The sequence below is a fragment of the Cydia pomonella genome, chromosome 3 (genome assembly GCF_033807575.1).
Source record: "Cydia pomonella isolate Wapato2018A chromosome 3, ilCydPomo1, whole genome shotgun sequence".
Lineage (NCBI taxonomy): Eukaryota > Metazoa > Arthropoda > Insecta > Lepidoptera > Tortricidae > Cydia > Cydia pomonella.
In genome coordinates this window covers 24,078,583-24,211,350 of record NC_084705.1, presented here as the reverse complement: position 1 = coordinate 24,211,350, position 132,768 = coordinate 24,078,583, and the positions used below count along the sequence as shown (strand labels likewise).

Genomic DNA, 132,768 nt, shown 5'->3' with positions numbered 1-132,768 from the left:
AAACGAAATGCGAAAAATCCAATGGATTATAATCATTTCGGCACAGCTTGTAATATGTATGAGTTTCTTTTTTTGTTTATGTTATATAAAATGATAATTGAATCCCTGTGTAATGTTTCTTTTATTTTATAATTGTGTTTAAATAAGTAAGTAGTACATTTTAGGGGCGGTAAACAAGAATTTACGAACAAGTGCGAAAGCGAGGCGAGCACGAGTTCGTAATTCCTGTACCGCACGTAGCACACAATGTTTTTCATCCCACTTGTGAGGAAAATAGGGGAGTAAATTAAATTTCCACCTAATTTCGTAGGTACATTGCAGCCCTAGGTTAGGCTAGGTAGGGATTTACGAACTACATCGTTTAGCAAGTGTGATGAAACAAAACATACAGACCTAGGTCAAAATCTAGAATTTACGGATCGCATCGCCTGCGTGTCATAACCACCTTTTACATTATATTTATATACATAATGTATGATTTAGTAAAAAATATAAATCGTACACATTATATGTGTTCGCGCATCTACTACTGCTAGCGACATCTAGCGGCGCTGCGGCGACAACTCCTGTACCGCCCCTCTCCGCGCTCATCTTTTCCCGTTTTCATTCGACTCTATACGGCACGATACACACCTTGTTCGGTACATGTCAAAATTAAGCTTATATAAAGCCATATTCGAAATAAACCTATTTTTCTACAAATATAAATAAACGTCTTCATTGAATGGACCCTGGAAAACCACCGAATCCTGCACAATATGAAAAAAAACCGGCCAAGAGCATGTCGGGCCATGCTCAGTGTAGGGTTCCATAGCTACCCGTCCATCACAATAAGCTAAACTGGAGCTATTAGTATAGTAGATTGTTAACCAAGGGATGAAACGGTACCTTTCACCCGAGTTAAACAAATAGGCAAATTTGCATAATCAGTACCTAATTAAAGTAATAGACGTATGGCCATGATTTTTTCCTTTGGATTTACTTGCAATCGGAGATTTTGCATATCTAAAAATAAATATCCCATAGCGAAAAACATTTAGGTATCTATATTTATGAAAAAACACATATTTTAGCAAACTGCAGTAATTTTAAAATGAATTTGTTCATTAAAGCATGAAAAAATAAAGTATAGCAATAAGTCCTAGACATAATGCATTGTACATGAGTGCAATAATCGAATATGAATATAAAATTAGCGGGATTGCCTTTTACTTTATTTTTTGTCTTTCGTTCTAATACTGGCATTACTCATACAGTCAATGAAACCGTTTTAGATAAAATAAATATTAAACAAAAATAGAATGAGTAAAATAAGCAATTTTTATCTAACATTTTAGTTTATTTACATCTACAATGCCAAATAACTTTAACAACCCATTTAATGTCGTAATAACGTTTTCAACACATTTGCTCCAAACGACGTTTTTATTCCACCGATTTTTGGCTCAGAATCCTAGATATTAAACACGCGTGCTTTTTCATTATATTATCCGACTGAATTAAGAAGATAACTGATTGCTAATAATATGCATGGAAACGGAGCCTTCTTAATTTGGTCAAGTAATACATTTTTTTTTAACCAACTAATAGGTTTCAAATGTTAGTTCAAAGAGGTTTTATCACACCAAACATAATTTATAGATAAAATTATCTCGTAAATTACATTAATGAATAAACAACAATGTATCGATTTGATCTCCATCCGTCGAATAGAAATATGAAAATATTAGCTTTTTTACATTGGTTTAATTGGCTGTTTGTCGATTTCGTTCGCGCCTTTGCCTTGCGCGCGCATTGAAATCGTGCGTAAAAAAAATAACGTGGCGCCAACCATTTTCCGTATTTGTCATAAAATTGGAATAGTTTTGCATGTTTTTAGTTTAAATAATGACGACAATGTCATTTTCAAGTATTGAAAATAAAGAACACATAAAATTGACGAAAATTGACCATCAAAATCGGGTGAAAAATAAATGCATATGAAATTTTTATTCATTGGAAAATCAGCAAAAACACCCAGTCTTTCTTGGAAAACGTGTTTGTAGCTTACTCCAATGAACTAACGAATAGGTAAGTGCCTACAAGCCCAGCACGCTTTAGTGCAATTATTCGAAGTTAAAACTGTAAGTCACCATTTATATATCCATGCCAAACTACAGCTTTCTAGCACTAACGACCACGGAGCAGAGCCTCGGACAGACAGACAGACATACAGTAGTTGACTACGGAACCCTAAACACTACATTCAATAAAAAAATTAAGAAACTTATTACTATAAGGTTATTTACTAAAAAGCGTGGCCGTCACTTTCTATCCAGTAAAGTGTTAGTGATGCATGAAACGATAGGGGGACAAAAGTGCAACTAACATATTATACGCGTACCGTTCAAAAACTAAAATCCTCTGTATCCTCTGTATTCTTGTTATTGTTTATTCATTATTCTTGTTATTGTAAATAGGTAAAAAGACCGATTCTCAATTAAATGGTCAAAAAGTCACCCGGTGCTCGATCAACTTACCTAATAATTTTGATGGAATCAGAAAAAGCCCAACTCACTCTATTACTTAATATCATTCGCTTTAGTCTATAAAATATTTGATTATGCTAACACGCCAGTACCTCCATACTAAAACATTTCTCATTCATTTCCAAAATACGTTACAACTTATGAGTATCTACGAACTAGAATTTAATCCCAGATGTGTGTGATGTGAATCATTTTCGCGCCTTTTAAATATTAAGCTGGCTCATGTTCGACGCGGCGTGTCTAATTACTTTTAATGAATTTTATTTGAACGCGAAACCGTTGTGCGGTCGCATTTTGAGGCCAACTTTTTTATCTGCTTTCAACCCTTGTAAAGCAAATGTTTTGTAATCCCCGGAATGTGTTTGAGAAATTTTGATATTGGAGCGTGTGGCCTGAAGTTAACGATTTTATTTAATCGAAAATACTATAAATAATGGAAATGTGTCTAATTTGGCCTCATGAGACAAATAATACTTTGGGTTATGATATTCGTTATAAAACGCGATCCCGTCCGACCGATGTAGGTAACATTTAATTCGTATTAAACTTGACATTCGGAAGCCGACCTCAGAAGCGGTACAGTTGCAACTTGCAGGCGTTGCAGCATTGACGCGAGAGATACGAGTATTACTGATTCCCTTTTTACGTGTAGGTGTATATTAAGGAAATTATATTTATTATAAAAGGGGAACCTTAATAAATCACTGAAAATATACATGATCAGTAATGATAACATTGATACGGGTTGTTACCTAAATAATTAATTTACCCGGAATTCATATAATAGGAAATGTTTAGGGCACGCGACATTTGGTATGCCTTTTAAATGAACATAGAGACAACAAAATTTTATTCACTTCATTCCACAAATAATATTTTGACAGTTAAATTATTTTAGTAGGTGACCCAAAAGCTAGAGAGTTACTAGAGCCATAAGGGGTATCTTGGTATATTTTTGAAAATTGCTTAATTTTTATACAATTTGATACATGCATTATTCTTCTGTCTCTTTAAAGTAATATCAAAATTCCATATATGATCGTTTGTCGGTCACATAATGCTGCATTAGAATATGTATTATTATATTTATCCAATATGGCTGTGTTTACATGGTTAGCAAGTAATATTGTGAGCTTCAATTTCCACCGTTTTCCATTTGGTCCGTAACGGATTCGCATGATATATCAAGTTTCCTCGTGTCTTGATGAAATAGATTTCAGCGTTTCGTATGACGTATTAAAGCAGTTTTGGTGAATGAATTCATCAGCTTTTACCTCATTCTTCTCCAGTCTCATAAACAATTGTAATGTACTTGCATACATACTATCATTTTTGTCAAAGGCGATATTTTAATATTTAATAAGGCAGTAATGCTCTTGATCGACGATCCGGTTTAAAAAAAACATTCCATCACCTACTCGTACATCTGTACCTATGACATAACTTTTTTTTTTATACTACGTTGGTGGCAAACAAGCATACGGCCCGCCTGATGGTAAGCAGTCACCATAGCCTATGTACGCCTGCAACTCCAGAGGAGTTACATGCGCGTTACCGACCCTAAACCCCCCCCCCCCCCCCAGTTGAGCTCTGGCAACCTAACTCACCGGCAGGAACACAACACTATGAGTAGGGTCTTGTGTTATTTGGCTGCAAACCCACATGTGTGCGTGACAGATCGGTTCAAAAGCTTCTCGATTTCTATGTGATATTCCTTAGTTATATTAGTTTTTGGCTAGTATTTGCAAAATTTAATCGAATCCACATAAAAGTCCATGGAGTAGATATTACCCGGAGCATATCATGACCTACCACCAAGTTGAAAATGTCTTTAGTGGTCGGTACCTATTATAATAGGAGTAAGTAATTATTTTGCAGTATATTATCTGAATAAAATAACGAAAACCATCATATACCTAGGTTCAAATTATTGGTCAAAGTAATATATAATCAACATAATCGTGACGTGAAGAATTATCAGTTTGGAAATCTTGCTTCGTAGGTACGTACTTTGTAGGTACTACATTAAGACGATAGATGACAAACGCTTCTCAATGCAAATGAAGCTATGCTCCTTCATTAACTTTTTTCTTTAAAAAAAAGTTAGATGCTAAAAACACACAAATTTTGAAATGGTCCTAAATCTGGTAATAATTAAATATTCGAAAAATCTAACGAAGGGGCAGATCTGTAGTTAATATATAGATATACGAGTATAGGTAGGTATATCAAATTGCGTAAAATGTGTTCTATAATGATAATATCTAAAGAGGATAATGAGGATTACGTTTGAATGGAGTAACGGTCACATGACTTCGTCCCCTTAAGGTAACTACTTTATTACGAGTATAAATGAAAATCCCATTGTCTCGTTTTTCACGTCACTTCATTCATATTGCATACACCCATAAAATAAATAGTAATAGTACAGTAGTTCAAAGAAATGACATGTAATAGTACATTACGATACAAGTGCGAAAAATAGAGAATTCGAAACGAGTGGTGATAAATTAAAACACGACCGAAGGAAGTGTTTTAAATCGACACGAGTTGCGAATTACCTATTCGCACATGTATCGTACGACGTTGTACAGTACATATGACCCTTTAAATTTTCGACATAGTTACGTAATATGCTAATTATCGCACTAGTGCGGTAAAGTAGCATCATATTTACTGTAAAACTATTTTTTTATTAATATAAAATCGTATCATATCGTAACCATGCCAATTTATAATATTTACTAATTATCAGTGACTGAGTTAGCTAACGGACATGTGGAAACTGTAAGGATACCTAGTTACAGATACCTTAAGCAGATAGTAGATACATAAAAGCTATATTAAGTAATTACAGGTTCCCGCTTGAAACATCTAGAGGCGAATTTCTGGTTCGTTATATACCGCTTCCAGTGTAATTAGCTTTGGCCTGAACCAAATTTGTACGCGTATAATTTAATTTTAGAGAACATGGTATGGGCAGATAAATTAGTAGGCGCCTAAATCTCTTTTATAATCCTTATAGGCTATATATCGCAACAAATATGGCGGTCTATTAGAAATTTTACATTACGGATGATTTGAATGCTCTTGAATAATCTAAAATTACAAGTAAGAGAAATCGTTTTCATTTTCTTTGTTTTAGGGATCGTAGCGATATTGCAAAAGCATGTTACAGTAAAGTGGTTGTACCTTACCCCATCTACCACTAAACTAAATTAACTAAAATTCAACCAGGATTAAATAAAAATAGGAAAATAAATAAATTTGGCCATGTGATCGTCTAGTGTATTTACGTTGTGAACCTTTGTACCCTTTGTCTTTTATGTGAAAACTGATACGATTTGGATTTTTCAAAACTATCCCTAAATATCCTATGAATTTGTAAATATTCCTACTGTATATTTTTATTAACACTATTGTTAGACAAATAAAAAAAATAGTAAATAATATATATTTTTTAGAATTTATCTCCTACCGGGCCCTACCGTGACCAGTTACCGTGAACAGTAGTAAGCCCTTTTTGTTTGTAATTTAAAACTTATATTTTCCTTTTAATATATCTCTTAGCTAACCTAGCTAGCTAAAGGAAAATATGTATATGTAAACATTGTAACCATAAGTAAATATTGCAAAGAATAGCACGTACAAACATACTTTATCTACTGTCACGCCCGGATGAAGACGGGTCTCTAAGCTAATTAATACCCATTTTATTGTATTTTATTTTTAATAGGTATTCCTAAGCACTATGTAATATTACTCTACCAACGTTTCGTAACCTAATTTCAGACGAGAAGAAACGCCAAGAAACTCATCTGAATGTACTATTAATGTATGGAATACTGAAAACAATCGTCTATTAAATATGACTTTATTTACCCTTTAATTCCCCAGTTATAGAAAAGCTCAATTGTCACTAGTGAACTGCTCCGCCGGTCACTAGCTCCCTATAACAAAATTATTTAGTATGTCCTCAAATAACTTTGTTCCCCTATCTCACTCAATGTAAAAATATATAAACCTTCAATCATATTTAATGTACGAGCCTCAGTAACCCATCCATATGCTACTGAAAATAGATTTTAATTTATTTTGTAATTAAAAACAGTTAAAACTCTAATGATTTTAGTTTTGTATACAATCAAACTAAATATGAAAGAAAATAAATAAACCTAACACCCAAATAATGACTCTACCCTAACTCTACCCCAAATTCACCTATTCTAATGTGTGTAAAACTAGAGGCGAACCTCTATTTTTACAGGGAGGAGTGTGTGTGAGGGACCCTAATTTAAGCTCTAAACGTTCGGCCGACAAAACCGAGGTATAGCAAACCCTAGTGTCTGTGTGATTGCCTCCCTCCATCTGTGTTAGCCGAAGCCTGGGTACAGATGAATAAGGCGCCCTAACCATGTATATAATGTGTATAAATAAATATATTTAACAAGACAACGCTTCTTCAATTACCAACAGATTTCAATGAGTAAGGATTACTCCTAATGGTCCACACGTGAGACCCTCATATCCCTCTGTCAGACCTTGAAGAGAACGTAAGAGGTATAATCGTCACCTGTGTTGGTAAAAAGGCTGACGCCAGGCCCCTCTCGCGACCTGGACCTAACTCTCTACTGGATTCCCGAGTAAACCTGCTTGTCACCGTCAGGTTAGGTGTACTCGGTAGGTTGACCATGCAACCTGACACTGAACTGGCTCTAAAATACAAAAAATCCACAAAAATAAGTAAGTATTGACACTAAAATAACAATTGAACAGATTGACAAAGAACAGCATAGTAGCTACGCAATGTCAAACATTCAATCGTCAAAATAACAACCTTTGTTTTACGTCTACGAATAAGCCAGAGAAAGTGACAATCCGACGGTCAAAAATATAATGGCGGTCCTGGCTTAAACTGAGCTATTTATAACCTTCGGCAAATGCTCCAGACGTGTTAGACGCGTCTCTCGTACTTATCGCAGGGTCAAGGCACCAATAGTCAACCCCTCCACGAAATTTCTATGTTCAAGAACGTCTCATTTGCCCACTAATTGATCAATAAGAATTATGAATGTTTTTACTCATCAATAATTTATTAAAGTTTAATTTTTATAAAGAATAAAACGTAATTGAATTTAGCTTATGGAAATATTTCATTAAATATAATGCAAGGGCTTTCCGCCAGCAATCAGCCTCCCGTCTACCAAGACACAGCCTTTAAATACCCAGTCTACAGTTATCCTATTTTAACGCCTGGCTATTGGATTCCAAGTTCCGTGATCTCAGTGTCCAGTGGTCAGCCACAGGATGACTACTGAGTATTTGATGTATTTCAATGAAATAAAGTCATAATAATGTAGATATTTAAAGGTGCTTGATTTAACGACTTACATTGCATTTGAAAATAATAAAAAATCTTGAAACCTATGCTCAGCCTCTATCGGCTGACCTCTGGGTCCACGATCCCTTTAAAATTACTGCCTCAAACCCAGTAATCGACCAGGGCTTACTTTAATATGGATTTATATTAATTTTTTACTTTTTCCAGATAAATTAAGTATTAATTACGTGAAGCAGTGCACATGCTTCTAAAAAAATATCACAATTCGGCTGCCAACGTCTGATCAAAACACCATGTGACGCTCCAAAAAAAATGGCGCATATGGCATATCCCTTCATGTCAGAAGACAGCACTTCTTTGAAGTAGTGTTGTGGTTTATGCTAAACAATTATTTTAAAAATTAAGTTACTTTTCAATTCATACTTTATTAATCTATAATAACACCTACTTTTGGCACACTGGTGCATGGCTCAGCACTGATGCCTTTACCTTATACGTTTGACTAATTTATTACCCTTTAAACTCGAGTACCAATCACTTTTTCTGAGTAACGACCCACTACGAAATATGATTTAGTTAAAGTCTTTGTTTGTTGTTTAGAATTTCTCGTGAGAATATTTTGCTTCTATTCCATTAAACTTACGGAATTAATTTATTAAATATATACATACTATTTACTAGTATTTTGATTAATATTGGAACATAATAATTGAGGTTTTTAGTTTATGAAAATGATATGGACCGATTATTTGTGCCAATTATTTTTATATGTTAACTAGATCTGCTAGTGCGTCTAGTTACATGGTGGTTTTAACCTAACAATAAGTTAGCCTTGAGATTTAGAAAGAATCACTTTGGAAATTCCAGAAGCCATCTGTTATTGTTTTCGGCTCGTTAATAGCATAACAAGTGGTTGTTATTGTTACCTTCTCAAAAAGTAGACCAATTTCTTCGGATCGTGAATTTTTATAGTATTGCCCATAGAAGGTACGATATAACTGGTCTGCACAATTATATGTTATGGTTAGCAGAAAAATGAGTTGGTCAAAACTACAATCTAACCTAACCTTTTTTTGCTGACGAAAATATTTTTTACATGGCTGACCATTTAAATACTTCTCATATATTTTTAATATCTCAAAGAATCTGGATGTCTTGTGTTGTCTGTGCACGTCCTAGTCATTTGTAGCGCGGGCGTACCCACATAAATCATTTCTGTACCTACTGAAAATTGTTTACGCAAAATTAACCAGATTGCTGATGATAACGCACTAGTTTGCGACGCGTGTTTGTTTTGAGTAAAATAATGATGCCTCGCCTTTGTAAGCGACTTTTAATTCTTGTAATTATCTGAATAACACTACACAGAAAACACCATTAGTTGGCCAGGAAACTATAGTTAAGGAACCTCTTTCTTCTTTCCTCGCGTTGTCCCGGCATTTTGCCACGGCTCATGGGAGCCTGGGGTCCGCTTGACAACTAATCCCAAGATTTGGCGGACACTAGTTTTTACGAAAGCGACTGCCATCTGACCTTCCAACCCAGAGGGTAAACTAGGCCTTGTTGGGATTAGTCCGGTTTCCTCACGATGTTTTCCTTCACCGAAAAGCGACTGGTAAATATCAAATGATATTTCGTACATAAGTTCCGAAAAACTCATTGGTACGAGCCGGGGTTTGAACCCGCGACCTCCGGATTGCAAGTCGCACGCTCTTACCGCTAGGCCACCAGCGCTCATAACTATAGTTAAGGAACCACTTCGTGTTTATTATAATCATTAATTAAACCCAAGGATTCATTAAAAGTATAAGATGTAGTAGTTATATTCATTACCTTAAAATTATGGTTTCAGTCCAGTAGGACTATTTTGCAAGTATCAAGGTATTCAGAGTTTTAAATATACGACTAAAATTGTACGATAAGTACATGAGAGTGGACGGAGATTTTATTAGCTCCTGTAAAGCGATAGCTGGACTGTACAAGTAGCACGTGGACTATACCGGCCGTTGACTACAAAGTGATGGTTAAAAGCGTTTCAAGATTAATTTTCCATTTACTGCACACTACCATATTCGTTTACTGTATAATAAGCTACCGATATTATACTTGAATATTAATAAGCAAAAACAAAGGAATTAGTGAATCACGAGGCGTGACTATCAAGATGGCGCTTGAACCGGAAGTCCTAAGAAGTATCAGTCAAAGAAGAATTCGTGCTCGAGTTTTACAGCTGGAGCAGTAACTAACATGTCAAACGTCAATGTAGTCATGCCATTTGATAATTTGCCAAAATGAAACTATGGGACCAAATTCGTTAGTTAAACATAAACCTAAGACTGGTCGAAGTCACCAGTGACAAAGAGCTGACAGCTTCCTCGTTCAACGCTTAAAGGTGAAATTGCAGCTGTGTTACTGTTGCGACATTACTGCTCTGGCGCTGTATGTGTCAATTTCCTTGATAAAATGCGCTACTCATTTTATCAAGGAAATTGACACATACAGCGAATTGAACGTCATAATCGCGGGAGTGTCTAATACGGCGGAGAACATCACTCACGCAAGGGAATTAACATAGCAGCGACGTAATCAACGCCGCAGCAGTAATGTCGCAACAGTAATGCAGTTGCACTTGACATCCGAATGTTACCTATTGCATTGCTCTTCGGCGGGGAAAGCTACCAGCATCCTCGGCGCCATGTCACAGGAACCAACCTTAGAAATAGACTAGTTTGTTTCTTCGCGAAGTTAAGTCATTAACCCTTTACCGCATATGCAAACATATGTGGCAGTTATAATATTCAACTCTATTGACAGCTATTAAAGTTCAAATTTAAACAAAATATTTCTTTATGACATGCGTTAAGGGTTTAAGTAACCGTAGGCCCAGAGAGCGGAGCTTTAAAAAAATTTAATTAGCAATCTTGAGGATTATCTCTATAGTGAGGTGGAGGAAAATGACATCCGGAGATGTTAAGGGGAAAGGGCATGACCGGTTCTCCGTACAAAAGTACATACGCTCCTTGTAGAGCCACACCCTGCAATAGATATACATACATTAGTTAAATTACTGCCAAGTATATTACAAGATCCGAGCATAATATATCATCCAATAGGTAACAAGTTTACACTAGCATAGAGCTCATGAATATCAGGAATAGCTTAGTTGAAAACTAGATTTGAGTAGTTAAGACAAAACATAAAAAAGTTTAGATTTAAATCGATTAAACTCGTTTTGTCTTTTAATTTTATTTATAATATTTGTTAGTGTTCATAAAGTATTGAGTTAGATTATAATGAGTTACGAACGATGGGCATAGCCATATGTCATGTAAAATTGTGCAAAAATATTTTTCATATTATCAATATCCAGAGGAAAACGGGGACTACTTGTGTATAGAGATGCGGTTCTTTACTATCCTCTTAATAATAAAAAATAGTCGATGAATATAATTTTTTAAATTATTTGTACTGTATAGGTAATTCTTGCTTGTAAAGTCATATGCCAGTATGAGCGGGATGCGGGATGGAGAAAGTACGTGAAGCTATCGCGACTATTTATTGATTTTCGCTAATTTGTGTTATAATCATGTCGTATAAACGTTTACAATACTATCTTTTAGCACTTTTGTTCCACTTTAAAAAAAATGCTGAGTTAGCGCGACTAAATCGCTTATATTCAGCACTATTGTTGAATAGAAATCAAATAACAGCTATAGAATAGCTAATTGCCTGAATAAGGCGCTTTAATACAACTGTTACCCAACTGCCATTTGTGTTACCTAACAAAAGTCTCTTTTTGACCCAGTGGTCGATGACTGGTAGAGAATGCCTTAAGGCATTAAGTCCACCATTTGTACTTGATATTTTATGTGCAGTAAAGTATAAATAAATAAAAGCCGAGTAAAAGCAATCCAATAACTATTTAGCACCAATGCTGCTATTACTGCACGCTTACCTATATCGTAATTCGTATAGTGGGGTTCAATCACTTCAAACCGCTCTTATAGGAGCTGAAATGTATTTACAGGTTTTATACAAAATTTACTCAGAACTTTTAAAGAGTTTTGAACTACATTAACAGCACAAGTTAGACATTTTGTCAGCCAGTTACAATTTAATGTGTAATTTTGCTAATAAAATGGATAGGAATAAGTAGAAGAGACTTAAAAGATGCGGTAATTTTCGTCAAAAAGTTAAAAACACATTAAATCGGATGATATACTCAGCAATACTACTCAGCGAAAAAAAAAACGTGCTCTCGATTTTTATAGCACATAAATTAGCTAGTTGGGTACTATTCTATATGTTCCATTGAAAATAAATTCCCATTATTTTACTTAACGCTAAAAAAACCGCAAACATCAATTTAATACCTACAATTGCTCATTTTAAATTCATTTGTATTCATAAACGGATTTCCGACCCGATAATTTATTCGCATATTTCCGTTATTAATTTATCAAAGCAAACCGCCGTTATTTCATCATAAGGAAAAAGATCGGCTGGTGTTAAAAGTCTTGTTATTGGTTTGGTTTTATCATTGTTTTACGAACCATGAATTTTGAACTGGCGCGTAATGTGATTTATATAATAATAATTCGCAGAACAATAATCATCTACGAATCATCAATTTATATATATGTATCAGCATCCCTCTCGTGCTTAAGAGGAGAACGCTTATTCTGATCGTAATAACTGATTACAAATTTGATTTGAATTTCTTATATAGATATGATCTAAATGAGTAGGAATATTTTTCTGGTGCTGCACGAGCTCTGGTGCGCCAGATTTGTTCGGACTCACTTAAACTTGGCTATGGATGGGCCCAATTTCCAAACTTACATCTCTCGCAGCAGGATGGGCCTTCTGCCTCTCTTCCACTTCGCCATTGGTCAATGCAAATTATTTTGTGCGCTTTTATGCGAGGCCAAAGGTCGAGCTCAGCTCTACTGAAGCTCGTCCTTTGGCCTCACTTGTAAGCACATGGCAGGAAAGCCTTATACGCAGCTCGGCCTTTGGCTTCATTTTTTACGACACTTGACAACTCTGTCTCCTGTAGCTTCACTCTACTACTAGTAAATTGGCCTAAACTACCTCAGCAGAGATGAATGCCTTTCACCTCTTGGTTAACAATCTACTACTTATATTATTGCACACCTCACACAGTTTACAATAGGTACATGTACAGAATCAAATAAAGACAAATGAATAGAGGTAACAACAGGCGATACAATTAAGTGATAAGTTAGTATTAATCTTAGGATCATGTAAGTCATGTTACTTATACTAGGGGTTATTTGTGAAGTGAATCAAAGCAGATTTTAATCGCTTAGTTAGACGGGAAAGCGAGCACACAATTATAGGTATAGATAATTTTGTTCCTTTCGTTAACGCCAGCTTTAATAAAGGGGACATTGGATGGCTACTGCAGCAGCATTACTGATGCAACGTTACTGCTGCAGCACTGTCAATTTCCTTGATAAAAGGAGTGATGAATTGAAAATCATATTCACAGCAGTAATACGGCAATGAACGTAACTCATTTCACCAAGAAAATTCAATGTTATATGCATGACCCTAGGGAGAGGGCATCACGGTCTAGAAATGATGAAGGCATCAAAATATCCGAATCCGGCATTGTCCGAGTAGAAAAAAATGCGCGATTGTTATCTCAAATGGCAAATTTACTAAGGATTAAACTGAGGAGAGCTGAGAGTGCTTATGAAGCAATATTTTTTGGGAATTCAAAATTCGTTTTCCTTGTACAATTAATTAGTCAAATTAAAGTCCATTCGGTTGACTTCATAAAGTTTCTTAAGAAGCACAGTTAATGTCAAAGTTAAATTACTTTTATATTTCTATGGTAATACGACTTTTCAATTAACATTTTTCTGCTTTAACTTATAAAAATATTTACCTATGTAGGATTTGAAAATAAGGGAGTCTAAAAAAAATTAATCTACTAGTGTAAGCTGTTTTACCCTATTAGGAAAACACTTTTTAGGAAAACTATTTTTTATCACTATTCATTATTTTCAGCTAATATTTTTCTCGCGAATTGATATCAAGTTCAAATCAAAGATCAAAAAAAACAAAAAAAAAAACAGAAAAATACCTAAAAATCGTACTTAAAACTTTATTATTTTGCCTAAACGGTTGTATATTGGGCCACTAGATTTCGAATCAGAAGAGTAAAATAACATTAAAGTAATTTAAATAATGAAGTTAACTCATTGAACTAACACAGCCTAAAAGATTTGTTTTCAATAAGATGTGGTGTAGATGGAATATGTCACAGAACCCTATTACGATGTTTTTATGAATAAAACAAATCGCGATGATGGCAATATTTTTATTCAAAACTCGATAGCACTCGATGTCTCTCCCAACGGGGTTCAACGGTCTTCGGATTACCTATTTTTATATTTTACTCGTAAGCAGTTACCAAACAAATAAAATAAATTCGAGAGGCAAACTCGATATGTTTCATGGCAGCTTTTTTTCGCTTTCTTTAAGAGCTTGTCACCGAGGTGAAGATGTCTCTCCATAGAAAACAACAATACAATATTCTTACAATTAACATATTCTATTAACAATAGCCTTTTGTACGAGCTGCAGTCGCGCCATGGCGGAGTCTGACAGAGAAGCAGCCAGAACGCTATTGCAGCCCCCGACATCAAACATAGTATTATGGCTTGAAAAAGTCAGTTGTATCAGAGCAGCTTTATTCCAGACACACTCCATTATAACATGGTAGGTACACGTCTTCTAATACATGACAATTAGGAGAAGGAACTTTCTTCATTAAATAACCGAATTGGTTCAATGGGACCAAAAATTGGGGAATGGGATGGGAATTAATCCAGAACGTAGTTTCATAATTAACACGTCTACTAAGAAAACAATCAATCCACGGTGTCAATAGAGGATGAGGTTGAATCGACTTGTACCAAATACCTACCCTTGTCTGTTGATCTCTAATGAAGGTATTCTTTCCACAAAGTAAAGGTTATCTGTTTGACTGAAATGATACAGTCCGTATAAAAAGGCAAGTTATTAATTACATTCTACTCCACCATGACAAGACAGCCTGGCTATGGTATATGGAACCTACATGAGATGGAATCAAGTGCAGATTTATGGTCTTGTCTTGCGATTGTAATTTGTCAATGAGATATGGCAGCTTTTTATTTCTAATTAATACATCATATGGCCACAAGTATGTGCGATGTCAACGGCAATTGTTTAAAGGCCTCTAGTGCCTCTACTCATCTTCCAACAAATCGAATGCGATTTTTGATACATTCCGACTTTTGATCGTTAAATTGAATTCGTTTAACCTTCTTACGCGGTCATCACACTGAATGCAATTAGCTACTTGTAAGAGTTTGGAAAGCCAGTAGGATCGCGTTAATCTTGGCTAAGCTAATCCGGGGACTTACATATATTATACTTGTAGCAACAAAATAACTTAATAGGAATATTGTTATTTTTTTTTTGTTTTTAAATAAAATAGAATATTGAATTCCATTTATAAAAAATCGAGGAATTATTTAATAACATAACATAATTATGTATGCTAGAACCTATTCAAATAAAAAAAGATATGTATTTAGGTAAACAACCAGACCAATGAGCGAGCTGGACATTTCTTGATCACCATCGTGGTACAAAAAGTTAAATAATAATAATCCGTTGTTAGTAAAAATGTCCTAATAGCTATCAGACCCAGATTTTTAAGCGGCACCTACTAAATATGGTGACCAAAAAGATAACTTGCCTCAAATCCATCCAATGACCGTATATTGTTTTACGCGGTAAACGCAGCGCATTGTCATTTTCCCTACATTCCGGGATCACATGCGTTCAACGCTGCGTCTCCAGTGCTGCTGCGTCTACAAAATCGATTTCTGTAAGTATGGTGGGTAAAAAAAGCGGAACCTACTTACAGAAAAAGAAACTATATCTTTTAAGGTGGGAACAACAAAAATATAGGTATATGTAACTTTCAGTTATCTATTTCATTATAGGATTAAAAAAATGTTCTCCTTAAAACCTATTCGTACTATAAATTCGAGTAAAAAAACAAAGGCACTTCTTTTACAGCGACTCTGTTCTGTATAATTTCCGTATAATTCACATCGTATTTCACCTGCGCGACGGAATAAGTTCACGCTCGATTAGTCCTGGGAAATAGGGGCTCTAGAAAGAATCTCAAGCGAAAAAGAAACCATAGGAGGCATGTAATTTTTTGCCAAATGTCGTTGACCCCTCTGAACGTATTTTGCATAAAAAATATGGAAGCTTGTGATAATCTCGCTGAGATTTGTCTAATTTGAATGAAATATGGTTACCTTTTATGTAGAGTGAATTTTTATACTAAATGGGGTACTTATGTAGCCTCCTTCGCTTTATCGCTGAATTAAATCATGTTAATTTTAAACATCTTTGACCGAACATTTTCCCGTGCGATTCGCTTATAGGCAAAGAAAATAAATTTCTCACAAAACAGACCGTGATGGATGTCATTGGATCAATCATTAGCGCTTCTTGCCTTAGATCATGTAGGTACCTAGTTACATATTGGACTAAAAGAAAGACAGTTATTTCGAATTTTAATATTAGAAGAATGTACTGGAAACTGAGTACCCCAGAGCGCTATTGACGAACGCGAATAGCGAATGCATATTCGATTCGATTCTAGAATGAATTAGTATTTGCATCGACAGATACACAGGGTGACATTTTAACCACCAGCAAGGGGAAAGCTAGAGCAATAAGTTATTTTCAATAAGTTCTGTTTTATTTTACTCGTTGCTAATCATAAAAGTTTATGCCAATCTATTACAAGCATAAAATGATATTGCGGCATGCGGTTCTAGCCTACGAGTACGATAGTAAGCTGGAATTACGAACTAAGTTAACTTTCTCACTTAGAGACTACCTACTCATTAGTTGTGTCAGATGCATGGTGTTCTTGTTTTATAGTTATTTCTAAAGCGCAACAAAGAACTTTGGAGCTTCGCATTGTGCCAGAGTTGTTAACAACTTTACCTGTCTGACAGAGCAGCGAGAAGTTTAGAACTACTTAGTCGTTACGGCTTTAAAATCCTCCGTAAATGATATTATTACCAGAGCGATTAGTAGCAGGACATATTTCATATTATAAAAGTTTGGTAATAAAATAGGTTGTTTATGCCACTGCTACATAATGCCAAATTAAAGTGTGTTCCTGCCGGTGAGTAAGGTTGCCAGAGCTCCTCGGTGCGGAGTGTTAGGTTGGCAACGAGAATGTAACTCCGAGTTACGGGCAAACATAGGCTACGGAGACTGCTTGCCACCAGACAACCCATATGCTTGTTTGCCAGCGACGTAGTATAAAAAAAGAAAAAGTAATCGGTGAGTTCCCCCACAAATAAAATTGCGCATTTTTGAAAAAAAAATTACATTCTTAGCTTTTGTGAATAATTTTTTACAAATTTTTAAAGTGCGTTTTAGATCCATGTTCGCGTTTTTTTCTATCTAGCGAAAGTCAAAAGTTCAGGATTCGAATCGCTGAAGTCCCTAGAGAAAATACTCAAGATAGGTAATAAAATTTTCGGCAACCTTATTGTTATATAAAAGGCAATACGGTTTTTCAAGAACTCCGCTGTCTGAACATACGGCACCTTAAGAGGGAAATATAGCACGTACTCGTCCACATAAAAAGAGAAAATGATTTTCCACTTCTAAATATTTTCCATTCTCCATGATTTTTTAATATGTTATTGACTACGTTTAAAAGTTTTTGTAAAACAAAACAAAATAAACCTAGAATCTAAAGCGATCGACCTCAAAATTAAAGTGATTTGGTAAGATTTTTAGTTAGTGGAAACCGTTTTCTCCCGAAATGGAATTTCATGGAAAAAGTGCCGTTATTTCTTTAGTTCTTAACTATTAAAAATGTATAAGTCTAACTATTATAATGTCTATGATATGACCAGCATACGCATGTTGTGACTGCCTTTGCGGCGTTGATCGCTGATTACCAACAGGTACGAGTAATTGATGTTTCAATTCGAAAAAAAATGTCTTCCAGTCTAATATTTGAACTTTGAACCGAGGTCAAATCAAATCGCTTTATTTTCCAGAGATGTTAGATTGTTCGTAATTTGAATTCAAATTAATTTGATGTTATTATTACACAATAACATCATTTTCATAGATAAAAAATTTGTTCTAACAAAAAAAAAACAAATTTTTGATTTCACACTTTCAAACTTTTTATTATTATTTTAATTGAGTTAAGTCTAAGTTGAGATCATGCATTACATTTACATAACGAAGGCCTACCCCAAAAAGTCGTTATCTGCCTCTCTATCGCTCTGGCATATTTGACTGATAGAGAGGACATAGGTATGCCGTCCTCAAACTAAAAGTTGGCAAAAATCTTATTCCACAATAATATACTAGATTTTACCTTACTTTTAGCACAAAATACTTAGTAGTAAAGTATTCTGTGCTAAAACTAAGGTAAAATCTAGTATATTATTCTAATTAATGTTTTTTTGTTTATGGATAGCAGAGATAACTAAATTTCGATTTTCTTTTTTCGCGCTTGGGACTCTCTCTATTTATACTTAACTATTCATACTCGTAAGTATAAGAGGCCAAGAACAGAATACATAACATAATTATATCATTACTATTAGACGTATTAAAACAAATTAAATTATTTTTAGAAAATATTTTAATTTGTTTTTATTTCAAGTAGAAACACTACTATATAAATTATAAACTGAAATAAATGTCATATACCAAGAAAAAGTGACCAGGGCCTCCAGTACCCCAGGCTGGAATCGAACCAGCGTCCTCTGCTATCGCGACAGGTGCCTGAGCCAATCGGCCACCGGGGTCACGGCAGCATTGGTCGAATTTTTCCAAGTATATGTATGCATTTCTTACTGAAGGCTTACGGCGCCCCGTAAGCATCACTAAGGTAGAACAGTATGGTTCATACCTTCTAACTGGATCAACTCAGGTGATAGGACGCTGATTCGATTCCAGCCTGGGACTCTGGAGACCTTGGCCACTTTTTCTTGGTATATGACATTTATTTCAGTTTATAATTTATATACTTAGTAGTGTTTCTACTTGAAATAAAAACAAATTAAAATATTTTCTAAAAATAATTTAATTTGTTCTAATCTCTCTCGCTAGCTCGGTATCACCTGAGTTGATCCAGTTAGAAGGTATGAACCATACTGTTCTACCTTAGAGATGGCTAGGGAGCGCCGTAAGCCTTCAGTAAGAAATGCATATACTTGGAAAAATTCGACCAATGCTGCCATGACCCCGGTGGCCGAGTGGCTCAGGCACCTACCGCGATAGCAGAGGACGCTGGTTCGATTCCAGCCTGGGGCACTGGAGGCCTTGGTCACTTTTTCTTGGTATATGACCTTTATTTCAGTTTATAATATATCATGTTACACATCATATGTATAATATTTTTAATTCCTATCTCTTATTTTTATAATAAATGCTTGCAATCAATGCTGATAATAACACAATAACAGTACGGACGAACGTTAAGGCGAATTTCTAGTAATCTTTACTGTCAAAATTTCTCAATTTTAAAAGAATCGTATTGGATTAAAAGGTACCCTCATTACAAATATGTTTAATGACCCGCGTGCGTATTCGTCCGTCTAGAAATTGTTACAACTATTTAACACCATTTTCTCCCTTAGGGATTGAATTTCCAGAGTGGAAGCGACGGAGAGATAAGCTGACGGGACCAAGTTCGCGGACCGGTACACCCGTCTGTGAGTACTATTATTATATGCTTAAAAAATCAAGGTCTTATTAACTTTAACAATTTTGGCTGTACGTCGTCTGTCAATATTTAAGTAAGTAACTTAAATAATGATTTGATGAAGAAGAAGGTATGGTTAGCGAACTAATCACTGTCCTGACTTGGCCCTCAAAACATTAATAGACGGTGTACCGGACCGCGACCTTGGTCCGGTCCGCATATCTCTATCTCACTCTCATTCATGGCTGCGTCCTTAATTGAAGTACGGCGAACCACCACTCGATTCGTACTTACATTTTGATGTCAGAAGATGTCCAGATGATTTCATTTTATTATCATTTGTCCGTGTGTCTCACTCGCGCCAATACATGTTCGAAGAAGCACAAGATAAACACACGCGTGAAATTTAACATACTAATATTTAAGGATATAATTTTGACATCAAAATGTAACTTCAAATTTGATTCCAGGCCTCGGACCAAGGTCGCGGTCAATTAAGCCCATCTATTAGTGCTTTCAGGCTGTTCAAACTGTTATCAACGGTTCGAATCTATGTAATCACGTAGGTACCTATCATTTACGGGATTGAGAAATCGGTCGGAAATCAAAGTAACTAACCGACGGTCGCTATCAGTTTTGTAACTTAACTATATTACTTTGGCATGCCTGACCTTAATTTATTGTTTATTGTTTACATGAATCGGCCTACTCTTTTAACCCATTATCAGTTACTAAATGACTTTGGCACAATTTAACCGTTTTGCTTACTAAAATGCATTTACGCTCTTACTTCTATGCAATACAAGTTATTATATTTTACTGTGATTTAACACTAGGCCGTGATTTGTTCTTGGGGAATGACTTCGGCGCCAGAATGTCTTACATTGAAGTGAAAAAACACGGCATAATATTCTTTAAACGCCAGAAAACAGAAGAGTTAGTGTATCCAGAAGGCACCAATATCACGGGAATCGCGTGTCAAGATCTCTCACCTGGCAAAGCAGGAAGCGTGACTATTGCTGATGGTGGATTGTATTCTAACCATGTAAAAAATTATTTAGAAAGTGCAAGTGGTGTTGGCTTAAGGTACATCATTGAAATTTATACCTCACTAAGTTCTCGGTTTTGGCATCCAGACCAGTTGGATGTTGTGCAAATTACAAAACGAAGTACAAAATCTTAATTATAACACTTTTAGCTATTTTTTATTTGTAACAAAACGTTATTTATTACCTTAGTGAGCTAAATATTCTTGAAAATATGTCTTTGTATTTTATTCATTGAATATAATGATTGTTATATTACAAAGTGTATATTTTATCCTTAACCTTCACCTACGTAAACGGGCTATTCGTTTCATTCGACAACATTTCATTTTTATAACACCTGAATTTTTACATATAATAGGGTTGTTTCCAATTTTTTTAAAACGCTTGTATTATTTTCTACATGAACTAAAAGTTGCCCTAAAATTCAACTTTTATGCAAAAAACGGCTTTAAATATGTTAAATTAACAAAATATATTTTGACAGATGCTTTCGCGCCCAAAACGCTCTTTGAAAATTGTGTGACGGCACAGTTTACGGTTTGACACATAACTACAAACACACGTAGAAGATACGAACTGTCAACTGACATTTATCATTTGTTGTTTATCGCCTAGCTGTCAACAGTGTCAATCCGAGAGTTGTGACGTCATCAGAATCTTCAATGACGTTTCGAGTTTGGTCACGTGACGTGTGCCAAAAGATATTTTAAATTCAATATTTACAAAAATATGGTCATTACAGGTCCCCTAAAAGTAGTTTAACATGTTCATAAAATCCAAAAGAATTTATTGGGATACAATTCTGCCCTAAGATTTGTAGATGGAAGCAACCCTATTTCGAAGAATTTTGCTTCCTGAACACTGCAATATATTTATATAAATGTAAAGCCCGACCAGGAATACGAGTATAATATGATCATTGTCAAGAGGGCGCTGTTATTCTCATGTATAGGATGACACAGGGGGGGACACTAGCAATATAGTTAAAGTTAGTAAAAATGCCAGAAAACCTACTTTTGCGTAAAATTTACTTCCGATTAAGTATGTAAATTACATCACTAGATGTCCCTACAAATGGATATAATGTTAAGGCATGAATACAACATTAAGAAGGTTGTATATACCTCGTTTGTCAAGACCTTTCTTTATTTATAATTTTGCTAACTATTGTTTGCTGTCAATCAAAAATAAATAAATGACGTATACAGATTTAAGAGCGTATTTTTTCGGACTCGATAAGTGATCTACAATCTCTTCTTTCGGATCCATTTTCATCAAAACTATATAACCCATTAATATTCTTAATCAAAGAGGAGATATCGATATCCTACCGTCGGGATTGTGAAATCGTGCTCGCCTGGATTCCTAGTCATTCAGGTATTCCGGGAAATGAAATTGCGGACCATACAGCTAAACAGGCCGTAGCATGTGGGGACAAAATTCCTTTCAAAAATTGTGCTTTCGACCTGCTTTCTCTTCCTAAAAAAAATCTTTATAAATCCTGCAACGCCCGTTGGCATGTATCGAGTAGGACTAAGGCTAAAAATTATGGGTTGTTGCAGCCGGACATAGGGCAAAAACCCTGGTTTTATAAGCTTTTCTTGAGCAAAAGGGCGACTTCAACTATTATCCGAATGAGATTAAATCACTGCCTCTCCCTAGTTCACCTATCTAAGATGCATTATCGGGACACATACTTATGTGAGTGTGGCCTGGATGATGGAACCCTGAACCATATTTTCCTGAATTGCCCCCGTCTTAATCATTCTCATTTGTACTCTGGTCTCATTTTTCAAAAATCCCTCTTCCGACGCATATGCCCTCACTTTTAACTCCTAATCCCTCTGTATTTCGAATCCTTTCAAATTTTATCAAAATTAACAATTTAAATTGTACTAACTATTCCCTGCTCCTTAATCTGACCAACACTTTCGTGTTATAGTTGGTCAAACCAATTTGTCAGTAAATAAGAACAAAAAAAATATACTCATCCTTTTCTTTTGGATGCTAGTACTAGTGTAAGACAAAGATAGTATGACTCCCTCTGTCTATGTTTGAAATGAGATAGCCCTTTGACAAACTATAAATTCCCAATCCCGTTTTATGGGAAAAAATTATACTATATTGACGTGATGCTGGCAAATGCCTCCGTGGCAATAGCCATTAAAAAAAAAGAGCTTATTTGTTCTCTATTAATTTTGAAGTGGTAGCTGAGTAAAAATGGAACAAGCATAAATTCGAGTACCTAGATTCAAATGGGGAAATTAGACTTCTAATGTTACAAAACCGGGAGGTTCAACATTTTAATAGTGCTCAAGGTAATGACGATGCCGGGAGGTTTAGGTAATCTCGAACCTAAGAAGAAAATACCATCTGCAAAGATTCGTGGGATTTGATTCCGTCAAAGAAATCAGGGCTCCTACCGGGAAAATCGAAGTTCGTCAATTTCGGGCATTTTTCTCTGTCACTCTAATTACTTACGTCTTAGTAAGAGTAAAAGAGAAAGATCCCCGCAATTTGCGAATTTCGTTTTTCGCGGTAAGCCCCCAGAAGGCCTACCGCGAACCACGTTCGACGTGCAGCCTTTCTGTCGCACTTATAAATTCGTACGTAAACGTAACAGGGAGGCAACATGTCGAACGTGGTTCGCGGTAGCCCCTCTGAGCCGAACTAGAGCGCATCTATGAGATACGTGCGTAGACAAGACATACGACTTATTCCTGAAATTCATCAGCATAAAATGAATATCATACAATAAAGACCCGAATCTCGAATCATGTGTCGATTTTAAAGAATATCTGGAGCGAACTGCTTACGTCACTACAGAGCTAGACGAATTTACCCTAAATTCTCCTAATGTGCAAGATCCTAGACACTTTACCTCCGGAATATTTTGAATTCAAGTCCAGTTAGCTGTTAATGTCAAAGAAGGAAGTTGAGAACCTTGCAAGTTAGTTATGCGAACATCAAAGAGTACTGTCAGACTGAGATACATAAGTCACAGAAAACGAGGGTAAGGCAGCTTTGTGCATAAGGATGAACAAGGCTAAAAAGAAGAACAATTCCAAAGAGATTAGGAGCTGCAAGTACTTACACCTACTCTACCATCTTGTATACCAAATTGAAAGCAATAAACATACTTACGTTACTATTAGGTTTAGGATTTTCTTTTCATTCTTTTTAAACCTTCTCTACATAGTATTAGGTCTACTTGGTCGGTTTAGAAGTAAATTTTTTTTTACGTAACGTAACCAATTTTGTTACAAGAAACCAAACAAAAAAATTTGGAGAAAGACTGTTACTTTCTAGTGGCTATTTCTTCTAAATGGGTCAACTGTTCAAGGCAATGCCGGCAATTTAGACATTTTCGAAGGTAAGAAGAAAACACTATTCTTAGCGCTTATGCAGCGATGAAAACAAGCGAAGATTATTTTAATTTTGTTTACAACCAACATGTCCGATGACACTGCCAAGATTTGTGCAATTTGATTCCGCCAAAGAGCATATAATCACTACGTTCTACGTGGATTCCGCTAAGTAAGACGAGATATAGTGCATCTATGAAGGTACGTGCGTAGATAAGACTTACGTCCTATGCCTGAAATTCATTAGTACAAGAAGACCCCAACCACGACATTACTCATGTGTTTATTTTAAAGAATATCTGGAGCGAATTGTTTACGGAGCTAGAGAGCGAGACGAAATTATGCACTTTACCTGTCCTTACTTTACCTCCGGAATATCTTCAATTCAAGTCTACTTGGATGTTAAGGTCAAAGAAGAAACGCTCAGTTGAGAACAAGGCAAGTCAGTTATGCGCACATGAAAAGTTCTAGGTCAGACTGAGACACAAGTCACAGAGGACGAAGCTAATGCAGCTTTGTACACAAAGATGAACAAAGGTAAAAAGAAGAACAATTCCAAACATGTCAGAAGCTTCAAGTACTTACAACACCTAGTCTATTACTATCTTGTATACCAAATTGAAAGCAATAAATATATACTTGCTTTACTATAAAGTATGTCTTTTTTTTGGATTCCATTCTTTAAAAACTTTTCCACATAATATCAAGTCTACTTGGGCGGCTTACAAGTTAGTATTTTGTTTGATATCTTGTAAACAAAAAACTGTCAAAGTTACAAGAAATCAAGCAAAAAATTAACTTGTAAACCGCCCAAGTAAATCTAATAGGGTTGTTTCCATCTACAAATCATAGGGCAGAATTGTATCCTTATAAATTCTTTTGAATTATAAGAACATGTTAAACTACTTTTAGGGGACCTGTAATGACCATATTTTTGTAAATATTGAATTTAAAATATCTTTTGGCACACGTCACGTGGCCAAACTCGAAACGTCATTGAAGATTCTGATGACGTCACAACTCTCGGATTGACACTGTTGACAGTTAGGCGATAAAGAACAAATGACAAATGTCAGTTGACAGTTCGTATCTTCTACGTGTGTATGTAGTTATGTGTCAAACCGTAAACTGTGACGTCACACAATTTTCAAAGAGCGTTTTCGGCGCGAAAGCATCTGTCTAAATATATTTTGTTAATTTAACATATTTAAAGCCGTTTTTAGTATAAAAGTTGAATTTTAGGGCAACTTTTAGTTAATATAGAACGTATTACAAGCGTTTCAAAAAATTGGAAACAAACCTATTATTATGTAGTACGAAATACGGATGCATATTATGTAGATGTGCACACATAAAACACACGCACACGTAAATAGCTAGTTTCGGATACAAATTAGAGATAGCGCTTCGAAATTAGTTTCCTTAAAATGCTTCAAGAGGGCTCCCTTTTCTTTCCTATATACTTACTTTACTCTTTTGGTTACTAACAATTTTTTTTTTAACATTGAACGCAATATTTATAAACGCTACCTATATTATTCTCAATTACAAAAATAAGATTTTTGATTGGACTCTTAAAAATCAACCAATCCCGTAAAGGCGCTGTGAATATGTTTGTAATTGAGAACAACAGCGACTTGTCAAACACTACCGATTATCGTAAACTGGTTTCTAAGTAGAAATTTCGCTTATAATTTCGGCTATCAATAAATTAAGTACATTATAAAAATGTCGGAAAATGGCCTCGACGATGCGTAAGAAAACTCAAGTATCTTTCGTAATCCGCGACGAAGAAGAACGTCGTCATAAAAATGGCGTTAGTTCGTTGCAGTTGGACCCTGTACAAGGCAGGCTATACTCTGCAGGCCGAGATGGAATTATTAGAGTATGGAACACGGCTACGGGAATACAGGATAGATATATTCAAAGTATGGAACACCACACAGATTGGGTGAACGACATAGTTCTGTGCTGCGGCGGCAAAAACCTTATAAGTGCATCTTCTGACACCACCGTGAAAGTATGGAACGCGCCGAAAGGATTTTGCATGTCTACTTTACGTACTCACAAAGATTACGTACGCACACTAGCTTACGCTAAGGAGAAAGAACAAGTAGCCAGCGCCGGCTTGGACCGCGCTATATTCCTCTGGGATGTGAATACATTGACAGCATTGACTGCAAGCAACAACACAGTAACAACCTCTAGTCTCGTCGGTAATAAGGAATCTATATACAGTCTAGCTATGAATCCACCTGGCACAGTTTTAGTAAGCGGATCAACTGAGAAAGTACTCAGAGTTTGGGACCCAAGAAACTGTGCAAGGCTTATGAAGCTAAAGGGACATTCAGACAATGTTAAAGCACTGGTTGTGAGCAGAGATGGTCAGCAGTGTGTATCAGGCAGCTCTGATGGTACAATAAAATTATGGTCCTTAGGGCAACAGAGGTGTGTGTCTACAATCAGAGTTCATACGGAAGCAGTTTGGGCACTTCTGGCTACAGAAAACTTCACACATATTATCTCAGGAGGTCGAGACAAACTAGTCATTATTACAGAACTGCGGAATCCTGATAATTCAATAATAGTCTGTGAAGAAACTGCACCTATTCTAAAATTGTGTTTCACTGCTGACCAGCAAGGTGTTTGGGTGTCTACGTCAGAATCTGACATTCGTTGTTGGAAGCTGCCACCATTATCTAATATAAACTCGGATATGTATAATCAGAACAATTATAACCCTAACAATGTATATCAGACTCAGCCTACGACTAGTATACCTGGAGGACCAGCGATAAGACACTATAAAGTACTAAATGACAAACGCCACATATTAACAAAAGACACAGCTAACAATGTTGCTCTGTATGATGTTTTAAAAGCATGTAAGCTTGAAGATTTGGGTGAAGTAGATTTTGAAGAAGAAGTGAAAAAACGTTTCAAAATGGTTTATGTCCCAAACTGGTTTAATGTTGATTTGAAGACTGGTATGTTAACTATTCATTTAGGACAAGATGAGACAGACTGCCTCAGTGCTTGGGTGAGTGCAAAGGAGGCTGGACTGACAACAGAATTGGACCAGAAAGTTAATTTTGGTGCGTTGCTATTACAAGCTTTGTTGGAGCACTGGAATCATCAGAGCAGGGTGTCTGACGCTGGACAGAAAGTGGTTGGGAACAATTTTTTCAGTGTGCCGCTGCACACACCATTAATATTTAGTGAAGTTGGTGGCAGAACACTTTATAGGCTACAGGTGAGGATTTGTTTATTTATTATTGTCATGAGTTGTGTATGCAAAAAAACAACAATATTGCAAATGTGGTTATTATTAGCGATTTGGATAACCAATGGTAAATTAAGAGTTTTGCTGTAACCATACCTCTTTTTTACATTAGCCTAATTTAGTATCCCACTGTTGGACAAAGGCCTCCCCTCGTTTCCTCCTCTCAACCCTGTTGTCTGTATTTTTCCATGAATTCGGGTAGAATATGTCCAAGTCTTTCCACCATCTCTGTTTCGGTCTACCTGCACCCTGACCTGCACCATCTATGGTGTTCTGTGGGAGATGATGATGTAGGTTTGTTTACCTTAACCTTATAGTTATGTTATCTATGTAGTTGCAATTTTCATAAAACATTCTTAACAAATTGAATCAATATGACTGATATGGTTTTTCAGGTTGGTGATGCAGGTGGTGAGACGGAAGGCAACCTACTAAATGAGACTGTGCCAGTGTGGGTGGTGGATGTAGCCATAGAGATGGCTGCTCCGAAGCTAAACAAGCTGCCTTTCTACCTGCTGCCTCATGCTAGCTGTCAGACCAAGCAGGACCGACAGAAAAAGGTAATATAATTTAAAATAATAAATTTTTTTAATTATTATTATTATTTATTGTATCTCCTTGGATTTCACGGGCCTATAAATCCCGGTCTTTTGATAGGCTTGCATGGGGATATAGATCCAACACGTAGAGGCCTCTTGGAGAGCTTTAATGTCATGTAGAACGCCTGCTGGAACCCGTTCACGGGCGCAACAATAGACACCAATGAACCGGTCGCAACAGGCATTGGGACTATTGTAGTAAAGTGAACAGTATAACGGTCTATGGATTGAAGTTTGGGAGGACAATGAGACCGGGTTATTGCAAAGACGTCCGGACACCTGCCATAACAATGTTTTCACTAGTTATCGAGGCAGGCGGTGACTCGCCGCCCACTAGATGGGCCCCTGAAAATGCCGTCGTGAAGACGACCAGGAGCAACACCGGTGTGAGCGGCTCAGGGGTGTCGAGAGGTGTACGCCGCTTTCTACCCAGTGGCTGATAACAGCCACTGTGCCAACTCGCGTCTTATGCAAGTTTTCACTTCCACCCCTGGAGCATTTAGCTCTAACGACTCCTCTCTGGACGGCCAATGAAGGCAAGCCAGAGCTGAGAGTCCTGCGGGTCCCCTTGGGGTCCACTCCGACCGACGAAGACACGCCGGAGACGGAGACCCTGACCGACTCTCGGGAGTACTCGGGTCCGTGGGGTCGTTACTCCCCAACAGCTCGCCACAAGCTGCCCTGCGGTTTTACTATTATTATTATTCCTTTATTTCTCTTTCTTCTTAAGGTTATGTTTTTTACAATATGGATATAAAAGTAAAATATATAAAAATACATTAAAAAATACTATACAAAACACATATAAACACATTGTAAAAAACTTAACCTAGTGTGCCGCCAGCAGCGGGGCAGGGCCCAAGCTGCCGGTGGTCAGGGCTGCAGAGAGAGGAACCGCCGCACTATCCGCGCCGTGTCCAAGATCACCGCCTTCTGCATCTGACCCTTGATCCAACCACCTAGCGAGAGTCTCTCAAGGTGTTGGTCGAGACTCTTCGCTATGAGACCGTTCGCTGAGACGACTATTGGGACAATGATCGTCGAATCAACATCCCACATGGCGGTTATCTCGTGAGCCAAGTCTAGGTACTTGCTGGACTTGTCCTTCTCGGCTTTCACGAGATTCTCATCATGGGGGATGGTGATATCGACGAGCACGGCCCGGCGTTGCGATCGATCTATTATCACGATGTCAGGCTTATTGGCTACAATAGTCCTGTCAGTGATAATAGATCGATCCCAATAGAGCGTGGCACGACCATTTTCGAGAACTGGCGCAGGTGAGTACTTGTAGTACGGTACTTCGCGGTCCACAAGGCGGTATAGAAGAGCAAGTTGCTGGTGAATAATTCTGGCTACGAGATTATGTCTGTGCAAGTACTCACCGTTAGCAAGATGAGAACAACCGGAAATGATATGCCTGAGTGACTCTCCGGGACGGCGGCATGCCCGACAAATGTCGACCGTACCGTCCTTCAGGATATACTTCCGATAGTTGTTCGTCATCACAACTTCGTCCGCAATTGCACAGGCAAAACCCTCGGTTTCTCCGAAGAGGTCCCCGAATCGTAACCAGTTCACCGACGCGAGCAGGTCCACGTCAGGTCCCGTGAGGGCCTTGTAGAACCGCCCGTGTAGCACCTTACTCTCCCATGCCGCCTTGCGATCCGCAGTACTTAGTACCACAGGTTTGCGCCAGTTCTCGTTTGCCAAGGAGAGCGGCGTGAGGTTCCTGTCTACTGCCACCACGTCACGATGCATCCCACACTCGTTGTTAAGGAAATAATTCCTGAGATTGCACACCTCGCGGTTGTGGAGATCTTTGGCGTTTAGGAAGCCTCGACCTCCACACTTCCGTGGGATGTACAATCTCATAACAGACGAGCGTGGGTGTAGCATACGGTGTGTGGTGAGCAGTAGTCGGACCCTCCGATCCAGGGCGTCCAGCTCGGTCTGAGTCCACCTTAGTATGCCAAAGGAGTATGTGAGTAGGGGCATTACCCAGGCGTTGAAGGCGCGCACTTTGTTGCCTCCTGACAAAAGACTGTTAAGGACTTTTGTGAGCCGACTGAAAAAGCGCTCCTTCACCGACTGTCTAATACCCTCGTCCTCAATACCCAACGACTGTGACATACCAAGGTATTTGTAGGTTTCTGATTCAGAGATAGATCTGAAAGACATTGTCTCAGAAAGTTGTAAATTTGTTGAATTTACAACCTTCCCCCGCTGTACATGCATAACCGCACATTTATCGACACCAAACTCCATGTTGATGGCACTACTGAAGACTTCGGTGGTTTTCAGTAGCTCCAACAAATCTTGGCTATTTGGTGCAAATAATTTGAGGTCATCCATGTACAGAAGGTGAGAAATGACTTCACCCTCTCTCCGAAGCCGGCAACCTAGTCCCGAATCCTTCAGCAGGGTGCTGAGGGGATTCAGAGCTAGGCAGAACCACAGGGGACTCAGACTATCACCCTGGAATATTCCTCGCTCAATCCTTATAAAATCCTGCGGGCCAGGGCGGTCATCCCCGCCTCCTGGTTGACGAAGGACTGTGGTCCACTGCCTCATACACGCGCTTAGGAAGGCTCTTAAAGCTGTATCAACTTTATACAGCTCTAAGACCCTCCCCAGCCATGAGTGAGGCACCGAATCATAGGCCTTCTTGTAGTCAATCCAAGCAGCAGAGAGGGCCCCCCTATTCCGCCGGATTTGTTGGCAAATGGTCATGTCTATGAGGAGGAGCTCTTTAGTACCACGGGACCCAACCCTACATCCATTTTGAGCGGAGGCCAAAATGTTGTTAGCAACAATGTGCGCGTTTATTTTTGATCTCAAAATGGATGTAAGGAGCTTGTAGAGTGTAGGCAAGCACGTGATGGGTCTGTAGTTCTTTGCTTCCGTGGTACTACCGGACTTATAGAGCAGGAAGGTGACACCAGTTGTTAAGGAAGGTGGGAGAGAACCAAGCTCGAGGGCTTGTTGAAATTGTGCTGCCAAGCGTGAGTGCGAGCATCGGAACCATTTTAGCCAGAAGTTGTGCAATCCATCCGGCCCAGGGCTTTTCCAGTTCTGGGCCGTGCGGATGGCACAACTTACGTCATCGGGGCTGATGGTGATTGCCCCCATAGGTTCGATGGACTCGCACTCACGCTCGACAACACTCATCCAACCCCCCTCGGTGTGTTCGACAGGCACTGACCAGATGCTACGCCAGAAATCAGTCATGGCAGTAGTATCTGGCGACCGCGTGTCGGACGCACGAAGGTTGGTTTCCTCCCACTTTCGGTATACCTTCCTTTGATCACTCTGAAAAAGACGATTCTGCTGGAATCGATCCACACGCTTTCTGTAGCGGCGAATACGGTTTGCCCATGCATACACTTTCTGCTTAAGAAAGTCGATGCGCTCCGTGAGATTGGCAATATAGTCGCGGGGCTCAATACCCGTCCCCGCGAACGCCTGATTCACGAAGCGCATTACTCGGGGGCGGTGGTTGCCCCCCCTGAAGCAGATCAGCTTTGCAATGAGAGTCCTAAACGAGTTGATACGTCGCTCGATCCGTATTTGCCATGCGGGGGCACCTCCGGCGGTCCTAGGTGCACGTTCAGCGTCCGGAAACTTGACTCGTGCAACACGGCACGCCGCGATGGCTCCGCAATACATGATCGAGTGTGTATCATCTAAATCTTTACTAGTCCATAAATATGGTTCTAGTAAAGCGTTTAGGGCTCCCACTAGCGCTAGATTGCGTCTATTCATAGGCAGACGTGGTATTCGTGGCCTAGTGTTGGTTGTGGAGCGATACTGCGTAATCGCCTCTTCCAAAGTCCTCCTCAGTTGCTCATTAGCAGATGTACTCACGCTCTGACTCGCATAGTCCCCCTCGTCGGTACTGAAATCAGCCCGCGGCGCCCCCGGTGCCAGGTCGGGTGCGGGCACCAGATCCGGCGATGTAGCGGGCAGATCTCGCACCGAGGTGGAGTCCGCGCGAGCAGAGAGAGCCTCCTGGCGAAGCCGATCAAGTGTCGCGTCATCCAACCGCTTTAGCCGCTGAATAACGCGCACCTGATCCGATAGTCGCTGCTCCGACACGGTGATGGTGGGTTCAAGAGCCTGAAACAGAGGCAGTATCCTTGAACGATACGCAGATAGCTGTGTTCCCCCCTCTGTAGCCCCATAATAGGCGCGCATGACATTCTCATTCATCGATTGAGACCATCTCATGCGACGCACTATACCACCGGCAGCGGGAGCCGTGGGCGGGGCAGGATGTCCCGCAGGCCCCAAGCGTGCCGGCAGCGGTGGCCGTCCCCGTCGCGCAGGTGGTCGTGGCGGCGAGGGCGACAGCCCGCGCTCGTCGCTGCTCGACTCGCTGGCGTTCGCGTCAGGCGCAGTGGCATAGTCGTCGCCTGACGACGAAGACGAGGAGCTGGACGACGCGGGCGGGGGTGGTGGTCGTGCGCTTTGTTCCGCTTTCTTGCGCGATCTCGTAATCATCTTCACTATTTTACACGTCGCCGTTTGACAGTTTTAGCAATAAGTGTATTTGTCTTGCACATTTGGTCTTGATGTCATTTTTGGTGTTAAACATTGTAGCAAATAGGTAAAAATACACAAAAACTGTGTAATAAAGCAAAAACGGCGATACAAATGCTTCAAAATAAAATAAAATAGTGAAAAATTATGCTTGACGCGACTGTCAAGCATAATATTATTATATTATTATTATTATTATTATTTGGGTTCTTAGTTTTTCTCGGTATTCCACGAAATACCGGTGTAATGAAATGCACGGGCCGAAGCCAAGTGCATCTCATAATAAAATTAATCACTACATAAAAATTGACCGTTTTCAGCTCGGTTGTAGCTTGGTCCTGGTGGCGGTAAGGTAACTGAAGAAAGTTGGTTACTTATATTAGGAAGTTGCAAATCATTCTGAAGAAACTTTCTGACTATGCGGCATGTGTTTAAAATAACTGCTTTTTGCATAAGTAAATATGAAGATGGTGATAGCGATAGGGTTTTTATTGAGGTGTGTAGTTGTTTTGGGATGACACCTGTAGTAGACAAAACAATGGGTACTATGGTGACGTTGGTTAATTTCCACATTCTAGCTATTTCATCTTTCAAATCTGTGTATTTGGTAAGTTTTTCGGATATTGTATTTTGTATGTTGTGAGTATTCGGAATTGCTATGTCAATTAAAAGGGCTGTTTTGTTTGTTTTGTCTACTACAGTGATATCTGGTCTGTTGTAGTGGGTGGTTCGGTCTGTTAAGATAGCTCTGTCAAAATACATCTTGTAAGCGTGGTTTTCTAAGACATTGTCAGGGGTGTACTTGTAGTAAGGAACAGCTGGTTGGGTTAGCAAGTTATATTTCATCGCAAGTTTCTGGTGGACTATGTTGGCTACCTGGTCGTGTCTGTACTTATAATCAGTCTGGACTATTGCTCTGCATGCTCCGGTAATATGTTGTATAGTTTCTCCTGGACTATTGCACTTTCTGCATGAATCTATAACTCTATATTTCATAATGAATTTTTGATAGTTACGGGTCTCTATTACTTGGTCCTGTATAGCCATAATAAAACCCTCTGTTTCTGGAAAGAGCTCGCCACGATTCAGCCATGCGTTCGACGCCACTTTGTCGACATTAGGTTGGCTTAAATCGTGGCAGTGTCTTCCGTGTAGGGATTTCGCGCTCCATGCGGCTATTTTTGTTTTATTATCAGTTATTTCTTCGGATTTTTGGGTAGTTTTTTCTCTTAAGTTTAAAGGTGTAAATTTCTGGTCATTCTGTTCTATGGCACTGTGTATTGAAGAAGAATTTGATTTTAGATGAAAATATGATCTCATTGTTGTAATCTGTTTGTTGTGGAGATTCGTGATATCAATAAGTCCCCTGCCACCCTCCTTCCTAGGCAGGGTTAGCCGTTGTATGCAAGATCTGGGGTGATGTCTCCTAAATTTTGTCATGGTGGTATTTATAGTACGCTGGAAGTTTTTCAATTCTGATTTGCTCCATCTAATTATGCCAAACGAGTAAGTTAGGATCGGTACTGCGTAAGTATTTATTGCTTTGGTGGTATTTCGAGAATTTAATTGGGTTTTGAATATGGAGTTAAGCCGGTGTTTGAATTGTACTTTTAGTCTGGTTTTTGTTTCTTTATGATGGATCAGTTGTGATTGCAAGTAACCTAAATATTTGTAACCAGTTTTATCATCTAACGGATCTATGGTTTCTCCTGTTTCTAATGTGTACGTGTGCTTGAAGTTTCTTCCTGCTTTAACACTATTTATCTTACATTTATCGATCCCAAATTGCATCTGAATATCTCTCGAGAATATTTCAGTTAAGTTAGCCAGTTTCTTAAGGTCGGGTTCGTTTGCGGCGTATAATTTAATATCATCCATATAAAGTAAATGGTTCAAACGTATTTCGTCTTTGTCCGTCTGTCTGTCTCCGTCACTCGTGTAAGATTCAAACTTGAGAGGGTGTCCTGTATTGGTGTTGTTTAAAATATTAGATAGGGGATTGAGCGCGAGGCAGAACCAGAGTGGGCTAAGTGCATCTCCCTGGAAAATGCCACGTTGTATTTTAATATGTTCGGTTTCTATTGTTCCAGTTGGTGTATTAAGTCTTAGTCGGGTAGTCCAATTATGCATAGTTGCTTTTAGGAATTGAATAATTTGTGGATGAATTTTGTATATTTCTAAAACTTTAATTAACCATGAATGAGGCACGGAGTCATAAGCCTTTCTGTAATCAATATACATTGTATAGATGTCTGATTTAGATTTGTGTACTTGGTTTAGGATTATAGAGTCTATAATTAATTGCTCTTTTATTATTATTAAAGCTTTATTTGTTCTACAGTCAGATTATTATTTTTATTTTTTTAATTCTTTAAATTTGTTTTGGGGCTGACTGCAGATCCCATCTGCTGGGTGAAAGCCTCCTCACTTTTTCTCCACTCATCCCTGTCTTTGGCTTTTTGGAGCCAGTCTTTTCCTGCGACGGAGTAGATGTCGTCTATCCACTTCTTTTTGGGCCTTCTTCGGAGCCTCCGTCCGGCCGGTCCGGTCCATTTTGTTGTTACTAATGTCCATCTTTTGTCCTTATATCTGGCTACATGACCTGCCCATTGCCATTTTAGATGAAGAGCTTGTTGAAGAGCGTCTGTAAGTTTGGTCTTTTGACGTATTATTTCGCTTCTAATTTTCTGTATTTTCCTTATATTCAATATACTTCTCTCCATAGATCGTTGACAGGTCGTTATAGCTTTACGTACTTTCTTTGTGTATGTCCAAGTTTGGCTTCCGTAAGTTAGACTAGGCAGGATACAGGTGTCCATTACGATTTTCTTATGGGCTATGCTGTATTCACCTTTCAAGATTTCCTTCTGGGACCAAAACTTTTTCCAGGCTGTGTTTATGCGTCTGTCCACTTCTTCCTCGTTGTTAGATGGGCTAAAAGATATGTGTTTTCCCAAGTATATGTATTCATTAACATAATCAATTTCAGTCCCTGCCACATTAATTAGTCTTCTTCGACTGTTGGTCATAGCTTTTGTTTTAGATGTGTTCATGTGCAGTCCTACTTTCTTGCTCTCCTTGTCAAGGGTATTCATCATGTCTTCTAGTTGGGTCGCAGATTCTGCAAAGATTATAATATCATCTGCAAAGCGTAGATGGGTTAGACGTTTATTAAGTATACTGATTCCTTTATTCTTCCACTGTATGTTCTTAAAAACTTGTTCTAGTACTGCTATAAACAGTTTCGGTGAGATTGGATCTCCCTGTCGGACACCTTTGCCTATAGCTATCTCCTCTCCTTTCCTTTCCATTTTCACTCTGCTTACACTTTGGCTATAGATGTTTATTAGGATGTTTATGTACGTTTGATTGATTTCACATGTTTTCAGAGCTCGCCAGATAAAGCTATGTGTAATGCTATCGAAGGCCTTCGAATAGTCTATAAACGCTATATAAAGAGGGTAATTATATTCTATGTATTTTCCCATTACTTGATCTAAGGTATGAATATGGTCTATAGTTGAATATCCCGATCTAAATCCAGCTTGTTCAATTGGTTGGTGTGCATCTATACTATAATAAATAATGAGGTTTAATAAATTAAAGGTATATTAATATTATTAGTATATTCAATATATATATAGATGGTGCTACTACAATATTTGTTACAATATACAATATGAGAAAACTCTTAAAATGTGATTAGGCAGGTCTACACAGAGCGAGCATACACGCCCAGGCGAAGAAAACGCGCGCGCCGCCTCGGCCGAGGCACGGTTACACTGGCCGTTTTGTGCGCGAGGCAATTGCCTCGCGCGTATGCTCGGTCTGTGTGAACCCGCCTATTGCTGATAGATATAGCAGATCAGATAAGGGGTTTGTTAAATTTTGGATAATGAGTTATTAATTTGTTTACATGACATTATTTCTAAGTCAAAAATTTTATGGATATTGTATCTGAAATTTCAACTTGCATACAACAATTTAATTAATGTAATCATTCCGCCCTCTTTGCTTCTCCTAACATTGGCCCATACCTTTACTCCTACCACATACTGCCTCTGACTGTAACACCATACAGCAATCAATGGTAGCCATATGAACAGGGTGTCATTTACATTCTAAGTATTATAACCCTACAAACTGCTTAGATCACGGCTCTGCCCACTATGGCATTATATAAACGAGATTTACGAGATATATAAGATGAGAGTATGTTTCTTATCTGAAGTATCGATGATAACGTCTATTTTTACTATACATATAAAACTGTGAATGTGACTATCTATTTCCATGCCTACGGCCATGGAGGAATAAAACATTAAAACTGACAGTCTATACTATAAACAGTTTTATTCCTCCATATTGGAGAAGCACGAATGGAACGGAAGTCAAGTCATTTTGACAAGAGGTTTAATTCGATTAGTTCGAAAACTAAATGGATGGAACTTTTTTTAATACCACGTTCAAACAAGCAAACGGGCCGCCTGATGGTAAGCAGTCACCATGATGGTCAGCCTATGGACGCCTGCAACTCCAGAGGTGTTACATGCGCGTTGCCGACCCTTTAAAAACCTGTACACTCCTTTTTTGAAGAACCTCATACTGTATACCCTCAGGAAAACCTCGGCAGGGAGCTCATTCCACAGCCGGAGCGTCCGCGGGAGGAAATTCCTCTTAAACCGCACAGTGCGCGACCATTTAGGCTCTAGGGTATGAGGATGAACGCCCTGCCGACGGCAGAGATTTACTTCAAAATAACTCAACTTCCGTGTAATCGATGACGCTGCGGAACACGAATCCGAAAGCCAAACAATGAATGGAACTGACGCCATCTGGCAATTGGAGGAACACGATTTTATGTAGACGTCGGTTTTATTGATCCATGCCAAAACTACTATCTTTTTCCAGGACCGATTGGTAGCTAATGACTTCATCCAATGCCGGAAAGTAGCGGAGCACGTGGTTGAAAAGATCGTCGGCGGCGGCGACGGCGGCTCCCCGCGCGCCGCGCCCGAGCCCGCGCCGGAGCCCCAAGATCGAGTAGAGTTGCTTTGTGCAGACCAGGTATGCTGTCCTTGTTTGACGTGCCATTGTAAGTAGTGTCCGATCGAAACCCGATTTTTTCCGAAATCGAAACTTTAGGTGGACATTACCGAGAATACTTGTTTCGGCGCATATAGAGATAGCTAAAACTAAAAACCGAAACTTCGGTCCGACAGTATTTGTAAGTATCTCTTCTTCCCTCTCCCGTGTATTGTATCCATAGAGGAACAACTTGACAGAGGCCGCGCCACTGACGACAAGCTCTGACACTGCAATGGCGGACGGTTTCAATGTGTGTGTGTCACGAATGTATACCTAGGCGGATTGAATACATTTTCTATAGTTTGCTACGAATTTCTGGCTCGGTGATAAGGTTCAATTTAGTATATCAAAAAAGTGAGAGCGCCCTCCACTTTAGGTACAACTTCGTGGATTAATATCGTATTTTAAGAAAGATAACGTGATAATTGATTAACTTATTTATGAACATTTATCCTATCTCTTTTTTTCTTTCGATCGGTATAATTTTTGCAACATTTGACCACACATGCCGGCGTATTTTTTTTTCTTCGAACTCTAATGCACTAACGTCTCAATTGGCGGATAGGTGGATGAGACTATAGAGATAACTGTCAATGTCTGTGTGTCTCGCGTAAATACTAGGAAATTGGTGGATGATGGAATCCTAGTTGTGTTTTCGTCCGTGTCTAGTTCCGTGTTCGTCCTTAGTATTCTAGGTCCATGATTGTATCGAATTAATTCAGGGCCACAAGATGACAGCACATATTAAGAAAATCGTCGCTCGAGTCTGAGCTCTAAGACCGGTTCAAGTTGATCTACGCAGATCTGAGGGTCCTAGCTAGTGACAATAGTTTATAGAAGACACCAATTGAAACTAAAGTATAAATGGTGACTTGATTTCACTTGCGAATGAATACCTAAATCTCTCATTCGCTCATTCCGATTTTTTCGAGTGGTGTTTATCGATAATCGATTGCCATTTCTGCTTACGACCCAGTGGGCCGCTAGTGAGCGGTAGCGGCCAGTAGACCCACTGGTAACAACTCAGTGGTAACTAGTGGGAATAACCTGTAAATAAACAAACAGTAAAATAAAATTTACTAGATTGTTGGTTAACTATGGTTGTTAAAATTAACGTTTAACAATTCAATTACCCACCACTTAATATATATATATATATATATTTTTTTGCCGTACAGCGCCATACTTTTCAGCTGTTAACACATTCACTGCCAGGAACCCGCCTAGCAAGCGCTCGTTACTTTTGCTCAGATGCCGACAACCCAGAAGGCGGGTTGTTGCTAAAGGTAGCCAAAGAGGGCTAGCAGGGTTCACTCCAGGAAAGAAGGTTAATTATTATATTATTTGGACCTTGCAATATGTTTGATATGTCGTATATTACGAAATATTTTTTACAACCTAATTGTATTTCGAAATGATGTCCAGTACATTATCTACTAAAAAAATGTTTATTTTGGACCAACATAATCCATAGATGTGTTAGTAGAATGCATCTTAATAGCCTAATGGTTAGTGTACACAAAGAAAAACAATGCAAAAACTAGAATTGAAGACACAATAAACAAAAGACACATTAAATAAAGGGCTACTTGTCCCTCCCTATCGTGAGATTAATCCAATATTCCTTACCATGCTGTTGCCACTTGCCACTGCCTTGCACTCGTTTCAGCAGTGAGGCTATTCTTTTCCGCCTAATGGCAAAAAAGTCGTCCGCCCGAGCATCGGCAAACATGCCAGATGCACTGCAGTTCTTCGGCAGCCTCAACAGCATCCTGAGGATGTTGTTGTATTGTACACGTATTGTGTTGGAGGCCCTCTGTCTAAATTTCACCCACAGGCTGCACGTGTAAATTTTTTGACAATAAGCTTTAAAAAGTGTCAACTTCACCTGTTGTTTACGTTACTTATGCTTATATAAAAATGTAGTGGGGAGACTAAGAACTAAAAAAATTGTTAGGAATAACTGGATGTTGAATTACGAAACTTGGCACAGCGCTGGCGCCTGCGAATGGGCACTCGGCGTACACTACTGTGTTGATCGTAATATGTGGCCTCGACAATTCGTCTGGCTGTCGGCGTACGAAAGATATTACATGGGTTTTTGGGGTACTGTTTATTTTTTTGTGTGGCAGTGAATGTTACCGCATACGAAGCCATATATGGCGGATAAGATATTCAACTCTAATGACAATTATTGAAGTTCAAATTTCAACAAATATTTTTATTACATGCGGTAAGGGGTTACTTGAGGAAGAAATTGCATAATTAATACTCAAATTATCTTACGTATAATTTCGTATTTCATTCCAGGTACTGGATCCGAATATGGACTTACGAACAGTGAGACACTTCATATGGAAATCCAACGTGGAATTCACCCTGCACTACCGAGTTTTGAAGCAATGATTCAGCAACTCCAGTGCTAGTCCAGTGATATAATGATATGTAATGTAAGCATCGACATGAGCTGCAGTCTTGCAAATATTTGACCGTCAGTGTTATTTGACTTATCTTAATGACGCTCGAGACATGGCGACCACTTAAACAGGGTGTTTGTTCTACCCTTAGTCATATTTTGCGAGCAAGTTTTACTCTAGGACCAAACCCGAAATCGTGAAATAAAATATATGAAAAATCATATATTTTGACTTTTGTCGATGTTTTCTTCGAGACAGACCTTTTTTTTGCCATTTCGGAGTTGATCCCAAGTTGCTCAGTATAACCTATATATTCACCATAAAAATATGTCTAAGGGTGCAAAAACACTGACGTAATTGTAGTTTTAATATTCAAAATGCATAGAAAACTAAAATTGATTGTGCCAGCAGTGTTAATCGTGTTGTGGCTGTTTTCATATCATGAAGGGCTTACAGAGAAAGCCCTATTTTGTTCCTACTCAGCGCTAGAGTGCTAGCCCAACTTGACTGATCTTGACTCTTTTATGAATATTTAGTTGAAGATTTATATCAACTAATTTAAAAGTTTAATATCCATCTTTGTATTTATACATCCGTGTGATTTGTCTTTGACTACACTGAGGACTTCTAGAGATGTAGTGAACAATCCTTTCCCGTCGTATTTTCTCGGAAACGTTCGTATTTGTCGTCCTACTTCAGTGAACCTCGGTACTTTTTTTTTATTAAGAAAAGGTAAGTATTTGACCACAATCTCACCTGATGGTAAGTGCCGATGCAATCTAGGATGGAACATGCTTACCTAAAAGATGACACAGACTGAACTGTAGCATAACACGTTCGTGCGTTTCCGTGAAAATACGCTGGTAAAATATTTTGTCTATACGTATATCTTAAATCCTCTGTGATGTTTTCAAAAGCCACAAATAATTATTTACGAGTAAGATAAACTGTTTTGTTACAACAAATTTCATATCTTATGGAAATTGTATTATTGTTTTATTACTCTTTACTATATCAAAATCAATTTGCTAATGATATTCAAATTTCGTACATGTCTGAAAAAAAAAACTGGCCTATATTCTAATATCAGTCGACATGAAGTTTTATTCGAAATGAAATAATTTTGCAGACAATTTTGACAAATCTCGCATGTTCGTTGCTTTCGAAGGATAAGTATGTCAATCGGCCCCAGATCCTAGTTTGTCTCTAAAAAAAAACTATGGATACGTGCAAAAAGAAGGCTTCATTTACCGCCGTTTGACGTACAGTTTATCTTTTAATTAGTTTGTAAGTCTACGAGCACACTTAAAACTTACAACGTAACTTGACATTGGCAAAATCATCAAAGATTTTTGATGGAAGCCATATTTTAAAAGAAGAAGTATACAATTGATTTGTTTTACTGTTTTAAACTAAATGAGCGATAAAGATATTTCGGAGACGCTACCTCATATTCGCGACTGTCGCCAGAGAGTAACGATGCCCCAATGCCGGCTTTAACACGTGGGTAGTGAATACATCATAGAGTTTATAATACAAGTGTAGATAAAATAGTGTGTGTAACTGTACATAATTAGGCATGGCATAAAACACTCGTGTGGTCCTTTTAAGAAACTCACTACGTTCGTTTCTTACATTTACACTCGTATTTTAATGCCTTTCATTGTGTAGCCGTCACCTAAACAGCTAATCCACTACACCTGTAACAAATATGATTGCTGGAAAGAGAGACAAAGAGCAAACTTGTAGCTTTATAAAACGTGATCCAGAACAGAATTCAAACATTTGATTACCAACTTTTAATTTCAGTAATTTGGTCGGTGTATTAAAACGGGGTGGCTTTGAAATGCAGGGGCGACTTTGAAAGATTACTTTTTAAGCCCTACTATATTTTTTGTGGGACTTTTTAAAGTACTTAAATTAATTAGTATTTTATACAATCGTAATATAATAGAGCGCTTTTCAATCGAGTCCCGTGTTTAGGCAACGAAGCTAAGTAAGGTACGAGATTGAAAAGCTTGATTATATCTCTATTGTATATACAATACTTTTTCTACGAATCATCTAAAATAATACTTTTTTTTCTACTGGTTGACTGTAATTATAGAATTAAGATTAACAATTTCGTATACCAAACTATAATTGCGTACTTTTCGGATAATGGGCTCCCAATCCCATCTCAACTATAATATTCATTCTATGGGAGCGCGGCGGCACGTGATGATTTGGTATACGAAATGTTAATTGAACTATTACAGTCGACGAGTATAAAAATGAATTTATAGTAATCTAATACATAGTTACATGAACAATTCCGAGTAAATAATGAATAATGCTAATGATGTCGACGTTTTAAAACGATCAAAGTAGCCCCAAATTTTTATTAAGTCACCCCATTTTACGGTATTTCAGAATAAATTTATATTTAAGACAATAAGTAACAATTTATCACATTGTACTATAACTTAATAATATCATCCCCAATGATCACCAAAAATAAACAAAAGGCCTAACAGCCAACCGTCAGAACAAAGTAAAGGCAGCTTTATTAGTAAGCAAGTAAGTAAGCTCAAATAACTTGTATGTATAATTGTGGTATTAAGACATGTGAAACTATGTTTCTGACGTTCTCAAGCACCTTTTTTGGTTGTCAATAACGCACTACTTTAAAAAAGGTGTAGTGTTTTATTGCCTATTGACAGCAGACGAAAAACGGCAGATTTTTCTGTAAGTTTATTACTTATAGTCAAGTGTTTTAGTGCGGTCCTATTTGCCGACGATTTAGCTGTTATCACGTTACGAGAAGATGAATTATTCTTACTCGTACTCGTAAATATGCTTGGGAATATGATGTATATACTTGGAATTGACTGGCATTTCATATTAACTGGGTGGGTTTATATCATTAATGGAATTTTTAGACGCCAATCCCCTTGTAGCTACATTTTTGTAATCCATACCTAAACGAAAATATAACAAAATGTTGTTTCACTTATACCTTGTATGGGAGTTGCAGCTGTTTAATAAAAAGAGTATTTGTCTGTGATCATTGAATATAACTTTCTTTTTGCATTTCTACTGAATTAAACTTTCTTTAGAGTAAATAACAAGTAATGTATCGAGTTTAAAGAAGTTGAAAATATATTGGCATTTATACCTACTTTTACGATACAGATGAAATTTTCACGATGAATCTGGCCTATATTTCACCACGCTGACAATTGTCGCCTAGAGGCATAAATATATGAGATTGTAAGCAGCGATGTTACGATAAGGTATAAAAGCGAACAATCAGAAACAAAATAATCGTGAAAGGATTGAAAGCGACTGGTTTGTAGAAAAAAATTACAACTTCTGTAAACACTATAATTTAAAATGGTTGTTTATGTACCTGCATACATATAGCGATTCCTAAAGGGATTCCAAAATAACATTAAGGAGCAAAATTATTGAGCTAAAACGGTTTATTGATTGAGGGCTCCTCTACACGATGGCCCAGCGTAGGCCAGTCCAAGGGACGCAGCTATGCGGTGAAATGAGATAGCAATATCACTTGCTCCCTCTAACGCATAAATGCGTCCCTAGGACTGGCCTACGCTGGGCCATCATGTAGAGGAGCCATTAGGTTACTGTCCACCCACAAATCGACGATTATCATTACTTACCTATTTATAAATCGTGTGAAAAACAAGAGCTGCGGTGGCAGCATAATTCCATTTTTGTCGCCTGTCCCTTTCGCACTTACATACTTGTAGAACGTGACAGGCATGGTGACCGTCGATAAAAATGCGACCGTGCTAATTCCGCTGGGATTTATTAATCGTTGATCGCCTATGTTATATGCTATCAAAACACAACTGTGTGTGGTGGGACAGCTGCCTGGATAGGCACTGGGACTTGGAGGATTTAACAACTGGAGACGCCTTGTTTGTAATTTTCTGTATAAAACAGTCTGCCAATTTTTGCGGGGAAGGGCACATGTCAGAGAAACGTCAGTCCATACAATACATATGACCATTGGCCGAGGTTTTCGACAGAGGGGTAAGCTCTTAAAGGCCACTCCAGTTGTTAAATCCTCCAAGGACTGGGACCAATGCGTCCGTCACTTGTTAGCTTACGCTTACATTGTGTTACACTTCCGTAACGGTTCCGGTTTGTGTTAATCTTTTAAACATATACTGGTGTAATCAATGATTCAAGGATCCTTGGAATAGGATAGGGTACTCGTAAAACAATGGTTGTCCCTTTTTTTAGTCATTGGCTTCTATTATGGCCCAGTAAGTTCCTGTTCTTCTCTCACTCTCACCGAGCGTAAGCGAGAAATCACGTTTATGTATTTTATTTTTTTGTACGTTAAATTAAATCTAAAAGTAATCGATAAGTTCTCTTAAACATGATATTGCCGAGTTTTAGAAGCAATTTTTATATTTTTAGATATTGTGAAAAAAATTTATTACAAATTGTTAACCTCGAAAGGCCCAGTGTACATTACAATGAACAATCTGTTTCAATTTAATTCGAAGCTTTCAAAAACTAAATAAAGTAGCATTACTATTGATGCATTGTTTTCTAAAATAAACGAAAGTCACCCTAATCTACTATCCTACAAGGTTCAAATTAAAAACAGGGAAACTGTATGGTGGGCCTTATGGTCATTTTAGACCTATGTTCGTGTTTTTTTTTCTATCGAGTGGAAGTCAAAAACTCAGGATTCGATTCTATTAAGTCCCTCGAGAAAAGCCTCAAGATTACTATTTAAATTTATTTCAGCCATATTATATGGCATAGTGATTAAAAAAAAACGCTACGACTTTTTAAAAACTCCGTTTTCTGAACATATTCACAATTACTGCCTGCTGCCAAAGGTTAACAGAGCTAATCATTAGAGAGGGGTGGACATTAGTATAGTTTATTTACCCTATACATTATTGAAGCTACAAAGAATGCATTAGAATTTCGTTTTTGGCCAAAATAGAAATGTTCATACTTGTTTTGCAAAGATTTAGTTATAAAACAACAGAGTAGGCGCCATTGTTTTACAAGGTAGAGTTAGACCAAGCTAACTCTGCATCGAATTTGCTAGCGCAGAGCGTGGAAGTGTTATTTAAAATCGGCAAAATCATCATAGATTTGATGGAAGCCATATTTTAAAAGAAAAAGAAGAAGAAGAGCTTGGTCTTGGCACTGTTTTTTTTTATTTCCTTTAATTTCAAGGATTCATTCCTGAGCTTAAATTAAGTAACTTTCTCAAAGACACCGGTATTCTAATTAACTCCGTTTCGGAGATAATCAATAATTTGATTTTATCTTATAAGGCCCTTACGAGCGTATACACTTGCCTTAGGGCCTGTTTACATATTTGTTAGTGTTTAGTACGAGTGCATACATTTGCTATTAAACGTAAGTACTATCTCGGACGATTGATGTTCGAAATGACAGTGATATGTCACAGTTTTCAATTGTTTGGTTGAATTAAATGTAATGCCCGTGTTACAACAACGCTATATGCAACATTTAATTACCATGTATAAAAATAAAAAAACTTAAAAAACCTTTTTTTTTTTAATTATTTATGCCGTTGCTTTGCCCATACCCCGGAGTTGGCGGAATTCAATAAAAACATGGTGTATTTATGTAAGCTGCCGCTTAGACGTTAACTATTTGAATCCCACGGACGCGATACTTCATCAGCAATGATAATCAAAATTCAGTTTCTAAATTTAAAACCTCAAACGTCGTTTTTTGGATGGCAGATTTAGCGTTGGGACTCAAGAGGTAATTAAATATTTGTCATTCGATCAAATGTATTTTAGCTGTCAAAGAAACGTTTTGAATAGGATACCTACACTTATCAGAATTGTTTTATGTATTCGTTGTAGGAAGAGCTTTACAAGTAACATTCGGACACCATAAAAAAATCGAACTATAACCGTATAACATGTGCCTATGTCGTGCATCGGGTAAGTTTTTTTTAATACCACGACAGTAGCATACAAGACTCCCTGGTGTTAAGCAGTCGCCGTAGATTATGGACGCAGCAACTCCAGAAGTGTTACATGCGCGTTGCCGACCCCTTTGAGCGTTTGATGAATATAGATATTCTGATTCTTGGCCTTGGTCGACTCTGTCTGCGAAAGACTTCATGTAAATTTGTTCTGTGTATTTATTTCTGACTCGCTTGGTTCAATGTATAGCATGAATATAGATTATGAATAAATATTGTTGAAGTAAATTTATTGGCATTTTTATTATTGTTCTAAATATCTTCAGCAGAATTTCTCAACATATCTGAAACCTAAGAAGAGTTCTTAAGCCCTTAGAGCATATCCGGAGTGGTTGGTTACGGTTAGACGAACATATCCCTCTGTCCAAAACGTCGGCCAATGTTCATATACAGGGCGTCCCAAGACCACGGGACATCAAGGGAAAGTACCTTAAATATCGTGATATTTTGCTGAAAGAAGACTATGTTATTTTTAAAAGTCATTAATTCTGTATTTAGTTTTTCTAAGAATTACTTGCTTCGCCTGGGAATCGAACAGACTTAAATGTGAAAAAAAAATCACCCCTATTTTTATGCCAATTGAAAGAATGGACAAAAAATAATAATTATTCTTGAGAAACATAGTATTTTAAAAGAAAGGAACAATGTAAAATGTTTGAGTCAAATTTCAAGAAAATTATTAAGTCGGTTCGATTCCCAGACGAAGCAAGTAATTCTTAGAAAATCTTTAAATGCAGAATTACTGACTTTTAAAAATAACGTAGTCTTCTTTCAGCAAAATATCCTATCTACGATATTTAAGGTACTTTGCCTTCATGTCCCATAGTCTTGGGACGCCTGTATATTGTATGGACTAACGTTTATCATGTTCAGAAAGCTCAAGCAAGCAATCAAACAGTGCGGTTTGGCCTTATGGGCAATCACTCACGACTTCACATTGTTAAGCACTACGCTGTCTTTAATATCAATGAAACAATGTCTTTTTCCCAAATATATTGTATTTTAAAATCACATTCATAATTACTTAAATAATTATATGTATTACTAATACACGATGTTCACGAGGAACCCTAAATAATTTAACAGTGTATTCCTGATCATATTTAAAGACTAAAATTGTTTTATAAACTTTTCTAGAATTCGTCTGGTTTCAGAGGTGTGATGCTATACAGCACGACCACGGAAGATTTTGTAATTACTTTAGCGGTTTTGAAATTCACGAAAAAAAATTACTTTTTTGTACTTGTTTAAAAAAAAATGGGTAGATGCTATCTGGCACTTCTTCCGTAGTCGTACTGTATAAACTAAGTTTTTTCTTTTTTTGGCTTCAGAAATGGCGTGGTTAAAATCGTTCGGGTTCCTCGCGAACGCTGTGTTTGTATCAAAAATAACTAAGCAACTACAATCATTTTATATGTTGTACATGAATGCAATAAATAGTATGATGATGATGATGATCATATCGCTGAAAAGCAATCCCTTCCAGACTTATCATACTCAACACAATAATTTGTCTAGACTGCCTATTAGATTCATAATCCGGGATACATATGGTTTTACAGCAAAGTTTTTATGATAGTGGCCCTCGACAAAAGTCTAATCTCAAAATTCTCAAACCACCTAAAAAAAGCTAGGACCGCCACAAGAACTCATGTGGGTGATACAAGCTAACGTCATATATGTCGCCAGTGGTGTTTTATAATGCTCCCTAACTAGTGGGGCGACACTCCTCGATCCTTTCGGGTATTCTCGGTTCAATAATATTTAATCGTCTTACTGATTGCACACTCCTTTTCGGTTCAGTCCCAATTAGCACACTCGTATCATAATTTACTATTGTCAACACAACTTTTGTGATCAATGAATGCAGGGTAGATCAAGCTCTTCAAATGTTGGTATCGGCTCGCAGTTCTCCTGTTAAAAGATCAACAATTTTTTTTAATATCAAACATTTGTCAGTTATGTACCTACCTGACTCCTGAGAGTCAACTAATATTAAATTAATTTAACGGTTTATTTTTAGTCACTTACGAAAAATGTTTCGGAGAGCCTAATATAATGGCGTCAATGTAGATTCATTAACGTCTGTTAAATCAAACAGCTGATAATCGTTTGTCCCTAACGGTAATTTTGTCAATAATTGTTTGACAGGGTTAAAATGTGACATGTTTGATGACTGATGTTGCTACGTTTATTGAATAAGGGAGTTTAGGGCGTCCGCTAGCTGACGCGGTTGCGCGGAGCGGGTGGGCGGTTTAACGAAATATAGCATGCGCAACGCTAACTGACGCGGACGCGTGCGGCGGATTTTACCTACAAGACAATCCGCGCGCTTGCACCCTCTCTCAGTACGCCCGCTCCGTTGCAACCGCCCCAGCGAACGGACGCCCCAGGTCTTCCATTTTCAAAGACCAGTACATAGTCGATGAACTGTCTAGGTCTAGGTGAACCGCTCCTCAGCACAGCACCCTAGAATATGCTTGAAAAAGGCGCCCCAAAAAAAGTCGCACGAGTAACTAAAAATAGGTACGTGGAGTTAAACCGTAGAATTAATTTAATAAAGAGAATGGCAATGTAAATTTTAATACAGTAAATTATTTAAAAAACAATAATATGTTTGCATCAAAAAACAAAAGAAGGATTGCATAATATTCCAAATAATTCAAATTAAAAATTCTTTAAAATAAGGAATAGTACGCGAAACTCTGCGTAGGGGGCGCCACTACCACAATCCATCACAAACTGAGGGTCTACCGCGAAATATTTAACTTCTCTATTACTCTTGCATATTGCGATGAAGAGGCAGATAACTAAATTTCGCGTTTTCCGGCAGGCCCTTTGTAAACAAACCGCCTTGATGCATCAATGTCATATTTAATTATCTGTGAAAACTTGTAAAAAAAACTGTTTTAAGGCACAGTATGTATAAGTTAAGTGCTAGTGCTGCACTCTGGCGGCAGAACATTGCAGTAATACTCCCTATTGGTCGTTGAACCCATAAGTTTTGTATAAGAAATCTTAATTCAACCATTACAGTCGACGAGTAGAAAACCATTTTTTTTTTATGCGGGGTCGCAGTTCTAACCTTACTCACTTTTTGCTAGATATTCGTTTGTGCGGGGTCACATGCAGCTTTAACCTAACCGACTTTTCTGGAAGCTGAGAGCGTTTCGTTGAGTAGGTAATATAGTAGCATACCTTGTATTAAGTTATTCAAAATGACGATATACAACGTGTCCCAAAACTCAACGATAAGCCGGCACCAGAGGATGGAGCTACTTATGATTAGTCGAGAAAAAATAAGGAAAAAAATATATCTCAATTATTTTAGAAATTACAGAAAAAAAATGAAATTCATCGAAAATCGACATCCCTAATGGTATTTTTAACGACCATGTCACAAATATTCAAATATTACTGTTTTTTTTTTGTTTTTGGAAACTTAAGTAGCCCTGCTATCTAACACAGTTCTTAAAAATACCATAATACATGTAGTTTTTACACAAAAAATAATCAAAATTCATTTTGTCCCTACAATTTTGAAAGATTTTTTCTTACAGTCCACTTTCAATCATCATGGTGTAAAAAAATAGTATCGACACCACTATGGCAATTATTTTCAAAAGTTGACGCAACTAACCAAGATTCCAAAATGGTATAATACTTTAGGAAACCTAGTCACAAAAAAAAACAACGAATTTTTAAACAAGAATCGACATTATTTAATGTTGGCGGTAATCACTTTTACTGTACCCAAAAAAGGATTTTTGTTGTTGAAAAATGTTGAATAAATGCAAAGAAATGGTACAATTTTTTTTCCTTTTTTTTAAATTCATTTACTACATTATTAATACTACAGTAAATGTTCAAATTGCCTGCCACCGGCATTAATACAGACATGACATCGCCTTAGAAATGATCGTTTTATCCGTCGTGCATATCTTCTACCATTGATATGATCCGCAGCTTGTGTGATTTTTTGGCGAAGCTCGTCCAATGTTGCTATGGGTTTTGAGTAGATTTTGTCTTTAAGACAGCCCCAGTAGAAGAAGTCCAGGGGGTTCAGGTCGGGCGAACGGGGTGGCCACAAGATAGGACCAAGTCGCCCGATCCAACGCCCTGGATACTCTTGGTTTAAGTATTCTCGCACTGCACGGGCATAGTGAGCTGGGCAACCATCATTTTGAAACCACATGTTTTGTAAATCACGTAAAGGCACGTCTTCTAATAATTCAGGCAAGTCGTTTTGTAAAAAGGTCAAATAGCCATCACCATTAAGGTTTCCTTGTAACTCAAAGGGTCCAATTACATTTCCATTTAAGATGCCCGTCCATAAGTTAACCTTGAATTGATACTGAGATTTGTCTTCTCTCATCAAGTGCGGATTTTCATTGCTCCAAAATTCAAAATTCAAAAATTTATTCTGCAAGTAGGCCTCAAGGGCTCTTTTACAAGTCAATACAACATTTATAGTAACATCATATAGTGACATGAAAAATACATAACAACATTTATAAATACAACAGCCAATACCTGGGTAAACATTACATTATAATAATCTTAAAATAAATAATTAATACAATACAATAGAGATGTATAGTCTCTATGGTTAAAAACACATTAAATCTGGAGATGTAAAAGGTCCCCAATGTCAGAGTACTAATACTAATAAAATTTGGAGGTGTAAAGTCTCTCCAAGTGTCAAAATAAAATTTATACTAAATAAATAAACCGCGTCTGGACTGTTAAACTAGCAGTCTCATAAACTAATGCTACATTCTGTACATAACTAGTATGTACCAAGTCAAGTATATTATACAATATGACAGAGACGTATAGTCTCCACGGTTAATACATTAAGTTTGGAGATGTATAAGGTCCCCACGGTCTGAGAAAAATAATAATACACAATAATAAGATTTGGAGGTGTAAAGGTTCTCCAAATGTCAAAGAATAAAAAAAAATAAAAAATTGTATGAAATACATATTTCACGTCAAGAGACTGTTAAGCTAACAATCTTAAAACTAGTTCTACAAAATACATAACTACTATGTATTTAATATGTCAATGTCATCATCAAAATAACTAAAACATAACAAACATTAATACATAAGGTTGAACAGCTAGAAACAACAGCGCCATATGCCTCTCCGGGACACTGCACGCAAAACTATTACAGCTTTTGAGACTGGATACTTGGCCATGATTCCGTGTCTCCCAAGTAGTCATCTATTTTATAGTATCCCTTTTTGAGAAGTGCATTTTTGACGTATTGCTTGAATGAAGTATAGGGCAGGTTCCATGCCTCTAAGGGTACTTTGTTATAAAATGTTACACAGTTTCCCATGAACGATTTTTTAACTTTCTGTAGACGAAACTTGGAGACTACTAACTTATGTTTATTTCGCGTATTATAACTATGGATATCGGACAGTTTCTTAAAGGACTTTATATTCTTATGCGTATACATTATCACATCTAGTATGTATTGTGAAGCTACTGTGGGAATATCTATTTCCTTGAATCGTTCTCTCAGTGAGTCAAGAGAAGCCATGTTATAAATAGATCTGATTGCCCTCTTCTGAAGAACGAAGATGGTTTCTATGTCAGCTGCTTTGCCCCACGCCAGTATGCCATAAGACATAATACTGTGAAAGTAACTGAAGTAAACTAGGCGAGCTGTCTCCACGTCAGTAAACTGCCTGATTCTTCTTACTGCATACGCGGCAGAGCTCAACCTTTTCGCCAGGGCAGATATGTGAGGGGCCCATTGCAGTTTACTATCTAAAGTAAGGCCCAGAAAAACCGTATTCTCGACAAGGTCCAGCGTTTCGCCATTTAATGTGATGATAGTTTCAGATTTTCTTACATTCGGCAGCGAAAATTTGACACATTTCGTCTTTTTCGCATTAAGAAGTAAGTTATTTGCTGTGAACCAGTCTAGTACCTTTTCCAAAGTTTCATTGACTTGGCTATAATCGCTCAGTTTCCTGTCAACTTTGAAAATTAGTGAGGTGTCATCAGCAAATAAGACTATCTCACATTTATGTTTTACAAGGTTCGGCAGATCATTTATATATACAAGGAAGAGAAAAGGACCCAAAATTGAACCCTGTGGAACTCCGAGCTTTACAGTCATTCCAGTAGACTCCGTTCCATTTACAACCACTTTCTGGGTTCTTTGGTTTAAGTAAGACTTAACAAGGCTTAGAGCTTCCGTTGACAGACCGTAGTGCTTCAGCTTGTGTAGAAGTGTGTCATGCTCCACGCAATCAAATGCTTTGGACAGATCGCAGAAGACACCTATAGCATCTAGCGAGTGTTCCCAGGCGTCGTATATGTGCTTGATTAGTACAGAGGCGGCATCAGTCGTCGAACGACCTCTTGTAAAACCAAATTGCTGATCTTGAAGTAGTTCATTCGAGTTTAAATGTCGAAGCAATTGGTTTAATACAATTTTTTCAAACACTTTACTGAGAACAGGAAGTATTGAAATAGGTCTAAAATTTCCAAGGTCATCTTTGCTGCCCGCTTTAAATAGAGGAATGACCTTACTGTACTTCATCAGATCGGGAAATACACATTCTCTAACACAAGCATTAAATATATCGGCCAAATACGGTGCCACTACGTCGATTACAGATTGCATGACTTTCACAGAGATCCCCCAAAGGTCCTCAGTATTCTTTAATTTCAAGGACTTGAACGTTTTAATGATTTCATGGGGGTCAGTATATTGGAAGTATAATTCCATGCTGCATTTCTTGACATTGTTTGTATCTAAGTAAACACCAGCCTTTGCTACAGAGGAGTTCAAGTTCCGTGTAGCATCTGTGGCTATGTTGGTGAAAAAGTGTTGAAAGGCGCCAGCAACATCCAGGTCTGCAGACAATATTCGGTCTTGAACTTTCAGTCTGTAGTGGCCATCACGGGGTTTCGTTTTTCCAGTTTCAGTGTTTATTACAGTCCAAGTAGCTTTTACTTTATTGTCAGCTGACCTGACTTTCTGACCTATAAAGGCAGACTTAGCCGCGGCGCAGACTTTCTTAAACACTTTTGAATATTTTCTTACATATTCTGCAAAATTCTCGTCATGGTTAATGCTCCTCATTTCATACAGGTCATACAATCTATTCCTACTCTTATGGATGCCCACTGTGGCCCATTCACTAAACCTTGTTTTCAGTGATCCTTGCTTTAGAGTCTTTGTTTTAAAAATATTCTTGTGGACGTCATGTATCACATTCGACAGTTCCTTGTATAGTGTATCAGGATCTTGCTCACCTGTAATCAGTGCTGGTACCTTGGATATAACACCTTCTCTAAACCTTTCCATTCGACTGGCAGTGATGGGTCTATATGTAAATGATTGCTGTTGTATTATAACATTGACTTGGAAATAGGCTTTTTGACCACAGTGATCAGAGTTGAAGCAGCTAAAGATCTCTTTTTTTATAACTTCACAATTATAGAATACATTGTCCAAACATGTCGCCGTGCTAGCTGTAATCCTTGTGGGCTCGTTGAATAGCGGAAACAAGTCAAAAGACTGATAAAGGTTTAGAAGTCTTACAGTGTGTGCATGTGTGGGATCTAATATATTAACATTAAAGTCCCCACAAACTATTATCTTCTTACTGCTAACAAAGACTCGTTTCAACGCATCTTCCATCACGGACTCAAACTGGCTAAAATCCGACGAAGGTGGTCTATAGACACATATTATAATGTGACTCTCCATTTCCACACATGATATTTCTATAGTTCGCTCGATAGAAAGTTTGACTATGTCGTTTCTTTCCTTGCATTTAAATTTTCTTTTCACTATAATCAATGAGCCCCCGTGAATGGCCGACTTTCTACTGAACGAGCTAACTATATCATAATTATAAATATTGAGTAATAACAATTCATATTCCTTGAGCCAGTGTTCCGTAATACACATAATATCTACATCTAGAGATTCTAAGAACAGACCCACCTCTAATTCCTTGCTGGAGAAGCCCTGTAGGTTTTGGTGGACTAACATGATCTCGCGGGGCTTCTCCGCTGTCTCAGCAGTCAGTTTAAATGCTGTGGGCGCCCCCCGGGAGAGGCTGCGCTCGTGGCGCCGCTGGCGCTGTTGCCACTGGCTGCAGAGTCAAAAAGCCCAGGTTCAATGTTGTAAGCAAGCAATTTGGCTGTTGTAACTTTACAGTTTCTCGGTACATACAAATATTGATCATACAATGTGACATTATAAAAGTTTCTTTTGTACATTTGGTTGATATCCATAAAATGGTAGTTACTGTTGTAACATGTCACAGTGTACAGCATGGAATTTAATTCGGACACTCTAATATTATGTTCACGAGATACTGAATTGGAATACGGAAAGGCACACAAAATAATTTTATAAATTCCACGCTGCTCAATATCTGACAGTGTTTGCATAAGGGGTTCTAGGTGGGATTTCCTTACGCCAACACTATCGCCCAAATGTACAATTAGAGTGGTGCCCCTATCAAATTTGTCCTTCGCTAAGCGGTCCACAAAACATTTGATGGAGGCACCACGCATACATATATTTGTCACCTTCTGTTGGAGACATTCACTCAACATGGATCCGAGGCCGGCACCAATACCATCAGAGTAGACGACTGTCGACGGGGGAGGAGTGTCCTGGCTCAGGTCAGGGCGCGCGGGCAGGGGCGCGCGGGCAGGGGCGCGGCGGGCGCCGGGGCGGGCGCTGCGGGGCCCGGGCGGCGCGGGGCGTCGGTTGACTGTGACGTCTCCTGGCTCTGGGGACTCCTGAGGTCAGGTCGTGCAGGCTGGGGCGCGGCCGGGGTCAGGGGACGCGGAGCGGGGGTCGCCAGCAGAGGCGCGGCGCTCGACTCACTCAACGCGCTCCCCGGGCTCCGGCACTGCACCTCGGGAGATGGTTGACAGGAACACTTGCTCATCAACTATGTAAGTTGTGTAGATTTGAATAGCCATCTTTCTTGCAGGTTGATTCATCCGACCATAGAACTTTGTCTAAGAATTGGGGATCTTCCCTGTGCTTTTGCAGCATCGCACGGCAAAATGCGACCCGATGTGGATAGTCCCGCGGTAGTAACGTCTGCACACGCCTGTAGTGATATGGGTGAAGTCTGTGACGTTTTAGAATTCGATGTACAGAACTTTTTGGTATTCCCGTAGCTAGTTCTATGGCACGTACCGAGGTAGTTGAATCGTTTTCTATTTCATTGAGAACTTCTTCATCGCGTTCCAATCTAGGTCTTCCAGTGTGTCTCCTGTCAAATAAATAAAAATCTGTCTGTAAATGTGTGTGTGGTAGTACAGTTTGCAGATCACCAGTCCAAAAAGCAAAGCCAAGAGTTGTTAGTATGAGAGCCACATCAATTAATACGGAACGGTGCACAGCGAACAAAGGATCAGAGTGTACTGACTTGAAAATTGTATTAACTACCCACATTTTCCATTGAAATTTTAAAACTTGCAACAACAACCCTTTTCAAAAGTGATTAATATCAACATTTAAAAATGTCGGTTCTTGTTTAAAAATTCGTTGTTTTTTGTTGTGACTAGGTTTCCCAAAGTATTATACCATTTTGGAATCTTGGTTAGTTGCGTCAACTTTTGAAAATAATTGCCATAGTGGTGTCGATACAATTTTTTTACACCATGATGATTGAAAGTGGACTGTAAGAAACAATCTTTCAAAATTGTAGGGACAAAATGAATTTTGATTATTTTTTGTGTAAAAACCACATGTATTTTGGTATTTTTAAGAACTGTGTTAGATAGCAGGGCTACTGAAGTTTCCAAAAACAAAATAAAAAACAGTAATATTTGAATATTTGTAGACATGGTCGTTAAAAATACCATTAGGGATGTCGATTTTCAATGAATTTCATTTTTTTTCTGTAATTTCTAAAATAATTGAGATATATTTTTTTCCTTATTTTTTCTCGACTAATCATAAGCAGCTCCATCCTCTGGTGCCGGCTTATCGTTGAGTTTTGGGACACGTTGTATAAAACTATAATATATGAAAAGTAATTACTAATTATAAAAAATATAGTGCGCCTGGTGGAAATATTCGCTGTCATCGAATGCAGTCTCCGTAGCTCAGTTGGCAGAGGGATGGGCTAGTGATCCAGATTCGCGAGTTCTAGTCTTGGTCGCGATAGTGAATTTTTCCACTTTTCATTTACATATTTCTAAGCATAGTAAGATGTTTGTCTCAAGGGTAAAGTGTTGTTGATTGTCGGACTTTAAATGTATGCAAACGGAATATGATTGGTCTTACAGGATCATTGCGGCGCAAATCATAGACTGACCAGAGCAGGCGCAGCGGAGGATGCGCGCGAACGGCGCGACGCGCGGCCGCTGCACGCGGCAACACATCTCGCGTTATTAACGAACAGTGTTGCACATTCAGCTCCTACAACATAATATATACATGCAATATATGTGACCCGTTCCGAAAAAAACATCAGACTTTGTCGATATGGAGTTATTATTTATTTCTAGAACCGTGGCAAATTTCACATACAATGTATGGCCCTCTACGGCGTTTCCCTCCCCCCTAGGCCTCCGGCGATATCAACTGCACCCCCTAGTTCACTGGCTGGCTACGCCCTTGTCTAGAACTACATAACATAATAAGCTATCTATTATTGAAAGAATCTAAGTCTATGTTTAAGTAATAGTTTTTTTTACATTTTATTGTTGCGCGAGTGAAAAACCGACAACGCAAAAAACGATGGTTACGGTTCAGAACTAAAAAACACACTTGTACTGTACTATAAAGTTATGGAATGGTTGATATCGAACTAATCTGCATACTTTCAGGATCCTAAATTGAGAAAAAATCATGTCACGTTCACGTTGGGCCACACATAAGATTGTAAGGAAAAACCTCAATGTGAAAATCGATTTTTCCTATGGTTATTACATGATACTCTGTTTTGTTTCATTAATGTTATATTTATAATTTTTATAAATATATTCTCACGTCAAAAGAGTAAAAATAAGGTAACTAAATTCTGAGGTAACTAAATTCTGAATAGCGGATGAAAATCTCGCCAGTTTCCTTCCACTAAACTATCCGTAACTCTAAAACTAGAATCGAAATATTGACTAGACCGGTCAGTGGTCACATATTTTAGACGGCGGCTTTTGTGATGTCTACCAGCAAAATCCCTTCGTAACTAATGCCTCAAGGACACCTTCAATATTATAAAATATAGCATAAGTATTCGAAATTGTAAAATCATTTCGTTTGGGCGCCAAAATATCTTGTCAGAAACGGTTGCCTTTCACCCAAGTAAAACACTACTTTTTATTTCGAATACGAGGAAAGTAAAATGTAAGTATGTAATGTATTAGGGTGGGTTACTCATGTATGGAGAAAAAAAAATTTGTTGGCCTGCGGGCGTAGTTATAAAGAGTTACGTAATAATGCCAATAAACAGTATTTAAAAATGGCAGAATTATTTATTCGGTAACATATCGCTTAGGCTCCTCCATTCCGACGTGGCGGAAGCCGGTGTTGCTCGAAGCGAAAACTTCAAATAAAATCCAGAGGCAGTAAAATTTAAGTTAAAAATATGAAAAAATACATGCAATAATTAATAAAGTAAAAATGACCCACCATAGTATGTCCCCCCCTGGATAGAAATTTGGCTGTACAGTCACGTCTGAAAATATCGATACGAAAAATGTGCCAAAATATGTATATGTTACCGGAAATGTATGTAATCCGTCATTGTATACAATTCCTAGGAAATGTATGTAATTCCTAAAATCGCATACACTACTTTAATATATGGGCAATAAAGTCGTAGCTCAGTGTGATAAATGCCACAATGGCGAACATAACACACCCATCTACGGTAGGTACCTAGATAAAGTAATGTTCCCTAATTATCCCCTTATTAATAAAACAAGCCTCATTCAGTTAATATAAATGACAGACTATTATCAATTAATAGCTAATCGGGGCATGTAGCCCATTTACTAATAACGTCATGATTAGTTTTCGTGTTTCGATTAGTGTTGCCATTAGGTACCTATTACCTTTATGTAGCAGCCACAAAAGGGATTAAATTACCATGAGATTGGGACAGGCACGAACGCAGGCCTCCACGTCGTTGTCTGTGAGGTGTTTGTTATGAGGCATGTGGAGGTTCGTGAGCCGCGCGCCTGCGTGTACGCACGCCGTCCGCAGCCCGCGCCCGGTTAGCTCTGCGACATTGGACAAAACGGTCAACCCAATTTTAAAAGCTCATATAAGATAAACTTAAAAATTATATTCTGGCAAGCTAGCTCTATCAGTAAGAAAGCCGACCAATCTAGTGAAGGGAGTTGACGCGAAAAACGTAGGCTTCCATAAAAATGATCAATTTCGCGCCTTTTTCTACTGACAGGAAGGTTTGCCAGAATATACTTATCTTGATTAGCTCGTGCTTGAGTTCATAATAATAAGGAATATGGTTTGAAGATAAATATCTCAAAAACAAAATTCATGTTAGTTAGCAAGAAAAAAAGACTATGCGACCCAGTCAGAATAGACGACGATTACATAGAACGAGTAGAAAAATATAAATACTTAGGCTGTTGGGTTAACCATGAATGGGACCCAAGCAAAGAAATCAAAACTAGGATAGAAATTGCCCGAAGCACATTTATGAAAATGAAGTCATTTTTCTTAAACAAGGATATAAATTTAAAATTGAGATGGCGAATGGTTAAATGCTATGTACTGTCTGTACTTCTTTATGCATCGGAAAGTTGGACTCTCTCAAAAAAAAATGCTTAATAAACTTGACGCTTTTGAGATGTGGATATACAGACGCATGCTTAAGATATCTTGGCGAGACAAAGTCACTAATCAAGCAGTACTAAAAAGAATGAAAAAGAAACAAGAATTGGTATTTACAATAATGAAAAGAAAAACCGCTTACTTTGGGCATGTATACAGACATAGCAAATATAATATTATTAAAGGGATAATAGAGGGAAAAATCGAAGGGAAAAAAGGCAGAGGGAAAAGAAAAACTACATGGATGGATAACCTTAGGAGTTGGACGGGAATGGACGCTGCCACGCTGGGCAGAAAGACTGCAAATAGAGAAGAGTTCCGGACTGTGGTAGCCGACATCCGTAGAGGATATGGTACCTGAAGAAGAAGAAGAGTTATTAGGAATTGCGTCAACACATGGGCCCTTAATCTTTTTACAATGGTATTAAACATTGAAACTCATCCACTGATGAAAATTCCCTAAATTTTGTATGGGGAATCAATAACCGCTAAGCCGATTTAGTTCAAATTTGGTATGTAGATAGATTTTTTATGGCGAAGGATATAGAATAGTGTTCTACCCCAAAATGGAAATGGGCGATGCAAGGGTGAAAAAGGGAGGACAAGGGCGTTAGGGGGGGAAAAGGGGTTGAAGTTTGTATGGGAATAGTAAAAAAGCAGATTGTATAAACGATGCTCCCAGATACGTATTTCAGGATTTTTAATAGTAAATTAGGGTATGGAAGATTGTCATAAGCAACTTACAAAAAGAAGTGAAATCCCATCAAAAACATTTTCATGTAAGACGAAATCATAAGGCTCGCACTGTAAAAAGTTATCAGATTTCTTGTAGAGCCAAACCTCTAATCTAACATTACAAGCCCTAACTTCACAAAATCTACACGTTAGTCAAAATAAGTGGCTTGGCCGTCTCGTTACTAGAAGAAGTATTGTATACTCGTAATAAAAAATAATGAATAGTGAATAAATTTTCACCTTACGCCCATATGACGGTAGCGAAACGGCCAAGCCATATATTTTGACTAAGGTGTAGGGTTTGTGAAGTTAGAGCTTGTAGAGTTAGAAGCTTGGCTCTACAAGAGATCTGATAACTTTTTTACAGTGCGAGCCTTATGGTTTCGTCTTGGCAACATTTTACATGAAAATGTTTTTGATGGGATTCAAAATTAACTGTAACAAGTTTTCAGCAATAGGTATCTAGATTTTTAGGCAATTTATTTCTACAGGTGCCTACACGTCTTCTTCTTTTCCTTTGCCTTTATCCCATTATTTGCAGTCGCCTCTCCAGTTGTCATGCGCCAGGATCGTCTGTGGATTTAATTGGACTAGTTCTAAATCCTTTGACACCGTGGACCACCAGGTAGAAGGCCGGCGCCCTGGTTCTCTTTTGGTCTCCTGGAGAACCAGCGCCTTTTTCACATGGTCATCGTCACGTCTCATAATGTCCCTACCACCTCAGCCTCTGGTCGGTGAGTTTCTCAGTGATGGGCGCTATTTTGAAACTTCGTCTGATGTGTTAATTACGCACTTTAACAAAGTCTAGTTACACCCGCGGCCCATCTCTGCATTCTCATTTCGTTGGTATGGACTTTCCGTTTGTGTACCTTTTTCAGCGCCCAGCACTCAGCACCATATGTTAAGCCAGGTCTTATTGCTATACACCTTGCCTTTGGTTTTGATCGGCATTCTTCGGTCACAGAGAACACCCGTGAGATCTCGCCATCTTTGTCAAGCAACATTAGACTCGATGTGTGACGTCCGCCTCAATAGTAACATCCGCAAAGAGCATTGACCCAAGGTATTAAAACTGGGGCAGTTTTGGCAGAGGAGTTCCCTACAGGTAAATGGTGCGTGGATGCGAGGTGCCCCTGCTGAATATGCATTCCATGCGTTCAGTCTTACTTCTGCTGATACGTAAACCATTGCTTTCTAGTACGTATCTCCATGCTTCCAGGGTTTCTTGCAAATGGTGTGAACTGAACACTTCTCTACCAGTTATTAAGCACCATGGCAGAGGTGATTGAATGCTCTTGGTGAGAAAGTTCATCATCAGGTCACAGGTACCTACATAATTAATTATGGCGTAACCGTACCGGGCAGGTTCAAGTAAATTAATTTTTGACAAGCAGAATCGTCTGCGAACGATGCTATTAAGCTCAGGTTCAAGTAAATCCTTAAGTAAATATTATTTATTGTGCATCACATAATAACAAGGTAACAACAGGCGGTCTAAAATAAATCTAGTACAAAATACATGCGAGCAGACCTTTCATGAAATTATTTACACTAACGAGCATTTGGTAGATCTGGACCAGTGTTGGCCAAACGTTAATTGCAATTAACCATTAACCATTATAAATTGAACCGTAACCGTAACGGACGGTTACAGTTTACGGTTCAATTTATAATGGTTAATGGCCAATAATTTTTAATTGCATTAACGTTTCGGCCAACACTGATCTGGACGCATGATATCAAAAACACACTTACCATTACAGGCTTGGAACTTCAAGATTCGCAACTGCGGACAGCGCCGCGCCACTTCCGCAATATTCTTGTCCGTTCCATATGTGTCTATCTCAAGCTCTTTCAAACAGCTTAATTGGCATACTGACTCAAAGAAATTGTCAAGGTACCTCCCAAATTCCCATGTAGATAAGTATTCTAACTTTGTTGTCTTGTCTAGCACTAACACCATGGCATCAAATGGTTCTTCTTTTTCTCTAAAATCACCTTCTATATTAACAGCATTAATACACTCAAGCACCAGCTTCCTCAATTCGCTAAAATGGTGACTTGCCACAGCCAAAAGCCGACATGCCAAAGCTTTACAATATTTGAAGTCGAGGGATTTAAAATTTGGTGATCGAATGTTTGTGAAGCATTGACCAGTTACTTGATCATTAAAGAAAATTAACAATTCCTCCAAGACGGGGCTAGCTATGTATTGGCTGAGTGAGTTGTCTGTCATCTGTAACAATTATGTATCAAAATACCATAAATACTTCAAATACTCAACAACCGATTTATAAAGAATTTAACGTTCTATCAGTAAGACAATTATTTATAAAAGCAACCATCTTAAAACAACACAAGTAAGCACCATGTTCAACAGTTTCTGAGAGAAGAAGAAACCGAATTTTTATCAATCCATCCAGTAAAACTAGTTTTGCCCATGACTTTGCCTTTTTCCTTGGTCCATTTCTGTACAACAAGATCTCCACAGGTATTAATTTAACCCAGCTTACAGTGAATCGGTGTAAAGCGACAGTTACATCTTTTTTGAAATTATATGATTATGATGAGACCGAAAAACTTCTGTCTCTCACATGATGTGATGACAACTACACACACGCACACGCGTACGCACGCACGCACGCACGCACGCACGCACGCACGCACGCACGCACGCACGCACGCACGCACGCACGCACGCACGCACACACAGATGCTGCATCCTGCCATCATACAGTTCTTACTAGTACGGAGGAATCATTTCCTACTCTTATGAATAATATACTGTAAAGTTAAAAATGTATTAAAAGGAAATAAATAAATAAAAATAATGTTAGTGATAATTTCTAATTCTTGTCAATTGTAATTTCTGCCTTACTTACGGAAAAACAGTCTATAAAACGTAGCCTTTCTAGGCGTCGGAAGTTTTCATACTGATTGTTCAATAACAATTCTTCAGGTATGTTAAGAAACTGCAATATAAAAAGTTTTGCTTAAGAATCAGCTTATCCGCAGCAAAATAAAAGCAGAAAGCATAGTACAGTTGTACAGCTTACCGTAACACCTTCTAAATTAGGGCAGTTTTCTCCAATGACATTAAAACTTTTTTCAGTGCAGTAACCAGCTACCACTGATGTTCCCAATTTGCATGTCCAACTCTTAAATGATGCCATATAAGTTTCCCTTAGAAAGGCACAACGGACATTCTGAACTACCCCTGTGACCTCATTATCATCCCAGATGCGATAATAATTCATTTTTATACAAATACGAGTGTCTGTAAAAGATAACAATTAAAAAGTTTATGCTTTGATAGGTAGGTAAAATTGCTAGTGAATTTGATTAAGTATCCTCAATAGTGATTAAATATGAAATCACTGTCTGAGAACCCACAACACAAGGCTTCTTGGCTTACCGTGGGACTTAGTCAATTTGTGTAAAAATGTCCCTTTAATAATAATAATATCACTTAATTTAAGCGGACATTCGGGAGACGATTAAGAATTGAATATATCACTATTTTCTTGAATATTTCTTACGTGACAAGTAAGTGAGCACCATCTTCTGCCATTGCCTGCTGGCACGTTCTGTTCGAATAATATCCTGCAAAGGCACATAGCCCAGTACAAGATTCCAGCAGTCCTCATTGAAATAGTCCAATATTGTTTTAGAACATATTCTTAATAGTGGGTGTTCCATGTGTCTGAATACTTCAATATAAGCCCCAGAACAAACTTAAGCAAACACACAAACTTTCTTTCATGCACTTAACTTCTTAACTACGAAAAGTAACAATCAAACAATAACTATTTATACGCCACGAAACACTGTAACACTACGTACTATGTAGTGATTGATATATTCTCTTTAACTCTAATTTTTTTTTTTATATTTACATGGCATTTATTAATTTTCTTGCTAACATGTTGTTATCAAACACACTGACCTATCACACATAGACAGTCCTCATAAGGCTAATCTGCCAAAAGTGAAGCCGAAACACGATCGATGTGTGCGTGCGACGCTCGTGTCTTACGCTCAGCGACACACACATATGTACAAAAATGGGTTGCCAGAGTTCATTTATCCCCCTTAAAGTAGATGGATTTTAACCACATCCTTATACTTGGCTATCAATCATTTGGGAGTGTGTATGTAGATATTAAATTTATAGCAAAAGCTTTCAAGGTTTCTTTTAAGGACTGCATGCATTTCTGTACTTTGTGAAATAATGTTTAAATAAAAAACGTTTATTTTTTTATTTTACAAATGTGCACAGATAATAGCTGGTAGAATTGACTTTGGAATAATGATTTTAAATGATAAATATTTAATGACGATCATTTGGATTCGATTTGGTTTGATTTTATTTGATATCTTACATTTAATATTTTCTTCGGGTTGGTGTGGTGAAAAGTTTTGTGTTTCTCTCGTAACTTGAAACCCTCGCAACGCTCAAGATTCCATTTTTAGAAATTTTGGGATCTTTATCTAGCTCGATAATATTGCTAATTAGCACGAGCGGTTAAACAACAACTTTCCCTCTTGTAAAACAAATAACTATTTATCGTCAGTACTAGTAATTGTACCTGCCGGCCCAGCCAAGGTTGCAATCGCTATTGCTTCGACAACGAAACGCTTTGTGTCTCTCTGTCAGTCTTCCATATAAGTGCGACAGTGACAGTTGCGTTTCGTTTTTACAGACCTTAACTGTAACACCTGTGTTCCGCAAATACAATTTACTTTACTTGCTCATAAAAATGGCGAGAGCATATTCGACTATGTTTAGTCGGTTTCCATATTGCATCGTTCCTATTTAATCTAATTTTTTCCGTCCATCTCGCAAACAGAAGCGGATCAGTCGGAAATCTAAAACGAATATCACTCAAAATAAAAATATGAATTTAAACTGTAATTTTATAAAAGATAAAAAATAATTTGAAATAAAAGAATGAAAAACTAAAAAAGAATATTTTCTATAGTCATACAAGGAACTGGTGGACTGAAGATATTAAGTCACTGATATCTAAGAAAAATCTGGCTAAGTCGAAATATAAACGTAACCCGTCTGAAAAAAACAAATGCAGGTATCATGCATTACGAAATAGATGCAGTACTGTGTGCCGTGATGCCCAGAGGCGTCACATCCACAAGTCTGTCGAAAATGGTGATCCTACTAAGGTCTGGAGATTTCTTAGGTCATTGGGAGTTGGGAAATCTACACATAATTCCATTTGCACAGATATTGATTTTGATCTTCTGAATCAGCACTTCTCTACTTCTGCCACTTTTTCTGGGCCAGCAAAATCTGATACTCTCAACTACCTGTCTAACATCTCAACTCCTGAGCATCCCTCCTTCTCTTTCACTCAATTCACCGACAGTGATGTTAAGAAGAATATTTTAGCTATTTCCTCCAATGCCGTCGGGTCGGACAGCGTAAGTCGTAACATGATCCTTCCTCTTCTTGATCTCCTAGTACCTATTATTACCCACATCCTAAACCACTCGATTTCTTGTAACATTTTTCCTTCACTTTGGAAAGACGCTGACGTCATCCCCCTCCCTAAAAAGACAAATCCTACTTCTTTTTCTGACTATCGCCCAATTTGTATCCTCCCTTTCCTTTCCAAAGTCCTTGAGCGCCTAGTGCATCATCAATTAACATCTTTCTTAAATAGGCATGAGCTCCTAAATCCTTTTCAGTCCGGTTTCCGCTCGGGTCATGGTACGACTACCGCTCTTGTAAAAATCACCGACGACATTCGCGCTGGGATGGATAACAGAAAGGTCACCGTGTTAACGCTGTTGGATTTCAGTAACGCGTTTAACACTGTTGATTTTGACGTTCTGCTCGGTATTCTGCATTCTCTTAACATATCTCCTGCGGTGATTGATTGGTTTTATTAGTTACTTAAAAGGTCGTCGACAACGCGTTAAGGTTGATTCTCTTCATTCTTCGTGGTGCAGCACGCTGGCTGGCATTCCGCAGGGTGGCGTGCTGTCTCCTCTTCTTTTCTCTATTTTCATAAATTCCATTACCAGTAGTATCTCTTCATCATACCACCTTTATGCCGACGACCTCCAAATTTATTCTCAAGGCATCATTAGCAATCTACCTATAATTATCAACTCCATAAATCGTGACTTGGATTGCATCTCAGACTGGAGTAGGCGATATGGGCTTAAGGTCAACCCAAGTAAAACCCAAGCGGTAGTTGTAGGTAGTTCTAAATTAATTCCTAGGATTGATTTTTCTCTGCTACCTGACGTAATGTTTGAAGGTGTTCACATTCCCTTCTCACATCAAGTTAAAAACCTAGGAATCATAATAGACCGTACTTTATCTTGGATACCCCAGATTGGCGAGGTAAGCAGAAAGATGTTTGCTTCAATGGGTTCACTTCGCCGACTACGTAACTTCTTGCCATTAGCCACCAAAATTGCGCTTGCACAATCCCTTCTTATGTCTATACTAGACTATGCTGACATCAGTTATCTGGATCTTAATGAGGACCAGCTCAATAAACTTGAGCGCTTGCAAAATCTCTGTATTAGATTTATATTTGGACTTCGCAAATTTGACCATATTTCCAACTTCCGTGCCCACCTCAAGTGGCTCCCTATACGTCTTCGTCGTAATTCTCATATTCTCAATCTTCTTTATAGCGTTCTTTTCAACCCCTCTACTCCCCCATATCTTAAAGAGCGTTTTACATATCTCTCCTCCGTCAGGCCTTCACGGAAATATCTACTTGTTCCCCCTCCATCCTCTACAAAATATTATACTGACTCTTTCACTTTTCGAGCTGTTCGGCTGTGGAACAGCCTGCCCTTAGATATTAGGTGTGCGAAAACTCTTCAAAGCTTTAAAACCCTACTGAAAAATCATTACTTGTCTCTTTCTTAATGTGCCGCTGTGTTATATTATGTAGATATGTATCTAATATTTATTTTAATATAGGTATGTATTGTTATATTTATATGTTTATTTAAATTGTAAATGTACTGTATGTACTGTCTGCTTGATGTATGTGTAATTTTCCTATTCCTCTAATTCATTCGTGCACTACCTGTTCTAAAAACTTACTGTTCTTTATATCCTGCTACCCTAAGGTTGTCTGGAAGAGATCGCTTACAGCGATAAGACCGCCTGTTGCTACCTTTCTTTACATTGTAAATCTGTTTTTTTAAATTTGTCTTCTTTGTGGTGCAATAAAGAATATTTACTTACTTACTTAAAGTAAGCATATTAATTTTATTTTATCAATGTAATCGTCATGCCTCATTTGGAGGAAAAAAGATTCATATCACCTGGCAACATTTATAAGTAATGGACGAAAATTTGGATTTTCGTATTTACAATTACGTAAAAATATTACATAAAACTGGATACTTACGCGTGAAATGTTATATCAGGCGGTTTGTTTTTATTCGCTGATGTGTTGTGACACCCATTCACCGCACAAACAACCATTTTTCTTGTATTTTTTAATTTATAACCGGGAGGTGTACACAAACCAAATCGACCTTGAGTACTGCGAGGGCCGTTCGGATACGATGACACGAGGGCGACATAATGTCGTACTCGAAATGGCTTCACTAGGGATGTACAGACTAGGCATCTAGGCTAATTATAACCTATTTTAATTTGATTCGTGTTTAATGCTTGCTCCGATTTTACTCTGCTCTGCTCTGCACTTTAAAATTAATAGAGAAATAAATAATAAGTTCATATCAATCATATCTCTGTTTACATTTATTTGACAGTAAACAACAGTTGCTAGGTAACAACAATATGAATAATGATAGGTCTTGACCAAACTTGACATACGAGGTATATGCAACCTTCTTAATGTAAAAAAGAAAAAAAACATTTATTTACAATAACAATATACGGATATATACAGATGATTACTATAAAATAGGCCCTTGAGGCATTGTACCAAGGATGCTGGCGGCATTTCCTCGTTGTATCGCAATACTGATACGTTGTGCGAGGAAGCCGCCAGCTCTTCGGTCACCAGTTACGTCAACCAGACGTTTCGCGATTTCTCCAAAAAACTTGTGCGCGCTGGGACCCCATGGACCAAAGCCATGGACCTAGAGTTTCAACGCCAAATGGTAACCTTCTTAATGTTGTATTCATGCCTTTAAATTGTACCAATTTTATAGTGACATCTGGTGATGTAGTTTGCACAATCGGTAGTCAACTTACGCAAAAGTTATGAAGTGTGGAATTAAAAGGAGGAATATCTCTTATGGCAGAACTGTTGCAAAAGTGACCAGCTTTCAGGTTTAAATAATAGTTCCTTTTCTTTCCGGTGGCGCTAGGTAGGCTCATGGATTACATGAACCATAGGAGTATAATAATATAGAGATGAAATGGGGGGGAGGGGCAACAAATAACCAGCCCAAATTACATAGGTTGTTTTGGGTATGTTATCAGGAATGTTAAAATGTGTTATTAATTTTATCGCATTGCGTATGTTCTGTCCCTCACGGGCGCACGCGTATAGCTCATCTATATAAATACTAGATCTATGACATTTTATTTCGGTGTATTCTGGCGCCGCCTAGAGTTTGACCAGCGAGTCGCTGCACAAGCGTTTTTAGAGAATTCTATATATGGCAATAATTTTAGCTGTCAAAAGTGTCAGAAATATTGTCAAACGAGTTTACACATAACCTAGATTCTCATGTTAGTTCCTTCGTTACGGAAGTTTATATCGTATTATAATGGCTAAACCGATTAGAAGCAGTGTGAGGAGCATATTATTTACGATAATCAGTAACTATAATCAAGTTCGACACGACGAAAATGAGAGATTACTAGAAAAGAAGCGAATATTGGACGAAATCATTCAGGCGACAGGTAAGTCATTATCAAACAATGTTGATGCTTCTTGTAGCACATTTTAATTTACGAGATAGGAACATTTGTTTGTATTACTAAACTTATGATTTATTTATATTACAGCGGGCGTAGATGACGAAAATGTTAGAGAAACTATTGAAAAGCTAGCAAGAGAACTGAAGAATGTTATTGATAATAACGCATCAGAATCAAGTTATTTAGAGAAAGTGTCTACTATGACAGGTAATATAAATAGTCTATATTTTCACATCTAGGTTTATTAATATTTTATTGTTCTTTTGTTAAAATTCCTATTGTTAAAACTGTTTTTTTTTCAGGTGTAAGCATTCGTACACTACGCACAATTAAAAAAGAGGGCTCTATTAACCAAGGCCAATGGAATACGCCAGGGAAAAAACGACCCCGGCCACCAACTGTGTCAAATTTAGACAATTTTGATGTGTCAGCCATTCATAATAAAATTAACGAGTTTTATTGCGTCAAAAAGCAGGTACCTACTCTAAGAGCCTTACATGCGGATTTGAAAGAATCTATAGGATTCTCAGGATGTTGTGAAACACTGAGGAAAATACTACACGAGAACGGATTTGAGTTTAAAAAAAATAAAGAAGAGCGCTCCATCCTCATGGAAAAGTTTGAAATATCTGGGTGGAGGCAAAGGTTTCTTAGAGCTATACATAAAAAACGGCAAGAAGGAAAAAAAATTGTGTATCTTGATGAGACATATGTCCATCAAAATTATAGACCAAAGAAGTCATGGCAAGGGCCTTCAATTTCCGGTTTAGTTGAAAAAATTTCCTCGGGTAAGTGGCATATTATAGTGCATGCTGGATCAGAGCAAGGATTTGTGCCAAATGCTTTGCTTGTTTTTAGCACAAAATCCAAAGCAGCTGACTATCATGATGACATGAACAGTTCAAATTTTTTAAAGTGGCTACGAGAAATGTTAATCCCAAATTTGTCTGAGCCCAGTATAATTGTTATGGACAATGCCAGTTACCATGTAACACAAATAAATAAGCCTCCAACCATGCACAGTTTAAAGGCTGACATTCAAAAATGGCTAAGGGAAAATAATATCCCATATGAAGAGTGTTTCAAAAAGGAAGAATTGATGTGCCTTGTCGAGGAAAATAAAATTGGTCCCATATATGCAGCAGAGGAGTTATTGAAGCAGCATGGGCATGAGGTCCTTAAATTGCCTCCATACCATTGCGATCTAAACGCTATTGAGTTGATATGGAGCCTCACAAAGCGAAAAATAGCCAGCAGAAATGTGGGGCTACCGGGTTCAGATACGGAAAACTTGATCCGGGAATGTTTTGCAATGATTACCCCGGAAGATTGGAAAAAATGTACAGACCATGTAATAAATGTGGAACGAAAATACAAGTCTAAGGACAACATTACAGACACTGAACTAGCTCCATTCATAATAGAAGTTCGGGAAAGTGACAATGACAGTGACAGTTCTCTGTCAGGCATTGAATTTCTTGAATCCGATTTTGATTATGAATCTTAAATAAATAGGCACCTTCTTTATAAACTAACAATATTAAAACTAGATTGAAACTAGATTGTGTTTTCTTTCACCTTACTACCTTCAGTTCAGCTCTATTATACAATATGTCACTTTTTTATTATTACTAATGGGAAGCATAAATATTTCCCTTGTGAAGGTTTACTTTAATAGCACAAGGGAAATATTTATGCTTAATAAATAATCGCCTGTAATTAACCCGAGTTCAAAACTTCAAAATAAAACACAAATGAAGTAATTTTTAATCCTATCAAAAATATAAATGTCATATGAGAACCAAGTTATATTAAGTTAAGTTATATTATGACATATGCCTTGGTTGTTGACTTCAACGACCAAAGAAATGAGATCTAAAGGGTGCCGTTTAATGGTCAGGCCTGAAATTTATTTGTAACAACAAAGTATCATTTTCTATAACTTATCGTTTTTTAGTATCTCTGATAATAATGATAACTATTCAATCATATTTTTAATTTTTAAGTGGGCTAAATTAGAGGCCAGGGTTTTAATTGCATTGCAACGATATCCTCAGTCTGTTTACTGTATTAAATTTACAGTCTGCTACGTTGCAGACTTCAGTCTGTCACTAATCAAAACAAAAATTAATTACGTATGAATTACCAAGTATCAAATTACTTTTTTTGCACTATGCTTCGTGTTACCAGTTAAAGATTTTTTGAATTTGCCGCTTTTTTTTTGTGCAGCCACTCGCTGGGCAAACTCTATTTAATGTTTTTGATGGACACTTTTCATACATAGAGGATGTTCCTCCTTTTATTCCACACTCCAGAGCAAAAGTAGGTTATCGGATGCCATTAATAGAAACCGCCACCATTTGTTCCGTGTCTTTAAGCGAAGCATTTGATAGATTTGATAGGTCTGTGCCAATTGCGGGCATTTTTCTATGTCACTCTAATTACATCTTAATAAGAGTAAAAGAGAAAGATCCCTGCAATTTGCGAATTTCGGTTTTTGTGGTAGGCCCCCTGAATGCATCTCAATTGATCTCAAACAAATGAAAATTAACGCATCAATTTCAGTGACAGTGACACTGACAACAGAGATGTCAGGGATGCCATGCCAATTGAAGACTGAGGTGCTCCTCGGAGGTTGAGTGTTAAGTTAAGCTTGTATTCTTGCGGATTTTATTAGGTAATAATTGTAAATATTAAGATATTAGTCGTCATTTCTCCATACAAACGTTCTCGACATTTTCCTCTCTGGATTTTGGCCCTAGATGATTTTTTTCAATATTAGTTCAATATTACCTGTGTCTGTACGTTTTGCTTTTTTTATATTCTTGTTTTTATAAGATAAGAAGAAGTTTGGTTACTTCAAACATCGCTAAAAACGGCCAAATAAATGCGCCGTAAAAGGCCGCCTAGCATACAACATCGGCAACAATAAACGCAAAAATCAAAAGTATAATTTCTTTCTCATTCCGTTCCTAAAATTTCGCTGCCATTGGTTAAGAGGCTGTCAATACCTAAAGCGCGCACACTGTCTATTTGTATCGGAGTAAAGGCCTGGGCAAGGGAATAATAAGAAAATTATTTAAACAAAAAAAAAGTGGATTATTAGTGTAATATTTTACTCATTAGCGGTTTAGATATAAATGTTTTGGAATTGTGATTTTAATTGCAGACCCATAAGTCAAAACAATAAAGACATAGAACCAGACCCATAAGTCAAAACAATAAAGACATAGAACCGTTTAATTGTGATTTTAAGACCAATCATACTTTCTTACTTGACTAAAACAAATAGTTTTTCTTAAAAAACTGTTTAAGTATCATCAATTTGAAGGACATTGGGTGTTGACAGCCCCTTAAGTTTTAGAGGAGGAAAAGGATTTATCGTCTGAAGTGCAGTTGTCTTTATCGCACTAATTTTAGGAGTCAGCGCGACGGAGATATTTGCCTAAAAAACTCAAATCTGAGAAAGGGCTCAGCTGATATATCCTGTTCATAATATTTTAATTCTGTTTCTATTATCACACATTTAGATTGATTTATCTCACAATGGCTCAACGGGAAAAGCGTGCCAATGCTGGTAATCGAATGGCAAAATTACTCGATGAAGAAGAGGAAGACGATTTCTATAAAACAACTTATGGAGGTTTTCAAGAAACCGAAGAAGATAAAGATTATGTGTAAGTAGTTTGAATTGCTTGTTTATTGAAAGAGAACAATAATTCTATATTCTTATCAACTTTACTCATGCCTTTTGCATTGGTTGCTTGCTTATCATGGTTTTGATTTACTTTAAGCAACTGCTTTCTGGCCTAAACTAACTATACAAACATTGCCAATCCGATATACCTTGTTGGCCTGTAATGCCATATATATGTATAAAGTGTCACCCTAATTTTGAAAAGGTTAAGTTTTCATTTTGTTAATTTTAGTGAAGAAAAGGAAGCTGACGACGTTGTTGATTCCGATTTTGATATAGATGAAAATGATGACCCAGTTTCAGATCAAGAAGTTGAGGAAAAACGGAAACGAGCTGTTGGGACCAAGGCATATAAGGTTGTACAGAATTATATTAACATTTACCCCTGGAAAGAGGAAACTCTTGATTCCTGACTCTTATCTGAACTCTATTTCAAACAATAATTTACAATCATTAATCCAGGACCCCAAGAAAAAGAAGGCAGCTGCACCCAGAAAAGATGTTGTAAAAAGAGTGAAAGAAGATAAACCAGAGAAATCTAAATCCGAACAGAAAGAAGGAGACTTGGAACAATCATTAAATGATTCGATAGGTGAGTAGAATCAATTTTTAAAAGTGACTTATTCATCATACTGTCATTCTCACTTTTAGCAAACTATTCACAAACATTATTGTTAAGACAAGGTCCATTGATGGTTAGTAAAGTTAACTGTTGATTTTAGTACACTGATATACAATATGAACTACATTAGCATACATGCTTGCATTGAATACTAACTAAACCAACCTATCGTTTCTACCAAGTATAGCTAATGAGCCCCAACAAGATGTGTTTGCATGTTTTCATCAAATATATGGCAAATAAATATAAATTAATAAATACATAATAAGTGGCAAATAAATATAAATTAATAAATACATAATAAGAGAAAATTCAACCTTGATCTAGTCCCAAACTAAGCAAAGCTTAGTTACCCGCAGCAGATAGGTGTGACAGAGAACATACTGTGTATTCGCGTGTAGCGAGTGTTTGATTTTATTTACTGAAAGCAACAATATTCATGCTTCTTTAGTAATCATAAAGATTGGTGAGAGATTTCACAGGATAGGGATATGTGGAAAAGAGGGAGGTCTATGCACAGCAGTGGAACACTATGGCCTTGTTAATAAAATAAAATTGCTGAAAACTGTGTTAAAAGAAAGATTGTATTTAGTTCGCGTTCATCAAAATAATGAAACATATAGTGTGAATTTTGTGAAATTGTTTTTTTGGCTAGGGCCCTAGTGTGTTAAACAAAAGCCTTTGTTTCTTTTATGCAGCGGTAATGCTACCGCTACTGACAGAATGGGAAACTTGTTTAAAAAGCAATTTTACCATCCTATATATATGGTTCATAAAATGTAACAGCTCATTTTGTTACCTGACATGCCACAAAAGGGTGACAGATCATCCTACATTACCCAAACTCCCAAACTCATTATCTCAGAATGAGATGTTACATTAAATTTTAACCTTTCAAACTATCACAATAGTTACTTTGTTTTTATTTATTTATTTTTTTATGGATAGGACACTCCTCTCCATAAAAAAAACAAAGGCTTTTGTTTAACAGATTAAGGCTTTAGCCAAAAAAATAATTTCATAAAATCCATACTATGTATAGTAAGTAATGTATGTGGTGATTACTCCTGTTATTTGGTATTGATATACAATTTGTAGACAGGTACACATACTAATATTCCACAAACATATGGAAAAGTTTTTTTGAATACAACAAATGTGATTATTTAATTTACAGGACGGAAATCTATAAGAAAAAGTACAGCAGTAAAATCACTAGAAACACAGCAAAGGATAAAAATCAGGTCTGAATTGAAAAAAAAGAAACCAAAGAAAGTGGAAGAAAAAATGCCATCACAGGAAAAATTATTAGAAGAAGCACTCATAACTGAACAGGAAAACTTGAAGAGCTTAGGTATGATTGTTATAACTTCTCCTTCTCTATTAGGCTGCGGACTGGACGCACGCGCAACGCGACGGCGTGAGCGGCGGCAACTCACCATCGCTGTAGTCCAAAACAGATTTATTATAATCTATAAAATTTGATAGTGCGGCTCGAAGCCGCGCGGTGCAAGCGGTGGTTGGCACGGAACGATAAAATGTCAATAAATCTGTTTCGGACGATAGAGTCGGCCTTACAGAATCTTCCTTATCCTCCTGACATCCTAAATGAGCCTGTGGTCTGTTTTGCTAATCCACCTATTCCACAACCAGTTTGGAGCTGTAGAGGAGCCTCTCTCTTGACTGCTAGTGCAGCCTTTAAATTATAAATAATTTCTATCAAAACTTACCAGTATACAATACAATACAAAATATTACACAACCTTAAAATAAATTTATAAGGAAACGCACATAATACATAAAGACAGAGGTAAACAAAGGCATGCTCCATCCCAGATCTCTTCCAGACAACCTTTGGGTATGTCCTTAAGGAGTATGTCTGTGATAAACTTTGCCCTCATTTGATTATGACTGATCATCTGAATTTTAATAAATAAAGTCATTTGCATAAGGCCATAAAAGGTTGGGCATTGTCATTAAAAAGGATTAGTTTATAATATTATTTCTTTTTTTACAGAACGATTTGAGCAGATTGAACTTGAAAGGAAAAAAGTAAGACCAACTAAAAAGGCTATTATCGGTCCAGTAATCAGGTAATGGTAATTTAAAGCTAGAGATTTAGTAATGGGTAGATATAAACTATTTTTAAAGTTCCTGCCCCTCTTCTTAGCATCTATGCTCACATTGAAAGTGAACTTGCAGACGCATTAAACGCCAAAAACACGGCAAAAGTATCGCCTTTTTTGTTAATTTTAGATGCCAGCACAAATATATGTAAATTTTTGAGTACTGTTATAAAGAGTAGGTAGACATTATTGAAACAAACCTAAAATCCAGTGAAGATATATGCTGAAAGGCTAAGCTTCTTCATCCACACTGGGCTATAGGGGTGAGTTATTGTTGCGTCCAAGAAATTAACGTTACACCATATTTTCTAAATGATAGGTTTATGTAATTCAGATCCAATATAGCTTGGTATGTATCGATATCTTAAGGGCTAGAGCTTTGCATACACTAAGCCAGGGCTGAGTCGTAAACTTATTGAGCGATATTAAACCTACGTGGGCGATTTTATTTCCAATATAATGTCGGATTGCCAGGGGAATTTGCTAGTTAAGGACACTTAAAGTCAGGCAGATTTTTTCGTTTAAAGACAGTAATTTGTTTTGCTTATTTTTCAGATATCACTCATTTGCAGTGCCATTAGAATCGGAAGAGCCTGACAACTTAGTAACGGACATCACTTTGAGTGATATCATTAAAAGCGAGGAAGGTACTGGAGCTTGTCTATTACTAAATTGATTTAACTTTATATTGCAATCTTCCAAATGCCTATCATAATTCTAACCTAGTGAAACACCGCTCAGAAGCACAAGTTTTCATACGATACACATTACAAGCGACGCTTAATAGCGGTTATCAAGTTGGCGCGACGGAGACTGCGTGTAGTAATAACATGCGTAGCGCTGTCTCGCTCGCCCGTCGTCGTCGTCGCAACATTGTGAAAACTACCAATAATAATACAAACAAAAACAAACAACAAATCACACAAACAAATCATTATCATCATGTATTTTGCGGATACCAATAAGTCCCAAAATTGTCATTGATAAATCAAAGCTTAAAGGGTGTAGCAGGATAGCCTAGGAAAAATTGCCCCCAGCGATTTTGGGCCGAAACTGTTATCAAACGATGCCTTTTGGGGAGGTTATACTCTGCACAAAGTTTCATCCCTCTGTTACCCCCTGGGGGTGAAAAACACCCGATTAACCCCAAAACTGTTTTAATTATTTTTTCCTAAACTATGAAAGTGACGAATTTCAAATTTCGTACAAATATTAATAAGACTAAAAGCTATGTGCTAAAAAAATATTAACCCCCTAACCATTGAAATTCTTGTAAAAAAAACAAAAATAAAAAAAGAATCAACCTGTATATCAAGTTTGGCTCATGGTACCACACCATATTTTTTTTCAAAAATGAACCAGTTTATATTCTACATGATACAAAAGTTTCATGGACCTACTCCAGAAGGAACATTACGAAATTAATATGTATTGGCTCTTTGGTGCGTACTATTCGTTGAACTCCCACTAAGAGCCTTGCATTATTAATAAACAATGGCTTGCGATCGGACCGCTGGCGCTGCTCGTGCCCGATTTGAAAAAGGTGGGGATAAAGAAGTATGAATCAAACTCATTTGTATTTATAAAAACATTTTTAGGGTTCCGTAGTCAACTAGGAACCCTTATAGTTTCGCCATGTCCGCCTGCCTGTCTGTCTGTCTGTCTGTCCGAGGCTTTGCTCCGTGATCGTTAGTGCTAGAATGCTGAAATTTGGCATGGATATATAAACCAATAAAGCCGACAAAGTCGTACAATAAAATCTAAAAATTTAATTTTTTTGAGGGTACCTCCCCTACACGTAAAGTTGGGGTGAATTTTTGTTTTTTGCTTCAATCCTACAGTGTGGGGTATCGTTGGAAAGGTATTTCAAAACTAATAGGGGTCTTCAACAATTTTTTTTGATTAAGTGAATATATTCGGAGATAATCGCTCCGAAATAAAAAAAATGTGTCCCCCCCCCCTCTAACTTTTGAACCATAGGTCCAAAAAAAATTAAAAAAATCGTGGAAGTAAAGCTTAAGAAAGACATTAAATGAAAACTATAGCGGACATGATCAGTTTAGCTGTTTTTGAGTTATCGCAAAAAGTTTCCCCTTCATAGTAAAAAGGCATACTTTAATTAGGTACTGATTATGCAAATTTGCCTATTTGTTTAACTCACGTGAAAGGTACCGTTTCATCCCTTGGTTAACAATTTACTATACTTTAAGCTCCAGTTTAGCTTATTGTGACGGAAGAGTAACTACGGAACCCTACACTAAGCGTGGCCCGACATGCTCTTGGCCTGTTTTTTTAAATTATTTTGTTTTCGGGTCTGAGACGTTGCGTATTAAGCATGATACGAGTATAATGATTAGTAGCTACGAAATAGTACGTTTATTTTAATTTCGCAATGTTCCTTCTGGAGTAGGTCCATGAAACTTTTATATAATATAGAATATAAATTGGTACATTTTTGAAAAAAAAAATGGTGTGTGTACCATGAGCCAAACTTGAGATCCATGTACAAATGAGTTTGATTCATACTTCTTTATCCCCACCTTTTTCAAATCGGGCACGAGCAGCGGTCCGATCGCAAGCCATTGTTTATTAATAATGCAAGGCTCTTAGTGGGAGTTCAATGAATAGTACGCACCAAAGAGCCAATACATATTAATTTCGCAATGTTCCTTCTGGAGTAGGTCCATGAAACTTTTGTATCATGTAGAATATAAACTGGTTCATTTTTGAAAAAAAAAATGGTGTGGTACCATGAGCCAAACTTGATATACAGGTTGATTCTTTTTTTATTTTTGTTTTTTTTACAAGAATTTCAATGGTTAGGGGGTTAATATTTTTTTAGCATATAGCTTTTAGTCTTATTAATATTTGTACGAAATTTGAAATTCGTCACTTTCATAGTTTAGGAAAAAATAATTAAAACAGTTTTGGGGTTAATCGGGTTTTTTTCACCCCCAGGGGGTAACAGAGGGATGAAACTTTGTGCAGAGTATAACCTCCCCAAAAGGCATCGTTTGATTACAGTTTCGGCCCAAAATCGCTGGGGGCAATTTTTCCTAGGCTATCCTGCTACACCCAAATGGCAATTTTTTCCCCAACACACCGTAAAACCGCCGATCTATAATCCAAAAGCTCCCATCTATGGTCCAAAATAAACTCAAATATCTTTGTTTAGGTGTGTCTATTATTTGAATGTCGTAGTTTTATGGCAAAATATTTTTTACTTACTTACTTGGCTGGCAAGATGACCCAAAATGATTCTTGGCCTCCAACATAAGAGCACGTCACTTTGCTCGGTCCAGAGCGGATTTTTTTTTTTTTTTTTTTTTTTTTTTTTCTCTAGTTATATCTGCGATCAGTCAGACTATAAGCAGATTGGTTGAATGCTTAATAACGTGACGAGCGAGTCCTCCAGTGAGGGCTTCTACTCTTTTTTTTTTTCCCCTCTTTCTATGTATGAGGGAAGATGTCTTTTCTTTTTAACCTTTTTTCATATCCCTTGTCTGTGAGTTTTGCTGCCAGGTCATTTGGGTGGTGGCTTAATCTACGTTGATATGCTTTAGTTGCATGAAGGATTTCTTCCTTCACAGTATTGATTTGCAGGTATTTATGTATTTCCGAGTTGGTTGTGAACCACGGAGCGTTACATATGGACCGCAGTATGTTGTTTTGCATTCTTTGTATTATTGAGATGTTAGAGTTACTGGCACTGCCCCATAGTTGTATGCCGTACATCCATGCTGGCTTAAGGATAGATTTGTAAATTAGGAGTTTGTTGTCTGTGGAGAGTTTACTGTTTCTTCCTAGTAACCAGTAGTAATCACGAAATCTAAATCTTAGTTCTTCTCTTTTTGTTTTGATGTGTTGTTGCCATGTAAGCCGTCGGTCTAGATGTAAGCCGAGGTATCGGACACTGTCCTGGTGGGGCAGTGTGGAGTTTTCCAGAGTAACTGAGGGGCAGTTTCCTTTCCTTAGCGTGAATGTAACTTGTACAGATTTTGATGCACTTGCTCTTATCCTCCATTTTTGTAACCATTTTGTTATATCCTCCAGTGCGTTTTGTAACATAAGCGTGGCGATACTGGGGTCCCTGTTGCTTGCAAGTATGGCAGTATCATCAGCAAAAGTGGCTGTGGTGATACCATCCGCTTGTGGAAGGTCAGCCGTGTAGATCGTGTAGAGCATCGGTCCCAACACTGAGCCCTGGGGGACTCCAGCCTTTATTTCTAAGAGCTTAGAGGTCTCATCCTCCTCCTTAACTTGAAAAAGGCGATCTGATAGATAGGAGTGAAACAAGTTAAAGTAGCTATGGGGCAGGTATGTGCGTATCTTGTAAAGAAGCCCTTTGTGCCACACTCTGTCGAATGCCTGTTGAATGTCTAGAAAAGCTGAAGAACAGTATTCTTTTTCTTCCAGTGACTTTCTAATTCGCTCTACGACTCTATGAACTTGTTCGATCGTGGAGTGGTTTTGTCTAAAGCCAAACTGGTGCGTTGGTATGACTTTTGTCTCTTCTAGTATCGGAAGGATTCTTCTTAGAAGCAGTTTTTCACAGACTTTCGATAGGGTCGGTAATAGGCTAATTGGCCTATATGACGTAACTTCGTTAGCAGGTTTCCCTGGTTTGTGTATCATGAGTATCTGAGAGACTTTCCACAAACTGGGATAATATTGTACTCTTAGGATTCCATTATATAGTGTCGTCAGGAATACTACTGCTTTTCTCGGTAGATGCTTTAGGACTTCTTTTGAAATGAGGTCGAATCCTGGTGCTTTTCTATCTTTCAGATCATTAATTACTCTCCAGACTTCCCCTACAGTTACTGGAGTTGGTGGGAGTGACATTTGGAAGGGCTGACTTAGTGTTTTGTCTACTTCTATTTCAGACTCTGCGTCGTTCGCGGCATTTGGGTAGAAAACATTTCGTAAGTGTTCTGCGAAAGTTTCTGCTTTTTGTCGTGGGGTTCGCACCCAACCTGTGCTACTTCGCAGTGGTGCTTTAGCTAGTTGCGGCTGGTCAAAATTTTTCGTAAATTTCCACAACGAGTAGTTTGTTGCTGCAGTTCCTGTTAGTGATTCTAGTTGCGTCTCTAAGGTGATGTTATGCCAGTTTTTTAGCATTTCTCTTAATTTCCTAGCTTCATTCTCAAACGCAGTTTTATCTACATCCAATCTAGTTTGGTGCCAAACCCGCCTCAAGCGTCTTTTGCTTCGAAGAATGATTTTAATGAATAATGGATAATTATCACGTTGCTTGCGGTTGTGGCTTTCTGGAGTGGTTAACCAGCAGGCCTTTTGAATAAGAACAGTGATATACTTAGTTGCGGTTTCTATATCATGAGGAGTCTTAAGCGCAACTTTTAGATTAACCGATTCCTCTAAGTAGTTCTTGAAAGCCTCCCAATCTGTTTGTTTATTATATAAAGCTTCTGGCTCTTTTTTGTCAATCAGCATAGTGCTTATAGTTAGTAAGACAGGCGTGTGGTCTGAGGAGCTGTCATAGCAGGGTTCTTGTTTGAGATAGTGCCTAGTCAGACCTCTTGTCACGAAAAAGTCTAGCAAGTCCGGGAGTTTTTTTGGATCTGCAGGCCAGTAGGTTGGTTCAGAGGTGGAAAGTGCTAGAAGGTTCATATTCTCTATGCTTTTTAACAATTGTCTGCCTCTAGTGTTTGTTAGCCTGGAGCCCCAGTAAGTGTGTTTGGCGTTCCAGTCTCCGCCAGCAACAAACCTATTTCCAAGCGTCTTGAAGTAATCTTCATACATATCACAGGTGATTTTGTGTTTGGGTGGACAATACGTTGCTGATACGCTCAGATGCCCCGCTGCATCTTCAACCGCTATTGTTGTAGCCTGCAAGTGTTCTGTCCTGTACTCGGGCAAGACGAAATGTTTGATAGACTTTCTCACGATCAACGCTGTACCGGCGTGACCCCTGCCATCTGGATGTAGTGTTATGTAGCACTGGTAATCATTAAATTTGATATTAGACGCGGATGTACAATGGGCTTCGGATATCAATAGAATGTCTAGTTTATGTTCAGTCATTACTAGGTCAATTTCATTTTTGTTTGGAGCTAGTCCATTTATGTTCCAGGTCCAGAGCGGATTCGCGCCAGCTTTCGCTGATGCCAAGGAGATCTGCCTCCACTCTATTCGCCCAACGATATTTAGGATGACCAACAGGACGGCGTCCGGGCAGTCAAAAGGGCTTATTTGGGTCGACCAACAAAATATTTTTTAAACAGAAGAAAAAACTGACAATACTACAAAATGAACTGCTATTGGTACTTAATTAGGTTTTGAACTTGTGGACCATTATTTGGGTGGTTTAACGGTTTCATAGAGAAATAAGCAAGCATAGAATGCTCACTCTATGCATCTATTCTCTTACCAAAACGCTTAGTATTTTCGTAGTCGATATAGATCTAGCGTTAAGTAGCGGATTTATAAGTACTGTACTCAACAGTTGAGTTGATCTACTCTATTTTCAACTCCTTCTGCTTCTAATATTTGTTGTAAATTGGTGAGCAATACACTTCTCGTCAGTCGAGACACTCGCGAAGTCGCGACATCTAATGTGAAGTAGCGGTACTGATAAATCCGCTAGGTACTTGACGCTAGATGTCGTTGTCGACTATGAAAATAATAAGCGTTTTGGTAAAAAAACTAACGTATGTAGTGAGCACTCTATGCCTCCTTATTTCTCTATGACGGTATCTACTAGTTAAGAAAATGTACCAACCTATCTAATTAATTTTTTCAGGTTTATTAACACCCTGCGACATAGACATGGAAGAGGTATCGGTGGTGGACGAGCCCAAACCAGAGGAGCCAAAACCCGAGGTCGATCCAGATACAGACAGCATGCCCAGCCTGAACCCCACCAAGATTGAGATAGACGTTATTGGACCCGATGACGAGTTTAAAATCGACGATGTTGTGTAAGTACTATAATCGTTTGTCTTATCTGTCATTTTTACTGATGTATGTATAAGAAAGGGATTAAACATCATTTAACTAAGGATAGTATTCCACCTGTCTAATTTAATGGTCCAATATGTATTATACAATATTCATTTATTGCGCTATCGTACACAAACATGGCAATTTATATTACATTAAAAATTTAACACTTCTGAACTATTACAATTATTTAACACTAGAATTTATTTCAGAATGTCTAACAATAATTATTACAAATACAATATAAATTCATAATCTATTCTAATACCACACATCTCGCACATGAGAGGAGGCCTGTGCCCAGCAGTGGGACGTATATAGGCTGAATTATTATTATTATTTTTATTCTAATAAAAACTAATCCATATTAAAAATAATACATTCGTGAACATTAATAAACATCAAACGCGCGTGTATGTGTATTTGCATGTCCCTTTTTGCTTAACGAGAGAGTGAGACGCAATGCACATTGGACAAAGAAATTGGACAGGTGGAATACCATTCTAACCTATCTTGGAACGGGCTCGAAACAGAACAAAGCGAGGGAGAGTTATCTATTATAAACGTCATGTTTCATAAAAAAATAAATCATCATTAATAATGCCATTTCCACACTTCGACATTGCACATGTCATGTGGAATTAACTTGGTCCGACTCTACCAAGTATTAGTACTTAACCATTTTCTACTAAAGCTCCAATTTATACTTTAAAGTATTGAGATACGAGATTTTGAAATTAGTAACTGCTTTGTGACATGAGTTGAGATTGTTAACATACTATAGTTCGTGTCATTCATGACGACGCGCAGATTAGTCAAAAGTAACATTTAATAACAAGACAATACGAGTCTTCGTAAATGACACGATCTATCAGATTAATCTAATTTTCCTCAAACATGCAATGAAATGACTTACTTGACATGACTTACTTCAAATCAAAGAGAATTTGAAATAAAAGTGGATTAAGAAAACCTTGGAGCCACACTTAACAACTTTTAGAACACCATTTGACTTTGATTCTTATTATTTCACTGATATGTGTTAAATTTGTTAAATATCCAAAAGTGGCGCCATCTTACCGGGCATAGGCCAAAGTTTATTGCGCCATCGCTCCAAACGATGCCGCCATACCTCTGGCCTATGATCTATCAGATGGCGCCACTTTTAACATGAAACAATCATCATCATATGTTTATTATTATTTCATTGCAAGTTTGAGAAGGTTGCCAGCCGCGTATCCCTAGGATATATCATCTACTTGGCCTGCAACCCTTCGTTTTCCGTAATGTACTATTACGGTTGAACTCGGGCGGGCAACTTTACACACTTGGGCGGGCGACATCTTTCGGAGTGCCTGTCTCCATTTTCAAGCACCAACAGTGCTGAGCAACGGTTCAAGTTGTCCGAACGCCGCATTCATGAACTTTTAATTTTTAACATTACAGCACAGAAGTGAAGCCGAAGAAAGCTAAGACTTATGTTAAACCAAAACCGGCCTATGAGAGGACACTACTCATGTTCGAAAATTATTTAAAAGACAAGGCGTTCAACAAGTGCTATCGACTGAACAAGCCCAAGAGAAGACAAGACATGCTATGTGCTGTCACAAAGTATGTATTTATATGTATTTACTAGCGGCTCTGTGAGCTGTAGACCCTGTAGACCTCATAGCTATGCCATTTTGAAGAAGTTTCATTAACTGAATCGACAATAAAATCCGTATAATTATCGAAGCTGCTCAGAATAGTTCACGACTTTCAACGAGAATCGGTTTAGAAATGCGACCTGTACCTTGACGAGAACAGCCGCATATACGAAAGCCTTATTGCCCAAACTGAAACAGAGACGCTTCACTCGCAATTTCCGTTCGCTCGGTCAATAACTAAACTGCATTGTTACTAAACTGAAAATCATATTCAGGCAAACGTCACAAATAGTAATTATAGGTGCACATTGTGTACAGTTTATATTCCTTTTCTCGATTGGCTACTTTCAGCAGTTACCTCCTGTCTGATTGTAACATTCATTGTCAACTTGCTAGGCGGGTTCTCTGTTCGTAGGCGCTTTTTGCTACCCACGGGGTTTCCCTTATTATCGGCTACGTTTGTAACGCGTGGCGCGCGCTGGCATTGAATGTGTTAAAGCTAACATCTCTTGGATAATCATGGGAATTTTTGGAAATACATAATTTCATCGTCATTTAGATAAATACTTGTCTAAATTGTCACCATTCTTTCGACAGGAAACCAGCGCGCTACATAGATCCCATCACAAAGCTACCATACCGAAGCGTAGACGCCTTCCGGATAATACGCGAAGCCTATTACCAGCAATTAGAGGCTAGAGGCGACCGCAACGACCCGAAGTTGCAGGCCTGGCTGAAGTGGCGGCGAGCCGACTCTGCCTCTACTTATGTGCAGATACATATCAAGTAAAGTTTTGTTTAATTTTGTCAGTACCGTTACAATTAGTATATGATAAATCAAAGATCTAAAAAGTTCTATTTTTTTGCCTTAGAATGACAAATAGTCAAGTTTAACCTTGACATATCTATCTAAGGACGGGCCTTACGGGCAATGAGCATGGGGCCTACAGCGGTGTCACGCACACGAATTCGAGCCAATCGTACAGTCTAACGCCACAAGGCGATTGGTTGATGAGTTCGTATCACGCGCGTGATTGGTCGCAAATAGTTGCGTTAGACTGCACGATTGGCTCGAATTCGTGAGTGACACCACTGAACTAGCGCCATTCTTAGTGCCCGTAAGGCCTGTCCTTAGATATATATGTCAATGCTCTCTACAGTATTTTTAAGATTAAATTCATACTTTAATTCATCTTTTTTTTTGTATACTGGTATAAATAAATACAATATTACTGAGATCTCAATAACAGTGTAAATACTAATGGAATAAAATACGTTTTAGTATTGCATTTTTCATTTGTATTCATTTTTTATTAATCTTCTCCAAACCCAACCACAACCCAATTAAAAGGTTTCAAAAAAAAATACTGTAGTCATTAAGTTAAATTTATTGTCAATGTAATAAATAGCTACAATTTAATCTTAGTGCTAATAATAAAGATTCAATGTCTGTACAGTCGTACAATAAATTTTCTTACAATCTATATAATTATAGAGACCGGTGTTTTTGTAACAACTGCTTATTTTACCCATTTTATAACATGTAATTAAGTAACTAAATTATTGTTTTTAAGAGTATCGTCTACGCTATAAGGTACTAGTAAATACTGTACTGTCATTATATTTAAAATCTAGCCTTCTACCACACTCATGTATTTTTAATTACAATTCGACGGTGAAAGTAGGATTTAGTCTTAAGTCTGGCACACTGTTTCTTCTCGGTTTTTTATTGAGTAGCTCCTTCATAGATATGAGACCAGAGGCTTTAGCGTCAAACCGTGAATGATACTTGGAAGGATCCGTCGTAGGTAAGTAAGGGTACTCCGTGAGATAAGTCTGCGCGTTTTTAATTTTGTTTTCTTTTGCAAACTGATTTAACTGGGAAATGGCCATTTCATACGAGCTCAGTTTATTGACGGACACGTTCTCCATAGAACGAAAGGTCTCTAAAACTGCCTTTTTGTGTGGGATTCCTCTTAAGCTACCCTGTCGACTGAGTCTACCTTCCATCACGTCATTAAACAAGTCTTCCACGTTGAATTTCTCTGATATCTTCACTAGTTTATTGTTATTCGATGCATTGTCCTGCTCTTTATGCATCTCCTCCCAAGCCTTGGATATTTCTGAAGATGGCATTGAATGGGCTTTTATGTTTTTCTTGACTCTTTTCTGCGGTCTCTCGTGGTCAGGAGATTCGTCTGAAGTGCTGTATAGCATTAACTCGCATTCATTTAGTTTTGAAGGTTTCTTAGGCTCTCTAAGCTCTTCCAACGATTTAAAGTAATTCTTGGCAATTTTGAAACGAGACTTGTAATCTTTCAGTTCAGGTACTATTTCTCTATCAGGCGTTGGTTCCGGAGAACCCTCTGGATTGTTCTCGACAGTTTCTACTCCAATGTCAGAAATGCTTTGATAAGACCCTTGATTGCATTTGTCAGACATAGATATAATCTCTATATCGATGGATTCCATACTTGTTGCACTTTCCAGACTTTTATTTGCACGTTCTTTTTCATGGTTTTTGAACCAAGTTGACCGTTTATGGCTGAGTTGGGGTTCAATTGGTTTAAATTCGCTATGAGATTGAGTGGAGTTAGGTGTAAAATGTAAGGTTGACGGTGAAGAAGAAATCCCCGACGAAGAAGAGTTCAGCGGGGAACATGAAGTTGACGTTGAATTTGATGATGTGAAGACAGGTTTTGTAGCACCTGCGAATAAAATTATAAGCTTCATGTTATTTGTATTACACTACATGTAATTAATGGAATCAGCGTTACTTTGCGAAAATGGAATGGAATGGAATGGAATATATATATACCACCATTCCAGAATAACCTTTCATAAGTGAATTAATTAGATACAATAACTACACATATTATTTATTTTGTTAGGTACCTGAAAGTTGGCTGCCTACTTGCAGTGGATTCGCTCCTGTGTTCTTCGTCGAAGGTCTTCGCACTAGGTTTTGTTCTGTAACTGATTTTGATGCAGATTCAAAAATAGATATAACATTTTTTACGTTAATTTTCGGTAATTCTTCGCAAGATTTATATTTGTCCAAATCATTCTGAGGTACTTTCACAGCTGTTTTGCTAAATATATCCATTTCAGATTTACTGATTGTAGTTTTACAAAGGGTTGTGGAAGTATTATTCTCAATGGAACTTTTACTGTCCAGTGATTTTATAGTCTTTTTTATATATTTTTCGTGAACACTTTCTGGGCCACGCTTTTGATTAAATGTTTCATCAAATGTTTTGTGATAAATTTTGTGTGTCATTCTTGCTCTCTTGTCTTTCAGTGAAGCTGTGTCTGGTTTTGTGATATTTCGTAGTGATTCATAACTTGCGTTTAAATCATTGTTATTTTGTTTTAGATATTCGTATTGATAACACTTATTTTCTATATCAACTGATAACACTTCATCTGCAGAAGCTATACTTTTCTCACTATCTTTGCGATGATAAATATTATGCATTGATCTACTCTTTCTATATTTCCAGGGTACAACCTGCTCTTTCTGGGATATATTGTGGAACAAAGATATTCGACTAGAAACTAAACCACTCTCATATTTCGCACCGCAGACACCTTCCGATGATTGATCTGCGACGTTTGGATTTCCAAAAAAAGAGTCAATTTTATTCAAAATCTGTTTCCTCGACGTCCCAAAAAACCTTTTTGGACTTGTTTCAAACGCTTTAAACACCTCTTCAGGAAGGTCTTGTCTTGTAGACGAGGACTGATTGTTGATTGCAGGATGGTTCATTTCTAATTCTTCTTTCTTGCTAGAACAAGATTGCATTTGAATCGGAGAATCAATGCTTTTTGGTGATCTACTTCTTGAACGAATCGAGTCTGTTTCTTCTCTCTCCACTTCCAGTTTATCATCCCAATATTTCTTCCACTTTTCTACAAGTTTCACGTCAGTTTGAGTTTCTTCTTCTATTGAAGCTTGAGGAGTTGGATACTTTTGTCTAATAATTTCGGTCACGTTTTGAGTCACGGCGCTACCTTCACTTAGGATTTTCTTTGCTATTTCTTTTCCTCTTTTTTTGGTCAAGGAATCATTTTGTCTTAGGTGTTTAGCAGAGAGCCGCCTTTTCTTTTGATTTGCCTTTACTTCATCTGATTTAGCCTCAATTTCTCGTATTCTATCGTCCCAATATTTCTTTCGTTCTAGAACAATGTTATTTCTGTTCTCGCTACCAAATTTAATTTCCCCTTTTTCTTCTTCTGACTCAATAATCTCATTTTGAAGGGTCTGACTTGCTGAAACAGATTCAGTGACATTTGACTGAACCTCAGAAATCTTACCTTCTTTTTGCTTGGCACGTCTTTTCACATCTGAGAGTCTTTCAGACGCCGAATCGACATAAATATCATTATTTTCAACCGTGTATTGTATCTCATTGATTTCTTTTATGTTACCGTCGTTACCTATTGTTAGAGAATCTGAACTTGGGAAGTATTCATGATACATGTCGTTTAGTTCAGCAAATGCCACTGTAACTGTTTCTAGACCACCCTGTTTTGTTATCGAATCAATTCTCGGTAATTCTTTCATGGCTGACGAGATGCTCCGGTCATTTTCTTCGATGATCGGCGTAAATGTCGTGCGTTTTATTTCTGATTTAGTCGGTCTAAGTTCTTCGATCCTAGAACTATCATCAACATTTAAATCACTGCAAGTAAGCCACAATTCTCTTTCAGCTGGACCCATTTTATTTATTTCTTCCGATTTAAGACCACTGAGGTCAGTGTGTTTTTTTCTGTATTTCGGCATTTCACACAGCAGACTGCTCTCATTGTTGTTCGTATCAGGAGAGCTGTTGCTGTCATCTATACTTACATACGCTGAATCCCACATATCTCTTTTAGGAGTCAAACTTTGGGCAATATTGGACTGTTCTGTGTTTGGGTCTGTGGTATATTCTTCCGTGGTTATGTTAATAATTTCTACATTTTCTGTGGCATCAGAGTCGAGACTATGAAAAGTTAATAAATCCGTTGAACGCTGACCAGTGTGTGTAGGGGTCGAAAAAACTTCATTTACACATTCTAGAACTTCTTGTTCTTTGGGAGCGATTTGAGTAATATTCCCATTGTTTGCTATCATTAAAGATTCCAATGCCGGTTCTGGGGTGGGCACTCTTAATGAGGGAGGCAAAGACACTGGGGCGCCAATAATGAAGTCAGTTACGTTACTTGGTATACCATCTTCCTCATCAATAGAATGATGGTGAATAAAAAAAGGGTTAATAAACTCATTGCCTTGTAGGAATTCCCCAGGTCCACTATTCACATAAATGGAGTCATTATGATTTGCAATGTCACCAGTTAAAATTTTTAAAACTGGAGTTTTCGGTCTCTCTACAATATCTGGCTCTATAAACGGATTTGTGTTTAATGGCGACGGATTGTTACAAATTTCTTCCACAAATATGTTTATTGGTGCAGTAGCAGTTACTTCACTTTGAGACCTGTTTGTTTCATATTCTGTATTTATAAATGAACCTAAGGCCTTTTCTGTTTCATAGCCTTGTTCGTATGTCTCATTAAGGAAAGGATTGCTTGATGATGAAACAAAAGAAATATTGTCTCCGTGCATTTTTTCTGCCAATGATCATTTCCTCAGCTTCACAATCATTTACAAGTATAGATATCTCCTTTGGTTCATAACCTTGTCTACCTTCTTTGAAGATGACTTGTTCATATAAGGATTTCGGTTTTTCAGTTCGCAGTGACACCGAAATGCTTTCTGGTATAATAAATGTGTCACGCTTTTCAGCAGCGACATATTTATTCATATTAGTCTCAATTAATGTTGAATTAACAATATCTGGGACATATTGTGGATTACCCTTATTAATAAAGGAATCGCTGCTGCTTTCTAAGATTTCTTGTTTTTCGGCCATAATACTGTTGAACATCTTACAAACTCGGTTCATCTTTAATATTTTTTGGGCTGTCGTGTTAAATCTTTGGGGCCTTAATGGCTCGTCAAGGCTTGTTAATAGGCTCCTATCAGACTGAGAGTCCATGCTTAGAGTTTCATCACTGTTTTGGTTTTCGTCAGTTGTCATCAAAATTTTGGCTTCGTCATCACTTATTTTTTCCAGTGTTCCGTTCTCTTTTAATAGCATTTTCTCAGTGACAAAGTCAACAATACGTAAAACAACTTTCCTATCAGATTTAACATCCACTATGTCTATTTCTTCACCATCTTCTAAGCAGAAACTCTCTTGTTGTAGAATGTCAATAATATTATGAGAAGCTGTAACTATAAACGGTGATCCTACAATATGTTGTCCTCTACTTGTTATGGAGATTTCATATCGTCCCTCATAGCTTACCGTGTAACCAATTTTAGAATGGTCTGGCTTTGAGTCGACGGTAATTTCAATATCATAACGATCTTTAGGAATAAAGTATGTTTTATTCATGTCATTTTTTCCATACGAGCGTAAGTAGGTTGCTCCTTGTGTTATCGGTAGAGCATTTTCCGTGAAGGCAGGCTTTGTCTGGAGTCCCAGTAATTTTTGGCGTATCAACTGTGCCTTGCCGAAGATAGGAGGAATGACTGTCATGCCATACGTGTCTCGTGGACCTTTAATGAGTATTGTTATTTCTCCTGGATCGAGGCGTTGTTGAGCAGTCGGATATATTTTAAAGTAGACCTTATTCCGAACTTGAGCTGCTACGAGACCAGCACCTCGAGCGACGTAATCGAGAGTGAATTGCGAGGTTTCAGGAGAGGTTCGTTGCGATGGCGGCTTGGATACGGGAGGCGAAACCTTGGCGAGGGCTTGCCGTACACGATCTAAGAATGTAGCAAGTTTCCATTCTTGGTGCTTGCTAAGCGAGTCGTTCAATTCTAGCTCCTGGCGGGAGAAAACCTGGAAGAAAATATTTGAACTGTCATACATTTATCTATGTTGCTCATTCGCAATAGGTTACTCTCCTACTAGTTAAATCAGTTTCTAATTTTAGAACTCTCAAAACGATTTGCTAATATGGAATTTATATGAAAATTAATATACCTAGTGACGTCACGGTCAACTCACCTACTTTTTATATATCTATTTATTTATTGATTTTAAATAGAATGTATGTTTAAAAATAACTGCTATCTATGTTTTTTAAATAGCGCTTTACTTCTTGCATAGTATTCAACAATTAATTTAAATACAGGAAACATCCTTTTTGTATGGCTGTCAAGCGCAGCCCACAAAAGGCGCGATTGCGACGGAAAATTATTGTGAGCGAGTATCAGTTCAATTAAGTTTTGGCGTTCATTTTTAGTAAAGATACTCCTTACCGGTTCAACGCCAAGGTAGTGATCAGCAATAGTTTGTGCGTGCTTGAGGGAGAGTCTCGTAGGCGGGTGTCCGGCACACGCGCCGGGCAGCGCTGCGTCCAGCACGCCGCACAGTATCCAGCCGTGTCGCCATACGGTGTCTAGGTGCTCCACCCGCACGGGGCCCGCTTCTGCCAGCCATCGTAGTACGTCTTCCTTCTGCTCTTCGCTTGAGAATACAACTGGAATCGAGAAATGTTTGATATGAGTCATATGAGTATTTTTATTATACGTCTATATATTTATCTTTAAGCTTAACGTTCAACTGAGCACTATGTGTCAGAAGTACGTCAAAACCCTAAAAAGGATTGTATTTTGTGGCGCCGGGATTTTTAACTGTTGACATTGAACTTTTCTAATCGAACTTTGTTTCCTGCAGTATTTATATATTGAACTCGAAGACGAACGAATATTTCTGTCGAGTTCTGTTAAATGTGTTAGGTTAGCGTAGTACTCGATTTAAATCATTGAAGAAAAAAGGGGAATTTTATATTGAAAAATACTTTTAAATTTTAATCTTACGTCGTAGGTACGCAAAGGTGGGTGTGGCTATGATCCCGTAACATAAGTAGTTATTCACATTTCAGCATGTCATACTTATCTCTAAGATTGAGCTCACAATATCTCGGTCTTAGGATATGCTACTCAATGTTTACCAACCTTAGCATCATGCGGTCAGTAACGCAGTAGGTTGTCACGCCTGGTAGATCTAAGAGTATAATATGTTAAACAAAGTAAGTTATACCGGGTGTTTCCTGTAACACGAGCAAATAATTAAACCATGTCTTGTATTTTGTCAGTCGTCTTTAACACCACCGCGTAAAGCTGATCTGGGTAACAATGCAAAAGAGAAAGCCGATCTTCTTGGTACTCTTTTTGCCTCAAACTCGCCCCTAAACGACGACGGTAGCACCGTGCCGCCCACTATCTCGCGGTGCGCATGCTCCATGCCAGAAATCTTATTCACGCAGAGAGATATTTGGCGGGAATTGCTATCCCTGAACGTTCATCGTTCGGCCAGACGGTATACCAGCACATGTGCTTAAGAGGGACGTGATCGCCCATACAAAAAGAGAAAACGTTTTTCCACTTCTAAATATTTTCGATTTTCCATGATTTTTTAGTATGTTATTGACACAATCGAAAACTAGGTTTATACTTTTATAGGTTTTCCTTTTTTTCAAAATTTTCAAAATATTTTTTTTTCTAAAAAGCGAAACCTAAAAACCTACAATATATTATGCTGGGGCGATCGACATCAAATCAAAGTGACTTGTTAAGATTTAGTTAGTGGAAACCGTTTTCTCCCGAAATGGAATTTCATAGAAAAAATAACGTTAGATTCAAAAAGCTATTCTTCCCTCTTAAGCAGTGTGCTCCTGAGTTGTATCACTTGTGCCGTTGCGCTAACACGGCGCCTTCTCACACTCTCTAACTAGAAACGGCATGTTCCATCTTCGTGGAAGACGGCCCTTGTGCATCCTGTGCCTAAAAAGGGCGACATATCGGACCCATTGAATTACAGGCCTATCGCTATTACCTCTCTTGTCTTCAAGGTCAAGGAGCGTATAATTAACGCAAAGCTCCTGAGATACCTAGAAGAACAAGATCTGTTCAGCGACCGCCAGTATGGTTTTCGCCACGGTTACTCAATTCTCGATCGCGGTATTCTAATGATGAGATATCTCACACACCGCTGGGCTTCGGCCATTGAGAGTCAAGGTGAGGCATTGGCAGTTAGCCTAGATATAGCGAAGGCGTTCGATCGGTTCTGGCATCGGGGTCTCCTAGCAGTTATTAACGCTGGCGTTCTGCAAGGTTTTGTGCTATCCCCAACGCTGTTTTTGCTGCACATCAATGATATGTTGTCTATCGACATTAATTGCAATGCAGACGACAGTACTGGGGATGCCTGTTACACAGGCCGTGCCAACATCCCTCGTTCTGTGGTGCTGGAGAGTCGTGAAAAGCTTGTGTTGGACATTGAGAACACTCTATCAAGACGTTCGGTGTGGGGTCGGGATAATTTAGTCCGATTCAACCCTACCAAGACACAAGTTTGCGCATTTACCGCTAAGAAAACCGCATTTACTGTGGTACCAAGGCACAGCACTTACCATGACAGTATTGGGATCCTTGATGTCGATATGTCCAGTGACGTCCAATTCCGTAGCCACCTGGAAGGGAAGGCTGCGCTGGCATCCAAAAAACTCGGTGTGCTCAATAAAGCGAAGCGACACTTTACTTCGGGTCAAAGACATCTGCTATATAAATCGCAAGTCAGACCCCATATGGAGAGGTGAGGTCCTGTCACCTTTGGGCAGGAGCACCTGGATGCCAGCTTGGTCCCTTTGACTCAGTCCAAAGGTGCGCTGTACGGATCGTCAACGATCCTAACCTCACAAGCGGTATTGAATCTTTAGGTCTAAGGAGAGACTTTACCTCCCTGTGTGTGTTCTACCTCTTGTACAATGGGCTGTGCTCTGAAGAATTATTTGACATGATGCCAACGGCCACTTCTATCACCGCACCGCTCGCCGTCGGCAGGGTGTTCATCCTCACACCCTAGAACCTAAATGGCCGCGTACTGTGCGGTATAAGAGGAATTTCCTCCCGCGAACGCTCCGACTGTGGAATGAGCTCCCTTCAGTCCCTTCCGAGGTCTTTCCGAGGGTCTACAGTTCCTCAAAAAAGAGTCAACAGATTTTTAAAGGGTCGGCAACGCGCATATGTTGTTGTTGTTGTTGAATTGTAGGTGTCAAGCATGACTGCTTACCATCAGGTGACTGCAAACGTGCAAACCATTATTTACTCTTACGAGAAAAAAAAATATAGGTTTACATACTCGCTCTGAAAGCGTTGTCGATGCTCTTCAGCAGTCTGAAAAGGAAGCTCTCCTGGCCCCAGAAGAGAGTGAGCAGCGTCGCCGGCGCGAAGTACCGCAGGGTCGTGAGGATAGCTTCGAGGGCTGCAGACCACATGCCGCGACTCGCCTCCAGTTCGGGGTACTCCGGGATCGTGAACAATCCTGCAACAAACGATATGGCTTCTATATATCGACATTTCCTAAAACGTCGGCGATCATCGTCTAGAATGCGGTAATCGCACTCACGTACAAGCTTTGGTGCTTTGAACAGTATGCCTATCCCCTTTAGGGGTTGATATTCAAATAATCCTGTTTTATTGGAGCTCTGAAATATTCCGTTGAATATTTCGCTTTCGAAAATTTTAGTTTTAAAGGTTTTTACAAGCTTTTTATTAACTTGCAATGTACCTATGTATGTACGGGTCAAATCTTGCAAGTTAAATTTGACCAACTTCCCGGTTTCCGATGAATCTGAAAATTTGCATACATATGTACGTCCTGTGACAATGCAATATTATGGTACCATCGAGCTGGTCTGATGATGGAGACAGGAGGTAGGCGTAGGAACTCTGTAATGAAACAACGCAACCTAATTATGTTTGGGGTTTTTAGAATTTACAGTCAGCGATAAAAGCTTGTGCCAAAAATTAAATTTTTGCTAAAAACTTATTCATCATATCATTAGCGTTTCTGTGCAGCCAGTTTTTACTGTTTTTGATTACGTGATGGAATTATACAAACCAATGCTTCGCGGATGTTCCTTTTCGAGTACATTTTCTTCATAGGCTTTATTGAGATCAAAAATTGTGTCTGACATTTTCTGGATTTGCCGTTAAGGTTCCATATCGAGTATTCCTGACTGGCTTAAAAGTTACATAATACAATCGGTATAATATACACAGTGGCTTTTGGTCCCTAACCGGTTTCTGAAACACGTGGCATATTAGGTTAGGTATAGGTCTTTAGACAGGTGTTTGGAAAACAACGACGGATTAATTTTTATTTTCCTAAAATTTTATGCTACTTACATCATTTTATTATTATTTGAAACTTTTCGAATATTTCACTAATGCGCAACCTACCGATAAGTATTAGATTTGCAACTAACCTCTTTTTTACCTAACGTGAGAAATACACGTAGGCGAAAACGAGAGATTTTTATAAAGTTCCAGAACTTAGTTCCCTCTTTTTATCACGTTTTACAAACGTTGGTGTATACATAATGTGTTGGTAAACACGTATTAGCACACATACATGTACCTACCTCACACTCCACTCCTAAATAAAACCTACTTGTGTAGTGACTAGTTGTACATACAATGAGATCATCCAACTGTTACATTTTTATTAACCATCCCAACAAAATATACCTTATCAGTAGCTAGATGGTGCGTATCAGATAGTATAACAGATAAGCCATGATTCACAGGAAACTAATAAGAGAGCGTTATCACAGCTATTTACAATTAGGTACTGTTAATTGTTATCTAAATATAGCGAAAGTGTTATTGTTAGCACATTCTGTTTACAAACAAACCGAATAAATATCTAAATATTGTAAAAAATATTTCGATATTTGATGGATTTTATGGGAGAATTTAAATGCCACTCTGGACAAGGACCCGAATTTAGTTATTGTTTAAATAGTGTTCTGAGTACTGCTGTTATCTTCTCTGGAAGATCAGAAACAGCTTGAAAGAATATAGCTGTAGGTAAAATAAATAAATAAAACAATTTTAAGCTCTGTCAAATATGTCTTGGTTTTTGCCTATTTTTGAAACTATACCTTGAAGTATAACTATTTATATTTAATTAAGTACATTTTTTTTAAAATAAAAGTATTTTAGCGGATTACTATTACTATACTATTGTTATTTATTTTATTTATTTAAACTTGATTGCACAATATAACAAATAAAGTACAAATGGCGAACTTAATGCCTAAAGGTATTCTCTACCATTCGACCATCAGGCTAAACAGAAACAGTAGTACGTGCGGGCATTAAACAGAAAAAAACAGAATAAGTAACTTAAAACAAGCAAAATAGCGATAAATAATATATACTAACGGTTATAAACTTACATAAATATACTATAATTAAATATACATACATATATACTAATTTATGTACCCAGTGCAAAAAATACTATGACTACGAAGGACAATTAACCAGAGAGCTTGTCGAAAAAGTGCTTGCGTAACATACGCTGAAACGAGAGCTTGGTTTGAGCCTGTCTGATGTTGAGTGGGAAATCATTCCAAAGCCGGATCGCCTGAACGGTAAAGGAGTTAGAGACAAAATCAGAACTATGACAAGGATTGTTATAAGTAGGTATAGTCGTTAGATTTGTAGCTGGCCCCCAACGGCTTATCCTTTGTCTATTGTTACTAAAACCGCGCGTGCTACTACCTGCAAAAAAAGGGTCGTATAATTCTAATTGGCACCTGAGCGCGGGCTAGTCCAACGCTCAAAAAACCAGTCTAGGTGTGCTCTCTGATAACGCTCCTTTGTTACGCATATCGAGGACACATTTTAGACTGGATTGGTAGCGTTCGACTCGCCGGCACTAGTAACCGTATAGGGACCACACAAGAAATCGCAAATTATTTTTCCATTTGTACATTTTGAATCTTATTTCAATTACCATAGGAGTTGTAATTAAATAACCGGTTAAAGTGACCGGCCTCTTTTTTGCAGGTATTGGCACGCGCCGTTTTAGTTAACAATGGACAAAGGATAAGCCGTTGGGGGCCAGCTACAAATCTAACGACTATATTATGTAGGGAACTATTTTAAGTCGGATCCCTTTGTTTGATATAATTATTGAAAGTCATAATGTAATATTGTCAAATTATCATAATTCTGAAACCGTTAACTTTTCAGGATTTTCGTAAGGTTTGTTTTATGGCATCCTGAAAAACCAAATTATGACTAACAAAAATGCGGACAAACAATACAATATGACTTAAAATTTTATGGGAAACAATAGAAACCCATGTTTTTAAGTAGGCAACACTACTGTACTTAAATGTCCACACCACTCGAAACTATGAAAAAATTACAGCCCTATGAGTTGCTTGTTCCTTTATTCCGAATACACTGTAAAGGGTTCGAAACGCTAGGATATATTTTTAATCCAGAGACATGTCAAATTTCTATGAGTCTTACAATAGTTTTTCTATATTTTACAATTAGTAAATCTAAATAGATATTGGTGCAAACTTTAATTTTTCCATTACAACAATAAAATAGTACAGGCGACGTCAAAGATATGTTTACACTTTTGCGCCTCACTGCTTTCTTTCTAATAAGGAAAAAGCCGGCCAAGAGCATGTCGGGCCACGCTCAGTGTAGGGTTCCGTAGTTACTCTTCCGTCACAATAAGCTAAACTGGAGCTTAAAGTATAGTAAATTGTTAACCAAGGGATGAAACGGTACCTTTCAACCGAGTTAAACAAATAAGCAAATTTGCATAATCAGTATCTAATTAAAGTAAGTCTTTTTACTATGAAGGGAAAACTTTTTGCGATAACTCAAAAACAGCTAAACTGATCATGTCCGCTATAGTTTTCATTTAATGTCTTTCTTAAGGTCTACTTCCACGATTTTTTTCATATTTTTTGGACCTATGGTTCAAAAGTTAGAGGGGGGGGGACACATTTTTTTTTCTTTCGGAGCGATTATCTCCGAATATATTCACTTTATCAAAAAATGTTTCTTCAAAACCCCTATTAGTTTTGAAAGACCTTTCCAACGATACCCCACACTCTAGGGTTGAAGCGAAAAAAAAATTTCACCCCCACTTTACGTGTAGGGGAGGTACCCTAAAAAAAATTAATTTTTTAGATTTTATTGTACGACTTTGTCGGCTTTATTGATTTATATATCCATGCCAAATTTCAGCTTTATAGCACTAACGACCACGGAGCAAAGCCTCGGACAGACAGACAGACAGACAGACAGACAGACGGACATGGCGAAACTATAAGGGTTCCGTTTTATGCCATTTGGCTACGGAACCCTAAAAATGTAGATAAATATATCTTTGACGTCGATTGTACATACTTACTCGTAGAGTCGTCAAATCAAATCATCACTGTTTTAGACATAGAAATGGCAAATTTTAGCATGCCTTACTGTTTACTCGTAATATCATAACTGAGAACATAAGTGCCGCTGAGGTGAATTCGCTACACGGCGGGAAGGATTTGATAACTCGAGAGATATCAACTTCATCGCGACGTGTAGGTACGGAATTAAAACCAGGTAATGATACTCAAACTAAACTCTGCACATAAATATAATGAAAATGAATATAGCTGTGTAGGCCAAACCCACTTACAGCCTCCAAAATGTTGGTCACATGACATTGTGTGAGACGAAGATATCACAATAACACAAACAATAGCGGGCAGTTTGGGATTTTCTCAGAATTCTCGCTTTATTATAATACACTGTGTGAAATGTATCAAGGCTTGGATCAAGATCAGGCGTTATGACATTGCAATGAACAACGGTATCTAAGACGTTCTATATTGTAAGTGTGCTAAATAAGCTGGCTGGGTTATGTTCGTGTTGCAAGCTTGTCCACGTGAACGTTTTAACGGCCTCTTAGCCTAGCCGCCATTGACCCGGCCAAGAAGGAGGAGGTCGCGGGTTCAAATCCCGATAAGGACATTTATTTATTTGTGTATTTATCATGAATATTGGTTTCTGAGATATGGATGTTTGGTATGTATATACTTAAGTATAAATTGTCTCGTTTGGGTTTACGAATATAAATATTTCTATTCTATTTATATATTTCTATCATCATTCAATATGAATGTGATATGAATGTCATACCTATAACGATTTTGGTGTTTTTTTTAACACATTTAATGTTGGATGTACAGCCTCTACTCATATTCAGATCTTCTACTCAAGTTAATGTTAATGTATTTATGTATTTATCCCTATTGTGACGTCAGTATTATGCTTGAAACATTGCATTTTGAACTTTGCTGATTTTGAAGTTGTTCCTTATTTGTAACAGCACACAACAGGTAGTTAACCTGTTAGATATTTGACGAGAGATAAAGACATCTGGCACTGTCAGAAAATGATAGATTATCTCGGAATGTTGGAAATCACATGTTTTTCTTTACCCTGTTAACAAACGATATGTGTAGGCACCTACGTAATATTACCTTCACATATCTGCTAACATCATCAATTCATCATCGTAATATCATTTGATATTTACCAGTCGCTTTTCGGTGAAGAAAAACATCGTGAGGAAACCGGACTAATCCCAACAAGGCCTAGTTTACCCTCTGGGTTGGAAGGTCAGATGGCAGTCACTTGCGTAAAAACTAGTGCCTACGCCAAATCTTGGGATTAGTTGTCAAGCGGACCCCAGGCTCTTATGAGACGTGGCAAAATGCCGGGGGTCGACAAAACGCGAGGAAGAAGATATAAATATTATTATAAATATTAGTATACGAAAAAAAAATGGCCGGTTACCCTACTGATATTATGTATAACATCCATTGGGGCTTATTTAAAATTATACCCCAAACTTGCACTTTAGATTTTGGAATGTTTATATTATTTCTATGGAGAATCACGCGCTCACAAACACATCACATTGCCTCTAAAAAGCAGTCTTCAAAATTTCATAGCTTTGTTGTCTTTTTTGTTATAGTTTTTGTTTGTCCGTTTTGTCATAGAAGATTCGACTAAAAACTTAACCCAAATGAACTAAAAACTTTGGAGACATTTTTTCCCGGTAAAGATAGAAAAAGCTCATGATTCTGAGTATAAAAATATGAAAATTCCGTATTATAACAGAAGAGTTGAGGGTACAACTTAAATAGAATTACCCATTGGCTATTTTAATATTTAGGTAATAAAGCTTCAGTATAATTAAAAAAGTAGTATAGCTAATAAATGGACTGTCAGAAACGCAGACTGCTTATCTTTGCAGATTAAAATATCTAGGTCGTTACGCTATGCTATACTCATAAAAAAGAAAATTTCCATAAAACGGGCGCGCTCAACATGAAAACTATGATTTGCATATGCTATTACGATATCTACCTGCTATTTTTGTATTTAACTTATGCAACTGCTATTATAAATGGGTTTTCGGAAATCGAACTCATATACATAAGCCACCACAGAGAATATACGTAGATAAATTTTATTCTCTTTAGCAAAAATAATTATATGTTTTAATTCATGCATTTTTTAATCGTATTATAATCCATTTCAGGCACGAGGTATCTTATTTTCTGGTAGAGCATTATATTAATACTTTACGCTTTATACTTTTCTATTTTACATTTTTTTTTGCGCACTGCAACTAGTTAAGCACTATGTTTATAATCAATTAAGTTCAGATTTTTTTGCCAAACGAAGAATGACACCGTTAAGACCAAATGCCAATACACGTATAGCACAAAAAAGACGAAAGAAATACGTCGCTTCTACGAACGGATACTGGCTACTTTACACTTTTTTCACTGCTTTTTGCACCAAGCCCCGCGCCTGCGCAAGGAAGACTGGTTATTCTAAGGTGAGATTATCAATTATTTTATATCAGGCACGGGCACGCACCGTATCAATCTAGTGAAGATAAACCAACATGTGCTAGTATTTGTAGAACTTCCAGTTCCATAAATAAGATGTACTTATAAGAGTAAGTATATGTTGATATTTGATATCATTGTAGAGACAATTTTATATTGAAATATAATCGGTAATAAAATTATAACCTAATTTTTACAGCCAAATGATATTTAAATTATAGGTATCTAGATATAATAATTTCATAATCGACGTAAATGTTTTAATTACTAGAATTGAGTCTTAATCTCGCTGCGCTCGCCGACGAAACTTTTCTTATAAAAGTGCTTAATTGATAAAAGCAAATCTGTACCTACAAGTAGATATATTTTGTTTCTCATTACCTATTATGGTTATAAATTAGATTTTTATTTTTTATTAGTGGCGGATATCAAACCAAAGTTAGATTACATTTTATCAAAACCTACTTTTAAAGAATGCATACAATCTGCGAAAACGGTATGTGACGGCATATCATGAGGCACCGTACAAAATGTCATTTGCGTGGATGTTAACCTCAAAACAAAGTAACGCTACTCTCAGATAACCTGCGAATGCGCTATAGCTACAATTCTGCAATGCATGGTTTGTGTCAGAATTATGTAGTAGTACCCACCACCAAACGGACACCATACGTACTAATAACAAATATAAGATATATTTTTGGTGGTTTATTACCCAATAAATATTCAGAAATCCGTAAACCATGTCATGAGCGGTGGAAAATATATGGCTTTTGTAACTTCAATATAAATACATACACGCGGAAAAATATACCACAGTTCTTTCCAATGTAGTATCTATGAAAATTATAATTAATCTATGGCATTATCGATATCAGAAGTAACAATAGCTGCAAGCAAACGATAGTGCGTTATGCTCCAATGATCAAGTCTGCTTGCAAATAGTTTCATTATCATTTTGTAGTACGTGTTTTTATATTATAAATCCAACGTCATCAAAGCGTACCTGAAACAAATTGAATGAATAGATAAAGTCAGATTAGAGAAAGATACCCGAAACAATATAGACATAAATCTAATCAATTATATGGGAAAATGTGTCTGTCAGTATCAATCACCTTTACGTATTTTGAAATTAATAGTTATTTGTGCGACAAGAGAGGAAAGTTGGTTTTTCTTGTGAGTGTTGATTTTGAGTCTCGTTGATAGAGAATCTTGAGCGTAGCCAGGGACTCATAAACACGAGATGTAAAATAACTTTGCTCTCGTGTGACACATACAACTTTTCACCTCAGTAGTGGGAACATATTAAAGGATAAAAAAATTCAACATCAAGTAAAGTTAACCATATTTATTTACATTCATTATGACGAAAGCTTGTCTCACTCCCTGGAGTGAGGAAAGTCGCACTTTCGTCACTCCCTGGAGTGAGGAAAATAGCACTTTCATCACTCCCCGGAGTGACGAAAGTAGGCTTGTTCGAGCTGCTAGGTGAAAATGAAATTAAAGCTCTTACGAATTTCAAGGGATCGAGTCTTAAAAGTTATCACCGTCAAGCCTTTAAGGCTAGCTTTGTGTCAACAAGATTTCCTCCTTAATTGCTCGTGCAGCAAGGTTTTAATTAGGTCCATGTTCTCACGAACATGAATTGTGTTAATTAACAACTACATTGATTAAATCCGAACGGGCTAAGCCATTTTACGTTTGAATGCTCTTACATAAAGGTATTTATATGTGGATTCTCGCAGTATCGTAAAACCGCATTAGAATAGAAAACATGCTATTATTTTTTATCTTTATTTACTAATCTATTGTGTGTTGAATTAGCTTTCAAAATCCATACATATTTTATAAGTACGTGCCTTTTTGTATCTGTTCCCTAATACCTACAAAATAATAAAGACATTTTTTTGCAGTTTTACATAGGTAGGCCGTAATACACGGTGTTTATTTAGTAAGGTACCTGCAATCATTAACGGGGTGAATATGTGGCTCTCTGACCTTGACATTTTCTATAGGAGAGTAATTTTCGATTTCGGGATTGGTCCCATAGTAAAAGTTGTTCAGTGTGACCTATATATTCAACCCGTAAATTATTGCAGGTGACTAAATAGACACCCTGTCTACCTAAATGTATATATGTATAAGTTTTTATAAGTGTTACTTTTAGGGTTGTGATAATACTGAACATTCCAAACACACATACCTAATAAGGCATACCTATGTACATAGGAATGATTCTATTAATTTTGTACCAAATGTTTACAATCAAAAGTGACTAAAGTACCTACCTACACTTTCTTAAGGACATTCCTAGCAATGCTTTGCTACAAACAAATTTGTAATTCTTCCCACAATATTGATAGTTCAAGTTGTTTGTGTTTTACTTAGTCGTACCCTAATTCAAACAAGATAGGCATCTGAAGAATGAATTTTGCAACATCGCTTTGATTTCAAAGTGTATAGAATGACGAGTTCCAATAATTTTGTTGGCCAAGGACGCCTATACAAGCGCACGGAAAGTGGCCCCTCTTACCTCAGTGACATGAAACTATATTATACATATATTATGTTACCAGCAATATGACATATAGTCCGTTATTTTATATAGAGAATACCTTGGGATTGACCTAAACAATAGTAGATTGTTAACCAAGGGATGAAAGGCACTCCTGCCAGTAGTGGTAGTTTGGCGCTCGTACACAGTGAGAGGCTGAGAGCGCCAATATTTCGAAGTTCGAGTATTTCGACTACAAGGAAAGTAAAGTGCCTGTGTTTTAACCCCTTACCGCATACGCATTCATATATGGCGGATATGATATTCAACTCTATTTAACACCTATTAAAGTTCAAATTTCAACAAATATATTTTATTACATGCGGTTATCGGAAGATCATACATAACTAAGTACAAACTTTCATAGTACTTTTTAGGGTACTTGCAATAAACAGTTTTGGTTAAAATATCGTTATTTAAACAATGGGGAGTTAAAAAATCAAAATGGAAATCGTATAACAAATATCAATTCTTTATCGTAAAAAAAATTAAAAAAATCGTATTCGTACAGTAAAATGCTCTTGTGCACAAAAGTATCACTTTCTGCACACCTCATAGAATAACAACGACCCTTTTTAAAAATGAAAAATTACATAACTACCATATGGCCTCAATAAGTGCATCACTCAGTTCTAAATGAAGAGACTGACAAAATTTCTTAAACATACCTAATTTACTCGTAGGTTGCATACATAAATTTAAGTACTACTTAATAATGGGGTTTTATTTAACTGTTCTAAGCGGCATGGTCACGTAAATTTAGATGTCTTATTAAGAGGAAAATACAGCACGTGGTCGTCCTAACAAAAGGAGAAAGGGTTTTTCCACTTGTAAACATTGACACAATGAAAAACTAGGTCTATAGGTTTCCCTTTTTTTTCAAAATTTGCAAATATATTTTTTTCAAAGCGAGTCCTGTAAACCTAGAATATATTAGTATGCTGAAGCGGTCGACATCAAAATCAAAGTGATTTGTTAAGATTTAGTTAGTGGAAAATGTTTTCTCCTGAAATGGAATTTCATAGAAAAATTACCGTTACTTCAAAAAGCTATTCTTCCCTCTTAAGAACAATTTGCAGGCGTTTACATTATACTTATATATTCTCAAATTATTATTTTATTTATTTATCGAAGTCACTTAAAAAAATCTAAAAACCCATATTATACGCACAGAAATAGTTTTTATTAACGACAAGTGGAGGAAGATCAATTTTAATTATTTAAAGACTACTCTTATTTTATTTTCTGTCCTTGTTAAATTATTGCTGCAAAAGCGTACCGTTAATTAATCCATAGCGAGGAAATTGAAACATTTTTATGACGGAAATGTATAAATTTGCCCTCGTTGTTCGGAGGGGAGATTAATTGAGTATGCAGGTAACTGGCCGACTGAATTAACCATCTCGCATGTGGGCGAGGTAGCGATGGCACGTATTTGATCCACTTTATAAAAATACTGACGTAATTATTTTCTTCCGAAGCAGAATTCTTGCTGATGACATTTAAAATAAAAGTAGTACCTATAATTCCTATAAAACAATTATGATTCTATTGAGAGGGATTCAAAGTATTGAAATGCGTGGGGCCGATTGTATCACGGTGTTTTCATTTTGCTGTCATAATAAAAATATTTAATCACTCTAACATCTGTCAGTCATCTTTTTAATCACACACACCACATAATATAAGATATATTATATCTTCCTTAAGCTGACAACTTGTAAAAACCCTGAGTTTTAAAAAAGAAGATTCTTAACATTATGTTCTTCATCTCTTTATAGTGCACTATTAACAATCGATAGAAAATTTTTTTGGTTAAGTGCATTTTTAATTCCCTTGCTAAGCCACGTTCTTGCTCATGGTACGTTGTTATGCCCAGTAACGGGGCTGACAAATCGTTCTCCGGCTTCACGACATTAATCTAGATTTATATAACGTCACCTGAATTTGCACCATTGGCACCATAGCGATACTCGTACTATGAAAATATCTATATACCTATGCTACAAATAAGAAACTAATATGTTAGCTCTATTAGCTATAATTGACCTACAAATACTCTCATTAATTAGTTAGCCAACATTTCTATGTTCATAACATTCTACTTTTTTTATAACACAACGGTCGCAAACAAGCGTACGGACTGCCTGATGTTAAGCAGCCATCACTGCTTGCAACTCTGCGGCGGTATCATGGTCGCATTTTTATCACTTGTCATGTCATGCGTCGCTTTCGCACTTACATATTTGTTAGAACGTGACAGACATGATGACAGATGATAAAAAACCGGCCGGCCCTACAAGCTTACAAGAATTCATTCTTGGGAGCACTCGAAACCTTCGAACGAAATCACTAGGAACAGAACACTACATACCTACAAAGTAAACTGCAGGTGCAGGAAGCTATGTCCGATCTCTTCCCCCTACCTACCTTTTGTATATGTATAATAAAAAACGAACGTTAAACTTGAGGGGTTATTCTATTCTTCGGTGACGGTGTGAGATAACCACCATATGGCTACTTTAGACGTGTTTATTTATTTGATTTTAGTATATGGAAAACCAACAGCGCTATATATATCTAGGACTTAGTATAGAATTACAGAGCCTATTATGCGTCCTCACAGAAATATAATAAACTATATAGTTCTATCATCAGCATAATTCATTAATAATCTTTTCCCATTTGTTCGGACAAAGATATCAGTTTCATACAACTAGTAATTCTCGAACGATTTAAACATTATGCATTTAGTAATTATAGTACCCTTACAAACCGTCATGAAGCGCGACATGTAACATCGTTACGTATTGCTAATGCGACTAAGTCCTGGCTTAATGCGCGCTGGCTTAATCTCTTGACATCAAATACATAGGGCTTCACTAGAATGCACATGCGAATTTAACCTGGTTACTAGGTCAGTGGAGCGAAAATGCATTATCTCTATTGATGAGTGTTTCAAGTTAGTTATTAAATTACGGGTTTCACTATTAACAAAAGGTGTACAATTTCATCGACTAAATCTATCAATTTGACATTTTTACGACTAAAATCGATAACGTCCTCTAAGTCGGATATTTCTGCCTAAATATTCTGATGGACGTGTACAGAGCAGATTCGCCCAAAATAGAATAAGCTTAGCATTTATAAATATTTAGTAAATTTTATAAATATTGATTCATATAGAATAAACTTAATAACATATGGCGTGTTTAAATGTTACTGGACAAACAAACTACAAACTACGAGTAGTTTTGTCTAAACGCATTTAGAAATACTAGTTTAGCCTAGCCTAGTAGTCTAGTTTGACCTGAAATCGGGTATGTTCGGTAATATAACACATTGACAAATACCACATCAGCTGCAAAAGTGCATGGCGATTTTATCAACTAATTCATTCATAATTTCTCCATGCAATTTCGCAGCTCACTGTACTTCATTCCCATGAAAATGAAATAAATCTACCATTATCGGACTCTAGGAAGCAAAAATCGTAAAAATACGAGTGTAGGTGCATATTTTATGAGCCCATATCTTTAGTTCAATATGCGATAAATCTTATTCCTATTTAGGAGAATTATCACAAATGTAGTTGCGGTAACTCATAAACGGACCGCTAATTTGTGCCGTCGAGGTCCCGAGTCCCATCTATCTCGATGACAACGCATTTCATTAGCCCACGTATGCCAATAGTTGCGGTGGCGGTTTACGTTTGGGACCTGGCTGCGTATTGTCATAGGATAGGATTAGCGCGGCGGCTGGCTCGACGTTTTTAACTGACCAGCGTAAAGTGACCACGAGATATGAAATAACCATGCAAAAATCAAGGAGCGCTTTTATACTGGTCCGCCTACCCCTGACTGATAAACATGACCGCTCGTGGCATGTAAGTGATTGCCAGCCCTGTTCGTATAATCTCAAACTCGTACCTATCGTTTCTCTCGCAGAAAAAAAATCTACAATAACAAAATACAAGAAATACCAGTTGTACGAAGACAGAAAAAAACGTGTACTATTTTCAATAATTTCGGGTAGGAATATATATAACAGGTGTAGAACGATAGCCCTTTCTAGATATTAGCCTTTTCTTTTTATTACTATTTTATTTCAACTATAAAAGTCTCATGCAGTTTTATTATACTATCAGTAGTTTGATCTACATGTGTAAAAAATATTGAAATAAATAAAACATTTTTTTTGTTTATATTCTAAGTAACTAAAAAGTACTTAGCACTAAGTGCGAAAACGCGGCGACACATTAAGAAGCAAAGAAGATTAATAATTCAATCTTATTTAAATTGGTTGGCCCTGAATACACGCAAAGTGTGACTCGTTGATTTATCTGTACTATTATATAAGGAAAATATCAGGTTAGGAACGTTAGTCTAATTTTATCCAGTATTGCACACGTTAATGGTAGCCACATGCCTGTTGTATAAGGTGTCTACTTCACTTAATTTAAATATAATAGGTAGGTAGGTAACCATTAGAAATTGCTCTTAAGTAAGATTTGTATTTGCATACTATTTCTAAATCTAAACACATTATACGAAGTAGACAATGGACCTGAGATTAGTGCTTCTTGTTTTGCTTTTAGAACTTTTTTGTTACATTCTCCGTTTCTATGTTCCGTTTTCATTAATCATGCTCTCAGATGTGATATCGTCAATGAACATTTGAAATCGGTACTTACTTAATACGGTTTTGTTACTTAGTTTGTTATGTTGGTATACATTTTTTTTGCCTATTAATCCATTGATGAATTTCAAAACATAAGTTTTTGGGAACAACATTTTATTAACCACCATCGACGAGCAATATTAGGTACATAATTTATCGACCTAATCCCATAGTATGAATTAATTAGTGCCGTAAACTTGGATAACTATAGTCCTATAATACAACTATGTACATACGGTCCAGATTTTAACGTTGATTATCAACAAGCCTTTTTAATTTGTACTCGTTTACATTTATTTTCGAGCTTAGATATACTAATGCTTTTTCTATATAGATATAAGAGAGAATACTCAACATAATTTGAAAAATAGTTAACGTACATATTCTACTGGAACCTGAATTTGGACCATAGTTATAAGTTGTGGACTAAAGTTACCTGAGTTTACGGTAGCTTCTTTATTTACCCTGAGGAGCATTCTGACTTTTACTCGCATTTCTGCTTAAAGAGGCTTTTTGAAATAAATCACTTTTATCGGGAAAATTATTATCTTTCATATACATGGTTAGTTTAATTAATCTATTCAGTAGTTTTTAAAGATTAAACTTTTAAGAGTATGTGCACTTAAAAGTCCCATCATTAAACAGGTCGGGATAGCTTGGTCATCATGTGCGAGTTTTTTATTGTGTAACGAATGTTATGTTACCTTAACTATAAAGTAATTATCTACTACCTGGACATTGTTTGAATGTATGGTTCGTATTGCGGCCAGTTTTAGGCTGTTTGTAGATATTTACAACAATCATAACAACAGGTTTTATCATCTCATACTTTTAATTACACAAGTATTAGTAGTCTTGACTAATTCCCACTTACGACAGAAATTATAATCTCTAAATCTGCGGGCTTAGCCAATGTTATTTCATAAATGCAACATCACATGTGCTCGAATTGTGCGCGTAATTGATCTGTCGGTTGCAGTAAGTGCATCCTGTGAATCCTGTCTTCTCCGCACGGTGCACCGTCACAGTATGCCCCGCATTGATTAACATGTCAGCACTGTCAGCAGGTAATGATGGAATTCCATAATGAAACTAAAAACCACATAGCCGGTGATATAGTATATTATAGGTTTATTTTAACCATTTTTTTAAAGTACTTTTTGTAAATTTAATGCGAAACATCAAAATTTAAATGCTTGCTAATGCTAGTGAAATAGAAATCTTGCATAAATAAATAGGAAACATTGCACTTATTTTAGAATAACATTCACTATACCAATTTTAGCATAACAATAGACTTGTTGGTTATTTGTATCAAAAACTTTCGTGAACTGTGGCGACCTACATTTTTTGTATTTAAATATTCTCTCAATGTAAATGAAATTGGCCCATAACAAAAACCGCCGGAATAAAGGGAAAAAAAAAAGATAGTACTTAATAGTATCTTTGGTATTAAAGTTTTAATATAGGTATAATGAACTTTTTGCGGGATTATAATCTCGTTCTAATTTTCATTAGCTACTTATACAATATGATTATGAAAACAAGACACAATGACGTTCTTTTCATCTATTTTTGCAATGATACCTACCTAAACTTCTACAGAAATGTAAATATATATGAACATAGTAAAGATTGCAAATTCCAATATTTATTTACATTATACATGTATAATATTTAATATATTTACAGAACCTACAAGATACGGACGTAAATCAAAAGCACATGGATATGATGTATCCCAAAACATAAGACTTGACATATTTCATATTAAGCTTTATATCTTTATATTATGAATATATAGCTTTGTGTACAAAATTGCTGTTTTGTAACATTACGTATTGTACTTAAGTTCAGATATACTAGAAATATAATTTCTCGGTTGAATTGCGCTGGTAACGTATACCAATATTACGCAGCCCCCAATACCTATACCTAAACACAATTATACATCTGTTCTAAATCGCATATTTTGCTACATCAACAGCGTTTTAACTGTATTTCACAATGTTTTCCAATTGATTTTAGTCACCTTAATTTTTTACTTGGTTTCGCCTTATTTTGCTCAGTGTCAAACGTACTTTTTATAGCATTATATGCAAAGTAATTTGTAATTTTAATATCAAATTAGGGCAAATATTTACCTCAATGTTGTTTTTAGAAGAATAGGTCTTCAGAGTATTTGCCAGGGAATACAGGACGCGGACAGGACGGACAGACGGATGCGGTCACAGGTTAGACAGGTCGTGCCAATGTAGATAATCACTATTTGCTTACGTACTATTTGCGTACCTTAAAAATATAGGTGCACTAAGCAGAAACGACTTCTGGCCAAAATCACAATGCGTGAAAATAAACTGTTTTTTAATCTTTCGATTTGTATTTAGAACATGAATAATTGAGTACAAACCCTTATATCTAAATATGTATTAAACTTTGAATATTTGGACAATTGTTGCTATTTCATGGAAAAACGACTGAACGAATTTCTATGAAATTTGGCACACAACTAACCTAGCCTTAGAAAACACCTGACCTAGTTTATAACCAGGAAAAGGACAACGGATTTTTTTAAAACCCGGAGTTCATTTCTTATTTTGTCACTGTACCGTATCCGATTACGTGGACAAAGTCGCGGGCAGAGGCTAGTTATAAGTTAATTTAAAATTAGTAATACCTGCGCGCATGCTCCGAATTCTAATCCGCAACGGTCATTATACGATCATCACTTAATTAGTTCAAATCAACACCAATTGTGGAATGCTCGCCTCTCGACCGCGATCATCAATTATTCTGTGTTTCATTCACTACGATTACTTGTTACCACATCATTTCTGAGAAGCTATCACGGCTTTTTTTAAAGGTAATATTGTGTTGAGCTGAGTCCACATGTGCATCACTTTATTTGTACTAAACGCAATTAGCAAATGTATAAACTCGCTCTTGACACTAATCAATGTGTAAATTAAATCGGGCCTAATGTGCTAGTTGTATCACAAATTACAAGTACCTATTTTGACAGCCTCAGATGTTGCTATCAGCGATTTGCTATACATTTCACACAACACAAGTTGACACAAATTTGCCAATTTAAAATAAGTGAAATAAATTTGTTAAGTAATTATTTGCCATGATTTGACGGTTTATTGGTTTATCCACACTGATAAACCGTCGCAAATCAACCCTTCAACTGAGCTAAGCAGGCATTATATGGAATTAACTGTTTGGTGACTTCACCGTTTTTATGTATTTGGGAAGCTTGCCATCGAATGTCAGTAGGTCACGACGAATGCTACTTCAGTAGCATTTATTTCATACACACACAATATTAAATTATAAAAAAAAAAATCGTCGGATAAATAACTCTTAATTTCACCATATCTCAGGATTAATTGTTTTTCTAGGTGCCGCAAAGGCACTCCCTAGATAAAATATAATATAAATTCACATTTAGGAATTAGGGTGTTGCCATATGCAAGATAGCAAAAGCTAATACAATAAGTTTTTTATTTGTTTTCGTTGGCTTGTATACTCAAAGCGGCCGCTGTTATCTTATTTGATTAACTGTAATGATTTTTTATCTTTGCTATACTTTTTATCTAAGTTGTATTGTTATGCCTAGAAAAATAACTTGAATACTTGCGGAAAAATATATAGGGAGGAAATAAGAGTATGACATAACGAGAGTTATCGGAGAGAGAATACATACAATAATCAGTTCAATTCGTTATGCTAAATGAAAATGAAGCCGACATTTATTTGCTATATTGAGTCTCGTGTTCAATATGATACTTAATTGTGAAATTACTTGATCAGATTAAATATTTATACTTTATACGTTCCACAACATAAGTTTAATAGTAAATAAGGTTAGTTAAAATATTTTATAGTTCTTTTTATGACGATTACACTATAATCAATTTTAAGCGTTTTTTAATTAACACTTTCATTTTTCATTTAAGCGATTGGTCATTAAGGCAAACTATCGACCTACATAAAAACAAGCATCTAAAAGTACTTGAAGTTCAACGGGTTAACGGTGTCCGCTCGATGGCATCAATAAAGGGCTTTTAACAATGGTACGGATTACGGATCTTTGCCCAACGAGTAGAAGGGCCACTTAAAGGTGCGTGCAGCCAGGTTCAGATCTAGTGAATATGATGGGAATGCCGTTGTCCATACCTCGTCTTAAGGCGTATCGTAGGAATTGTAAAAAATGTAAAATTGATAGATTTAGTCATTGAAATTCAACACATTTTGTTACGTAATACTCGTATCTAAATAACAAGTATTGGTTTCTATTAGCACGTCTTCTCATCTTGCATTTTAATAATGAGTTCGCAAGCGTGCGTCCCTGGTAATATGTGACGAGAAGGGTTTTTTTTTAATTCATCAAAAAATTATGGTGGTACATTATACAAAATGATGTATAAGAACAGTTTCAGCAAATGTTGTAGATTGATAGTATCAAAATTACGTTGAAATGAAGTCGACTTTCAGCGTATTTGTCACTTGTTTTGAAGTCATTTCTGGAAAAAAATGATCTCGTCTAACTTTCATTTACACTACTTAAAAATATAATAACAAAAATGTAGTTTATTAAAGTTGAAGTACAGGACATGTGTAGGTAATACAAAAGTACCATTTTTAGCAGTCCAAACCAAACTTTACGAAATGTACAAATAAGATCGACAAAATCAGTGCTTTACGCGCATTTACCTAAACGTCCATCAGAAAAAAAAATCATTACTAATTAAGTGAGTCTGTTTTAAAAAAACGTGAGACGTGCTAATAGAAACCAGTACTTGTTATTTCTAATAGTCAACAAAAGGTGTACAATTTCATTGACTAAATCTATCAATTTGACATTTTCGCGACTAAAATCGATAACGGCCTCTTAATGCGACAATTGGGTACTTGACACATGTTGAATATTATAACAAAATTTTGCTAAATGGATAGAAAAGGGGCCATTCATTATAAAAAAGTGGAATTTAAAAAGACATATTGAGATTATAAAAAAATTAAAGGCTTCAAAAGATCAAAAAAATTTTTTTTATCTTTCAAATATAAAAAAGAAAATTATACCATTTTATTCCTTAAATGTTATTGAAAAATAAATAGTACAACAACTATGTACATAAACGCAATATTTTACGGCCAAAATAGCGATTTTCTTGATTTTCCATACATTTAGTTACATTATCATTTTCTTAGAGGCGTTTCAATCGTCGAGTGCGAGCGTCAGACTTTAACTCTCATTTCTGACCTTTGTGTTGCTTAAATGCCTTAAGTCCTATATAGACATTTAATCCTCAGGAAAATCAAGATCGATTACAAAAACTGTCATGTAGCCAATTAGGCGATAGTCCAAACCTAACGATATTTCTTTGACGATCAATTAAACTAATACCAAAATAATTTGAATAATTTTGACACTTGATCGTGATATTTCTATACAGTACAGTGTCGGTATAGTTTAGTGTACCCGTAGCCTAGCTAAACTTTCAGTTTCAATGATCGCGTGTAGAATAAATAAACAATTCGCGCAGAAGCGATATAGTATACGCATGTTTAGTAATACAAAGGCGCCGAGAAAATGTTTTTATACCACTTTGGTGACAGAAATGCTTACGCTTTAAATCGATGAAATGCATACATGCCGCTCGGCATTTGAACTTTACAATAATGTTGTATAAAAATTATATGAAAATTTTGACACTGACATCAATACAATGTGCCTACGATGAATCCGAGAGATTTTAACCACGCATTTCTGAGGCCAAAAGAAGGAATACATTACTACAGAGGCCGGGCCGAGCGGGGTTGTCGGCCGAAGACATATAGACAAAAATACCAAAAAATAATAATAAAAAAACACAAAAAAGAAAAAAAATTAAAAAATCGGCTAAGTGCGAGTCTTGACTCGCACAGGAAGGGTTCCGTACCATTATCTATAAAAACGGTCACCCATCCAAGTACTAACCCAGCCCGACGTTGCTTAACTTCGGTGATTGGATGAGAACCTCGAGATTGGAAAGAAATATTTATTTTATTCTGTTTTTAGTATTTGTTGTTATAGCGGCAACAGAAATACATAATCTGTAGAAATTTCAACTGGCTAACTATCATAGCTCATGAGATACAGCCTGGTGCCAGACGGACGGACGGACTTTAGGTAAAGCCCCGGTAAGATGGTGCCACTTTTTAATTTTTACCAAATTGAACACATATCAGTGAAAAATTTACCTCTATTTCAAATTCTCTTTGATCATAGCTATGCCCGACTGTTTGATTTTATCGATTTTTCCTTTATTATAAGAGTTAGGAGCTTTTAGAAATTTGTATGAAACCTGTTTATCCTTCCTAACTCTTAAAATATTTAAGAACTCAAAAAAAAAATATTCAGTCGGGCATATTTATGATTAAAATACATCAAATTGTGTAAAAATATTTTCCATAATGTAAATATTAACCAGGGAGGAAAATGAGGACTCGTTTGTACTGAGAATCGATCGTCCCCTTTCTCTTAATACATAAATTTACCATAATATTTATTCCTTTAGATGAGATATTAGCCAAGGAATATGAATATAAACTAATAGAAGAAAACTTTATTCACCGTTTAAAAATGGTTTGCAAAACTGTCGAGTTAAAAGCTATTTCCTGGATATTGGAATTTGCAAACTACCTACTAGAAGTTAGCAGAAAGTTCTAGCAAGAGAAACATGGCAAGCTAAATGCTTCTAGAAGTTTGACCTTTTAAAAGTTAATATCTTCTTATACTTATTGTTAAATTAATTCTCTCATACTTTTGTTATACCTATGCATCTACTAAGTTTCCTTGTGGCTTCACAGAAGCGAAATATGAGTAGGTAGCGTACATGAGTACGTCGTAAACTATTGATAAGTGGCGTAAGATAATATTCTTTTGTAAAATTTACTAAAACATATACCATGAAGCGGACCGTGTACGCTTTTTTACCAAAATTGTGGTAAATATAATTGTGGCGGCGTCCATATGCTCCGGTGGCTGCTTAACATCAGGTATTCTGCGCGCTTGTTTGCCCTCGTCGTGGTATAATAGTAGTTTAGAGGTAGAGTTGCAGAAGTATTCAACTTAAAAGTAAGAGTAGCGAACAAGAGATTTATTACGCAGAAAAAACACTGTCACAAGATCTTAAGTAAATATTTATTTGTTAACATTTTATTTATAAGTAGGTAAAGTAATAACTATACATAAAATGTTAATTGATACAATATTCCACTAACACGTTTTGATTATTTGACTGAGTATTGCCACGTTTACTGTTGCAAACAAAAACAATGAAAGATTCAAACTGGTGGCCGCTATTTTTACTTAAAATTAAGTATATCAGATGAATTCAACTCAAATTACAACTCTGTGGGTAACTCAATATAAAGTGAGTATTTATAAGTATAATCGCTAAACGTAATACCTACTTATATTGCCTGATTTTTATCAGCTAATTAAAACTCTACAGTGAAACTTTGACATTCATTGTTTTCGAGATAAGTGAAAAAAAGCTTATTCAAAATCAATTAAATTAATTGCGAAAAGAATTTTATAAAACGTCCTTTGATAAGTGGTAATTGGAGCATGGGCTTATTTATGATACAATTATAACAGTGGGTAATGGCACAAAGACTGATTATCCAACATCATATACGTAATGAGTACCTACTACTAATCAACCGAATCAGTAAAATTAACAAAATAAAAATCTCAGATTATTATACTACAATATATTATTGTTTTTCCTGAAGCTATATCTACGAGTATGTAGGCGCGAAGGTTTATCGTCCCATAGAAAGATTGAATTTAACGCATTTTTCTACTGACAAACTTGTTTCACCGGCTAATAAATACTTTGAAAATATAACTGTTACTTCGATTCCATAAAGGGTATAATGCCGAGGTCAAATTTAAGAATTGTATAAAAGCACAGTGCTGGGTAACAACCCAGCAGAGAGCAAACGCCAAAACTACATAACGTCGTCCCAGGCAAGCCTTCAAAGAGAGTTCTTTAATTATGCATAGTTGTTACAAATCTAGACATTACAGTTTACAGTGCACTGGTTTCTTTGAGCTGTGGAAATATGCAGCCAGCTATTTTTGTTTATAAATAATGACGGTAGTTTCCGTAATAACAATTGCTTTCTAAGCCAAAATTCTTCTAATATGATTATGAGTAAAAAGGCCTTGAGTTCAAGTAAAAGCACCACATGGCCTTAATGAGCGCTCGTGCGCTTAATTATTAGAAAACCATCCAAAACAATCGTTCACTTTTTTCAGTTTTTGATTTCAAACGGTATTCGATTTCGATCTCTCGTGACCTGTCGACTTAGTATTGGAATTGGGACGTAAATAAAAGTAACACCAGTAAGTAGAAAGTACAGTTTCAGTTTTAAGTCGTGGGTGTTTTTAGTGCTCACTAATCTAATGCGCTTTGATTGCAGTATTATAGTGAATTTCTAATGGTTTTCTGTTTTGGTTACTTTCGATTTAATTAAAAAATTATGACATTGATGACTAGTAAGTTCTGTAGACCGCCACACAAACTGACGTCGCTTGAATGACTTCGCTGTAAATATTCATAGGAGAACACTTCATATGATTAGATAATTTTGCTGACTTGAACAAACTGCATAATATGCTGCTAGATGATTAAATAATTGTCTCACTTCGGATATCTCCTTTAGTTAAAACTTTTGTGAAAAGAAATTACTTTGCAATCGTTGTATAAAACTACATACCTACATTAGTTATAAGTTATAATAAACTACTTTTCATTTAGAATATTTTTGTATATTAAAATTTTGAATATTTGCAATGAACGTTTTATATGTGTCACACAATATCTCGGAAGCTTAACGAAAACAGTACCTAATTTGAAATCATTATTAGTTTAATCGTTTAATTAACATATTTTGTTTGTCTGTAAACGAACTAGTTATTTATTTGTACAACGAATAAATAAATTATAAGAAAAAATCCTTTACAGATGAAGTTAAAGTGATGTCACAAAGTTTGTTGCTTCCGATCCCCTTTTCACATTTTCTATTTGATGACTTCCCACCCCCTAAACTTTTGACGTGCCTAATTTCTTTATGACACCTTATCAAAAAATTACACTAGTTATTTCATTATTCACGTTCGTGCTTTGATAATAAATAATTAAAACAATATTAATCAGAAAATAGGTTTACATATTGTATTTGTATATTATATTTTGTGTATGTTATTTCATTTCTGTATATATAAATTAGTTAGTACCTATGTTGTGTTAGCATAAATATTTACTCAAATACTTAGCATTAAATTTCTCATATACCTGTATCATATAACCTACCTCTAGTAAATATTTCCCGCTTCTATGTATTACTGTTTGATTTCTGTTTGGCTCAAGGGTTAACTGGTAGAGCATGCCTTCTGGCATTACGTTCGCCTTTTGTACAACTTTTCCTGTGCTATAAAGTTTAAATAAATAATATTAATCCTGTTGTGATGATAACATCGATTAACTTCAAAACCGCAGCGAAACTTAACCATCTATTGTCGTGCTAAAGTCGAAGGTAACTAAATTTCAGAACAATAAAATTTGCTTAACGACTTCGTGAGTTTACGATTAATTGTCAAAAGAACTGTCAATTACAACAGATCTTTTAAAATACTGTGACTGCGATCAAGGTTGTCAATTCACACAGTCACCTGACATTTAGCTGGGGTCTCAATTTATATTTATGTTCATTAAACTTATTTCATATGTAACGGTAAGCTCGAAAGCTTAAGAAGTGCCAACTACCCGCGACTTTGCGTTAAACAGAACATGTCCTTATTTCTCTTTTCTTTTTTTAATAATGTTTATAATGAATGAAACTTTTATTTTTAAAGACCATAAAATGGTAGAAGTTTAAATATTTTATTGTTTCTTTCAGCATAATTCAGCATATGTCAACATTTCAATTATGTGGCCAAGTAAAACATATTTAAAATGGCATACTGCCATCGGAAACAATTTAGAACAAAAGAAGAATAGAATTAAGTTAAAAGTGATTGGTATTATATATTTTCTATTAGTTACTATATATGTAGGTCGTATTATACCTAACTAATTCCAAACTTCAACCAACATCGAGATTATTTACGTGTTGTCATTAAGACAAGCCTAAATTGTCTCGTTCTTCGGTGCAGTTTAATTAAAAAGATAACGTAATAAAATAACAGACCAAACTTCCGAAGGTCATTCGTGTAGAGTACTCTGCCTTGACAATCATGTTTCTTTCATTCAATACATTGTATATTTATAATAATTGTAAATGTAAATCCATTTCAAACACATAAGTTACACTGTTAGTAGGTAGGTAACTAGGTAGGGTGACTGCTATAGTTATTGGCCCCTCACATGACAACAATTCAATGTTCTAACCCTATAATTTTATTGGTTCTCTACATTTTAATTGAAACGAGGAATACGCCAATAGTTTCTTTTTTTCACTAGGATTTGTATTTAATTTATTATAATTTTTTTAATGAGTACTTATTCTAAAATGACGTAACTCTAGTTAAAAACATGACTTAATTAATCTGACGTTGTCTGTCATTGTCAATGTTTTAAACTGGTCCGTTGTTGTTTTAAAACAATTTTGATAAAATATCAGATTTCTACGATGATTTGGATATTATAACGGATACTGATACACGAATACGATACCAGGCTTTCATAAGGATAAACGCTAATGAATGTTATGTAATTAAATGTTTGTACCGATATCTTCGACGAATCATTTTTGCTATTTTTGCAGTAGGTAAGGGACGAAACAGTATTTGGTATACTTTGGAGGAGTATATACCTCATCGATCCATACGGCTTTGTCCATTTTAAAAACGATTAGTAAATAGTAACTTAATTATATAAATAAATTTCTCTTTGTTTTGAAATTAAATCAATACGTCGTATTTAATTGACAATGTCAAATCCAATATTATGACAGCTAATTTTTTTTCGTGATGAATGGCAATGGCATTTCACCTATTGTGCCGTAGAATTGGTAAAATCACATTTTTTTTTATTCTTTTGTAATTTTTGTAATAAGCCATATTAAATTTATATTAATATATTGCAGTGTTCAGGAAGCAAAATACTTCCAAATCATATGTAGAATTTCAGGTTTTATAAAAATTAAATGTTAATTATGGATGCGACTAGCCCAGGACCGTAATAATAAGTGGCGTACATGAAGAGAGGCCTATTCTCAGCAGTGGGCGACTGGAGGCTAAAATTATTATAGTAATTACTAAACTACCTGCCATAAGTATAATTTGCCCGCTTCATGATTTAATTAGAATGTTCTAACTTCTACAATCCCTAACTTATACAATTATATTTCAATAGTCACTTTATTATTGTGTTTAAATTTATCGGGATTTCGTTTTTAATCTGTTTTTCAAAATGTTTATAATTCTAAAATGCCGACACATCGATGAGGATGATATTCCCGCGTATGTTTGAGAATATTTTTTTACTCTACCTGCTATCAATATCAAGTTGGGTTATACATATATTCATCTAATTTGTATTATTTTGAACAGCATATTAAGAATATTGGTGAAACAAATAATGTCAACAATGTTGGCACAGCTACCAGCAATATATTTTGGAACGAAGTACCCATGCAACTCCTTATCTTTCGGGACGAAAAGTTACTAGTTTTATTCTAGTGCGCATGTATGACCCAGTAAAAGGCATTTGTACATAACGGAAAATAGACATTAAGGTAATTATTGTGGTTTGTACCTCCTCGTTAATATCATTTGTTAATAATCATAATGAAGCGATCGATTTGATACCACGCCTATCAGAGTAGAATTTCAATAATAAGTTCTACTCGGTTCAAAGACATAAATAAAATATGTAAGTGGGATATAGTTATTTTATCCACCACGAGACTTAAAACGCGACAAGGCTGATTTAGATGAATTGAAAATAATAGACCAACTATACATACATAAGTTAGTTGGTACATATATGCACACTACCGTTGAATAGTTAGGTATATGTACGAGTATGTATGTACAGTCAGCGTCAAATACTTTGTAGCAACCAAAGTAGCCAAATAGTTCGGTACACCATATATTTAATATGGTGTACCGAACTATTTGGCCACTTTGACTGCTACAAAGTATTTGACGCTGACTGTACTAGACATTCATGACAAGGAAGATGCAAATAGTTTACGACCTTACACTACTGAAAGAAGGTGAAACAATGTATACATTTTTAAGACATTAATCATACGAGTACACCGCCGTCCGTAATACCTACAACAACCGGAGATGTTTTATCTTTAGTAATGAGCTAAATATCTTTTCCCCACTAGGTCAGTATGCGATTATATTCACAGATCAGATCCGTTATTTCACAGCTCTATATATCATATCATTAAGAATTAACTAAAACTATACTATCACTTAAAAATGATCCTAAATGTCACGTGTGTACCGTAAACAAGAGAAATATGTACGTCACCAAGCACTGGCAAATATTGAGTCTTGTGTTTGTAATTTTGTATGACAAAACGTAAAACAATAATATATGAGGTTAAGGAATAGTTACTTATGCTAGATAAATATATAGATGCATTTCGGAGAGTGTGCCGAGGAACTGCACAACCTTATTCCTCCGTCCCCATTTCACCATCGGACTACCAGACAATCGGCACTCCGGCACCGCTTCATGGTAGGTATTCCACAAATACGCACGAAGCGTTTTGCTTCAACATTTCTTATGCGAACTGCCAAGGAGTGGAATGCCCTGCCCGAGTCTGTGTTTCCGCATGAGTACAATCTGGGTCTCTTCAAGGCTAGGGTAAATAGGTATCTCATAGGTAAGCGTGCTCCACCGTAGACCGCATCATCACTTACCATCAGGTGAGGTCGTGGTCAAACGCTTGCCTATCGTTATAAAAAAAATAAAAAAAATACCTTTATAAAAATTAGGCGATAAAACGTTTTATTTGGATCGCTTGCAAATATCCAAACTGGAATGGAACCAAATTAGAAAACATTCCACATGCAGAACGTGCTTTTAATAAGCTTATCGTTATTTTAATCTGGTGAGAAAAAACAGCAATAAACGTTAGAATTAGAATCACGGTTTTTAACGGGCCCGTTCTATATGTACAGGTAATAAGAAAGTACATTACATATTGTTTTCCTTTCAACGTTTCTCTAGTGGATCCGGTAAATAAACATGAAAGCATAGAATAGTATGTTACGGTATGGTTAAGATATGTGATAAAATTCACATAAATAAACACCAAGGCCGGAGCTAACAGACTGTGTAACTAGGTGTTTAAGATAAACATGTTTGTTTCTTTTTATTTCATACAATGGAGGTGTCCAGATGTCCATTAGTTTCAACGTAAGTACATGCCTAATGGTTTGCAGTTACTAGATATACTCCAACTTCCTAGCTTTTTAGCTTTGTCGTATGATACCTACAGGTCTAACAATTTAACAATATACAAATGGTGAATAAATGAAATTAAACAAACAAGAAGGTGTAGTGCTAATGATCAGGTGGAATATTCGGCTTGTAAAAAGTATGGAGATAAGAATTATTAATTTTAAAAAGAGATACCAGTGGTAACTACTGGGTTTTTTTCCATCATTTACCATTGGTAACTACCGGGATTTTTCCCTGTAGTTACCATTGGTAAAAGGTGGGAATTTTGTTTCCCAGTAGTTTTCACCAAAATATAGGTATTGTTCACCAACTCGGTTTGGAGGTAACTACTGATTTTTTTAAACATGCGATTTCGCGCGGGTCCTTCACTTTCCTCTTAATCGATGTCTGATTTTCTGTATACTTCATTAGTAGGTAGATATTACAGTTATAATATATACTAATCTATGTTACTGATAGCAGCCACGGACAGGTCACGAATCATTAAGGGTGTACTTATTGTCCTAGAGATTTATTCTACTAAGAAATTTTACATTATAATTTTGTATTTGCGTTGGTTGCCTAGCGGTAAGAGGTTGCGACTTTCAATCCGGAGGTCGCGGGATCAAACCCAGGTTCGTACCAATGAGTTTCTCGGAATTTATGTACGATAAATTCTTTTTTTTACCAGTCGCTTTTCAATGAAGGAAAACATCGTGAGGAAACCGGACTAATCCTAACCTAGTTTCCCCTCTGTGTTTTAAAGGTCAGATGGCAGTCACTTTCGTAAAAACTAGAGTGCTTACGCCAATTCTTGGGATTAGTTGCCAAGCGAGCCCCAGGCTCCCATGAGCCGTGGTTATTACCCGGGGCAAACGCTAGAAAGAAAAAAAAAATAGTGTTTTTAAATTACTATATTTTTTCTAAGTATTGGAATGGATTGGAATTTGACATGACATCTCATATTTCACTGATGCGCAGTGACAGTGCCGCTGTTGACCTCTTGCGAACTAGTTCTTCAGGCATATAGGAAGCAGATTTTGATTGATATATTATCTAAATAATTCATTGTTAGGTTTATTACATGTATTCAGTTCTATATTCAGTTGTTAGATCTATTAATTACGAGGTGACAAAATACATTAGAATATCAATCTGTAACTCAGTAAATACATATGTTTGGATGAAGGTATTGATAAGGATACCTACAATATAAATCAGAGTTGAACAATACAATATAAATCAGAGATAACGCTTATGAAACTACAAATAGGCTGCAATTTATGTTTATTATTTGGAGTAAGTAGGTAAATATAATATTTTTTACAAATTTGGTAATTCGATTGCAGCAAAAAACGATACCAAAGTTGACAAAAAATCTGTTGTATAATATAAAAAACCTACATACAAACGAAAGCAAACGGTAAATATTTGTAAAAAGATTTCAAAATGCTCGTTCAAACAAAGTGAAGATCCTCTAGCCGCAATGGTAAGGTTCAACGCAAAAAGAAAAACGAAGTAAGAACTAAGCTCACCTTGTTATTTAATGACCGCACATTTTTCTTAATACGTCACACTTTTCTCTGGTACACACAATAACAAACGTCTAGCCTAGTCCCAAACTGTCACGTTACCGGTTTACGGTAATTCCTTATTTACAATGCTGAGATCAAAACGCGACGCCGCGTTTTGGATCAGCGGTAAGTCGTATTTAGTAACGGAATGCGCGGCCGCCGCGTGCTCATGTTAGAGCGCAAATGACCGGCGCTGTAAGAAGCATTACAATCGCTGTGACGTTACACAAAATGAAATTAAAAATGGAAAGAAATCCGAAGAAGCTCTAGTACCGAGAGAACCCATAGATGCGTTATAGGCAGCTAACATGTCAGTCGTAAACCCGGAGAAAGTCTGAGACTTGCCTAGTCATCCAAGCCGATTTGAAAGTGTAAGTTGTTCCGTATTTACGAAACTCGATAATGAATGGTCCCGCGGCAGACAACAAAACGGTCCAATATAGTCCAGTGCCTCTAGTGTAAATTTAGTCAATAGCGAAACGTGACGTACGCGTTTGCGTTAAGTCTCATTTTGTATGGGTTTTTGAACAGCGCGCCAAGCGGGACGTTTTGGAAAGTCAAAAATCTCATACAAAATTACACTTAACGCAAACGCGTACGTAACGTTTCGCTGTCGAAAATATTTACACTAGGGGTACAGTTCATCTTGAATACGTCTAGTTACGGTTAACTACTTCCCAAACTTTGCGTAACCTGTCACAGTATTTACTGTTTCTATTCTATATTATAATCATTTACGCAACCTTAATATCAAGAGAACGCCTTGTGTCATGTACCTAATTGCCCGAATGAAACAGGTACAGAAGGCGTTATTTGAGTCTCAATTATTCTATTTTACGTAGCTTATAAAAATATTACCCTCACTGGCCTCACTTAACTTATATTGACCCCATAAAACAAAATTGTGTCGGATATGCAAAGTAAGCGGTATTTTATAGCGGCGGTAAAAATGCAGAAATTGGCTCCAAAGAGATATCGTGTAAAATAGGTGCTTTCTGCCTAAATGGTAGTAGTGTTTGTTACAAATGCATTTTTGATAGTATCATGTTTACGATGGAATTTATTTATTATACCTATATATTATCCCATCAAAAACATTTTCATGTAAAATGTAGCCAAGACGAGACCATAAGGCTCGCACTGACAAAAAGTTATTAGATCTCTTGTATAGCTAAGCTTCTAACTCTACAAGCCCTTACTTCACAAACTACCTATACTACTTAGTCAAAATATTTGGCTTAAGAACTTATTAATAAAAACTCATCCAGTACGAACCGAATTATTTTTTACATGTTTATGATTTTTTGTTATGCATCGAGCCTATGCAAATAATTATTTGAACAAGTCGGTCGTAAACCACTAATTCTAGAAACAATAACACACCATCCAGTCCTTAAATATCGTATTTAAGGTTATAACTATATATTGAAACAACTTGGTGGAGTAAAGAGGAACGTTGTACGATGATTACATTAGGATGTTGCCAGACAAATTATATCTGGCGGCATCTCAACATTGCAGCAGGTAGAGGTACAGTCAGCATCAATAGTAGCGGATGAAACAACGCGCCAAAAGTATCTGATATTCTGGATAACTTTTCCAAATATAAATAAATCTCTAAAATTTACATTCAAAAGTATATCTTTTACCGTCTTAATTGTTCTACATATAGAACCACCACATTTTGTTAAGTTGTAACAGAATGGTAGATACTTTTGAAACCTTGTTTGATCCGCTACTTTTGATGCTGACTGTACCAAAATGAATTATAAAATGTTTCAATAAAGTCCGAACTGAGTACGTCTATATTAAGAGTAATAACGATAAGGGTTTGCAGGAGTACTGACATCTTAGAAAATCAGTTATAATAATTAATAAATATTACAGGACACAAATCGACGTAGTCCCACGGTAAGTTTAATAAAAAATATAACTCAAGTATATTATATACACTCAAATAAATGTTCTTACCAGGATTCGAATCCAGGACCTCACGCTTCATAGGCAGAGTCACTACCGACTAGGTTAGGAAGTCGTTAAGAATTTTGAACAAAGTTTGAAATATTATTTCTACGTATAGAACCAGTACAAAGGACCAGTATTTTGCGCCATAAGTTGTTGTTTTGACGACAATCCATAGAAGCGGAGCGTGAATCCCGCGACTTAAACGCGTAAGTGCCATGAATTTTTCGGCGTTTACGACGTTTTGGTCGCGTGGTACAGGTTGCAATTGCGATAATTTCATTGTTTGGTATGGCTTCTGTATAATAATAATGTGGTGGTGGGGCAGACTACACATAATTAGAAAAAATATTAAGATTTACTGCTTTATACCACAGTTACACCGGTAAGAAGTTAAACTGTCTAATAGTGCGATAGATAGCGCTTAAAATAATACCATTTGTCTAGGGTTCCGTACCTCAAAAGGAGAAAATGAAACCCTTATAGGTAGAAACAGACGTCTGTCTATTTGTATGTCCGTCTGTCACAGCCGATTTGCTCCGAAACTACTGGACTGATTGAGTTAAATTTTGGTTTTTTATCAACAATTATATGATTTCTGTCTATTTCTTATTACTTACCTTTTTAATATTTAGGTATCATAGGAACCTAGTGTTTTCTGTTTATATAGGTAATTACAGGCCGATTCGAGTTTTAGTAATGCGATCTGTTTCCAATATGATGCTGATCTGTCAATGTCAAAAGTGACGTTTATGGTCGAAGAAATGTCTCTTTTGGCACTGACATCAGTATCATATTGGAAACAGATCTAATAACTGACTTCCGATTCGAGCGCCGTGTTGATAGTCACTCCTCGTAAGTCGCGATGCGACGGAGATAGATTCAAAAAGGTGAAGAAGAGAAAGAAGACAGCTCATCAGGATAAGTGCGGTACCATTTGCTACGTCCCGCAACACCGTCGACGCTGCTGTATATGTCCCGATTACACTACATTACGAAGGTCGAGGATATCGTAATAAAGTATGTAGGAGTCAAGTCCGGATTCGCCCTGAGGTTCGCGAAGTTGGAATCTAGACACAGTGCGAATTTCAATTCTTTTGTGGTGACTTGGTGAGCGTTCCGACTGAACGTCTAGCGACCTTCACAAAGGAGGAGTTTTGGCCGAAGAGTTTCAAGTTTCGGCGGTTCCGCGGCCGGCTCCCTGACACAGCCGGGTTGCGAAATGCATCGCAGCCATAGTGTGTGTTTTAGTTTTTAAGATATATTTTATGATATAAATGAATAAAATAAAATAAAAATAAAAATTATTTATTTTCAGATTCCTCCGATCCATAGATTGTTAGTTACAATATGTATGCTAGTTTTAAGGTATTTATCTATGGGCCCATAGTTGCCTGAAAATAAAGATTTTCATTCATTTCATTCATTCATTCATTCATATCTTTGTTTTTTGCTCATTAATATTGTTTAAAGTGTAATATCGATAGCTTATTATACGGTAAACTAATGTGGCAGTGTGCAGTGAATGGAAAATTAATCTTGAAACGCGTTTAACCACCATTTTTGAGTCAACAGCCGGTAGTGCTACTTGTAAAGTCCAGTACTATCCCCTTTACAAGAGCCGATCAAATCACCGTACACAGTCTTGTACTGACTATACAATTTTAGTAGTATTTAAAGCTCCTAATACCTTAATACTGGCGAATAGTAGAGGAAATAGTGGCAGTGACTCTGCAATTTTTTCTTAAAAGACGCCACTTGGCACAGTTGTTCCTTAGGTCATTTTGAGCTGATTTAGCCCGGTTGACACGCGGTACGCCACGACTGGGGGGAGGGGTAGGGGGGGGGAAGGTACACCCCCCCTTCCCCAGTCGGGGGGTACCGCGTGTCAACCGGGCTAAATCAGCTCAGAATGACCTAAGGAACAACTGAGCCAAGTGGCGTGTTTAAAGAAAAAATTTCAGGGTGTCCCATACAAATCTGCCACTAATTCCTCTACTAGAAATAGTCCCACTGGACTGAAGCCATAATTTTAAAAGAATGATTGAATTAATGAATCTTATAATATAACTAATGTTGAAATGACCATGCAGAGTTTTTAAGAATGCTGAAGAGGCTGTCAGCTCACAACGTACGAGTATAAAGAAGTCACCTATAAGCGATTGTATCTCCGGCACAACATAACCAGCTGGTTTTTAATAGGCATTTTTTAATTGTTTATTTTACGCAATTTTCGACAAAAATTCATGTATTCTTAATGTCATTGCCTTTTATACACACGTACGACACAAGAACCGTAAGATATTCTCGACAAAGCAAATTTTTCACACTAAAAACCTTCACATAGTTTACACCGCGGGGTTACCATTTGTCGTCAGGCCAGAGCGAGCGAAGTGTTAATAATTCGTATCAATCAAACCGCAAGTTTTGCATACCGGATCGCGTGGTGCTCGCTGTTCCGTCACGATCGATTAGTCGCAATTATCGACTACACCTAATTGCGACTCGACGGGAAAAGTTGAGAACAATGCGTGTTTTTTTCATCTTAAAACTGCCGTTGCATGGTAGTCATGGTACTACGTGAATATGTTTTCAACACGTTTCTATAATGTAAAGTGGAATGGAATAAGTTATTGTCATTCCCGCTTTTTTTTAATACATGATAGTTTGATGAAGTTAAACATCTAAAGCACTATTTCATTTTGATTACTATTTCGCTGATCGACCGACGTATATAAAACTTGATATAATGCTTCATATTAAACATTAGGTATGTGGATTGCGGATTGGAAATTGTATATTTGTCGACAGAAATCTAAGTGCTTCTACTTATAAGCTTTATTTATAAATCTCACTTGATTTTCACTTGTTATCATTTGCTCGAGTTAGAAGCGAGAACATACAGTACAATTCTTGTATGTTCTCACTGACATATTACTTCGTAAAGGTGATCAACACGTGAAATCAACCGCGTAACGCCGACATTAACATAGTAAATTATATGTTTCGAATTCCGATCATATCTGGCATATTTTAGAGATGATCGCGAAAGTGAGACCAGCTATAGCCATTCTTCGAACAGTTATTAAAAGTCTGACGTGGTGTTTTCATTACCTAAAAACAGTGTTCACATGGAATAACTTATTTTGTGCGTACGCCAATTTTTAAGGCGATGTTACGGTGTTTTGTAAGCCTTATAATTTTTTAATTTATGTACTAATATTTCATATTTATTTATTTATAATATCATTCATATTACATGTCAATTTATTATTAGGTACAGTATTATATTATAATTATTTATCCACGTTGTACCTACGTGATTTATTCAACATATGATATACTATGTATAGGTAGTATATTATATCTTTACATTTAAATATTCATTATAACTATAAAATGTGTGTTTAAGAAGCCATGCTTTTAATTTAGTTTTAAAACATTGCAAGGATGGGGCGGAGGTGACCTCTGCATCACGTGAGTGACCTTTTCGGACTTCGCCAGTCGTCGCTTCACAGGGAGAAGCATATTTGGGTGCCGCAAAGAGCGCGCCGAGTCTGAGCGTTTTTTATATTCGCTTAAATTGACGTACGTATAAATTGCTATCTGATAGATTACTATCGACGGCAGAGTTAATATTCCTAGTTCCTTGAAATATGGTCTTACTGAGGTTTCCAGTGCTACCTGGACCACAGATCTTATGGCTCTTTTTAGGGTTCCGTAGCCAAATGGCATAAAACGGAACCCTTATAGTTTCGCCATGTCCGTCTGTCTGTCTGTCTGTCTGTCTGTCTGTCTGTCTGTCTGTCTGTCTGTCTGTCCGAGGCTTTGCTCCGTGGTCGTTAGTGCTAGAAAGCTGAAATTTGGCATGGATATATAAATCAATAAAGCCGAGAAAGTCGTACAATAAAATCTAAAAATTTAATTTTTTTTAGGGTACCTCCCCTACACGTAAAGTGAAGGTGAATTTTTTTTTTCGCTTCAACCCTAGAGTGTGGGGTATCGTTGGAAAGGTCTTTCAAAACTAATAGGGGGTTTCAAGAAACATTTTGTGATAAAGTGAATATATTCGGAGATAATCGCTCCGAAAGAAAAAAAAAATGTGTCCCCCCCCCTCTAACTTTTGAACCATAGGTCCAAAAAATATGAAAAAAATCGTGGAAGTAGAGCTTAAGAAAGACATTAAATGAAAACTATAGCGGACATGATCAGTTTAGCTGTTTTTGAGTTATCGCAAAAAGTTTTCCCTTCATAGTAAAAAGACTTATTTTAATTAGGTACTGATTATGCAAATTTGCCTATTTGTTTAACTCAGGTGAAAGGTACCGTTTCATCCCTTGGTTAACAATTTACTATACTTTAAGCTCGAGTTTAGCTTATTGTGACGGAAGAGTAACTACGGAACCCTACACTGAGCGTGGCCCGACATGCTCTTGGCCGGTTTTTTGTAATCGGAACGCACGCTGCCATTCCGCGGCGCTTCCCCACATTTCAGCACCGTATTGCAACAGGGAGTGGACAGTCGCGAAGTAGCTTGTCCGCACGGTATGCTGCGGCACTACTCGAGCCAAGCGGCGCAGAGCGAAGCAGGCACTACCTAGCTTACCACACAGCTGGTCAATATGAGTTGCCCAAGTCAGTTTCCGGTCTATTTTGAAACCTAAAAAGGTGGTAGCCTCCACTTGTTCCAAGCTAACTCCGCCGGCCTTAATTGTCAGCGGTCTGGGATAATCGGGATAATATCGGACTCTAGCCAAAGAAAACTTCATCTAAACGACAACTGATCAAATAACATCGTATGCATCAATATGGTGTAAATAAAAATACTAGTAAGAATCAGGAATATTTAAAAACAAATACTATTTTTTAACTAAATAAGAATTTTCGTATTAAATGAAATAAAAAAGAAACTAATTCTAACTTAATTAAAACCTTTCATTTTTTTATTTTATGAAACTAAAATAGCATCAAGAATTACGTTAAGAATTTTATCAGTCGATCGCAAAGTAAGAGAGGTTTTAATTATATGTAGCCGTGCTAGCGCGGCAGCGGAAGCAAACCATAACAAAATACTGGCTGAGCATTCTTATTGAGGGCGCAAGTGCCAGCAAGTTCATTCATCAAGTGACTTCAAGATCCGTAAGTCAAAAACATTACCTAAAGAAGGTGAATTTGAAATAGAGGTGAATTGTCAAAGCAAATTTAGTAGCCAGAGTTAATTTACCGCCATCTTTCGACACATGATTAAAACTATAACAACGCCATTAGCCTTTGAACTTTATTCTTTCCCTGATATGTTTTTGTTAAATATCAAAAAGTGGCGCCATCTTACCGGACATAGGCCAAAGATTACGGCGCCAGCCTTCTGCTGGATTTTTTTGGCCGACTATGATCAAATTGAGTTCTTCTTGACATTCTTATCGATAGGTATTGAATTGAAAATATACCTACGGCGGGAAATGGCACCTAATTTTATTAAACAACCAAGAATAGTAAATAAGTAATTGGGAATATGCAAGAATTTACTTTCCTTGAAATTCTAATACTGGTAAACTTGCCTTGCTAGGTATCTATTGTACCACAAAATGCGATAATAAATGTGCCGCGAATATAAAACAGCCTAGACAAAGGACGCATGGCCTGTGACGTCATACGATGCCCGACTACGCCGCAAAGGAATAGGAATCATGATTTTTTTTGCCGTAAACATGTGTTTTAGTATGTAGTTTCTTTACATTTTTCCTCGTTATACTTAACATAAGAAAACTAATAGAAATAGGTACATCTATTAGATTACTAATGTTTACTATTTAAGTAGATATATGTTTCGGCAATAAAAAAACAAGTGTGAGTCAGATTTGCCCACCGAGGGTTCCGGTACCAGTTTCAACTAATTTTTAATTTATAGGTTTTTTTAATGTATAGTTTTCAGGTACTTTTCCCTGTACTTGTAGTGACGATGTTACTTGCCAATGTTCATAGTGCTAGATCAGCGGAAGTACCGTTTACATTTTGATTCCATTGAGTTTACCTATCGAAATATACGTCATGTGCGGCATAAACTGCCATCTTTTTCGAATTTGAAGTGTCGTGTGACATACTAACATGTGTAACATGCGTGTTGTGACAGTGAAGTGAATATAGTGAGTTCGTGTTGTTCCTCGTTACAAGTGTTGGATGACTCGCTTCCATCGTGAACGCTACTCGCTCATTCACTGGTTGGTGCTTGAAAATGGAGCCTAGGTCTCTCCGAAACATGTCACGCGGGTGACTAAAAACACGTGAGTGAAACCGTAAAATGATCTTAAGGCCATTTATTTATATTAATTTAAAAGTTTGGTTTTTTCATAGCTTCTAGGGACTGTAGAAAACTAAGTGGGTATATGGTTTTAATTTCAACTCGATACCTCTAAGCATTCCCGAGATAAAGGGTCTTTACAGACAGACGGACAACAAAGTGATTCTATAAGTATAAGGGTTCCGATTTTTACTTATGAGGTAGGGAACCATAAAAAAATAAAACTACGTTTTTAAACATAAATTAGGAAGATAACATCTTTACACAAATATTAAATTATAATTGCGGATTTCACAATTTTGCATGTTGTTGTTGAACTTGTTTATTGAACAAGCATAATAAAATATTTTTCATTCGTGTTTCTAATCGTGAATGTATGATAAAATACTAATTGTGTATGCTAAGTCATCCCACCTACTTGCTTAAGATGTATTATGAAATAGAAACCAAATGAGCTTGCTAAAACGTTGAGGGCCATTACCTCAAAAGTAAGTAAATTGAGGATGACATTTAACACGTGCCGGAAAGTTTTATAATAAATTTTATTCCATTCTCTTTCCCCTTGGTAATAATTTAATTCTGAGGTGAAAGTGAAAACACCTAATGACTAACATGGATTTAATTAGGTGTTACTTGTTGTTATGATTATCGTAGCTTAGATAATCTTATGGTTCATTAATTACACATAACACATAAAACGATGTGATAAGCTTAGAATGCGCGTTAGCTTAAGCATGGATGTTTTCAACATCTTATTTTAATGAGTTACCAAGAAAGTTAAAAAAAAAATTGGCAAAAAACTTAAAAATGCATTGGAGGGGACACAATTTTATAATATTTCATTACAATACAGGCAGGATATTAAACTTTATTGTATGTGGAACAATGGCCAAAATTATAACGACTTTCTGTACTGTCGATTTACTTTTGACTAGTACGTACTCGTGGTGTTATCTAACTACAATGAAAAAAAAAACTAAACCCAGAAAGACGAAAAAGACGTAAGTATATGTAGATTTTGGCCATTTTTAGAATTAGATATAGGGCCCTCTTCACTACAGTAGTCGCAGCACCCAGTGGAGTCTGAAGATATAGTGCCATCCCTTTCAATAGCACTGGGTCTGAAGAAGCATGAAAGAGATATCAATATTATACGACTTCTGTCGCCAATTGGTATTGCGGTTAGTATGCAAAGGCATAGTAACAAAATGCATCAACTATCGTACCGTGTTTACAATCTCAAGCAATCAAGCCCCGCCACACGTATCTTTCCGCTCAACTGACTGATGGCTCAACAATAGAATGACTTCCTTCTGCATTCGAAATATGTTATCTAATTTGGTGCCTTCACAGTTTTAAGTTACTTCTGAGCTATTTTGCTCAGAATACGGAGACGATTCATCATTATTGACATCATAAATATCTTAATCAATGTTCTTACAACGAAGATCAAGAATATTCTGAAAATAGTATAGTTAAATTACCATCGGCTTACTAACAACATTATAACAACATACAACACAATTACAATGTAATTTTGATCTTCATTCAACATAACATATTACATTGTTTTATTCATAGGAGAGTGAAATTGTTATTAGCAATTCAATGATGGTTGCATTCCGTATAATTGTTACCTTTTTGCTACAATTATAAAGTAGTTTGGGTCGCTTCATTAGACCGCTGTGACATGGATTAAGTAAGATTAATAAACAATTAGTGTTGCGATACTTGCGATACGATTTCAGGTAGTTTTTTGGTAATTATTGCTTGGTTTCAGTTAGTTGCCAGAAAGTTTGGATTATGTACCGACAAGCGTAACGGTGGACTAATTCGGAAATAACAGTTAAAGGAGCAGTAATTGTCGTTAATTTTTCACAATTTGTACTAGTAAACGTACAGAATGCAATCAATTAATATTGAC

The 132,768-nt window shown here is 36.9% G+C and overlaps 5 protein-coding genes and 1 long non-coding RNA gene across 10 annotated transcripts; 3 read left to right on the top strand and 3 right to left on the bottom strand.

The window, feature by feature from the left end:
* The first annotated feature begins 25,442 nt into the window (after positions 1-25,442).
* Positions 25,443-43,055, top strand: LOC133516397 (WD repeat-containing protein 48 homolog). The gene is made up of 4 exons (XM_061849308.1): positions 25,443-27,330; positions 27,756-27,920; positions 37,413-37,568; positions 39,900-43,055. The coding sequence occupies exons 1-4, from the start codon at positions 25,816-25,818 to the stop codon at positions 39,993-39,995; spliced, it is 1,932 nt and encodes a 643-aa protein (XP_061705292.1). The 5' UTR covers positions 25,443-25,815; the 3' UTR covers positions 39,996-43,055.
* A 3,935-nt stretch (positions 43,056-46,990) lies between these two features.
* Positions 46,991-64,535, bottom strand: LOC133516398 (uncharacterized). Of its 5 annotated transcripts, none has more exons than XM_061849311.1 (7): positions 63,097-64,535; positions 62,614-62,834; positions 62,440-62,529; positions 61,313-61,793; positions 58,112-58,245; positions 56,306-56,440; positions 46,991-47,924 (listed from the first exon to the last, which is right to left on the bottom strand). In XM_061849311.1, exons 1-7 carry the CDS (start codon positions 63,254-63,256, stop codon positions 47,868-47,870), a joined length of 1,278 nt encoding a protein of 425 aa, XP_061705295.1. In that variant the 5' UTR covers positions 63,257-64,535; the 3' UTR covers positions 46,991-47,867. The 5 variants fall into 5 exon arrangements, with proteins under 5 accessions (XP_061705295.1, XP_061705294.1, XP_061705293.1 ...); XM_061849310.1 differs by having other exon boundaries at positions 56,337-56,440; XM_061849309.1 differs by lacking the exon at positions 46,991-47,924 and having other exon boundaries at positions 55,293-56,440.
* A 3,616-nt stretch (positions 64,536-68,151) lies between these two features.
* On the top strand, positions 68,152-71,070 carry LOC133516667 (uncharacterized). The gene is made up of 4 exons (XM_061849686.1): positions 68,152-68,432; positions 68,538-68,657; positions 68,753-69,095; positions 71,016-71,070. Exons 1-4 carry the CDS (start codon positions 68,297-68,299, stop codon positions 71,068-71,070), a joined length of 654 nt encoding a protein of 217 aa, XP_061705670.1. The 5' UTR covers positions 68,152-68,296.
* On the top strand, positions 71,014-84,793 carry LOC133516400 (vacuolar protein sorting-associated protein 72 homolog). Its single transcript, XM_061849314.1, has 10 exons — positions 71,014-71,127; positions 71,981-72,127; positions 72,380-72,503; positions 72,610-72,739; positions 73,947-74,123; positions 74,787-74,862; positions 75,451-75,542; positions 81,659-81,836; positions 83,305-83,469; positions 84,102-84,793. The coding sequence occupies exons 2-10, from the start codon at positions 71,997-71,999 to the stop codon at positions 84,292-84,294; spliced, it is 1,266 nt and encodes a 421-aa protein (XP_061705298.1). The 5' UTR covers positions 71,014-71,127; positions 71,981-71,996; the 3' UTR covers positions 84,295-84,793.
* Positions 84,794-84,877: 84 nt separating this feature from the next.
* LOC133516393 (uncharacterized) lies at positions 84,878-94,594 on the bottom strand. The gene is given in 6 exon segments (XM_061849298.1): positions 84,878-86,212; positions 86,400-89,122; positions 89,124-90,403; positions 90,826-91,046; positions 93,710-93,892; positions 94,472-94,594. Coding segments are annotated over 6 exon segments (5,529 nt in total). The 5' UTR covers positions 94,548-94,594; the 3' UTR covers positions 84,878-85,166.
* Positions 94,595-97,761: 3,167 nt separating this feature from the next.
* LOC133516405 (uncharacterized) lies at positions 97,762-125,813 on the bottom strand. Its single transcript, XR_009799217.1, has 3 exons — positions 122,546-125,813; positions 121,817-121,888; positions 97,762-101,310 (listed from the first exon to the last, which is right to left on the bottom strand). It is a non-coding gene; the product is annotated as an uncharacterized LOC133516405 (long non-coding RNA).
* Between the last annotated feature and the right edge of the window lie 6,955 nt (positions 125,814-132,768).

Coding starts and splice junctions, on each gene's coding strand:
- LOC133516398 (XM_061849309.1), bottom strand. CDS start 63,256: ATGGAACACCCACTATTAAGAATATGTTCTAAAACAATATTGGACTAT. Junction 62,530..62,613: donor CTAATTTAGAAGGTGTTACG/GTAAGCTGTACA, acceptor TTTATATTGCAG/TTTCTTAACATACCTGAAGA. Junction 58,246..61,312: donor GAAGTTCCAAGCCTGTAATG/GTAAGTGTGTTT, acceptor CCAATGTCGCAG/AGCTAACCGGGCGCGGGCTG.
- LOC133516397 (XM_061849308.1), top strand. CDS start 25,816: ATGGCCTCGACGATGCGTAAGAAAACTCAAGTATCTTTCGTAATCCGC. Junction 27,331..27,755: donor GAACACTTTATAGGCTACAG/GTGAGGATTTGT, acceptor ATGGTTTTTCAG/GTTGGTGATGCAGGTGGTGA. Junction 27,921..37,412: donor AGCAGGACCGACAGAAAAAG/GTAATATAATTT, acceptor ATCTTTTTCCAG/GACCGATTGGTAGCTAATGA.
- LOC133516667 (XM_061849686.1), top strand. CDS start 68,297: ATGGCTAAACCGATTAGAAGCAGTGTGAGGAGCATATTATTTACGATA. Junction 68,433..68,537: donor CGAAATCATTCAGGCGACAG/GTAAGTCATTAT, acceptor TTTATATTACAG/CGGGCGTAGATGACGAAAAT. Junction 69,096..71,015: donor ATATCTGGGTGGAGGCAAAG/GTTTCTTAGAGC, acceptor CATCAATTTCAG/TGACAGTGACACTGACAACA.
- LOC133516400 (XM_061849314.1), top strand. CDS start 71,997: ATGGCTCAACGGGAAAAGCGTGCCAATGCTGGTAATCGAATGGCAAAA. Junction 72,504..72,609: donor TTGGGACCAAGGCATATAAG/GTTGTACAGAAT, acceptor TCATTAATCCAG/GACCCCAAGAAAAAGAAGGC. Junction 74,124..74,786: donor GGAAAACTTGAAGAGCTTAG/GTATGATTGTTA, acceptor CTTTTTTTACAG/AACGATTTGAGCAGATTGAA.